General features: G+C 52.0%; 3 protein-coding genes and 2 long non-coding RNA genes across 5 annotated transcripts in view; 2 read left to right on the top strand and 3 right to left on the bottom strand.

Annotated features, from left to right (window-relative positions):
* LOC119104774 (RUN and FYVE domain-containing protein 2) overlaps window positions 1–4,891 on the bottom strand; it is a 12,428-nt gene extending 7,537 nt beyond the window's left edge. The window contains exons 1-3 of the mRNA XM_037228494.1: window positions 4,521–4,891; window positions 925–1,103; window positions 499–608 (exon numbers count right to left, since the gene is read on the bottom strand). Of these exons, the coding sequence (XP_037084389.1) occupies window positions 499–608; window positions 925–1,103; window positions 4,521–4,674 (443 nt within the window). The 5' untranslated portion in view covers window positions 4,675–4,891. The remainder of the gene's footprint in view (window positions 1–498; window positions 609–924; window positions 1,104–4,520) is intronic.
* A 32,923-nt stretch (window positions 4,892–37,814) lies between these two features.
* LOC119104482 (uncharacterized) lies at window positions 37,815–40,360 on the top strand. The gene is made up of 3 exons (XR_005094942.1): window positions 37,815–37,844; window positions 39,359–39,673; window positions 40,303–40,360. It is a non-coding gene; the product is annotated as an uncharacterized LOC119104482 (long non-coding RNA).
* A 6,093-nt stretch (window positions 40,361–46,453) lies between these two features.
* Window positions 46,454–51,832, top strand: LOC119104483 (uncharacterized). Its single transcript, XR_005094943.1, has 5 exons — window positions 46,454–46,495; window positions 47,414–47,505; window positions 49,157–49,245; window positions 49,695–49,720; window positions 50,266–51,832. It is a non-coding gene; the product is annotated as an uncharacterized LOC119104483 (long non-coding RNA).
* A 166-nt stretch (window positions 51,833–51,998) lies between these two features.
* LOC119104527 (SPARC) lies at window positions 51,999–77,569 on the bottom strand. Its single transcript, XM_037228241.1, has 10 exons — window positions 77,426–77,569; window positions 61,744–61,822; window positions 61,181–61,247; window positions 59,958–60,116; window positions 59,067–59,182; window positions 58,433–58,579; window positions 57,750–57,856; window positions 56,317–56,412; window positions 54,644–54,791; window positions 51,999–52,731 (listed from the first exon to the last, which is right to left on the bottom strand). Exons 2-10 carry the CDS (start codon window positions 61,819–61,821, stop codon window positions 52,684–52,686), a joined length of 966 nt encoding a protein of 321 aa, XP_037084136.1. The 5' UTR covers window position 61,822; window positions 77,426–77,569; the 3' UTR covers window positions 51,999–52,683.
* Window positions 77,570–79,983: 2,414 nt separating this feature from the next.
* On the bottom strand, window positions 79,984–105,739 carry LOC119104775 (GATA zinc finger domain-containing protein 1; the record flags this gene model as incomplete). Its single annotated transcript, XM_037228496.1, has 4 exons — window positions 79,984–80,723; window positions 82,160–82,346; window positions 84,996–85,055; window positions 105,611–105,739. Coding segments are annotated over 4 exons (564 nt in total), but the record flags the coding sequence as incomplete, so codon positions are not given.
* Window positions 105,740–144,179: the final 38,440 nt, after the last annotated feature.

Here is a 144,179-nt window from a genome sequence, read left to right on the forward strand (position 1 = left end):
GCCCACGGCTGCGACTCGTGAGGAGCGCGTCAGGACTCCTGTGTCAGCCACACAGCGCAGCGACGACCTGCACCAAACCGGCCCCGCTCGTGTCAGGAGCACACTAGCTGGGACCGGTTTGACACGTCGCCGCTCGTGTCAGGGTCGACGCCACACGAGCTCCAGGGCATCATAAGGCATCAGGCACTGGACTAGACACAAACAACCGGCAAAACGGCTCTGACCATGCAGGCTCTGACCATCCAGGGTTCTGACCCCAGGCCACCGCACGGCCGGCGCCAGCGCGCATGCGCGGGGCCGGCGCGGCGTCCGCTCGCAGTCTCATTCAACGGCTGTTTTGAAAGAGGATTGGAGAACCGTCATCACACACAATTCTATGGAGCAACAGCGAGTGCAGGTACAAAATTCGCGCCGAAGGACAAAGTCGCAGCCGGGTTTTGCTCCCACGTGAGGGCCGAAGACGCTAAGCGCTCGGCCATTACGCAGTCTGCGTCTCACTTGACGGTGGGCAGGTCTCGCACGCTGGTGGTGATGTCGGCCGCCTCGCTGGTGAGCCGCTCCACCGCCTGCAGCACGTCCCACAGCTCCTTCTTCGGCCCCAGCAGACCCTGCAGGAGGGGCGAGCGCGGTCAGACGCGCCGCCGCGGCCCAGTCCGCCGCCGCCGGCTCCGCCGACCGTGCCGTGCTCAGGCCGGTGAACATTGCTGAGATTGCCACCTTATCGCCGTCTTAAGGAGAGAGCAGGGACGAGCTGCGCCGTCCGCAATTTCAAAATGAGGTCATATCTCGCGGAGCAGCGCGTTACGACGCCCCCCGCTCCCGCCGTTAGCCCCCCCCCCCCCCCCCCCCCCCCCCCCCCCCCCCAGTGGGCACCTGCCTGAGCGAGAGCCCTGTTCCCCGGACGTGCCCCCGGCGCCGACGTACCCGTTTGGGCCGCAGCCCGTGGCGCAGGGCGTGCTCCAGCACGATGAAGAAGTGCTGCAGCGGCACATGGTCTGAGTCGAGCATGCGGCCGAACGGCACCGACGACTCGATCAGCTCCTTCACCACCAACTTGCTGATGTTGATCAGGTTGCTGCGCTCGATGGCGACCGGGTCACGCTCTGCAGGCGCGGAGGGCGTCAAGCGGGGGGGGGGGGGAGGGGCGGATAACGCAATGTCGGAAACAACATTGCATTATTACACGACGGCGGGAGGGGTCAATCGAGGCAGGCAGCGGCGTCAAGGTACGTCGGAACACAACATCGCGTTATTACATGAACAAACAGCCAACACATTATGCACATTGTGATCTAAGAGGGGATAGCCTTGGGGATGAGGTGGGCGAATGCACAGTATGACTCCCATCCAGGAGTGACCAATGAAACCGAATATACATTCAATCAACAGTTATAGGCACGGCGTTCTCTGCCATCCAGATGCCTGCGCAACGATCAGTATGACCTTCTACCCCTGATGAGCCAACACAGAGGAAAAATAGTGAGCATTTTCGCGAGAAATCAAAACATGCTTCCCACTATTTGGTGCGTTGAGCGGGCCGGTCCGGGCGTCATGGAATAAGTGATATGCCACCATCCTCGAAAAGTTGTGGGAAATTTCTGATGTTGGTCTTACCAGGCCTGCACACGCACAGGTAGAAGACGAATAGGGTTCGACAAGTAAGTGCTGCCCTCTATGAATAGCCAGACGTACCATCGTAACTGGGAGACGGCAGCCGGTTGGGAGCGTGGCTTAGTTCAACATCTTGCAGCTCCTTGAGGCACAACCAATCGCCATCCACAGATACTCGGAAGTTACACAGATACAATGTTTCCACGGTTCCTACTGCTGTATCGTCGCCCATGGCAACTAAGAGGTCATGCACTTCTGATTCACGTGGTCATCGAGAGATGGCGTCGCCGCCGCCCACCACCAACCTCGCGGACACTGACCACGGTCTCATCGGATATAAGCAATATCCTGCTGGAAGCATTTGAAGCTCAGCTGTTGCGAAGAAAAGCTACATGCAACGTAGAAGAATGTAAAAGCTTCCCAACTGTGCAAAGCATCTGGAAAATCGAGTCTCCTGTCAGCTTTACGTGCGAGAAGAATATGCTACAATCAGATTAGTACCACAAACCTGTTCAAGCAAAGTTAACATTTGAATATTCCTGCTGACTACAGCAACAGGGGCGAAACCTGCTTAATATTTCTACCCAGCTTACAGAGGTTAGTACTAAGTTCAGAAAGCTTTGCCCTTAATCAAGTACTTTGGGAAAAGGCTCACCTAATGGTCATGCCAATAAGCCGGCATTGTAGGCCAGAGCGTCCACGGCGAGGAAAATACCACAAAATTGACGAAATCCGCGGGTCGACAGTCATTGGGACCGAGAGACACTTTTTGGATCTAGGCTTTGGCTTTGTTTGTTCTAGATATATCAATTGAAAAATTTTTGGGTAGAACTCATCTATTAAACGGTAAACCTGGTCCCGATCAGAGGCCATTGCGCCAACATACTATCAGAATTACCAATGGGCGTTACTGTGTAAGTGACCTTACAACACCGTGAGCCGTTGCAAAACGTGCGAAAGTGCGACAGTCTGCTTTTATTCGCCTTGTGAGATTCAACACCGTTTTTAACGTAGCTTGGAATTGTTCTACAATAAACCTTAGACTGCTAAACCCCTTTATAGAGATCTGTCACAACTAAAAATTGAACTTTTCTTAATTGCATGCATGGCGAGTTAGAGCAGAGTTTCTACGCTAAGTTCAGATATTCGTCTTCGCTGGGAGATTTCTCCTACACTGTGACAATCCAGCAATGCTTTTGCTTTGCATACACCCTGTGGCAGCCGAGTGCACGGTTGGTGCTTTTTCAATGTGCTAGTATTTCAGTCAACAGCGTTACGGCCGAAAAAAGCGCGAAGCGATAATATTTCAGTTGTTCGAGACTTACTGAGGGGGATGGAGTAAATATATATATTTGAAATACGAGCAGTTTGAATACTCAAGAAATGTACAAGGACGACATGCGTTTAGTTGCATGGAAGACCCAATCTAAAAGAAACCTTCTGCCATTCCACGAACACCCGAACGGCCTGTAAACAGCTTCGAAGCAAAATCCACAGAAGAACCGGCCCATTCAGTGAACTCCGGGCATGGTAGTGGCCCGACATTAGCACGACAGATATTCAGATGATAAACAGACTCGGGCGTAGCCCAACAAGCGCAGATCACCCTCCAGCCACGGCGACGGCACCCGACCTCCTGCCACGTCGGCCGGAGCACCTCCCACTGCCGCACCAGCCTCCCTGACCGGGCACCACCGACGCCGCCGGCCACGGGAGCCGTCACCACTGGAGCCACCGCGGCAGCGGCCGGAGCCGTGCGGGCGGAGCCGGCTCCGTCGGCGACGCAACCTCAGTGTCGGCGGTCAATCGATGCGGCCGGCGGCGCTGCGCAGGTCAATCGATGGTCCCGGGGCGGGGCGGGCGCCGCCCCCATCGACCCGGCCGGCCGCCCAGGCGGCCCTCAGATCAGCGGCGCCCACAGGGGTCCGCCGCGCTAGGAAGGCGCCGCATCCGCGAAGCGCGAGCTTGGAGCCGAGCGGCGGGCGGCGAGGTCGCCGCCAGCTCGTGTTTCGCTCCGTTCTGGACTGTCACGCGGTGAATGACCCGCTGACCTTATACCTTCGTCAGCGAGATTGTGTTGTCGCATGACAGCCATAAAACACGTAATTGTCCACGTATCACGCGACTTCGCTGAGCACCATCGCGTCACTGCGGCACCAAGATTGCAGGCCCATCGTAAACAGACGCTGTGGAACAGACACCCGATAGAAGGGCCACTCGCAGGCTGCATGCATGCTTTGGGCATAACTGTGCCGCGGTGATTGGATCAAAAGACGTTGTCGTATTCGAGCCGAGCCATATTACTATCGAGCGCACCATCTATGGTAGCGACGCGTGGAAGAAAATGCAAGTGTCCTTGGAGAGACCCCAGCACGTGCTCAGCAATCGACGTTTGAAGGCCCCTTATTTGTACAGAACACCGCAAAGAAGACGGCTCGTAAGATTACCACGTAGTCACATCCTACTACCGGCAGGCTGCTCTGAAGCAGGGATGCAGTTTTTCGGGAAAAGTTGGGGTAGGAGTTGAGCCGGACAAAAATTGGCTAAATTCCCCCCAAAATTAAGGTCACCCCCCAAAAATTCACCCCTTACGCAAAAAAACGGGTTTCTTCCTGGATTTGGCCAGCGTGTAACGGCCAACCCCCCCCCCCCTCTCCCTCCCCCTGCTCTCCGGCTGCGAAGCGTCGTTGCTGACGTCCAGGACTCAACAGAGTTCTCGAGCAAGCGTTCACACACAAGCACCGTATTCGCGCATAGCAAGACCTCACTACTGAGCAACCAGATAAGTTACCAGAGGAGGTTTCGACTTAACACCGAACCCACGAACATGCTCCACCACGCCGATTTCCGCGCGTGCCGACGGGGCGCACACACCGGAAGCCATGGCAGCGGCGAAGGCCGGGACTTACTGTTGAGCTCCCAGCGGGCGACCTTGCGCGAGATCTCCATAGAGGTGGAGGCGACGAGCATGAGGGGCCAGCGGTCGCGCGGCGCCGGCCCGAAAGGCGAGGTCAGTGGGAAGAGGCGGGCTGGCTCGTCCGTCGGTGTCGATGAGGTCATCATGGTGAGGCTCTCACCAAATGTCACCTGTCACTAATGAGTTGCTATGTATGCAGTCACTAGCACTTGGCGATGGATACACAGGGTCGCTGGTACCAGCCACTGGTGCTGGATATCAAGTATCTGATGGCAGATCACTGCTGCTCACTGACTGACACTGTCACACCAGAACTTGGTTGATGATTCAGACAATGGTGTCTGGCTGCCTTCTGAGGTGCTGCCAATGATCACTGATGCACACCCTCCTGCATTCTCATTGTGACTAGACTGCTATTCAGCGCCTCCTCACTTCCACCAAAAGCCTTCCTTCTTCAGCTATATGTCTGTCATCATGTCCATGCTGATTTTGTAAGGCAGGCACTATTATCTGAAAGAAAACAGGTGATGTCAGATATCCATTGAAAATGCAAAAGAAAACAATGTTAGAATGTGAAAATTAATAAAAACATAGAGATGAACAGGTCCTGTATTATATTTTTGATAAGATATAACCCAAAATTCTTTTCACTCAGAAGAAACCATGTCACCATGCGGCTCCTGAAATGCTTTGTCCCTTTTTTTTTTTGCCAAGTACCAGATGTGATTTCTTGGCGAATGTTTAAGCAAGCCTGTAGCAGGTCATGCCATCACAGTGTTAGAATAGTAAATCTTGGCCTGAAAAACAAACAAAAAACTGATCTCAAATTTCAGAAAAGCACCCTCTCTGCCCTCTGCTGGGGTTCAGAGCATGAATCAGGGCCCAACCTTGCACTTTCTGTATTTAACAGCTATCAAGTTGAATACCAAATTATAAGGCTTAAACAAAAACCCATCTATATTAAGACTGGGTGAATAACAATAAGGACAGGAATTACAGATGAGACAGTATAAGCCTATGGAATTATCCAGGCTTCTCAAAAGTTGAGGGCAGCTACAGAAAGAAGGTAGTTAAGCAAATAAAGGGAGAAACAGACAAGGCTTTTGAGCCTTATCACGTAATTTCTTCCCCTGACATTGCTACCACATTGTAGACCTGCAGCCAACCCCCCCCCCCCCAAGTTGTGGAGAGGAGGGGACAGGGGGTAGCCACATCCCAGGAACTTGGTTTCCACATCCCTGGGGCTGTGATGACACTGGAACCTAAATAAAAAGCTAGTCTGAATTGCTAAAAACAATACTGCTAGACATAGTTTTTTGACATGCACACTTTACACACAAAGTGCAGGCAACATGGCCTGCATCTCATGGGTGAAGTCTGTGGTTTGGCCATATTTTTCAAGATGTTAAGCCCCACCTAAAAAATTTCAATGTTTTGCATTACTCAGAATAAGAATATTGGATAAACATAAAAATTAATATAAATAGTCAGTATCAGACACCGGAAATATGGAGGAAAAATAAGTATTCACTTGTATAGGCAATGACCTTCCCTTTTTTCCTCTTGCCCCTTAGCACCAACTCTCAACAAAAACTCTGGGCTTTGCAGCCAGGCCCCAAGCCAGAACTGTCCATGTTCAGTGTGTACCATGTTAGTTTTGAACTTAACAGACTTGAGCATGGCTTGAAGCTACATCAATCAAATAAAAATTGTCATGCATACTGAATGGAATTTGATACAACATTTACCTTAAAAGCTAGTCAAAGTCATAATACCCATTTTTGCAGCGTGGGTTTCCTTAATACGTAGGCAGCCAGACAGGCTCTACAACATCTTAGCTGCAAGCTGAGTGGAAAGTGGGAGGAAACTGCTGAAGGGTTTGAAGGAAAAAAAACAGGGGAAAAATGGCACACCTGTCAAACTTCAATACTTGTCTTCAGATTCCGTGTACAGGTGGGGACATGGCCACAAGTGATTAGACGCAATGGGGGGCGGGGGGGGGAGGGTAGCTGCAAAACCTAGCTAATCAGCTTTTTCTGCGATTTCTTTACGCGCCTGTTAATTGGGTTGGTGCACAAATATTTCCAAGGTTGAGGATAGGAACATGCAAGCCAATGGAGCCCCCCCCCCCCCCCAGCTGATAAGGCATTGGGGGCATCCACAACCTACGGACCAACACCACAGCAAGCCTCACGCGGTACATTCGTGCACGCTCCCACCAGCACACGCCATTTGTTTACTAACAGTACCAACGTCACCAAAAAAAGGGGTGACTAAAATGCTGACAAATGAAAGTGGCAGAACAATGCTGCGAAGCCGTCAGTATAATTTGTCACGATGCTTCCGACATTCAATGTGTTACAACAAAAACTTGTCTCGGATTGGTTTTGTAACGTTTTATTTGCTCTTAAGCACCTGTTCAGCGCAAAAAAACCATTCACTCGAAACAGCAGCCATGTTCCGAGCAATTCCGATCCCATGAGACGGGCCGGAACGAGAAGTTTTCAATTCGACCCAGCGGCGACTTCAGGATTTCGTCAAGGAGGGCCTACGCTTTATTGCGATACCCCCTGAAAACTTGGTGCCCCTCACAGAAAGTTCCCCGGTTTCGGCTACCTCATTTTCATAGCCTTATTGCCGTCGTTCAATTGGCCTTCACACGGGCGGTCTGCAGGATAAAGCCCATGCTGTTTTCAGAGGTCAGTTCTCTTCTTTTATTTTTAGGCTGAACTTTTTTATTGAAACAAAAGCCAGACGCTGCCAAAAGGTACCATTCAGCATGTACCAAGCAGGAAATGAAATGAAATCAAGCAGGAGTAAATGACTGCATGGAATAAACCCCGGTGATGTGCACATAGAAATGATTCATTTAGCTATTTCTATAGGCTGAAAGAGCCAGGGCATAGCTAGATTTTCGCGGGGTTTGCAAAGATATTAAGGGTCCATGAATTGAGCGTCAGCGTAGAGCAAAGATGAGATGAGCTTACGAATGTGAAGAAACAGGGTCAACAATTTTGCACTCGTATGTCCAACCCTCGTTTGCATGGGAAAGTACCCGCTTTCTTGAGAATCGATCAGCGGAATATGTATGTGATTTTAATCATGTCCTCTCGTTGTTGGGGAAGCCCATCTGGGCGAGTAAAAAAACACTGGTTCCCAGCGTTGCAGTCTCCATGCACCGCGAGGCATCGGTCCCGCAACCAACATCCAGCGGCGACCAACGGGTGTGCGAAAACGGTCACGGATCGGAAAAGGTACTTTTCGACGCTTAACCCACGCTCGACCGGGGGGCTGAGACAACCGCGCCCGGCTGTGGGAGGAAAGTTGATTTTCCCCTGGGATCTCCAACTTCCAAACACCGTGTGAAAATGTAAAGATACCATGTTGAAAGTATCGCCAAACCATGAAGAATGCACCCCAAATTTTTACCCTAGGTCAAATGTGAGGTCACCAGAGGCCACAGGAGGTCAAAAACGGTCGGATGCAGTTAAAAGTTATGTTAAAACATCAAAAAGGACATCGAGAGCACGGAAATAAGCGTTAAGACTATGGAAATACCATTCCAACCATTTCTGTCCCCCACATGCGTCAGGTCAAATCAGGTCGTCTCTCAAAATTGTTCTGCCGGCAGCCTCCAGGAACGATACTTTTCCCCACAATGTGCTTCTGACAAGGTTTACTTTATTGTGTGCAGCTGTGGGACAAAATAATTCCAGGCACAAAAATTCATTTAAGTGTGCCCCAGAGGTCATCTGTGCTCAACTGAGGTCAAATTTGTAAACCTCCTAATAAAAGAATTCAGGCACTAACTGGGTACATGTGGCCAGTACCATATTTTTGTGATCAGAATAGCGTGCTGCACATCTACAGATGCTCAAGATCACATAGCCGTTGTGTATATTATACAGAGTCCCATCGGCGCCCGGCAATGGTTTTCAGCAAGCTGAAAACAGGTACGCTGATACATAGAATTAGACGTCATCAGCTCCACAGGCAAACACGATAACCAGGTGGTTACATGCGTCGCACTCGTCTCTCTAGCCTCTCCGCTTTTGCTGGTTTGTTGGTATTAGCGTAGAAGGAGTCTCGGGCCGTGGGTTTCAGCCGTGATATATCCAGATTGCAAATGTGAGATGGCGCGATGGATTAGCGAGACTTCAGAGATTGCTTGCGAGATGGATTAGCACGCACAGCACCACGAACTGATGGCGCAATAGCATGATTTCTATTGTTCGTTTTTCTGTAGCTGCTCATTCCATTCAGAGAACCAACTTCGAAGTTATGCCAGTAAACTTTTCTGGTCATGAGCTGTAGGACATCCCGGCCTACAGTCCGGGCCCTCTAGCGATTGCCATTTTGGCGATACGGGGACGAAGTTCTCCTGGCTTATCCATACATAGGCCCTCAGAGGGATACATCATACATCGGTACCCACCCTGATGCGGCGAGTTCTCTGGCAGGAGAATCTGGCACAGGATTCACGCAGAGACCCTTACTGATGCAGAAATATCCCTCCCTGTCGCAGGGAGTTCAATAATTTGCTCAGAAATACCGATTCGGCTCATCGCACCCTGGTTAACCGGTGATGAGGACCCTCGTTTGACACTGGGGCCTCTAACACAGGGCCTTTGCCGCTGGATGTCAGCTGCCTCATTGGGGATATGAACCCCTGCATCGTCATTTTTTGTTTCTCGAAAGAGCAATTCTCTGCGAGATCGATCCATCCGTGGTCAAATTTTACGCCCTTAAATCGCGAATTTTGATCAAAATTGTTGCAAATGGTGACCTACGGCTTTGCAGTCAAATCTGACTTTTTCAATTCGATCAGGTCAGCGGGTCGAAATTTAGAGCCTACGCAAAGTGGAGGTCGCGTGCGAAAAAATTCTTTCGATGGCGTTTTCTCTGTCATCAAAAGTAGCAACCCACCAACTGTGTTTTGTTGTTTTTGTTTACTCTTCATGGAGCAACAAATAATAATCTGGAGGTTTTGTGAAATTTGTCCAAATGGATGAGCTCCCGATACCTTTGGTCTTTGCCTTTAACTAACCACTCATTGAGCCATCAGCCACCTTATGTAGGTCTGCAGAAGTGGCGTGCAATAACGTGATGCGTTCACTGATATTATTCTCGCAGAGCTTTCACTTGTCAGCACAAATCAAAGTATGCTCGGACATACGACAGTAAGCCGTTCAGTTTCTGTTTTTCAGAGTTCAACGTCGTGATTGGCAACATTTCCCTTAATCGCGCGTCTTTCACAAGTGTAAATCGTCGTTTAGTACTACAAAGTCGCTTAACCAGACGCTGTTGGTTTTTAAGGTCGTTGAGTCAACATAAGAAGTTTTAACTCCTCAGTCCAGACGTAGCTAAGTCCGGTTGGTACGTCCAATTGGTGCCTTGGCTTATTTAAGAAGTGGCAGTGGCAAAGTTATAGAGATCTGGCATTTGCAGTGTCCATAAGAACGGGTTACCTGAAGCTTTTGAAAGGCGTAACAACGCCCCAGCCGCATTGGAAATCTGGAGAGCAAGATTTGAAAGCTGCACAATCACTGATGTTGCCCTATGAAGCAGGCCGCGGGGCAAGTACATCAGAACGCCTTCAAATGATGCTTTCGGATCAGTTCTCTTGCTGCTTTGGTGTACGTCATCAGCTTCGATGCATAGCTTTGCGACAAAAAAAGCGGTGTGTGCTATCACAGCGTTCTTCGCAGACTTGAGTTAATGAGGTTTAAAGGCTTACGATTTCTTCTTGGAAAAGATACAGTGATTTGCAACAATCACCTCCCAGCACGCTTGCGCGTACGAAGCGGGCGGGGAAAAGTGCGAACGGCTTCTGTCAAGGCGATAGGTTGTATTAACCCAGTCAGGGTGCTTTTCGAAAAAAAATGGCTTGCAGATGAAGTCTTTTTCCTATGACCTACACACGTCCCTGGTAGTCAACACATCGCATCCGGCTCCCATCAGTCCTCCCGCCAGCCAGAGGTCGGAACGGCTGGGAGATCTTAGGAATGACGTCGAATGCATCCATGAATAATGCAAAAATAGGTCCGCAATAGACACCACGTGTCTTTTCATGCGTTTTCCAGCAGTCAGTTTTGTTGATTAGCAAAGCAAGCCCACAAGTACTGGTTACATTTATTAATCTTGGATGCAATGCAGCTCACACTGGAAAATGGCCTGGAAAAAAGCTCAGAGGAAAATACTTGCATGTAGGTGTTCAGGTCTGACTATGTCTGATGAGGTTCTTGCATACAAAGGGACTGGATCTGCCACGAAGGTTTTTCCTGAACTCGTTGCTGCTAGGAACAGCAATAGCTCTGACTTCTGAAATAAGTCTTCAGCTGCAACCAATCACAAGCAGCTTAAACATAGTCAATTTTTCGTTTTTTTTTCGCCGGCCGTATCGCTAGAGGCCTAAACGCTGACAGGGGAAAGCATCTCCGTTCTATTGCCCACTTGCTTGCCTACGTGGTACCCGTCTCCCTCGGCGTTCATCTCAGGCCTATGATTTGCAGAACTGCTTCAGCATGAAGAGAAAATGTCATAAAAGTAGATACGCCAAATGAATCAGGACAGTGTGCTGCAACTGTCTACGTCTCTAGCCCAAAATGCAGCGCGCGTTCTCGCTGAACAGTCCAGTCCACCTGAACAGCCAATACATGTGCGCTTGCGCGGACACCGATTTTTTCCGATGATTATCGTTTAAATATTATTTATCCAACCGATGATTACCGTCCCGTTTGGCCGCGGCATGCGACGCCGCACGGCGACCCGCGTGGGGCCGCCACGGTGATCGGGGAGTGTCAGTTATGCCGGCTGACCACTGACCGCTGTCTGTGGTCCTCGGCCGGCCGGCCGGAGCGGCATCGTCAGCCACAGCCGGCGTCGGCAGCGGGCCGGCGTCACACCAATTTGCCTGTAATACGCCGACGAGCCGCCCATATGGCAAAGCCGCTCGCCAGCGGGTCTTCGTTCGTCTTCCTTGGCATTTTAGTATAGCCTCCGGCGGGTTCAGCGTGGACGGTGATGAGCTCACATCAAACAAGGCATCAAATGTCGGCATGTCCGTGGTGGTGGTAGTCATATGAAAAGCTGAGCTTATGTAATCTTCGGACAGCATTATTAGCGGCAGAGCGGTGAGGTGCGGGGCAAAGTGGTGCGTCCGCGTAGCGTGCGAGGCATGACGCGTCCCTGTCGCGGCAGCGCCGGTCCGTCAGCTGTCGTCTCGCGCGCTGCAGCTGGCGCGCCGCGCGCCGCGCGCCGCGTCATTCGCGGCAGGCGGGCCGGCCTGATGGTGTTCCGCGGCTGATCAGCTAGCCCCTCCCTGCTGCTGAGGCGGGCCGGCCTGATGGTGTCCTGCGGCTGATCAGCCAGCCCCTCCCTACCGCTGAGGCGGGTCGGCCTGATGGTGTCCTGCGGCTGATCAGCCAGCCACTTCCTACCGCTAAGGCGGGTCGGCCTGATGGTGTCCTGCGGCTCTACTGCTGAGGCGGGCCGGCCTGGTGGAGTCCCGCGGCTGATCAGCCAGCCGCTTCCTGCTGCTGAGGCGGGCCGGCCTGATGGTGTCCCGCGGCTGATCAGCCGGCCCCTCCCTGCCGCTGAGGCGGGCCGGCCTGATGGTGTCTCGCGGCTGATCAGCCAGCCGCTCCCTACCACTGAGGCGGGCCGGCCTGATGGTGTCCCGCGGCTGATCAGCCAGTCATTCCCTACCACTGAGGCGGGCCGGCCTGATGGTGTCCTGCGGCTGATCAGCCAGCCCCTCCCTACCGCTGAGGCGGGCCGGCCTGACGGTGTTCTGCGGCTGATCAGCCAGCCCCTCCTGTCACTGATGCGGGCCGGCCTGATGGTGTCCTGCGGCTGATCTGCCAGCCCCTCCCTGCCACTGAGCCGGGCCGGCCTGATGGTGTTCCACGTATGAATAGCCAGTCGCTTCCCGCCGCTGACGGTGACCGACAGCCGTTGACAGGCACGTTATGACGCAGCGGCCAACAGCAGAGCTGACCGTCTCTGAGAAGCCGGTCTTGGCTGGCATTGGACGTTAGTGGTCAACGGGTGGACAACCACTCACAGCGGCCGACGGTGCCTAGCAGTGGATGACAAGAGGCAGTGGATGTCGGGAGACAGCGGATAACAGTGTCTGACATCTGCTGACAGTGACTGACAGCGGCTGAGGACATGCATTACAGCGGCTGACAACGGGCCGAATGTGGTGACAGTGTATGACAGAGGGCAGTGAATGATATAGGACCGTGGATGACTGCATTTGACAGCGTCTGACAGTGGCTGAGTGAGGCCATGCCTAACAGCGGGTGACAGCAAGGGCGGGTTCAGAACGCCGCCTGGGGATGCACCCCTGGCCGACGGCGTCCAACAGCGGCTACGAGGGCCTGACAGTAGTGGCTGACGGTGCTAACCAGCTTCACATTTTGGGGAGCCCTAGCTTCCATTATGATATCGATTCCTCGATAGCCAAGCCTAGAGAGGTGGAATTTCGAGCCTGTCAGTGTCTGTGAAGCCCCATGACCACGTTCATACCTAATCTACCTGACATGCAACATCGATGTGAGCAAGTATCCACAAACAAGCTTAGTAGTGAACGAAGCCGTTCAGCAGAAATCGATTTTTGTGGAAAGCTCAGGGAGTGTCTTAAAAAGCTACTGAGTAGAGAAGAGCGCACGTTACGACAGCTCCCCCTCCACTACGATGAACATGTCTCGTCTGCCTCTCTACTCATTATATAGTCTGTTTTGCCTGCCGTTATTGTAATAGTGAACATGTCTCGTCTGCCTCTCTACTCATTATATAGTCTGTTTTGCCTGCCGTTATTGTAATAGTGAACATGTCTCGTCTGCCTCTCTACTCATTATATAGTCTGTTTTGCCTGCTGTTATTGTAATAGTGAACATGTCTCGTCTGCCTCTCTATTCATTATATAGTCTGTTTTGCCTGCCGTTATTGTAATAGTGAACGTTTCTTGTTTGCCTCTTCCTTTTCAATAGTGTGGACGCGGAAATCTTTTGCGAATCTGAGCCCTTCCGTCATAAGAGAACATTCACTTGTATGCAATACTCCAGTTATGGTTCCCAACCACAGCATTTGAGGCAAGACGTATTCCGTAGTTAATTTGAGAGTCCCAAGGTCTTTATATATTTAAAAAACGTACAGCGCTAAATAGCATGACTATCATATTCATCAGAAAAGTTGATAAACTAAAATGTATCCGTAAACTTGGATGTCGGTTGCGTGTTATCGCGTGAACTTCTGTGGCATTTTCATTCTGCTTATGTGGTGAGCGTATGTTAAGCCATAACGGTGAACGTTATGGTGGAGTGTTCCATGGTATAAAACAAAGTGGAAGTCAAAGTGAAATTGGGAACATTAGGAACATTAACAGCGGGCACAAAAAGTAACAATATTATAGATGAACTGACATCAATGATTGGAAATTAAGGTAGGCAGTGTTCGTCATCATCCATTGTACACTTCCCAACTGTTAACGTCACAACTGCGTTAACGAGCTAAAGCACTCAATTAAGGCTCCTTTTGCTCCGCCATACTGTCGTCCTTTCACAGCAAGTCCAACTCGCCGACATAACGGAAAATCTTCAGCCTCGACCAACCGTCGCCATACTTCGATCAGCCCGGTCGCCCAACACCGCTGACAAACCAGACAGCATCCATTCATCATTCTAGATCATTTCTGGGTACTGGCAATATTCCTTGTTCTATTTGCACCTGTCCATCTCCGAGGTTTCCTGATAAGCTACAACTGCCGACTCTGCGTTTACTTTTGCTCGGCAGCGCATATATCTTCTCATTGCCTGATGCGAAACATGACGCTTCACTACGTGCACTTTTGCGAGGCTGTGTAGGCGTTTCTTACCATGGGCTGTTTTCGGGTCAAATAAATGACCCCGTGACCACCTGTTGGAAGGAAAGCGTAGCCGGATTTGCCGTCAAACAGGTCATCCTGTGATTTTCTGTTGGGTCAGACCATAATAATAGTCTGAGTCGGAAGACTGTAATCACCAGTCCGACTATAATTGATAGGCCTCAAGTTGTTCGTCCCCAGCTTGTCCGCCGCGGCATTTGCATCTTCCCGTTTCTGCCGTCGCATGCGGATAAAGTCGATACATTCTTGGACGGAGAACATTGGCCTTGGCAGCATCGGCGCAGCCAGGGTCGTGGTAGGGTAAGGGAGGGGTGGGGTAAGGGAGGGGTAAGGGGTAAGTGGTGGTAAAGGGTAAGGGTGGGCAGGGTTGACAACTGGTCCCTGCTGGTGCTCCCCACCTCATAAAAACACCGGTTTTGGACTGAGATTGAGATTTGAAAAATACCTGTCTCTTGTTTTATTTCATCAGTTGCCCTTCAGCTGAAACGGAGGCCAGAAGCCACCAGGGAATGCAATTCTCCTTGCATTTAGAAGTTACTAAAAGAAGGAACCAGGCATTAAATGACTGCGTCAAATAAACCGTTGACGCTTTTAATTTCGCATTGGTTTATTCGGCCTTTTCTAAATCGGAAGATCCTTCTCCAGAATCGTTTTAAGAAAACTATTATGACACAATATTGAGCATGCGCATTCGCAATCCTTGTTCATTCTATTCACGGATCACTCCAACGAGTGGCTTGCTGTTTCATTCAGTACCATTACAATAGAAATATGAGTGCGCTATTAAAACATGTCAACAACGCGACCACATTCGTAAGTTATTAACCATTCCGTCGTTCACGCCACTTTGTCAAAAGGAAAGTTATTAATCAAAATCTAAGTCGTCAAAACATGCTACACAACGGCGAGCAAGCAATGCTAACACAAGAGGCCTTCTTTATCGTCCAGTCTGGTGCGGAACTCATTGCGGGAGCGAGAGGTGGTGGTGGTCGGCGACAGGCGGCTCTAGGATAAGGCCGCACGATAAGAAAAACCTCTGTGTGCCACCGACAGGCGAACAGCTGGTAGATCAGCGACGCCGGGCGTTGAAGTCTCGTCCCGCAGCTAACGTCCGATTCGACGTCCGTTTCGCAGCTAACACCATGCAGTGGTCATCCGGCGGGCGAAGGGGCGAACACTATCTAGTGTTGAAAAGAAAAACTTTTGAGCACTTAATTGCATTAATTTGCACCAGTGGTAAAGAGTCTGGTCTATGAATTTCACGTGTGCAATAAGATTATTACTCGGGATACATTATCTCACATTTACAGCGCCCAGAACTATTGATGTAATAGTGGCGTATTGGACGTGTGACTGTTACTGCTTGCAAGTTCAAAGGATCAGCCTCAAAATTGCAGCGGTGAAAAAAAAACGCCACAATTTACACTTTGATCGGGAAAATTTGATTTAAAAAAGTCCTTCGGAACAGCATTTTCCGACGCACTGTCGTTCTCCTGTGTGTGCCGTCAGCCACCAGGTGTTAGCGACGGCGGCCAAAGCCGCGCGGTTCGTTAAAGACCGCCACGCCGGACATCGCAGTTTTTGCTGCAAAAGATTATGACCGCGGCGCTAAAAATCGTCTCTCATCTTTTCACGAATCAGTTCTGTAACAGGGTGAGCGTCTCAAGTAAGCATTCCCATCTTAAAGGAAATATTTCACATTTGAAGATATTGAAGGTATGATGAAACAAGCTCACTTATAACTACTGGCGTACTATTTAAGTGGAGAAAACCGCTAAAGACAGCACAATTCTCTGCTTAGTAAATATGCTCCTCAATGCGTCATGGCTTGATCACGTTAATACACCCTGCACAACATTGACCGGGAGCCAATTGACGACCGTGTTATCTGGAAATCGTGCTCACGAACGCCAGGCATGAACGCCACGACACTTGCATTTTTCTTGGCTTTGGTCTCTGCATGGGCTATGGAATGGCAGGATTTGGGTGTCGTTATTCTGGCGTCATGAATATCGAGTTGACTTTGAAATACTCTCCCCATTTTCGCGGACGTGCAGCTCAGATACTAGATGGGCGTAGGTCTTAAGAATAGTAAGGCTGTGAACAACACCGAATGGTCTTCAAGGTGGCTGCTTCAGCTGAAAGCCCCATATCAATGTGGAGCACTCCCTTCGACACAAATATTCGATCGCGCTTTGACCTATGCTGCTCTTCTGAATGCTAAGCAGACCCCTTGCCTGTTCCGGACAGGGGTCCGGACGTGCGTGGAACATTAGGAAACATATTGCCTTCGCCAGCCCGGGACTATAGATAGTCCCACTAGGGATACCTGCCGGCTGTCATCCTCGCTACACGGCGGGGGGGGGGGGAAGGGTATGCAACCGTATCACAACACAGTGCATGTCGGGGGCGTCATCAAAACTGGTGATGATCCAGTTTGCACCACAATAATTAAATGCAAAACGCATTTTCAAACGGAATTCCGTAATGCTCACATGACGGACGAGAATTTTTGTAACAACTGACTTTCTGCAAATGTGTACATATCTCCCATCACTAAACTTGATCCTTGTGTCAGACCTCCCCGAAGAACGGACATGACAGCCTAATAGCCATTAAATGCAAAACAAACTATTCGAGGCTCAGGAGCAGAAGGCTTATGACATTTGCGTAAGCTGCAAGCGCTGAATCGGAGCCAAGAGAGTGATGAATGTGCTATTTACAACATGTTGGCGACGTACCACGCCGGACCTGCTGGATGCTTTCCTTCCTCCTTTCGCTCTGCTCCGTCTCCACTGCAGCTGTTCATATTGCCGCCATTAGCTTGGCGTCAGAACAGACATGCCTATACGGTGAATATCATTCCGCGCTTTCATTTCCGAGTGCGACATACCTGTGATGGTAAGAGGCACCTTGCGTTCACGTCCCCCCACCCCACCCACACACGAACTGCATGACTTGACTTTCGCTATGCGCTGCGCCCAGCACACGAACAAAGCCGCCACCTCGCCGCGGATCAATTCCACCGCGGATGTATGCGCCATCCGCGCCGCAGACATTCAGACATTTGTCTGAGCGTGCTCGTTATCACGAAATCGGCCGTGCCGCGGAAGCATTACCAGCAGGTCCAGTTACCTCGACATCGCGGAGTTTGGGCGCTCACCAGCCGACCGCATCCCAGACCGATGGGCTCACAGCGCGGCGGCGTGCGCCGGCTCGGGCCGCGGCGTCGGCGGGGGGCGGCCGGCGCCTCGTGTCCCAGTTCGGAGCCTGGCCGCCCTCCAGTGCCGTCAGGCTGCACGGACGCCGTCACGCCTGGCCGAGCCTGGTCAACGTAACGGCGCCGCCCGCCGTTCGCCGGGCAGTCGGGCCCGAGCCACCGCCGCCGCCGCAGTCTTCTGCTGCGTCTTCTGCGTCCGCCGCGGTCGACTTCTGCTGTTTGCTGGCGTGTGTTTCTGCTGCGTGCGCCGCCGCGGGACGCGTTTGGGCGTCGCTGGTCACTGACTGGTGTTTTGCATCAAAAGCATTGTCGCCTGACATTCTGTCAGGCCTCATCTCCAGCCTCGCTGCTGACGCCAGGAGTCGTGTGGAGCTGGACGGCAGAGTACAGCGGATATAACGCAGGTGGGTTCTGGCCCGGTGCCGTTTTGCACAAGGAGAGCGCTGTTACACGGGGATGTGGTCCAGAACTTCTCTGTGATATCTTTGACCCTGTTGTTATGCGGTGCGCGGGGTAGGACATCGGGCACCCCGTTGAAGGGAACCGAGAACACAACAACCATTAACACCCAGGTCTAGAGACAGCCGGGTTTCGAACCCGGACCCCGGACCCCGGTGTAGTGTGCTTCCAGTTTTCCACACGGCCGCTATGCTTCTTCCCCGTCTAACCCGACCTTGCTCGTTTGTTGTATATCACATGATCCGTTTTCATATTAGCTCCTAAAAACACAGCAAGCATTGTCCCACCGCCCTTACATTCGTACCCTGCAATGGAATGTATACGAGCTAGGCGCTTAACGCGATAGGGAACGAGATAAGTACAGCATCTTGTGGTGTACCGCTCAGTATGCTGATCATTCATGTTTCTGCAACGCTGCGAACACTGCACAACTGACGGGTCACCCGACCCTGTGGTCCCAGCTCACGTCCTGTAATGAATAATTCAGTGGTTCTGCTGCCATAACCACAGAATGAGTAGAACCGCTGGTATGGAAAGCCTACTTGTTCACAAGCAGCATATGGATCAACGCGTTTGTTGGTAAAACTGGAGGTCACGTGGGCCAACCGGGGTACCACCATGTATGCCAGTCAAAACGAAACATGTTCTTTTACAAAGTATTAGGACACATGCATGCGGTAGGTCAAACGCTTCGACTGTGGTACGGAAGGCGAGAATCGCAGATGAAATAACTGCCGTTTGACTGCTATCAGCTCGCATGTTCGATCAGTACGCCAATGGATGTCTTACCTGATTGGTGAACCGGACACGGCCTAGCGCACCCTACAATTTATTGATATGTAACATCGTTCCACCACATCTTTGGTCGGTCCGGAACTCATTTGACATAGTTCATGAAAGCAGGCTTCTGACGTTTTACCGTGTGCTCCCATAGTTCCACGCCAGTGAAATAGGACCTGGTGTTCTTTCGTTACCGAATGTTTTCCTGGGTAATGGCAGCTTGCCAAACCTTTGTTTTTCGTTGTTCGCTTACTATTATAAGCGCGTTTGGTCTACGACATAAATCTATTTAGTTTTTGAGCAAATCTTTTCTGTTTACTCCCGGATGCACCGTTTCACCTTTAGTGGAAACACAGCCCTGGCCCTGTAGCGACGACAGAGGGTCCCAGTGCACCAGATGACACGTGCCATTAACATAACAAACACCCTTATTTCGTAGTTACTCTATCATGTAACGGCCGTAGATTACAAGTTTGCCATCAACTACCGTGCGATTTGCCCCGGGCAACTTATGAGCAGCGACGGCGGTGCTGACGGACCGGTTCCCACAGGCCGCTGTTCTGTAGGGTGAGCGCCGACCACCGTGACTAGCAGCGGTCCATCCTGCTGCGAGGATGTCTGCTGCGGATGCGTGATATGAGGGCTCTGTGAGGATACGTGAGGACGCTGTCTACTTCGGCAAACTTATAGCGTATCGACGTCAAGGACGCCTAAGTAATACTTTAATATATTCGCTCGTATTTCAAGTAGCGCTTGTCCGCGAAGGGCCTCAGCTCAAACCCTCGGACTCATCCTCAAGCGCTCAAGAAAATGCGGGGCGCTAGATATGACGCTATGCTTTACCAAGGCCCAAGCATTGTAGGAAATCGGTAAGATCAGACCCGTTTCGGTTTGTGTTGCGTGAGGTCGTCTTCCCGCTTACTGACCTCAGCAAGCGCTCAGAGGATGCCGTGTCGTCAAGGATAGTGGCGGCTCCGCGGCCAAGTACGCTTAAAGCGGCGGCATTTTCGAACTTCGAACTGCAAAATAGCAGTGGGCGACACACGCGAGGGTAGAAGACGGGAAGGAACAGCAGGCATCGCACAGCGGAGACACCTTTAAAGGCCACCATCCCGTCTACGCCACCCTCTCTCACCCACCGCGAGGCGCCAGGCCGCCGCCCGCCGGCGCGGGCTGGCGCGGAGGATCGCGGAGGATCGGTCGGCCGGACCAACCCCGCCCGGGTCTCGCGAAGGACCCGGTCCCGGCCGGTTCTGGGTCAGCGTGTCCCAGTTCGGCGTCGGCGCCGATTCGCGGACTCGGCGGCAGATGGCCGTCCGCCGCCGACTCGTCACCTGTGCCGTAACGGAACGCAGCAGTCGCGTCGCGCGCCAAATGACGCGTAACGCTAACGCGACCGCCGTCGGACGCGGGGCGCCACGGCGGGAGACGGCGCGGCGCCTGGCGACCCGGCCGCGCGTGCGCTCCACCACAACGGGGTTGGGCTGATCGGCTGGGACGGAAAAGGTTTTCTGATTGACGCCTCGTTCATGTGGATGCCAAGAGATTGTGCACTTATGCTCTTGTCGGGCCGCTCGCTCCCTCGGCATAATTATGCATTTCTCGACCGCTTAAAGCTAAGTGTGCTTGTCAAACTTCTCGCACGTATTTGTAGGTGCTGCTAGTCTGATTCGACTTGCAGCAGCAACACACCCGTGAATTTGCTCGTCCTTCAGCAACCCGCAAAGCCCCGCACTATCCCGCTGAGATTACTCAGATCCACAGGGACTACCCCCGCACAATCGCGCTGAGATTACTCAGCTCCACGGGGACTAACCCCGCACTATCCCGCTGAGATTACTCAGCTCCACGGGGACCACCCCCGCACAATCCCGCTGAGATTACTCAGCTCCACGGGGACTACCCCCGCACTATCCCGCTGAGATTACTCCGATCCACGGGGACTACCCGCGCACTATCCCGCTGAGATTACTCAGCTCCACGGGGACTGTCCCCGCACAATCCCGCTGAGATTACTCCGATCCACGGGGACTACCCCCGCACTATCCCGCGGAGATTACTCAGCTCCACGGGGACTACCCCCGCACAATCCCGCAGGACCACTTAACTCCACAGGAACTAACCCTGCACTATCTCTCTGAGATCAATCAGCTCAGCGAGGGCCGCTTCGCTGTGCGCTTTAATTGTCCCGAACTGGCTTACGTCCGCAACAGCCAATCCGTGGTCCCCTTGCTGTGCTCAGACACCGTTCTGTCTCCTCTCAGCAGCCCTTATTGGCGAGGTCAGTCCCTGGATTTGCTTGTGGTGGCCGCTGAATTGAGCTGTAACGTATTGAATCGTGCGCTGTAGATGCGCTGAGAGGAGCAGCCCAAGAAAGGCACCTCATGCGGTTGGTAGTTGACGTGACGTCTGTCTGCAGCTGACGCGGCGTCTATCTGTAATTGACGTGACGTCTATCTGTAATTGACGCGACGTCTATCTATAATTGTTGTGGCGTCTATCTGTCATGGACACGTCCATCTGTTTTGATTGCACTCGCTCAATGCACCCATGCCTGATCTTTCACATGACGCGGGCTCATTTCTATTCCGACTTGATTTCCACGTAAGCGATGGGATTTGTTCCTTCTGCGTTTTTCAGACCTGGTCATATCCTTTCATGGATATGCATGGATATGTCTGTGAGTCTCCAGTTGGAGCTCGATCGGCAAAGCATGACAACGTTAAGAGCTCTATACGAACCTTCAAAATCAAACATATGTCACTTTGTCAAGTGTGTCAGTACCATCAAGCGGGCATGGAGAGATCGAACAAAACGCCTGGTATCAGCGGGGTGATGATTGACGGCCATGTACAACAGCCCCCATGCTTTTCTCTTTGTGACCTGTGGCCGTGCAGACATCCCATGACCCCATGCAAAGGCATTTAGTATCATGCAGGGTCCCGTGCCTCCGCTGTCGATGTTGACACGTACTCCAGCGCCAGCTATGAGACGTGGCGTAGTTTCTGGCATTCTGAGCACGTTCCTCCTCTCCTCTTCATTGCGCCTCCGACAAATCGTTCTGACCTATTGCCCCTTACCCTCGTAACTCCTCCCCACGGTGTTGGAGACCAGACTTTGAGTTTGATGTACACTAGCAAAGCTACATTTTATTATAGCTTGATGATACACTCAGCAAGGCTGCAAAGAGGCTGACCCATGAAACCTCAGGTAAAGCATCCCGGATTGACGATTTTATCAAGCGACCATTCTGCTTACTCGTAAAACTATGCCTGTAAGAGCTACGATCTGCTCGCAGCTTACCCCGAGCCGTGCAGCGCTCTCGCTGTCCGCGTGAGGGTGTCGGCGGGGCCCGCGAGGCGTGCAGCGTGCAGGACAGCGGGCTCCGCATGCATGGCTGGCCCACCGGTCCCTGATCTCCGGCGCAGTCGGCCAGAACCGCTCAAAGTAGAGGGGTGACGCGTGCGCGGCTGGGGGTCGCCAGCGGTGGAGAAGAGAATAGTGAGGGGTGGAACCGACATACCTGACGCAGGTGGGCGCGACAGAAAAGACCCAGCAAACACTGTGACTGCTGAACAGGCTCCACAGAAACATTGAACGGGCGCGACGGAGTCACCCGATGAAAGAGCCCGGGGTGACGGACTAGGCCCCGAACATCCCAAACTGTGTAGCAGTAACTCTGTAGGGTTGTATGGGAAAACCGACCTTGCCCCCTCCCGCACTGTAACGAGTTTCTGCCGCCGCTGGTCACCACCACTAAGTAGATACCCCAGAGCGAACGAGAAGACACGTCGAAAGTATTTAAGAGACAGGCACGACGGAATGTCTAGAGAGACACGGTTAAGTGGCTAAACTTGCGGCCACGACAACAGGCTCAACAGTGAGTCCAAAACGGCTGAATGCTGACGGTAGCCTGAGGACGGCGGAAACAGCAGCCCTGCAGCGACGACTGTTGTTCTCGTCGACCCGGCCCCCGGGCGTTCCCGAATGTGACCTTGCTGAATGCCACAGAACAGGCGGATCCACTTGTCGATTCCAAATTCGCGGTTTCTGGATAACATGCTGATTCGTTTTTGCGCCGCAATCAGCAGTTGACGTGGAAGTGGATGGCAACGAGGGCGAGACCAGCACCAGCAGGACAAACATTTAATGCTAAGTTGATGTCTATCCATTCAGCAGCTGAACGGCTGATCGTTGTTTGCTGCCATAAATGGCTAATGAAACTAGCACAGCGTTTCCTAAGGATTTGCTGAAAGCCATGCTGTAGCAATTTATAAGTGCATTCATCATTTGTCAATCACCACCGGAAACATTTATCCAAGTTAAAAAACAGCCAGGATAAACGACATGGCATTTAAGAAATATATGCCAAGATACCGTTAAGCCTAATCAGTGGAACACCACCACCCTGTGGGCGCAATACCAGTTAATCGAGATCCCTAATTACGGTAACAGGACATTACGCCATTTATCAACTGTTGTATATTGCGGAGAGTTATGGAGCTGTCAGAAACATCAACGATCATTCTAACGACCCTACTTAGACAAAAGGAGACGGCGCTTTGTTTGAACCACTGCGAGCTGGCATGAACCATACATGCATCTCAAAATCTTGGATTTGTTTTCGTCATGGCAATGATAATGCTATTCTATTTGTCCACCACATCTGTGCTGTATCAGTGATCGTTAAGTGGCTCCAACTTTGCGTCGACTTTCCGTAATGCATAAAATTGGTACGTTCCTTTTGTCAGTCAGGTGTGCTACGTCCGCACGTATTAAGCACCTCCGCCATTCTACCCTTCTTCCATTTGTGTTTTATCCCCCAAACCGGCCGCAGGCTTCTTATCTTGTGTGGTTCCCAGGCGCTGCACGCTTCTTGACAAGCGCGAAGGGACGCTTCCATTGGCGACAGCGTACGATTCCGTGCTTCAGCGCAGCACAGCAGGATGGACCGTGTTCACGATCCTTGTCCCGTCATTCTACAAATCTCAGACGCAGCCTGAAAACAAACTGCCAAGAAGACAGCTATCCAGGCCATCATCAATTAAAACGTGATTTTATCATAAAGCTCTCCTAATTTCGTATTCTCTCCATCTCAATCCCATATTCATTGTTGCCGTGGGGCCATGAGGCAGCCCATCTAAAGCATCCCCCGGTTGATACAGCAGGAGTACATCAGTCTTTACGTTACCAATGAGTCATAACAGCAAGCAGCGTACCGCCGCGCGTGCCAGTCATGGCGCACCGCCCGCCGTGATGCGTCGCTTCCTGGTCTGTTTCGGAGTGCCGACCGCCATTAGCCCAGATTCTCGGGGACTGACTGCGCTTGCGTGGGCAGCAGAACGGGCGGCCCAGCCGTTCACCATCTGTCACTAGCACTGGGTCATACCACGGACAGGACTAGAGCCTTCTGCAGGCAGGGCTACGTCGATCCACACAACTGACTGGACTGATCCACGCACAGGACTGGACTGATCCACACACATGACTGGACCATCCCACACACAGGACTGCGCCGATCCACACACCTGATTGGACAGGTCCACACACAGGACTGGACTGGTCCACGCACAGGACTGGACTGATCCACACATGTGACTGGACCATCCCACACAGGACTGGCCGATCCACACACCTGATTGGACTGGTCCACGCACAGGACTGGACTGATCCACACATGTGACAGGACCATCCCACACGCAGGACTGGATCATCCCACGGACAGGAACAGCTGGCCCACCGACAGGACTGAGTCGTCCCAGATAGGTTGTGAAACGAGGCGCGAGCGTCGAGTGACCATGCCCAGCCGAGCACAGCCACCTGAGCAGTCCTAGTCGCTGGTCTGTGATCGATGCCGGCTGTACCGGTGCACACCAGACGGCAAGCTGCGGGACGAGCGGCGAGACTCTCCAGAATGAAGCTACCCCGCCGCACTCCGGCTACAGGCTGCGTCATCCCACGAGGCGATTCCACGAGCGGGTTCTACGAGCCGATTCCACGCGCCACGGAGCCGTGCCGTCCCTCTATGTGACATGTCCAGCTGCCGTACCCGGCTGTGGGATCAGGCTCGAACCGCCGGCGGTCGCTCACGACGGGTCGGGGCTCCGCTGCACGAGTCCATATGCCACGTGCCACGGGGACGTGGCGTCCCCCACGTCACATGTCCAGATACGAGCCGCCGGCTTAATTCAAACACGCGGGCTGGTTTGGGCGGCGGTCCTGCGCGCTATTCAATGACATGCAGCGGCGCAGTCACCCCTGTCGCGTCGTCGCTGCACAACGCACCGCTCCCAACCCAATAACGCACGCTCCCGACCCGATAACCCATTTGGGCACCCGTTTCTCCTTGCGTAAACGCCCACTCATGGTTGGGAATTAGCTGTACTGGCTTCAGAGCGTTGCAGTTCCGGCGTAAGAGGTGCGTGAAGCGCAAAATTGCCGGTGTCCGCACCGCACGCCACAGCCGTGAGGGCAACGCAAAAGCGATCGTCATGAAGAAGATGTACAGGTGTGTGTGGTGGCGTGGCGCTAACAGCCATGCTTGCAAATGTCGAATTTGTATGTGCTCCATCGAGTCACTGAGAGATTGATTTGGCTCTCAGCTTGCAATGTACACCCATTTGTCCGCTTGACTCCGGGTATGGCGCCGCCACTCTCCAATTCAGACTTTCGGATCATTCCAAATGGCATGAAACCGAAATGGGTCGTCGTGTTCCGCCCGATGGCTAGTGATCCGTGCACCAGATTTCTTTCCCTGCCTCATTTTCTCTTTCAATAGATTGCCAGATGTCAGGACAATCCATCATATCTACCGCCGTCTCCATGACTAAACGCCTCATTGAGAACAACCGCAAGTGGCCCAAACCCAAGGCTTAGCAGCCATCTTCTGCCCGAGAGCGACAACGCGAATGAAAACCTCCTCGAATCGCTTGTTTTCGCCCTGCAGCTGTTCCACTGTTACAGTTTCTTTGATATCCATCAGCGGAAGTGCCTACTCGATCCACTCCCTGACTTAATCAGGTAAGACCACCTTGCGTGGAGCGAGAGATCTGTAGTGACGTACCAGATCGACACACGGGACACCTTGACCCCTTGACCCCTTGACCCCGGGACCCCTTGACCCCAGGCATGGGCCGAGGGTTCGCACCTGCGCAGCCCAGCCGACAGAGGGAACACTGCTCTTATCCCGTCCCATCCTCCACCGATGTAACACCGCCATTGAGGTTAGTATAAAATCCACGGAAGGTTCATCCTGACAGCACTGCTGCGCACATCTTGAGGCAAAGCCCGTGTTTTACCGTGCCCATTCAGTGAACGTATGCAATCTCACCGACGCCGAGACCCTGAAGTGTAGAGAGCTTCAAGCTGCTAGGCCTGACCCCAGGTGTACGAATAAGCGTAGTGGGGAGGACGAAAGCAGCCGACAGCTCTGAGCATTCAGCCCGTGAACCGGTTGTTGAAAAAAATAAATAGGCCATGTTTTGTCTGGGGCTGCGTGTCGCTCCAGCGGCCCCATGCTTGGCTGCGCGATCATCGGGGTTTCGGAGAAGCTCCCAGTAGCCCACATCTGTTCTGGCGGAACCCACAGTCACCGATGTGTGAGACAGATGACTGATTACAAGCTCGGCCGTTCGTGGAAGGAAAAAGGCCGCCAGTCCTCCGTTTCGTGGCTCTTCAGGCTCAGTGTCGTATCCCCGCTTGTTGACCGCGATGGACTGCTTTCTACGCTTTCGTCCCGGCCATTCTTTTCCGTTTACGAGGTTAGTTTTTGCGCGACGCAGACAGGGTGTGGACGGCGACGTCTCAGTGGCTGAGCGTGACGCTTCATGGTAGCACCAACAGAACACAGACTAATTGTTTTAACCACGGGGAAGCAGGCTCTCACAGAGATTACCATTGTGCTGTGTGCACAAACCACAAGCGCCTGAGCAAAGCCAACCGTGTGCGCCTGTGGTAGGTGTATTGGAAGATAACGGGGTGGCCGTGCAGCCTCCTCGTGTGCCTAGCTCGTGCTCACATGTGGTAGGTGGATTGGAAGATAACGGGGTGGCCGTGCAGCCTCCTCGTGTGCCTAGCTCGTGCTCACATGTGGTAGGTGGATTGGAAGATAACGGGGTGGCCGTGCAGCCTCCTCGTGTGCCTAGCTCGTGCTCACATGTGGTAGGTGGATTGGAAGATAACGGGGTGGCCGTGCAGCCTCCTCGTGTGCCTAGCTCGTGCTCACATGTGGTAGGTGGGTTGGAAGATAACGGGGTGGCCGTGCAGCCTCTTCGTGTGCCTAGCTCGTGCTCACATGTGGTAGGTGGATTGGAAGATAACGGGGTGGCCGTGCAGCCTCCTCGTGCCTAGCTCGTGCTCACATGTGGTAGGATTGGAAGATAACGGGGTGGCCGTGCAGCCTCCTCGTGTGCCTAGCTCGTGCTCACATGTGGTAGGTGTATTGGAAGATAACGGGGTGGCCGTGCAGCCTCCTCGTGTGCCTGGCTCGTGCTCACAGACGGGGAGCTGGCCAATTCCACCCCACCACCATGCTCGACCGTGGTCTTTTGAACATTGTGAGGCGTTTTCTCCTTTGGGGTCACGCTCTCCCTTACTAGCATATGCTTTCGTTGCCATTTTATTCTTTTTTCTACCCCTTTCGGCCTCTTTTCATTGCTCTGGTTTTCAGGCCACACTAACCCATTTATATAAGCGCCTCAAACCCCAATTATCGACGGATCGCTCAAACCTCACAGCATCAGCGAAGCTCTTTGTCGAGCTTCCAGCCCACGTCTCAATCCTCCCTCGTCTCCTCAGTAACTACCGTCTCTCACGCCGTCTTGGGCCCACCTCTTCCTCCCAGCGACCGCCGGGCCCGGGGCCGACTGCACCCCTAATTGGCGCCAATCGCCCGGGAGCCGTCCGATGACGCTCGCTGGTGCCTGACGGGACGGTTGCCGCTTTCTCAGGGGCGAACCCGGCATGTAGCTGCGGCGAGTGGCAGAGACAGCAGCTCCGTGGAGCGCGCCGCACCGCCCGCCCGACAGACGGATACGCAGACACCGCGGACGGCGTCAGACAGCGGCGAGTGGCTCGCGGACAGCAGACAGTGCCACCAGACAGCGGTGAGTGCCTCACGTACAGCGGACAGTGCCACCAAACAGCGGCGAGTGCCTCACGCACAGCAGACAGTACCGCCAGACAGCGGTGAGTGCCTCAGGGACAGCAAACTGCCGCCAGACAGCGGTAAGTGGCTCGCGGACAGCAAACAGTGCCTCCAGACAGCGATGAGTGCCTCAGGGCCAGCAGACAGTGCCGCCAGACAGAGACTGGCGGCTTAGGGACAGCATGCAACGCAACGCCAGGCAGCGGTGAATGGTTTAACCGCGGCGAGCATCGTCAGACAGAGATGGCTCAGACACGGCAGACAACGCCAGACAGCGGTGAGTGGTTTAGTCGCGGCGAGTATCGTCAGGTAGAGATGGCTCAGACACGGCAGACAACGCCAGACGGAGATGAGCTGTGCGGGCAAGTGCAGCAAGCAAAGCCAGGGAAGGGATGACATAGCGCACTGCGCGAGCGGAGCTTCACGACCTCGTGACCGCATGTGGCGAATCCTGGGTTCGAGCCTGACTCGCGGTGGAGTTTTGCCGTCTCGTACGGCTACCAGCGCGAGAGCCACCGGCAATGAATGACATTAAATGTCAAAATGACAATGGTGTGACAGTTATTACCGGTCGACCCCAGTAATAACTGTCACACCAGGTGGCAGTGAGCTGCCCACATACGGCTATTCGCGCGCTGTGGTGATATGGCGCGGAGCTATGTTGACTTGGCCTTACCGCTCAGCTGGTCGCTGCTGTGGTATATGCTGTGTTCAATTTCGTGTCCTGCTGGTTTGATGACAAACGACAAACATGTTTGAAGATTAAAAAATCGCTGTGCTGCTGATCCCCGCTGCAAGATAATGGGATGACCGAATAATTGGTGCTGTTTAGGCATCCAGATTGTGTCCGTTGCGTTGTCGTTTGGTCAGCTGAAAACGATCAGGGACGCATAGAAACGAACTAACATTCATATAATTAACTACTTAATCTTGCCACGTGTCTTGTATTGTTATGGCAGTGACTCATAATTAGCTGACTGTCATATATATATATATATATATATATATATATATATATATATATATATATATATATATATATATATATGTCATAATTAGCTAGCTGTCACAATTAGCTAACTGTCATAATTAGCTGTCACCTAACATAGCTAGCCTGAACATAGCGCTGTCATGCGGCATTGACGAATCTGACATGCTCGCACCGCACGCCGTACCTTGTCCAAAATTAATCGTGAGTGAAGATTTCAAGATTCAGAGACTGTTTCCGATGGAGACATTTGGTGCTGATGTTAAGGTGCAGACGTACTATTACCTATACGAGTGCCTAATTCTTACATGTCCTGATTTCCAGAATATGAAGGTACTGCTGCTGATATTCGTGTTCGGATGGACGTACGCGTCCGCCGATGATACGACGGCCGTGGCTCTGAGCGAGCCCAGTTCAGTGACATTGGTTGAGGACAGTGACGATCGCTACAAGGTCGCAGTGACTGGTGCTCTCGCCGATGTTGGCTCTTCTCCACTGAAGCTAACGGACAGCCACGACACTCCATCTGAAGACAAAGCCTCGCCGAGAGAAGGGAAAGGACTGGACGCTTTTGATAGTGATGCAGGACGACCAGAAGATGGCTCCGAAGATCCAGAGAGCAGTGAGCTTACCGAAGAGGAGCGTTTTGAGATCCTGGAGGAGCTGGAGAGGCTGAACAATACGCAGCTGGAAGAGCTGCCCCAGCCTGAGATGTTCATATCACACGTCCGAAACTACTGGAGACGCCAGGAGGAAGAACAGAAGAGAATCCGGAACGAAATCCTCGACATGATTATACCGAGACAAAAGGTACGTCCTTGTATGCATGTGTGCAGGCCACCATCCTCAGACACCAGCACCTGGACACCATTTGTTTCACGCTTCTTCTGTCTGGGCGAACAGATTGGGGTGGACGAACCCAGGTTCAAACTATTCACTTCCATAATACGCTCCCGACGTCTGAGGCATAGTGTAGCGGGGTTGGTTAGGGTCAGTGGACTCCAACGCCATTATTCAGCAACTTGCTCTGGGCTAATTGGGGCGATGAGAACAATGACCACAATCTGAGATCGATCTCATCCGCGTTAGTCGTGAAGCTATGACTTTCATTCTTTCGTTTCGGCGAACCGGGGATGATGAAGATGTTTAACCCATAATGGGAAACTGCGCCCTCTGTTGTGGGACCGAGCCGTTGCCAAGTTTATAAAAGATGATGTGCGAGACAAACCCGTTATCGGCTCACCTGAAAATTTATCTAGATGACTCGCCTCGACAGACCAACGTTCAGGGCTGAGTCTCTCACCCAGCGGATCGTGATGTGACACTTCTCTGGAGGAAATCTCAGATTGACCGCGGTCTTGACAGTACCATGGCGCTGTAAGAGAGATGGCATGGTGCAGCAGCATGGGTTATTGCGTCAGTGCTGGAAATGACGCTGGGATGAGGCGGCATGGCTGTTGGACATGTTGAGACGTGCGGTTGTCTCGGTATTGTGGGGCCTGGGCTTGGGTTGATTTTCAGCATGACTGCAGATGAAAGAAGCAAAACGTGACCTATCAGTGAGGTAGATCATCGCTGGAAGTATTTATCAGCACGGCGTGGTTTAACTGGGCCAATAAAACAGGAGACAACTTTATCTCTATGGGATGGGAGAGCATTCCGAGGGAAGACACGAGTGTAGGACAGGACAGTATCACCCAACTGTTGGCGAAGTGATCGCGGTGGGCCAGGACTGCGGGACAGCGCGGTCGGCCACGGCTGCTGACCGGGTCAGCGCGGCGCGACTGCCGCGGCCGCCGACCCGTTAGCCGGCCCGGGGCTGATCTCGCGCCATGACCATCCGTTCCGCGCCGGCGGCCCTCCCCGGCGCCCAGGCGTCGTTGGACCGCCGGGCGGCCCCATGCCGGACGGCGAGGGCGACACGCCACGGGGCCGCAGCCGCCGCTGGTGACCGGCTACGGCCGAGGATATGGTCACGACCCGGGGTCAGGTGGGACGGGCGTGCTAACTGCCGCGGGGTGATGGTTTGACGAGGCAGGGCGCGGCCTTGAACGTCGTCGAGCGCGGTTTGGGTGTCGGTATGACGTGGACTGGTGAAGGTAGTCGTGGAAGTTGTAATGTCGGTGACAATGATTTGTTTACGCTTGGGTCCCAGCCACGTGGGAACAATGTACGCATATCCAGACACCAAATGTCGGAGGGCTGACCGATATTCAACATATATTTATATCTGGTATTTGACCGATACTTGACAGAAATTGATACATTGTATTTGACCGATGCTTGATCCGGTACATCCGATCCGATGCTTGATGACATGCCCGTGATCACCTGGATTTGGTGCGCCCGGAATCTTGTAATAACATGGTTACGTGCTTGAACCAGCTCGGTGCTACATTCACTTTCTCGAAATGTTTTGAGCCGGGGTGATTTCCCTAAAGAGGTTTGCTGTGCATGCCCTGAACTCATTTTCAGGCTGATAAAGCTGGATGTGATGTCCTTCTCTGTAGATGCCCTGGTAGGCGTCGTTATGCTGGCGTGGGGTTTGCTGCGCATGCCCTGAACTCATTTTCATGATGACTGTTGTCCAGTAGCCTGCCTTAGGCTTGTAACTCCGGCTGGACTTGCATTCAAAAGAGATGAGCAGTAATTAGTGGCCGTACGTGGACACAGGCCCAAGACACGTATGAGACGTGATTGGCGTTCTTCAGCCGCGGAAGTGCACGGAATTAAGAGCCGCGTGGGTCTGAAATAGTAGTATAGACCACTGCATCAACCTGTTTGTTTGTAATCCACTTATCCGCCCAACTACTCGATCATATTATCATATCGCGCGGATCGTGGCACTTGAGAAAGTTAATACAGAACATGATTACTTCGGGAAGGATCGGTGGCGGGGTATGACGGCGGCGAGGCTTTGATAGATGTAAGGGCTACAACTTGCTATCATGTGGAGCATGTCAACTTCCAAGAGAATGGAGCCCTGCACCCTGGCCACCCATGCCAAAGAGTTTTAATAATGTTGGCTCGCTAGTGCACCAGTCAAGAGCCATTATGAATGTCAGACCCGGAGTTTTAATAATGTTGGCTCGCTAGTGCACCAGTCAAGAACCATTATGAATGTCGGACCCTCTCGCTTATGCTTACAACCCGCCATCTACCCCTTCGCCATGGCCATGGGTTTAGCCCGACAACTTTTTTACTCTATTTTCAGTGCTATTTTTTTCGTTTCGTCTCGTCGGCGATGTCATTTGCTCCTCGATGTCCATTTATGAAGGGTACGGGGTCAGTGCATTTATAAGCAGTGATACGAAGGTCGTGCTACATTTCAGGGGCGTTCAACCTGATTCAGCTGCCTTTTTGTGGAATAATCGTTGACGCTTCGCCTTGATGGCATGCTCTACAAAACATTCAAACCACAACACACCTTTTCGCTTTTTAAAAATCGGTCAAGATTGGACTGCAAATTTCCATTTTCTTGCAGAACGCAGTGCTGTTTATGGCTTTAGTTTGGGTACAACCTTTGTCTGACGCCACAAGAAGGCCCGCTCTCATTGGCCGTATGCCTGAGGGTCGAGCCCACTGACCCCGCTGAGAGGTGCGCCACTCCTGGCGACGGGCGGGCCTGAGTAGGAACGTGGGTTAGCCCAGTCACAGTGCTTATTCAGGCCGAATAAAATGTCCTGCCAAAAATGCCAACCAAAAAGTCACATCAAGTACTGTCAGATTAAACAGGTCGCACCCATGTTTCGTTGTTAAAATATTTGGAAACGTGGTCTGGAAAGCTATTTAGTAGCAGCACGTTTCTGTGCTTATGATTGTAAGATTAAGTCACGCTTCCCTTTCATAGGCCACTAAAAGTTGAAATGTTTTTAAATGAGGTACGGCATAGCCTAGCATCTGTAGGCAACACCTTTTTATGCGACCTGCTTTCTGTCCACTAGCTCAGGTTCAGAACGATTGCCATTTTGAAAGTCACTTTGAATGTCTTCGCCGTACACCTGCTCGCAGTAATATCATGTGCAGTCTGACTATGCAGTGCACTGCAGTGCAGTGAATGTGCAGTCTGTTACCCGTGAGCGCGTGGGGAAAGTAGATTACCTCACTCCATGCACCCCTCTCCCTCCAAGACAGATATCAACGCGATAAAATCAGCCTGCTTTCGCCCCTCTCCCCCTGCCCGTGATGACGTCAGCAGAGGTTGTTCTTCGTTGCACTGCACGCCTGTGCCGAGGCAGGTGCAGTGCGGCTGTTGCAAATGCAACATGAAAATATCTGATCAGCTGATGCACAGAAGCAGCTGCCAGATCAATTGCGCCATTATACACCGAGAAAGTAGATATGGTGCAATGTAAGTGGGCTAATCAGCCCGGACGTAATAGGCCTGTAACTCTCGCACCGAAAAAAACATGGCATGTACTTACTCGTTCTTGAACCATCTGCGCGCTTTCTCTTCCTGATCTCAAAGTTTTTGTGCGTAAGCGCGCCATAGTTTTCCGTGAACAATGGGCCTGGCCCATTTAAACGCCCCGTCGGCGCACGAGCAGTGGGGAAGAGCCGCTCTGACGGGGCCGGTCTGTCAAGAAGGACTCAAACCATTAACACCGTTCGTCGCGTGAGTGGCGTCCGGCCCACGTTAAGCGTGACGGTGGTGACGTTCACGGCGTCCACGTGCGCCGCGCGCGCCTTTTCTGTGTCACGGCGCGTACTCAGCCGTGGGATCGGGATCTGTGTCGGGAGGCGAGTACGACACGGTTACGGTCCGGCCCCGCCCCCTGATGCCGTCGCGGTGCTCCGGCCCGGTCCCGTCCCGACCCCTGCTGCCGTCGCGGTGCTCCGGCCTGGTCCCGCCCCGACCCCTGATGCCGTCGCGGTGCTCCGGCCCGGTCCGGCCCCCTCCCCTGGTGCCGTCGCGGTGCTCCGGCCTGGTCCCGCCGCGACCCCCGATGCCGTCGCGGTGCTCGGCCCGGTCCGGCCCCCTCCCCTGGTGCCGTCGCGGTCCTCCGGCCCGGTCCCGCCCCGACCCCTGATGACGTCGCGGTGCTCCGGCCTGGTCCGGCCCCCTCCCCTGGTGCCGTCGCGGTGCTCCAGCCCGGTCCCGGCCCGGTCCCTTGGTGCTATCGCGGTGCTCCGGCCTGGTCCGACCCCCTCCCCTGGTGCCGTCGCGGTGCTCCGGCCTGGTCCCGCCGCGACCCCCGATGCCGTCGCGGTGCTCCGGCCCGGTCCGGCCCCCTCCCCTGGTGCCGTCGCGGTGCTCCGGCCCGGTCCCGCCCCGACCCCTGATGACGTCGCGGTGCTCCGGCCTGGTCCGGCCCCCTCCCCTGGTGCCGTCGCGGTGCTCCGGCCCGGTCCCGTCCCGACCCCTGATGCCGTCGCGGTGCTCCGGCCCGGTCCGGCCCCCTCCCCTGATGCCGTCGCGGTGCTCCGGCCCGGTCCCGCCCCGACCCCTGATGCCGTCGCAGTGCTCCAGCCCGGTCCCGGTTCGGTCCCTTGGTGCTATCGCGGTGCTCCGGCCTGGTCCCGCCCCGACCCCTGGTGCCGTCGCGTTGCTCCGGGCCGGTCCGGCCCCGACCCCTGGTGCCGTCGCAGTGCCCCGTCTCGGTCAGCGACAATGAGTAGTCGTAAAAACACTTACGAGTAGCGTTTGGGCTTTCGGTTCGCGCGCCTGGAGACGGTGACTATGTAAGCAGGTCACATGGCATTGCTTTTCTAGCCGGAGTGGACGAAACGAGGTCTAAACAGAAGGCATGAGCGCCAAAGCATGCCATGCTCCGCCGAGCTGTCTTTACCGATGAACTTACACAAAAGTCCGGGAACCCCTTATGGTAGCGGTTGGCCATTGGCCTCGCATTGTTTGGCCACCTCATGGCCATAGGCAATACTGAACTGCCCCGATTAGGGAAAAACTTTTGGTCTCTGTTATACCCGTCAATGCTTGGTAAGATTAGAGGATCTTATTCCCGAAAATACGATCTTGCTGTGGTGCGAAATAGTTGTTTACCTACGCATCGATGTACTGTTTTCGCGGTTCGGTATGCGGATGCATGTGCCAAGCCAGATACGCGTCCTTTTGTTCATTTATCATGATAAAGAGCGGGTTGAATGGTTTGAGTATCCATTAGGAACCCACCTAGCATCGGTTTCATCTTCAACACCGTCACTACGATAAGTATTTTTTATGAACACGAATCGCTATTTCATACGACACTCTGAATGTCTGAGGCAGCAATATTCAGTGACTGAGCCGCAATCACTGCCATTGACCGCAACGGCAACTGATCTGTCGACACCGATACCGCGTGAAGCATGCACGCTTCATCTGACCCGGATGGCAAAAAGTTCAGAAATCCTCTTTCTTCCCATTACTTTCGTATGCCAGCATATGCGATGGTTTCTTCCATCTTCGTATTCGCAGCTATTTGATTGGAGAGGGATCGGGAGGTGGGCAGGGCGGGGGGAGGGGGGGGGGGGATCCTGTGAGCCCAGTGAGGTGCGAGACGGGATGACACAGTGTGCCAGATCCGCGTCGGGACCGCCAGCGAGCGGCGCCGGCCAACCGTGGCTGATGACGCCGGCACGGCTCGGAAACGGTCGCGACGAGACGCGGCGGTCACGGGATAACGGCAGAGAGGCTGGACGCGGGGAGGCACGGGGGCTGAACGACCGTGTAGGCTGGCCGGCTGACAGAAGGCGGGGGAGGGGGAGCCACGGGGACTGACTGACCGAGCAGGCTGGCCAGCCGACGGACGGCAGGGGAGGCGGGGGCTGACTGGCCGAGCAGGCTGGCCGGCCGTCAGAAGGCAGAGGGAGGCGGGGGCTGACTGACCGAGCAGGCTGGCCGGCGACAGACGGCAGAGGAGGCGGGGGCTGACCGGCCGAGCAGGCTGGCCGGCCGTCAGCCGGCAGGGGAGAAGGGGGCTGACTGGCCGAGCAGGCTGGCCGGTTGACAGAAGGCGGGAGAGGGGGAGCCACGGGGGCTGACTGGCCGAGCAGGCTGGCCGGCGACAGACGGCAGAGGAGGCGGGGGCTGACTGACCGAGCAGGCTGGCCGGCGACAGACGGCAGAGGAGGCGGGGGCTGACCGGCCGAGCAGGCTGGCTGGCTGACAGACGGCAGGGGGGGGGGGGAACTGACTGACAGAGCAGGCTGGCCGGCGACAGACGGCAGGGGAGGCGGGGGCTGACTAACCGAGCAGGCTGGCCGGCCGACAGACGGCAGAGGGAGGGGGGGGGCTGATTGACCGCGCAGGCTGGCCGGCTGACAGACGGCATGGGGAGGGGGAGCCACGAGGGCTGACTGGCCGTGCAGCTTGGTCGACTGACAGACGGCATGGGGAGGGGGGGGGCTGATTGACCGCGCAGGCTGGCCGGCTGACAGACGGCATGGGGAGGGGGAGCCACGAGGGCTGACTGGCCGTGCAGCTCGGCCGGCCGACAGCCGGCACGGTCGAGCGGGTGAAGGCCGAGAAAGATGCAGCCAAGCCGAGACCGGACAGGCAGGTGGAGGAGGGCTGGAGGTGGGGCTGGGAGTAGGTCAACCCTAAATACAGGTTACCGCGAGACAGCGAGTGTAAAATGTGAACCTATTTCGGTGGTACGCATGATGGGCAGCGACACGGTAACACCAGCAGCATCATTTGTATGTGTTTCTGGTTCTCTCCCGCAAGCTTCTTTGCATCGTCTGCTGGTGCTGTTGCATGGGAACGGTTTGAGAACAGCTGCCTATGCCAATTTGAAATAAAAACGAGGGCGAACAGGCCCGAAAGTTGTCTGCAGTGCAGAGAGAAATAGCACAACAGATTAGAGTATATTAATTGTTTAAATGTCTTGTCACCGTCACCAGTGTCAAGCCATGTCTTCAGTGGCGCGCGATGCCCAGCAGCAATGTGACATCACTGGCGCAGTGCCCCGAGTAGCTCGACACATCTGCAACATCGCGTGCTCGTCCCCAGAGCCGGTCGCCACCGCGGGGCCCGCCGCCTCAGGGGGTGCGCGGCCCCCCGCCGCCCCGCCCGCCGTCACACCCGCGGCCCAATCAGCGCGCCGACCGGCCGCCGCCGCCGGGGGCCCGCAGGGGCCGCCCCCGCCAGCAGGACCAGGTCATCGGTCACCAGGTGAGCATCGGTCATCGGTCACCAGTGAGGCCGCGGCACAGATCATCCGGGGTCGAAGGGAAGTGGGTTCGAGTCCTGGGGCCGCCAGCACTTTTCTCCAATGAACTCGATGTGGAAGATGACAATGCAAGGTACCTTAGCAACCACATGCATCAAAAATAATCATGTGTGCGATTGCAGAAAGGGAAAATGAGCCACCCAAGATGAGTGCGCGTCCACACTGCAGGGGCCAGAACAGTGACACCATTCGCTAGTTTCATTTTTTGTAATGTCTTGAAGCCGATGGCAACAGCTGGCGTATTTCGTTGACTGTAGGCATGTCTATCCACTGGTTGATTTCCGTTCTCCTCATGCTAATTATCTCCTCCTTCGCAAACATTGCGTTGCTAATGCCACCTATAAGCTTCCGTTTTGTGAGTCTTCAGCCTCCAATTATGTTGTTACTATTCTGACCTATGCTTTTCATTTCACCTTGACTAGAATTGATTAGCGAAGCCGGCGTTTGGTCCAAACAACCTAACACACAGGAGGGTAATGATCCAAACCACCTAGCACACCAACAGTGGACCACGACCTCTCCGCGATCTCAGACGCACGCGGCAAACGTGACGCGCTGCAGCACGTGCCGCTGAGCGCTGACAGCTGACCTATGTTTCAGCTGCCGCCGCCCGGCTTCGGTCGCACGCCGCCAGAGCATCGTCTGGACGTCCAGTCCGCGCTGGGTGCGTAGCGGCGGCGTCAGGCTGCGGGAGAGCTTGTGCGCAGTCTAACGTGGATTGGTGCAACGAGGGCGAGCAGACTGCTGTGCTTTGCAGGAATGGGCCTGGCCGTGGTGTTCGGGGCCTGACCGTGGTGTTAGGGATTCACCCTCACCCGTGATGGGCAAGAAACCAGTCAGTTCTTGAATGTCATGTTGTATGCCATGTTGTACCTCCAAAACGAGATACTCGGCGAACATGTCACGCAACCGAAATGCAGTTTAAGAAACCCCCGGGAAAACTGAGTTTAGTACCGCCTGTTTATGAACTATTTATATTTGCGTATGTCCACCTCGTAAATCTCTGACCTGGACAACGTTTTTTTCGGGCGGGGGCTCACCTGTAGTTCCCACAAAGCATGTGGGTCGGTCATGTGCAGCTTCAGTACCTCATCATGGCGAGACCCATGGCAAAAAGGCAGCATCCTTTTTTAAAAAAAAATCCGGCTTGAAAGGGAAATGTCTGCTCTGTCACCATCTTGTTGAGAATGCCTATCACTCATTGTTCCCTCTCCCCCCCCCCCCCCCCCCCCCCCTCCCTCTTGGATTCGTTAGCGCAGCTCCTATTTCCTCTTCGGTCTGCGGCGTGATACGAAAATTGACGGATGGCGGCCGATTGGTTACGACTTGTCATTCGGGTTGGATGTTGAGAACAGAACAATAAACCATTTTTCTGCAAATAAGAATGCAGCAACACGCTTCTGACACTGGTTTGCTTTAAGCGTTTTATAGCTTGGAAGAGAAGCGTGGTATTTTTACCAGACAAAAATGCTGTTGAACTTTGGACAGTTCATGGCCATTTAAGATTTCCCTGCATTATTTGACACTAATTTTGTTTTCAATTGCGTTAAGTGTTCTCCAAATTTGAGACGATTACGACGCCAATATAAGTGACACAACAGAGAGCAGTTCTACCAGCTGCCAGCGCGACTTTTTGGGGCAGGCCTTCGTCACATTTTCATGTTACATGTTCATGTTCATGGTACATGTCCGTTGATTTGTAAGGTCATGTCCGTCGCCATTATGAATACCATTGCCGAGCAGCGGGGCTCGTAATCGCTGTACGCCGCGCCCGCCGAGACCGGCCGGAAGAGAATGGTCACCCTAAGCCGGGGTGTAATGATTTGTACCAAGCACAACGCACCTCCGAAAGAGTAACTGGTGCCTCAATGTTGACTAGTAGATAGTGAATAATTGATCAACTGAAAACGGCGTCCAATTTTCTCCTGCGGTGCAGGAAATGCCATTATGTATCCTGTAAATAATGTATGAATTGACCATGTTCGCAGTTGTTACGCTTACCTGCTGTGCATGTTGGTTTAATAAGCATAAGAACCCTTCTAGATCAGGAGAGCGGACAAATGAACTATCTGTTTATATATATATATATATATATATATATTTGTTTTATATATATATATATATATATATATATATATGATTGTTATGCTCTGACGGTCAATCTGGTATCAACCGCAGCTTCTAAGCCAGCGCCTGCTCCGTTCCTGTTCAACGTACCGGGCGAAGGTGTCATCCAGCTGCCGCCCCCACCGAGCCACGCCACCGACATCAAGTCATCCGTCTTCCCGCCTCCTTTCCCTGTCGGTGCACCGGCCAACAAGCGACCCGGTCGCCATGGCAGCCGGCGACGCGGTCCCAACGCCAATCAGGAGCCGCCGCCCAGGCGCTCACCACCCAATCAAGACCAGCGGCGCCGACCACCACCCAATCACGACCAGCCACGTCGCCCACCCGAAGGTCGTCGGCCGCCGGTTAGCCACCGACATCCGCCAGGTCAGTGCCGACTGCCAATCAGGTGGAAGGTCGGCTTACATTGCCTTCTGGTAGATATATTTACGTACATCCAGCATTTGAATGCACAATACTGTCAAAAAACCAGCAAAGAGTGTCAGAGTGCGATGGCAATGCCCTGGATAGGCAAGAAATAAATGAAAAGTAAACAAACCTGCCCTAGTATGACCATTCCGGAGAGCTCAGCTGGTTAAAACGCCTGCCACCGGGTTAACCCACCCGTTGCGGGGTGAGTTCTAGTAGCTTTTGGCGTTCACTCGTTGTTCCTGACTAGTATGGTCTGCGGCTGGTGGCAGCGCCCATGCGAAAGATCGGATGGCCTTAAAGGGCAGGAATGACAGTGCTCATTATTGTGACATGTTAGGCTTTCGACACGTAATGATCTGCGTTGACCAGGAAATTTACGATCGGGTAGTGGGACCAGGGCTCACGCAACAATCGCTGCTTAGCACGGGCGCTGATCCCGGAAATCAATCCAATCAAAAAGGTTCGAGATGAACCTTCAACAACATCCTCAATCAGGGATCTCGATCAAAGATCTCGATGTGTGTCCGTGCACCTCCATGTGGCTGCCCCCGGCTTTCGCCCCACTGAGCCGTGTCTATCGGCAGGCGACCACGGAGGCCACCGTCATCCGCACGGCGAGGAGCGCCAGCAGGAGAGCGAGCGACGGCGGCCGGACGAGACGCCGCGCCGGCCGCCGCCGTTCGGCCGGCCGCCGTTCGCTGCCGAGCCGCCGAGCCGCCCGGCGCCCGGCCCCGGCCCGGCGCCCGGCCTGCGGCGCCCCATCGACTTCGGCCCGCCCGACGGCTCGCGCTTCCAGCCCAGCGTGGGTCACCCGTGGGAGGGGCAGGGGAGGTGGTGACACATGGGAGGGAAGTGTCGTGCTGGTGGAGCTCAGATCTAGCGTAGGTCACGAGTGGGGAGGCGGAGCTGTGGTTGCTGCGGGTGACGGGGGACGCTAATGGCAACTAAGCCTGACGCAGTTCACTGGGGTCGGAGCCGAGGTCGTGTCACACTCAGCGTGTAATACGTCCCCAATATGTTCAAATGAAGGAGGAATGTCTGGGCGCGCAGCTGAAGGCATCTCAAGCGGCATAGGCGTCGGGTTCCAGCATCTCTTTGCAGTCCAACATCAAGCGTACGCCATGCGTGACTGCCACAGCCCAGACAATTTTGTGTTAGCATCCGCATGCTGTGTACCAAGCAAAATGTCTGGTCATTACCTTTTTCATATTCATCAGGTCATTCGCACCAGTCGTTTGTTCGTTCACATTGTTCACATTCGCGGTCATTTGTCATAAGGTCAATCGCGTTTGTGGAGTAGAAAAATGCCTGAAAATAAGTGGTCTTCGATTTTCTTTCGACACAACTGTTTTGAATCATTCCCACCTCGGCAAGGCACCTGGCGAGTAGGTGGCAGCAAGACAGCCACGGTACCCCCTGCCGCAGCCAGTTGAAATGCGTCATCTCGCCCGACGGCCGCTCACAAATTTAGGCAGCTACGCCACCCACTGACCGTTGCCTGCTCGCAGGACATCGACTTCGGCGGCTCCAGCTTCACGCCATTCCGACCGGTCAACAACGACCTGGGCGTGGTGGTGCGGCGCGAGTGTGACTTCTACGCCGATGACATCTGCCTCGACTCCAGCATCTACCCGCGGTCAGTGGTCTGGCGCGAGGCGTGCCAGGCTGAGGGCTCGGGTTCAAATCCCGGGCGCGGCGCGGAGTTCACGCTGGCGGTGTAGCGGCGACTGACGCAAGCAGCTGGGGCAGCCTTGCAAGGTTGATCAGTTAGAAAATCTTGAGAGGTTATCGATCGATGTGAAGGGTCGTGATTTCACTTGGCTGGTGGAATGAGTGGGAAAGAGGGTGTCGGGCAATACGCCGGGTGGTATGATTCCCAGGACGGCGAGGGACACCATGTTGGGTGGTACGACTATCAGGAGGTGGGGGATTGAGGGGCACCATGTTGGGTGGTACAACTCTCAGAGATGTCACAGCGGCTCCCGCAGTCAGCTGGAGACTGCTAAACAGGGATGAAACATCCTGGCACTGGCGGCGCTTTGAAATGTTCGTCAATTTGGAGACCATTTGTTTTCTTGGCGTAATGCCCTAGACCACCCATGGATCAAACGATGTGCTCAAATGTGCCTCGTACGTCAACTTGGATGTGTACTTGTATCGTGATCTTCAGCCACCTCGGATCTGGATACCAATGGATCTTAAGGTGGACGGCTGTCGTTGCTGAGCTTACGAACGCCGCTCGGTCCAAGAAACAATCTGTCCACCCCTCTTCTCACCTCTGGTAACTCTGATCGGTCGCTCGATTCCACTCGCCGCCGACCCCCACCGCACGTCCCTGCCGACGGTGGCGCCGCCTGTTGACTGCAGCGCCACCTGTCGGTGCCCGCAGGGACGCGATCCGCGCCTCTCTGAACGTGGAGCGGCCGCTGGTGGACGCCATGTTCGCCGAGGTACGCGAACAGAGCGCCGACGTGCTGGTGGAGGGCGTCAGTAGCCAGCAGGAGGAGCTCTACGACTACACACACTACTTTGGCAGTGAGAGGTGAGAGCGCCGCGGGGGAAATCCACAGCTACACACACTACTTGGCAGTGAGAGGGTGAGAACGCCGCGGGGGAAATCCACAGCTACACACACTACTTTGGCAGTGAGAGGTGAGAACGCCGCGGGGAAATCCACAGCTACACACACTTCTTTGGCAGTGAGAGGTGAGAACGCCGCGGGGAGATCCACAGCTACACACACTTCTTTGGCAGTGGGAGGTGAGAACGCCGCGGGGAAATCCACAGCTACACACACTACTTTGGCAGTGAGAGGTGAGAACGCCGCGGGGAGATCCACAGCTACACACACTACTTTGGCAGTGAGAGGTGAGAACGCCGCGGGGGATCCAGAGCTACAGGCACTTCTTCGGCAGTGAGAGGGGGAAAACGCCGCGAGGAGCAGTGCGACTATACACACTACTCTGGCAGCGAGGGGTGATAAATGAGAGGTGAGAGGTGAAAGGTAAGAGGTGAAAGGTGAGAGAACAAGAAGGGGTTTCGGCAGGAAGCCGCCGACCGTCTTGAGTGGTGATCACGCGCTCAGTGGGGACTCTTTACACGCGCAAGTCATCTGCGTTCTCTCTATCGAGCCCTTGGCCGGACTGACAGCGTTCTCTCCCTCCCAGCCGGACGCAGACGGAGCGGCGCGGGATCGAATCCCACTCGCATCGCGACTTTGCTCAGGACGGCGGCTACCTGTGCCCCTCCGAGGTCAAGTACGCGCGACCCAAGCGCGCCAAGAACAGCAAGGGCGAGTGGAAGTTCATCGTCAACATGGACCGCTACACACAGACACTGCGCATGGAGAAGTGCATGTGAGTGACAAGAGGCCGGCTGGCGAGAGAGCAGCAGGAAGCGAGACACACCCTCTGACTGACGCCGATCATTGCTGGGTTGTATCGGTTACCCGCGCTGTGATCATGGCTCGCAGTAGGCACGCTTTACATCGGAGTTGTAGCTATGGGACAGGGGCTGTTTTTAGCTTGAACGCATGAGGTATTTTGTTAGCCATTGGAATGGAAGACCCAAAGTTGGATGTGTTTGTCCAGAAAGAGCATATATTAGTCACACTAGTTTGTGCTGAGCAGCTCAACACGCCACTTAAAAGACAATAACAATGCGTTTGCGCGGTTGAGAGTGATGAAATTGCCCCACCCTGCTATCACGCCGTGATGAACAAAACCAGAGCATTGCCGTGCGCACCAGCATCGGTTTTTATCACATTAAGAACTTTCGTTGCCTTTTAGAGCGCTGCGATTCATTCTTACCTATGGTAATGCAACTGATAGATGCTTACCTTGGTGATATCAAGGCGGGTCAGATAATGCAGTTAGGTAGAACTTAATGCGTCCTGCGATACGAAAGCAACATATTCTGTTTGGGTTTACTTTGTTCGGTATGTGTTCTTGGTGCGCCTTCTGTGTCCTGTACATGCAGTATATTTTCTATGCGTCTCATACTCCGTGCAAAAGATTCCTGTACTGCATGTGTCTCATCACTGTGCGAGGATCGACGCTTTACTCAGAGATAGTTTTCCCATTCGCATCCATAGCCCCATCCGTCTGACTGGTGCGCTTTCCGCCCTCAGGTACCGATGGTCCCAACTGTCTGACTAACGCGCTGTTCCGTCCACAGGCGTCGATAGTCTCTCCTGTCTGACTGGTGCGCTGTTCCGTCCACAGGCGTCGATAGTCTCTCCTGTCTGACTGGTGCGCTGTTTCGTCCACAGGCGTCGATAGTCTCTCCTGTCTGACTAGTGCGCTGTTCCGCCCTCAGGCGTTGGTAGTCGCACCTGTCTGACTAGTGCGCTGTTCCGCCCTCAGGCGTCGATGGTCCCACCTGTCTGACTGGTGCGCTTTCCGCCCTCAGGTACCGATGGTCCCAACTGTCTGACTGGTGCGCTGTTTCGTCCACAGGCGTCGATAGTCTCTCCTGTCTGACTAGTGCGCTGTTCCGCCCTCAGGCGCTGGTAGTCGCACCTGTCTGACTGGTGCGCTGTTCCGCCCTCAGGCGCTGGTAGTCGCACCTGTCTGACTGGTGCGCTGTTCCGCCCTCAGGCGTCGATAGTCTCTCCTGTCTGACTGGTGCGCGTTCCGCCCTCAGGCGCTGGTAGTCGCACCTGTCTGACTGGTGCGCTGTCCCGTCCTCAGGCGCTGGTAGTCGCACCTGTCTGACTAGTGCGCTGTTCCGTCCACAGGCGTCGATAGTCTCTCTCTGTCTGACTGGTGCGCTGTTCCGCCCTCAGGCGCTGGTAGTCGCACCTGTCTGACTGGTGCGCTGTTCCGCCCTCAGGCGTCGATGGCCCCACCTGTATGACTAATGGGCTGTTCCGCCCTCAGGCGCTGGTAGTCCCACCTGTCTGATGAGTGCGCCTCAGGCGCCGATAGTCCCACCTGTCTGACGAGTGTGCTGTTCCACCCTGAGGCGTTGGTAGTCTCACCCGTCTGACTAGTGCGCTGTTCCGCCCTCAGGCGTCCGGGCGGCTCCTGCAGTTACGTGTCGCACCACTACAAGTCGCAGTGCTCGCAGGTCTCCAACTACCACCGCCTGCTCAGCTGGGACGAACAGCGCGGCCTGCACATGGACATCTTCAAGGTGAGGGCGGCCGGGGCCGAACCCGCGCCGTCGGGACACGCGGCCGGCCGACTGAATCACCGCCTCGGTCAGCTGCGTCTTACAGCGTTGAGCTTGCGGCGGCGTGCAGCGTTCGACTTCCGTGCGATGTGGCTGGCTTCATAAGTGCTCTGGTGCAGTCCTGTGAAACACAGACCTTACCCCCCAGGGGATAGCAAGCGTCTCTGCGGTTAGGCGGCTAGCATGTTAGATGAAGCAGCGCCTTGCACACCGGCAGAGTTATGAATTGTTTCTGAAAGCAGGACATTGCGAGCTTATTTCGAGCGTTGCTGCAGCGAGGTCACCTCCGCGCAGTGTTGTGACCGAGCGCGTGCCACGTGCGCGTGCCATGTTTCTCCTCCGCGCAGTGGTGCGACCGAACGCGTGCCACGTGCGCCGGGGCTTGTATGTTCTCCTCCGCGCAGTGGTGCGACCGAGCGCGTGCCACGTGCGCCGGGGCCTGTATGTTCTCCTCCGCGCAGTGATGTGACCGAACGTGTGCCCCAGGTGCCGGGGCTTGTGCATTCTCTGTGCAGTGGTGTGACCTTGCGCGTGCCGCAGGTGCCGGTGGCCTGCAGCTGCCACATCCAGGGCTACGCTTACGTGTACCCGCCGCTGGGCGGCGCTGCCATCGGTGGCCGTGCCCAGTCCACCATCCACGAGCGGGTGGACACCACCAACGGTATGTGTCTTCCTCCGGCTGCCCGTGTAATGCGGCGGCTCGTTAACTGATCAGCAGCGGAACAATTGGTGGCATCCAGAAGGGGAGATAGAAGCAGCGGCCATCAAGTTAAAGATAATCATCATCTTATCTGACGGCATTTACTATATCGGATCTTGAACTTTCTTTAAGGCCCCAACTGAGTGCCCACTGTGGGTAAAATATCCTCCTGTTTAAGAGGCCAGTTTACACTGTCGTGTCGCTTCCTCTCTTGCGTGAGGCCTTGATCTTCCAGGAGGTTTCAGTCGTCCCATTCCAATGCCGACACAATATACGCCATTTGCTGGCCGGTGGGCCATGGCTGGTCCTGGTGATTGCTTGACATGCCCTCGCTCAAGCCTATCCTTACAGTCAATATAACGAGCCCTAAAACAGTATTCTCAAAGCTCTCAGTATTCTCAACAGTATTCTCAAAGCTCTCTGCCACACTTCCCGTTCCGTGGAGTCTTCCCCAAGCTGGCGAAATTGAACTACCAAGTTGCAAAAACTGCACGCCTACATAGCAGTGTGGAAATGACAGCAATAGTATTTGCGGTGCATACCGCTTTTTGAATGAACGGTCTCAGACGGCCGGTCAGGACTGTCAAGACGGAAGGCATCGGTCAGGAACTAACGCGACATGACCAAAGCCTTCAGGCTCATCTCTTTCCCAGCACAGTATGCTGTGTGTTGACATGTTCGAGAGCGTCATGACGTGCCGGCGGTTGGTGGACTGACCGTATCGCCGCAGGCAGCGGCGGCCGGTCCCGCCGGCCATTCGAGGAGGTGGACCGGCCGTCCCGCCAGCCCAGCCCGGCGCTGATCCCGCCGACCACCACCACCACCACCACTACCACAACCACCACCACCACCACCACGACGCTCCCCACCACCACCACCGAGCCGCCCACCACCACCAGGAGGTGAGGCCGCGTCGCCATGACGACCAGCGGCGCCGCTGTTCATGCCTCGCCGGTCAAGGTCGGATGAAGGTCTTAGCCGCCCAGCACGGCTGGGCTAAATTTAAGGATAGCACCACTTGATGTTAATTTTTGGAAATGTTTACCGAGCGAAAGCCAGGTGTTCTTGGTCATCGTTGCTTTCTTTTCATTGTCTTTTACTCGTAATCTTCTGGGACTCACTTTCAAAATGTTCGCCTCTTAGTGCTCCAAGCGTTCTTAGGTGTTGCCATTAATATTGGTGCGCAACAAGAACATTTGGGCTATTCGGTTAGTATAAGCTGGTTGAATAAAGAAATAGTATTATTCTCCCGCCGATTTCAGCCTTTATTAATGTAGCCTCTGACCCAATTGTTAGCCTATTAGGTTAGCCTATAAGTGTAGCCTGTATTAGTCCGCCCCTTAATTTTGGAAAACTGCATAGCAATGATCCTTGAAAAGAATCATAAAAATGCGGTGCACGTTCGTGCGATATAATTAGAAACTCGATGAAAACGCGCCGTTTCCGCACCAGACAGGGCAAACTAGTTCACCGCCCATATTTGCAATCGTGGAGATGTGCACAGGGCAGACGAGTGGCTAGTGGTGTACGCAGTTGGTTCGTCATCCAATGCCATAAATTAACACATCACTAGCTGTGTATATTCAGCGGAATTCGACTCCCTTACGGCTTAGCCATCAGGACTCATCGCAAAATGCATCATCTGCCTTGTACGTCAAGTGCGGTGGCTGGTATGCTGTGATATAGTGTAACAGCATAATCGCACGACCTACTACCTATCTATTAAATCATAGCGAACGTCATGCCTACTGCCGTGCCTTTGAACCGTTTTGCCCGAGCGGCGTGGCGGGTAATGACTGAGGAAACTCGACACTCCACAGGTACAGGGGGATCAGTCGTCTGCGACCGACCCGGCGCCGCCGACCAGTGGTGACCTTCCCGCCGTACCGACCCCGACCCAAACCTGAGCAAGGTCAGTGTTAGCGGTGTACTAACTGCTGTCTACCGCCCCTGACCCAAACCTGAACAAGGTCGGTATTTAGCGGTGTTCTGACCTTCCCGCCGTACCGACCCCGACCCAAACCTGAGCAACGTCAGTGTTGGCGGTGTACTAACTGCTGCCGTACCGTCCCCGACCCAAACCTGAACAAGGTCGGTATTTAGCGGTGTTCTGACCTTCCCGCCGTACCGACCCCGACCCAAACCTGAGCCACGTCAGTGTTAGCGGTTTACTAACTGCCGCCGGACCGGCCCGGACCCAAACCTGAACAAGGTCAGTATTGGCGGTGTGCTGGCCTTCCCACCGTACCTGCTCTGACTCGGACGCAAACAAGGTCAGTGTTTAGCAGTGTCGTAACGCCCCGCAGCACCGACCTTAGCCCAAACCCAGGCTAGGCCAGCAGTGTGCTGGTCTCCCCGCCATTTTGAGACAGGGGCAGAGCAGAGATGAGTCTGAGTGGTAGGTGTTCGTGATTTTCTAACGTAATGACTGAGACACAGGATCGCTCTTGTCCTTACCGTTGCTGGAACCTGTCCTGAGCTATCGCAGGCTGTGCTGAACGTTTCTCCCATCGTTTACTCCTGTTGTCCAGATGATGCGCACGAGGGGGGGGGGGGGCAGAAAGATGACTGATAGCAAACACAGACAGTGTTACTACTTCATCTGCCGCCTGCTCTACATCATGAGGATTCTGGAAAGACATGCCCCCAAGGACACACGCTTAGAAAATGTAATGCATTAAAAACAAATTGTACTTGAAAAGTTCCTATTGGTGCGTAGATGGTTTGTTCGATTGTGCGTCATTAGCTCCCATGTAAAGACGATTTTCGCTATGAAACAGTATGACCGTTATGTGTGGACCCCACATTCGTGATATATTCCAAGGTGATACATCCTTCCACGAGCCACCATTACACCTAGACCGTTATGTGCATGCGAATAATCCATCTGCTGGTGGTCTGTTGATGATCTGTTGGTCGAGTTATCTCTCCAAACATCAACGTCTAACATGCATGCGTCAATGGGATGCCCTTTAGTACGTGGTTTATTTGAATGTGCATGATCTGCCCTCGTTTGTATAATCAGCCATATGTTGCCAGTCTGCTCTATGTGTGGGCGCCCTGCCCGTGCAATGGTCTGCAGATCTGAGGACCCTATGAACAGAAACTGAGTGTAAACTGAGTCTCGGAACGTGAACGATCTGTCCTGCTGGTGATGGTGATCTGTGCAGCTGTCGAGATTGATCTGTGCGGCAATGGAGGGTGGTCTGGGTGGCTGTGGAAGGTGCTCTGTGCGGTTGTGGAGAGTGCTCTGCGCGGCTGTCGAAGTTCATCTGTGCGGCTGTGGAGGGTGATGTGTGCGGCTGTGGAAGGTGCTCTGTGCGGTTGTGGATGGTGATGTGTGCGGCTGTGGAAGGTGCTCTGTGCGGTTGCGGAGGGTGATCTGTGAGACTGGAGAGTGCTCTATGCGGCTGTGGAGGGTGACCTGTTCGGCTGTGGAGGGTGCTCTATGCGGCTGTGGAGGGTGACCTGTGCGGCTGTGGGGGGTGATCTGTGCGTCTAAACGATGGGTGGATGTATGCGACGGCGGCCTCCCAGCCAGTGACCCGAACCTCCCTCGGCAGACGTGGTGCGGGACTCACCGATCCAGATCCCGGGCCTGGGTGGCGCGCCGGAGGACCAGTTCTACGGCAATTTCGGCGACAGAATCCCGGTCAGAACTCACTCAATTTCGGCGACAGAATCCTGGTCAGAACTCTCTCTAATTTCGCGACACGATCTCCGATCTCGCGTAACGCTCTGACGCGGGGATCGCGCGTGGCGTTGAGCCTTTGAAGCCAGGTCTGGAGCCTGCTCTGATTCCGTAGCTTACCACAGAACCGTTATGCTTCATGCTGACCGTGGGCTGACTGAAACATAGCTTGTGCTTTTTTGGTACGTATGTATACTTTTTTGCTTGTACCTTGCTCACGAAATGAGGCGTGATCGGTTACACGGTGATCGGTTATACGGTGGCCGGTGATCACAGCTGTTGTTCCGTTCTTTCAGAGATCGTGTAAACGAACAGAACGCAAATAAGGTCATAGGGCTCAAGTTGATGCCTATTAGAAATGTCACGGCGTGCTTACAGTGCTTAATCTCACTTCTATTTTTTCTTTGCAGACGGATTCCAACGAAATACGACGAAGGTAAGAATACTGGTTGCGATGATTGTGGCGATGTCTGGTTGCGTCGTAATATGACGATCTGCTGAGGGGGGATGCCTGTTTTAGCGCAACTGGCACCTGCTTCGGACCTTGACCACCGAACAGATTTTATTTTTCTCACGAGGCTATGCTGAGCCCGTTCCTCACTTCGTAAAGACATATGGGGTTGACCATGGACGGGTGACTACCGGTGGGCTTTTGGCTAAATGCCTATGCGTGCTGATCCTGAGCAGATGCTAGACTGCTGCTGACAACTTTTCCGAAGATTATTTTGTTCGGTTTGGTTCGGAGACTGAGGAGCTCTGGGAGTTCCATCTATACAACTTACTGCCTTCTCTGATAAAGTAGCAATATTATACTTAGTATTATTTTAACGTGACCATGGGTCTCAGACTGTTGAAAAATACAAAATAATATGGCATTTACCTGTACACTGGCAAGAGTTAGTAAAGACTGTGACCAGGCGCCGCCGCTGGCGGCTCGCCTGAGGGCGCCGGCTTGACTGTGACCCCGACCTCGGCCAGCAGATTGGACCGTGTCGACGCGAGCGGTTCGGAGACGTACCAGGTGCCGTCTGTGCTGCCACCGCCGCCGCCGGCGCCGCCGCGCAACCAGCCGCCCGAGGACCGCGTCAACTACGGCTATCATCCAATCATTGACTTCTTTGGGAAGTAGCTGACCAATCGGATGTCGACACGTCGATTTGAGGTTATTAGTGCTAAGAAAAAATCCAATGAGGGGGTGCTGCAAGGGCTGATGGCCAATGGAAAGAGCCGGTTTTAGAAAGTCACCCAATCGGTGATGTATGCGGTCGACAGCGACCAATCAGAGAAGTCTGCGTAGGTCGGGTGACCAGTCAGCGACAAGAGATGACTTGAAAGTCACTTGTATGACGTGAAGGAGACGGACGAGGTCGGTCGATCGGACGTTGTAGCTTTCTGGGCAGGCCGTGGCCCGTCGGAGGTGGACAGCAGCGCGATACTCAACCTCAGCTGATGTACCAACATGGCGTCAGCAACGCCAACGTCACGTGGCTTATTCCGCACGTGTCGGTGTCAGGCAGTTAGGTTAATGCGACCTCTAACCAAGCGTCCCAAACGTGAGAAATCAAACAAACAGGCGGGGCGGGAGATGGTAGGTAGATGAGTTAGAACAAAAAGGTGTTTTCCCGGAGTGGTTTGTTGCTGTTTTCGATACTGCCGAGTCTTGCAACGGTTGTGCGACCACGTGACTGACGTAGGCGCCGAGGAGTCTCGCTATTGCCGTCCAGGGTGTAGGTATGCATTACTAGCATATGCATAGAGCCTCTTGACTTCGAGGATGCGCCCGGTTCGCAGGCGCATAGTGAAGACGCTGTTTTATTACCATTTTTACCTGTGTGAGGGTGTGGCATGTAAGGGAAGTTTGAGAATGATGGGCAGGATCACCAGGATGGCGTTCATCTGATCGGAGGTGCGGATTCCGTCCTGCAGTGCGTCTTCCACGCCGGTGACTAGTTTCGGCACGTTCCCATCGTTGGTTACGTGTAGTCGAGCGTGTTATCGAGCGGCTGGGCGCCGCGCCCCCCCCCCCCTCCCCCATTGGGCTGAGGTCGCCAGATGATATTCCAAGACATTGTGTGAAGCGGCCCGCCTGACTCACTTCTGCGTTGAGCTCCCGAACGCAGCGCGTCCGTTCGAACGTTGTCGCTGTTGGAGACAGTTGAATGCATTCCGTGTACCTGGTGAACGGCCGGATCCTGCGCGCGGGTCACCACCCGGCCCGGGGTGGTGTCCGGGTCGAGCTGGTGCTGTTCTCTGCCCGAGAGTGAAGCGCGGTTGGAACTGAGTGGCATGCGGAGTTGGAATCGTGTTTCGAACCGCGGTGTATGGGCGATTCCGGAATCCGTTCTCTACGCGTCGGCTGTTGTTTGTAAATTAAAGTACGGAACTTCTGAAGCGGTTTTTGACACGTTACGTGCGCTGTCGACTGTATGACGACGACGCGTACCGAGAGTATGCGTCAGGTATGGTCAGGAGTACCGAGAAATGTGCGAGTTATCTGTTACAATGGTAGATAGCACATTTGTTTTGAATATATTGTTTCGTACCAATCTTCTCGGGCTTTTTGGGGGCTTGCAGATGGGTGAGTGTTGTGCGGGTCGAGAACTAACCGCGCTTTTTTGTATCATCGAAAGGCCGTGTTTGGATTGACAGATCATGTTTTTTTTTCCAATGTTACATTATGCTGCAGGCTGGTCGCCGTTCTCCACAGTCAACACTGAGCGACAGGTTCGCCATTTATTGGCAAAGATCGATCATCTGGCAGTGAAAGTGGCTTACGCCTATGGTACCATGACTTCCCCCGGAACAGCCGACAGACAGCATAATAACCAGCAGATAACGGACGACACTTGCGATTTAAAGGGACTGAGCCAACCAAAAAATCATTGTTGATTAAACATGGCAAATGATGCGTCATATTCTGTTCGTTCATGCTGTATCTTCCTTAGCAAGGGTTCCTCTCATTGTCATAGCCTGCAAACGCTCGGTCTGAACATGAGCCCAAATGAGAGGAACTCATCGCCAGGGGGTGCTGCCCAAAGCGTTACAGTCGAAAACAGATGACATCAGTGTCAACATTTCAGCTGTTCGGGACTTATCGGGACTGAAAATGAGTGAATCAAAGTAACTTGTAAGTATTTTTGGTGAGTCCAATCCCTTCAGCGAATGCACACAGGCGATGCGTAAAGCTCGCGGGTATTTGCGTGCTTAATACCCAGGGCGCTGTACTTACCAGTTAGAACACTAACTATAATCTTAGAAGCCAAATTTATCACAAGCGTCCCAAGACACGCGACAGTGTAAGCTCGTTTACTAGCACCAATAGTTCCTGTGTTTGCCGCCAGCCCTGGACCCGTGTCAGGGTCACGTGACCCCGGCTGGATCGGCGCCGGCAGTTGGTGTCTACTGACCATCCTGCTTGATTCTCTCGCAACGCTCCTTGATCTCACCCTGGAGGGAAAACGACAGATGGGCTGTTAATACCTCCTTTGTGGTGTGTTCCACTATGCTTCAGTTCCCTGTGTTACTTCACCACCACTTAATTTTGCTTTGTGGTGATGAGAAACCAAGAACACTCTTTAACTGATTTTTTAACAGCCTTACTTGATATCTTTTGTATTTATTATTACCATATTTTCATCTAAGATACGGAACAAAACAGTGCAACACGAAACAGAAGGCAAGTAACACAAAATAGAACCCAAACATTGAAGCCGTGCTAGAAGCCTGAAACGGTAATGAAAAAATAATGAAATAGTGGGAATGTAACTACTTTTGTTAATGTAAAATTTATCGTTTGTTGCGCGAATTGAATTATTTCGCCACAAGCAACATAAACGTAAAACACATGAAACTAAACAAAACGAATTTTGGCACATGCCGACCGGGATGGCTTGGACAGCCCGTGATATTTTCGACGGTGCGGGGAAAATATTTAAGCGAAATTACAACCATTTTAACAGTACATTAGAAAAAACAAGATAGAACGAAAAAGCAAATGCCCCAGTTGGAAAACAAGATAATAAATGCGGTTTCACGTGGATGCGACGTTTCAACAATGGTGGTAAAATCCCGCACGTGCTGTTCAAATTGTGATTTACACTAAAGTTTAATACATGTCCTGCAAGAACAATTGCTCCGCTCCTTATCAACCATTCACCGTTACTTGCCGAGCAACTGCACGTGAAGATACCTGTCACAGTGACTTCGAGAAGTGTGGTAACCCATTAATACTGTCTGGGAAATTTTGTTAAGCGCCAAGATAGACTACTTCTGAGGCTCTTCGCTATCCCACTTTATAATCTTAAGGCTGGAGCAGTTCAATGTCTTCCGTGGTTCTGGCCATTTCCACCCAGGGCTTGTCGTCGTTGACTTTGGTACAGACAGACGACATCAGAAGTCACGCGAAACGTGTTAAGTAACATACACACTTTGCATAGTTTAGAGCAAGTTTAGTGCCCATCATAATAGTGGTATAAATCTGAAACCAGAAAGACACGGAGACCTGCTCCTTCGGCTTACGAGGCGTACCATAGTTTTGGGTAACAATAACAATTATCTTATCTGGATGTATCCAATCAATCACTCGGCAGGGACTAGGAGCGAGTTTGCACTCCACCACCAGTTGCCCAGGGTGGCGGATGAGTTGGGAACTGGGACACACGACGCTCGCCGGATATCATACGAGTACGAGTATCATGCGTTGGTATTCATGTTCAGGTTGGAGCTCCCGTTGATGTTCGTGCTCAGGTACAAAACAAATATAGGCACATGCTGACCAGGATGGCCTGGACAGCCCGTGATGCCCCGTTGATGTTCATGCTCAGGTTGGGACCCCCGTTGATGTTCATGCTCAGGTACGGGGCCCCCGTTGATGTTCATGTTCAGGTTGGGACCCGCGTTGATGTTCATGTTCAGGTACGGGGCTCCCGTTGATGTCCATGTTCAGGTGCGGAGCCCCCGTTGATGTTCATGTTCAGGTACGGGGTTGCCGTTGATGCTCATGTTCAGGCACGGGGCCCCCGTTGATGTCCTTGTTCAGGTACGGGGCCCCCATTGCCAGCCAGAAGCTCTATGAAAGTCTATCAACGGAGGGACTTTAGCACTTGTGACCGGCCTTCCTGTACCTTCCGGGAGTTATATGCGAGTAAAAAGTGTTTCATCTTTTTGCCGCGGCGTCATCATACACTAAACTAACACCTCCGTTTCGGAAAGACATTTGATGGGCGTAAGCCGAGAGCATCCCAAGCAAACAATGCCGTGCAAAAGTGCACTGTACCACCCTCCGGGCAATGGACTGTTCCCTTCTGGCGCTCTCGGAGAACGGGGCATTCTCGCGTTCTCGAAGGGCGAGGACACTCACGTTGGTGGCGTTCAGGCATTTGGCCCACTCGTTGAGCCCGATGTCGTGGTCGCCGTTGCTGTCGCAGCCGTCCAGGAAGGGCGCGATGCAGTGCTCCATAGCCAGCAGTGTGGCGCGGATGGGGAACAGCTCGTGACGGGACACCGAGCTGTGGGATACAGACACCGATTGTGGGGATACAGACCCGGACTATGGGATACAGACAACGAACTGTGGAATACGGACCAGACTATGGGATACAGACACCGAGCTGTGGGGTACAGACCCCGGACTGTGGATACAGACACCGAGCTGTGAATACAGACCCGGGCTATGGGATACAAACACCGAATTGTGGGGTACAGACCCCGGGCTGTGGGGTACAGACACCGAGCTGTGGGGTACAGACACCGCTATAGGGTATAAACCGGACTGTGGATGGAGACCGAGCTGTGGGGTACAGACACCGAGCTGTGGGGTACAGACACCAAGCTGTAGGATGCGGACACCGGACTGTGGGATACAGACCCTGAACTATGGGTACGGACCCGGACTATGGGATACAGACACCGAACTATGGATACAGACACCGGCTGGGATACAGACACCGAGCTGTGGAATACAGACCCGGGCTATGGGATACAAACACCGAATTGTGGGGTACAGACCCCGGGCTGTGGGGTACAGACACCGAGCTGTGGGGTACAGACACCGAGCTATAGGATACAGACCCCGGACTATGGGATACAGACACCGAGCTGTGGAACGCAGACACCGAACTGTGGGATACAGACACCAAACTGTAGGATGCAGACGCCGGACGGTGGGATACAGACCCTGAACTATGGGATACAGACACCGAAATGTGGGGTACAAACCCCCGACTATGGGATACAGACACCGAACTGTGGGATACAGGCCTCGGGCTATGGGATACAGACACCGAACTGTGGGATACAGACACTGAACTGTGGGATACAGACCCCGGACTGTGGGATACAGACCCCGGACTATGGGATACACACACCGAACTGTGGGGTACAGACCCCGGACTATGGGATACAGACACCGAACTGTGGGATACACACACCGAACTGTGGGATACAGACCCGGGACTATGGGATACATACCCTGACACTGTGCCTGGCCTGGTTTAAGCACGGCCACCGAACGTGGAAAAGGGCGCCAATATACGCATGCCAAACACTAGGCTCTGAGGAACGGATGAAAAACTTAGAGGAGCAGCGTGGACCCAAAAGAAACAAGCGTCACAAAGGCAGAACGTTACAGGGGCACAGCTTAACCTGCAGGGAGGCCGGTATCATCGTACGCCGCGAAAATCCAAACGAGCGATGGTGTTTACAGTTAATGGACACAACAAGCTCGTTGCCTTTATAATTAAAACTTCGATCACATACGTCGCGAAGACCGTTTTGAAAAGGCAATCCCTGTCTGTGTGCAGCAGAGTTCGCGCCCGCGACAGACAATGACAGTTTTGACATGAACGGCAGCGCATAAAGGGTTGCATGGCCCACGTGATATTATGTCGGTAAAATATACCTCGATAACACAACGCTTGATCCGACCCAGTTAAGTTGGATCGCTCGCTGGGGCAGTAGCGGGATGGGTATGGCTGCTGTCGTAGCTGCCGGAGGAGACGACGCCTTCAGCCTGGTGACCAGAGGCGACCTCACCTGTCGACCGGGTGGCTGTCGAGCTCGCACCAGCGCCAGATGGCCGAGTTGACCCAGCGCTTCTGCTCGTCCTGCTCCGCCTCCTGCTCCATTTCACTGTCAGCGCAGTCAAGGTCATGTCAAGGTCAGCGTTACCGAAGTCTCGTACTCGCGTCAGTATGAACCAGAGGCGTTGCTTCAGCCGCGTCGGCGAAGAGTGTCCGCGTATGGTTCTTCTGCGTCTCGTCCGCTATCATTTCACCCACAACTCGGGCCGTCCAACACATGAAGTGAACAAGTGCACCGTTTTGGGTTGGCGCGCGGCTAACGGCCGGTGGCGTAAAACGGAAATATCTCGGAACAATAGCTGTTCAGTCATAGTTCACAGGCCCCGACCTGGCAGTCGAGCAATGCGATATGGCGTACGTTTTAACATTGCGACGTGGCCATAGCAGGCCCAGAACAATATGTTTTTCGACCGGAAAATAGCAAGCTTCGAAGGGAGTGCCCACCTTTGGATCATATTTCAAAAGGATACTCCCGTGAAACTTCAAACCAGTTATATCTAACATTAGCAATAGGTGGTGCCATTGCGGCACGGTCGAAGCATAGAAAGAAAATAAATTTTATTATTTTCGGGTTCAACTTGCGCTGTCAGCACATTGTAACAGCACTACACCTCCTCCTTGCAGCTATCGCGATCACCGTCGTCATGACGACCGCCAGGGCACTTCTACCAGTGTGAATAAAAGAACGCTTTTGATTGGCCCAGTGGGTAACAAGAGCCTGTTACTGAGAAGTGCGTTGGTTAAAGTTTGAACCACTGCGTCACTATGGGTCATGTCGTTTTCCTATTCCCAAAGCCGGTGCGCCTAAAAACGAGTCACTGTGGGGTTAAAAACCATGGGAAGAAATCAAAGCCATAATATAATGTTTCGCCGAATTCGCGGAATAATTGCTTCATGTTCTCAGGTCGTTTTGGCCTTAAGATATTGTTTCAAGCTTTTGTAGCATTTAATATGTTGCAGGCATCACAGAACACATACATTGAAAACGTAGGGCAAACAAAATGCATCAATTTCATAGTAGTGAGCAGGGAGTCCGATGAGATTTTGCCCGCAGAAGCAGCTACTCCATACCTAAATTCTAAGCTATTCAGAAGGATTTCGAGAATGCTGGTGTTACTGACTTACTCGTAGACGTATAGTCTGACAATAAATGAGAAGTACAAAAAGGTGGCATACTCGTTTTACACAATCATCTCACTGAAACCCAAACGCCCAATGCCAAACTCAAATGGTGAGTCGGCTCGGATTTGCCAGTTTCATTCATCAGGTCTGAAGGGCTGGAGTCAATACGCGGCAGGAATGGGCGGAAAACAGAGTTCATGATGATTCATGAAAGGAGAGGGGAGGGGACGTGGCCATCCGACCGCCTCTGACGCCTGGCCTGACCTGTAGAGAGGGCTCAGCTGCTGGCGTTCCGCCAGGTCCTTCATGACGTTGAAGAGCCATTCGCGCATCCGACGCGGGAAGTCGTTCATCTCCTCCTCTGTACACTCCTGCGGCGAACAGGACAGACCGAGTCAGACCTGCTACCTGTGGGAGATCGGACAACTCCTCCTCTGTACACTCCTGCGGCGAACACGGCAGACCAAGTCAGACCCGCTCCCTGTGAGAGATCAGATATCTCCTCCTCCAGACACTCCCGTGGTGAACACAGAAGGCAGTGCCACATCTACGAACGGGGAGGGACTTTGGGCACGCAGCGTTGAAGTCGGCCAATCGGCAGACACGAAATCGATAAAAATATAATAAATAAAATATATAAAACATAAATAATACGCTTCACTGAGAAGGTCAGCCACCACATCAGCCAGAAACCACAAAACTTATCATCAGAGTAGAAAATGGTACGCCAAGCGCAATCATAAGACAAGCGTCCGCCAAACACCGTCATGCCGTCTTACTCATCTCAAACTTGATCCAGACACTGGCCTCAATACCCACCCCGCGGTCTCGACACTGGCCTCAGTGCTCACCCCGAGGTCTCGACGCTGGCCTCAGTACTCACCCTGAGGTCTCGACACTGGCCTCAATACTCACCCCGACATCTCGACACTGGCCTCAGTACTCACCCCGACATCTCGACACTGGCCGTAGTAATCGACATGCAGATGCTCGTTCTTGGGGTCTGTGCAGCCGTCCAGACCGTCCACGCACTCGCAGCGCTGCTTATACACGCTGCAGTCGCTGTTCCATGTGTCATTGCGGTTGGTGCACACCTGGACAGAGCAAGTGGCACGGTTGGTCAGCTTGAACATCACTCAGATCACCTGAACGGCGCGGGACAGGGGGTGTTTTAAATGGCCGGCAGTGGTGAGTTCGGGGCCCAGGTCAATATGTAATCTGTTCGCCAGCTTTTGCGAGCAGACTGCACGGCAAATGGAATATTTTAATTGCAATAAGCCACTGCGACACTGAAACACCACGCCGGGTCGATCCGCTCCTATAAGCGGATGCCATTTTCTTAAAGCAGTGTCCATTGGCAGAACAGCAAACACGGCTTTAGTTTTGGGTTGGCTAGCTACCCTTTCCATCCGATCGGGCCAAATGACTCGCGCGTTGTGGAGCTCGCACCGAGGTCCTCTGCTGAAAGTCTAGACGTTGTCTTCTTCCCGCCATGTGGGGTTGGTTGTCCAACATGTCCACGGTTTTAGTGAGCAGGGTATCCCGCCTCACTTCTCGTCACCACACCGAGCGATTGCCCACCTGGCGACGAGCGTCGTTCTCGTGCGTGCACCGCTTGACGCACGTGCAGACCGGCTCGGCCGTCTCAGTGAGCGTGCACTCCCGGCCCACGCCGCACTTCTTGTTCAGGCACGGGTCTGAAAACAGCCCGTCCCGTCACTGCACGGCTCGACACCGACAGATCCGAGGCGTCCCCATGGTCCGAGAGGTCTCAGACATCTGGGCTCCCAGACACTGAGAGGTCCGAGCTCCGAGATACCAAGAGGTCTGGGCTCCGAGACATACGAGAGATCCCGGCTTCGAGACCACCACTCGCATCGCTTCCAGCACATTCACTGTGGCGAGGTAGTGGTACCTTTCAATAAAGTGGCTCGTTACAGTAGCTTTTTCCACCGAGAAGCACAACGTCCGTCAGTAAAAGATGACTTAGTTCAGGCGTACCAGCTAAAGAAATTGCGACGAACATATTTTGCACATTTTTGTTCGGGAAGTGCAAGCGCAAATTTCAGAATAAACGCTATGTGGGTTTACTGCTAAGCCCAATAAATATATTCCTCAACGTTGCATGTAATTGTGAGATCATGTATTGCCGACGTAATTGTTCGACATGGTGTGGTAAATATCGGATTCTAGGAGATCATAAGCGCGATGATGCTACTGAGCGAAAATGCTTTAAATGTAAAACCGTAGCAATCACAGGCAGAGTCACAGATGCTTCTACGTTTTTGGGTCACTATCAGAACTCTAAAGCTGCACACCATTAGCAAGACAAAAGGTCATGCGTGTTGGAGCATTGAGACAAGGAGTCACGTATTAGGACAAGAAAGACTAATAGAATAATCGGCAACTCTTACTATTGGAGAGGTTTGAATATGGTCGAAAGCTTTCCGTGACATAAAAAGCCATTATTACCATGATCCAGCTGGTTGCGACGGAGAATGCCTCGTGATCCCGTCAAGTCCTCTTCTCGCTCTACCTCCTCCTCCCCCTCCTCCTCCTCCTCCTCTTCATCCTCCATGGCCGCCTCGTCATCCATCAGGATATCCATCTCATCCTCCTCACTGTCCTCGACTGCCCGGAGCACGGGAGAAGGTCAGGCGAAGCGGGTCGGCACTAAGCCAGCTGGGCCAGTCCAGAGACGTTCTGCGCCGCCCGCTCGAGATTAACACTTCCAACGGAGGATAGTTCTCGTGGCTGAGATCGGCGGCATCGCAGCCTGTCAATATAGTGCCAGCTGGGCCAGTCCAGAGATGTTCTGCGCCGCCCGCTCGAGATTAACACTTCCAACGGAGGATAGTTCTCGTGGCTGAGATCAGAGACATCGCGGTCCAGAGACGTTCTACGTCGCCCGCTCGAGTGTAACACTTCCAAAGGAGGATAGCTCTCGTGGCTGAGATCGGCGGCATCGCCGCCCGTCAATATAGTGCTGGCTCGTGTGTTGTACAGGACGCTCTCGTAGAAGCATAAAATAAGGCAGAATATTACGTGCAATAGGTAGATGCAAGCCCCAGACAAAGACAAACGGAACAAACAAATACAAGAAAAACTTGAGTGACTTCTAGAATCGTACAACAGCTATGCTAATATAAAAAATTCCGAGGGCGCATAAAACATACTAAAGAAGACCGGTGATGCATGTGCAAACATACATCCGTAAAACTAATGAAACTAATGAGTAGAGGAATCCATATGTGTGTAAGTGAGGTGAAGTGAAGTTGAGTGCATCAAGCCTAGGACTACCGAATCGCGAGAGCTGCACGCAATTCGCGCGTGGCGGCACATAGGCGGCGCCAACAACTTGAGAACCCCAAATTGTTGGCGTAAGGCGCCAACGATTTCTGGTTCTCAAATTGTTGGCTTGCGCCCATGTGCCAACATATGCCAAATAACAACTTGCGCGCTCACTCCCATCCCACCAAAGCATGCGAATTTGGATCCCTCCAGCATAATGGGAAGACAGCGCATAGGTGGGGCAGAGGCCCTAAGACCACTCAACTGGCGAGTATAAAACATTCTAACCCCGACGACCGCAGGTCCGGAAGTGACTTCGAAGTATGCACGTGTCGTATCCACAAAACATACAAAGCACGCGCGTGTGGCTGGTGCGGACAACGCCTCCGGTGACTACGGCTCACCGGGTGCCTCCGTGGTGGTGGTCGTGGTGGTGGTGGTGGTGGCCTTCTTCCTCAGGCGCCTCCTCCCCTACACAACGGCAGAACACATAAGTCACAGGAGAAAAAAAACGAAAAACGGTCAGCAGAAATTGCTATCGGGCTGAGTTACGCTGCTCTCATCTAGCGGAGTTTGAAGAGCATGCTAAGCTTAAATTTTGACAATTGCATCCATGCTCCAGTGCGTAGGAACAGCTTTTTTCACACGTGAAGCACCGGTGGCGTTGAGCCCATGGGTGAAGACCGAGTGAAACGCAGTGGGCTAGCCCCGATAGCGTACATCATGCGCGACCTTCCTGAGTACACCGCAACAGGGTAATTATGGGTGATGTTCAGCCAGCAGTCAAAGTCTCATGCAACGAGAACCAGAATGTGGGTCATCATCGACAAATGCCTAGGCGGCTAGAAGGACGCACGTGGCACGCCATGGTTGGTCCGAAACAAAGTACACACCGAGTAATGCATCTGGGAAACGGTATTAGCAGGTAGGCTGACCCGCCGAACATGGTACGGCGCTATTGACTGACCTTGCGCCTCTTGCCCTCCGCGAGGTCGGTGACCAGCAGCACCACCAGCAGCAGAAGCAGGCACAGTCGCAGCTTCATCCTGCGGAGGGACGGCTGGGTCACCTGGGGGGCTCAGCCGGGACGGCTGGGTCAGCTGAGAGGCTCAGCCGGGACGGCTGGTGTGGATCCTGCTGAGAATGCAGCTCGTGAAGCTGAAGGCGAGATCGCCATCGTCCCGGGTCGGCATAGGGGCTTCGGGAATATAGGCAGGTACTCAGGCAAGAACACGCAGATGATTGGGCATACTTCCAACACCAATCATAAATTATGAATGAGTAGCCTATCATACAGATGTGCACATTAGTCTTCCGTTTACACGCGACGGTGCGAATTCATGTCCTCAATTAGCCTGTCATTATCAATAAACACAGCACGAATGACCGCTCGACCGTTGGTCCGTACACGACGCACAACAGGGTCCCGAACAGGCGACGGCTCTCAAGTCGCCGGCTGACACCGGGCAACTGTCAGCCTCAAAGGACACGGCTGACACTGGGCAGCTGTCAGCCCCCAGAGAACACGGCTCTGATACCGGACAGCTGTCAGTCACACAGCACACGGCTCTGACAGCAGACAGTTGTCAGGCCCCACAGGACAAGGCTCTGACACCGGACAGCTGTCAGCCCAAACAGGACACGGCTCTGATACCGAGCAGCTGCCAGCCCTACAGGACACGGTTCTGACACCGGACAGCTGTCAGCCCCATAAGACACGGTCGTGACACCGGACAGCTGTCAGCCCTACAGGACGACTTTCACACTGGACAGCTGTCAGCCCTACAGGACACGGCTCTGATACCGGACAGCTGCCAGCCCTGCAGGACACGGCTCTGACACCGGACAGCTGCCAGACCTACAGGTCACGACTTTGGCACTGGGCGGCTGTCAACCCCCACGGGACAGAGCTCTGATACCGGATATCTGTCAGGCCCGACAGGACACGGCTCTGACACCAGACAGCTGTCAACTCTGAAAGACACGACTCTGACACCGCTGCCGTCCTCTCGAGACCGGGAGCAAAAAGTCGCCGCGCCGGCCGCCACGTCTGGGGCGCACGTGCGCGCTCTGTGGCCGCGCTTCAGTTAGCAACAACAACACGCACGGCCCAAAAACAGCTCCAACGCCGCCAGCTGGCCAGGAAACTCCTCCCCCCCCCCTCCCCTCCCACCCTCCCAACAACGCCTGGGGACCAGGCTTTCTGGACGCTGCACGGCACAAACTAACAGCAGGAAGGAAGTTGAGGCGGCGCAGACCGCTGTGCAGCACCACTGTTTATGTTACGCACATCCCTGGTACAGGAACTGCTTCTGAGAAGCACAGTCACCGCCTCACGTTCTGAGATACTTTACGACAAACGCCCGAGAGGCGCCTTGACTGCATGAGATACTTGAGCCCTTAGTGTCATAAAACGAGCACATGCGTCCTCGGTGGTCAACCAGTGCCTGCGTGGCGACTTAAACAACAAAGGACAAAGCGTGGCCACAGTTGCCAAGCTGTCTTAAGTACGTCAGTTTTATATAGCGCACACTTTCCAGCCGCGCCGCACCTGGCGCTGGGTCAGCCGGGGTCAGCCGGGGTCAGCCGGGGTCACCTCGTCTGCGACCTCTCGTCCGTGACCCCTCGTCAGCGACCTCTCGTTCGTGACCCCTCGTCGGTGACCCCTCGTCAGCGAACCCTCGTTCGCGAACCCTCGTCCGTGACCCCTCGTCGGCGACGCTGTGCCTTGTGCACCAGTCTCGTTAGCGGGGCGGTCTGTGACACTTCCGGCACAGCGTGGGCTATTCTCGTGCGCCGCACAGAGACGGGCCGCCGGCACGCAGCCGGCGATACGGGGGCGGCCCTCCGCCAGGCCAGCGGACACACAAACGGCCCTCCGCCTGGTCTGCAGGACACACCAGCGGGCCTCCGTTGGGTCTGCGGACACACCAGCGGGCCTCCGTCGGGTCTGCGGACACGCTAGCGGGCCTAGACCGGGTCCGCGGCTCCTACTCGGCGCGTGAAGAGGTGCGAGATGAGCTGTATTGCCCGACCCAACTTGCGTTGATAAAATTTGCATTTTTTAAAGACATTTGTTGGTCTTGCAAGACAGACGGCGTCTTTGTGGGTGCGGTGCTGTTTTAATGCTATGCGGTTTACGTCGCGATTTTAATTTCCATCACGCTGTTAATACCATCATGATCATCAACGCGCAATGCGCTTTACTTGACACGCTTCTGCCGTGTTTATTGGAACAACGAGGCTCAAAAGCTCCGGTCACTGACCGGCGTTACCTGGGTGCCCGCATTTCGGACTCAGCCTCCAGTTCGGACTCGGACCCATCCACTCGTCTAACAATCTCCCGCTGACTCTCGGAAACGACTGATGGGACGCTGAGAGCAAGCTCCCCTGCACAGCGTGAGCGATGCCGGCTGCTGCTCCGAGGAGGGGGGGGGGGGGGGGGGGGCTGGCCGTCCCAGGCGCGTGCCCTGCGTCCGCCCGTGTGTGCTGGGTGACGCCAGGCGTGCGCCGGTATCGCCGCATCGGCCCGCGGCACGCCGCACGACATCGCGTGGCCGCTTGATCCGTCTTATCGGTCTGGTCTCAAGAGGCCTGTCGCTGCAAAAATTGTCGATGGTTTTCAGGATGTCCACGCTGATCGCCCCCGCTCGGATGGAGCCGTCTGGTCGGAACGGGACGCGCTACTAGCATTACACCTCTACTCGAATAAGGTCGGGATAATGAAACTGAACCCGTAGGTTCGAACTCAGCTGCACTGGATATGCGCCTGCGATAAGTATCAAGTCGACTTATCAGTACGCGGACAGCAATTTTTCCAAGTACTTTTCGAATGGCAATGTTGGTAATCGCTGAAACGCGCCATTGTTGAGGATATTTCTGACGTACTGCAAGGGTGGTATGCCGATAGACCAGTGCATGCAGCTGCTTAAAGAAGAGTTTCGTACGGCTCAGATACTTCTTCCAATTAATAAGTTTTCCTTTGTGCAATTTTTGTTTTGTCAGAGCAACAGAGATCTTGTTGCGCAGGGATATTGGAACGCAGCATAGGTTCTCTGCCAAATTAGCAGCGCCCCAGCTAAAAAAGTGCGCTCACAACTTTAATTTCCGACATAACATTGCCAGCTCATCATTCCATTCCACAAACGCAAACAGGCTCCCCCGCTGTCGCGGTGCAGCGCGCGCGCCCCCGCCGCGGGACGCGTCACTGCGCTGACGCGGCGCCGCTCCTCTGTGTACTCTGCCGGGTCGTATCTCGCCTGGCGTCGCCCCATCTGGAGCGCGGCTGGTGCCGCGCCGAGGAGCCAGGCGTGCCGCGGCCGCCTGGCTCGCCGCTGATACGTCCGCCGGCGCTTCCGGCCCGCCAGCCCGGTGACGACGACACCAGACGAGCGGGCGGCTTGGGCTCGAGGGGGACCTCTGCCCGCCGCAGCTCTCCGGCCGTCCCACAGCAGGGAACGGCGGGCGGCTTGGGCCCGGGGGGGACCTCTGCCCGCCGCAGCTCTCCGGCCGTCCCACAGCAGGGAACAGCTGACGGCTTGGGCTCGAGGGGGAGCTCCGACCACCGCAGCCCTCCGGCCGCTCCACAGTTAACAGGCGTATGACAGGCGTATACAGTTGAAGGAGAACAGGCTTATAACCACCGAAGCATTAGTTTTGTGGTAATTGCACAGACACCTTTGATATCCCCTACGGATTGATGTACCCTTTCTCTCACCATCAGGTCAGGCAACATCACGGTGAAACCAAAATATTTATTAAAAACATTGGTTTTAACATGACTCATCTGTCGGCTGGTACGTCCTACATGCCGCTATTTGGCTGTGATATATGTGACGGCCCATATCGGCTCATGGTACGGCTTAGGGTGATGCTTGGTTACATGCTTGCTTCGTCTAAGCATCCACTATAAGCATATTACCTCATGGCTACTTAAAAGGAAACGCATATACAGCAGTCCGCTGCGAACTGCACCAGGGTGATCTAAGTTGGCGCTTTGGGACTTCGTGACAAATAACGTCATCAAATTAGCGTCACGGACTATCTGGGCAGTCACGCCAGATGTTTTGGGTTAGGACGCCTGCGCGTTATCCGACTCCTCGACTGTAAGCCGTTGGGTTAGGTAAACACTGATTTTCCGCGTGGCAACAGCTGAAGCTACAATGCGTTCACCCGGCGTTGAGCACGAGCGAGCTGCTCTCGCACCCACACGGACGGATGCCAGCGCCGTGTGCCAAGGTTGGCTCCACCCACACGGGAGCTGCGGGACACCGCCAGCCCAGCTCGCTGAGCTCACCGCAACGCGAGCCCACGAAAACAGCCGGGGGCGGTGGGGGAGGGGCAGGGGTGACACTGGAGCACTGCAGGCGCCCGCAGCCCCCTGAGGTCACCGGGCGGGGGGGGGGGGGGGGGGGGGGCAGGGAAGCGAGCGATCTGATGTGGTCATGCTGCGGGAACTTCGGCGGCATTGGGTGGCAAACCACTGCTGAAGGCAACTCCGTGCCTTGGTGGGACCTAGGCGGCGCTGTGCCGAGGTGGGACCCAAGCGGCCCCGTGCCGAGGTGGGAACCAAGCGGCCCCGTGCCGAGATGGGACATAGGCGGCCCCGTGCCGAGGTAGGAACTAGGCGACCCTGTGCCGAGGTGGAACCCAGGCAGCCCCGTGTCAAGATGGTACCCAATCGGCCCCGTGCCGGGGTGGGATCTAGGCAGCCCCGTGCCGAGGTGGGACCGGCACACTGCATCATCGCTAAGGATGAGGGCGGATCAGGGGATGTCTGAGCCCGCCGTGCGCGGAAGAGGTGAGGTCATGTTCGTAAACATGACTAAGGGGAGTAAAACAGACAGGCAGCCGAAAAATTCATGACAGCTTTCCAAGTGCGCTGCCTGATACATGGATGAACTGGCCTTAATAATAAAAGACATCGAAATCGTGGAGGGACAAATTTTATGCAAGTTACAATCGGAGTCCTTTGTGTTCATGCCGATCGGCGAATACACTCCAGCATTTCTTCGCCGGAGAGTAACGGCGATCTACGTTCGAACGGCACCACATCGGACTCGGCGTGCTCTTGTCCTCCACCTGGGGCACGGCCGCCGTGACCCGGCAGGCGGCGTGCGGGGGCGATAAAGCCTCAGATGGCGCCGCCTGCCCGGCCTTGAGTCACGTCGGCCGTCTGTTGACACGGTTGCCAGCCGGCCGTTGCCGGGCAGACAATCAAACGCAGCGGCGTCGGGCAGATACCGCGCACTCCGCGGGCCAGGGTCGAACCCCTGCACCAGGACAATGAAATGGCAGACCCGGAAACGCAGACGATGACTGCAGAGCACGGATACGCCAGTCCGCAGACCGGAGGTGTCCGCCCACCAGCAGAGTCCGCAGACCAGAGTAGGAGTCCGCAGACCAGAGTAGGAGTCCGCAGACCAGAGTGGGAATCCAAAGACCAGAGGAGTTCGCAGACCAGACGAGTCCGCAGACCAGAAGAGTCCGAAGACCGAAGGTGGAGTCCGCAGACCAGAGGAGGAGTTCGCAGACCAGAGGAGTCTGCAGACCAGAGGAGTCCGCACACCAGATGAGGAGTCCGCTGACCGGAGGTGTCCGCAGGACAGAGGTGGTATCCGCAGACCAGAGGAGCCCGCAGACCGGAAGAGTCCGCAGATCAGAGGCGGAATCCACAGGACCGAGGTGGTATCCGCAGATGATGACTGGAGTGGATACCTGACACTACCTGACATTCCACCGATGTCAGGCACCGTGGAATTCTCAGCACAAACCATGCGGGTCCCTCGAATGTAAGGGATGCAGATATGTCCCCTGCCACATATCTTCATCGACCTAAATTTAATCCCTGTTTGCGTGCAGCCTTTTGCACAGCCTGACTGGTCATATTTGGATCTCTCTAGCCCATGGGTGCAATGAGCCCGTCCAGCACGAGTAGCACCACAATATTATGCAGCTGAATTGAGGGAATCTGTTTTAGATCACTTGCCACATGGTTTCTGTCGGTGACATTCAAACCCCGCAGCTGTTGTCTCGCTCCGCTTGGCGCAGCAGCGCAATCATCCATTGCCATGACCATTTGTCATCCATTGCCATGACCATCCATTGCCATTGTCTGCAGTGAACACAGCTGGTCCGCCCACTGAGCACTGGGCCAGCTCAGTCCGAACTGGGCGAGTCTCAGGCGCTGGAGAAGCCGAATAAGCTCGTCAAAAAGACCCGCCGACGCTGAGCCGGACTTCTCCCGAATCACGGTCGCCGCCGCCGCCACTGCCCCCCCCCCCCCCCCCTTCTGATAAGATAGCCGAGTGGGTCGATTGGGCGGCGGCCGGGCGGGTCCCACGGAGTGCCAAGCGGCGCTGCGCTCACGCTAGCCCCCACGCGCGACAGGTACCGTTTTGAGGAGACAGCCGCGCGCTGCAGACGCACCCCTGATTGAGCAGACCGCAGCTGCAGACAGGTCCCTGACTGAGCAGACCGCAGCTGCAGACAGACCCCTGACTGAACAGACCGCAGCTGCAGACAGATCCCTGACTGAGCAGACTGCAGCTGCAGACAGGTCCCTGACTGAACAAACCGCAGCTGCAGACAGACCCCTGACTGAGCAGACCGCAGCTGCAGACAGACCCCTGACTGAGCAGACCGCAGCTGCAGACAGGTCCCTGACTGAGCGGACCGCAGCTGCAGACTGACCCCTGACTGAGCAGACCGCAGCTACAGACAGATCCTTGACTGAGCAGACCGCACGCTGCAGACGGGCCCCTGACTGAGCAGACCACACGACCCAAAGCCTTGTGACCTTCAAACGGTTCAGGTCAGAAGGCAAGCGTCCGAGGTTAACTGACTGCACATTCTGATTGTGCAGAGCGTTTCGTCTATATCGAACCGGACGTGTCATTCAGCCATTCAGATCAACCGCCCTGTCTACCCTTTTTCCAAATTTGCTCGCCAGTGCTGTTGCTGCTGTTGCAAAGTGTTGAGCCTGTCGTGCCCTGCGTCTCCTCACCAGGTGTGGGGGCTGTGCCGGCCCCGCCACCAGCTGACGCGGGCAGGATGTTTGTGAACAGCCAGCTGAGTCAGACCTCTTTGGCGGAGCGCCACGGCCGGCGGCAGGATGTTGGGTCTGGCGGACCACCACACGGCTCACGGGAGGACGGCCCACCACCGGCTGGTCAACAGCACCGGCCGGCTGCTGGTCAGCACTGGCTGCTGGTCAACACTGGCTGCTGGTCAGCACTGGCTGCTGGTCAGCACTGACTGCTAGTCAACACGGGCTGCTGTTCAGCACGGGCCGCTGTTCAGCACGGGCTGCTGGTCAGCACGGGCTGCTGGTCAGCACTGGCTGCTGGTCAGCACTGGCTGCTGGCCAGTACTGGCTGCTGATCAACATCAGCTGCCTGTTAGGACAGGCTGCCTGTCAAGACTGGCCGCGTTATGTCCCAACAAACGCGATTCGGATTCAGGTAGATTCCATCCGAACGGAATCGGTCACAAGCATCAATGTCTGCGATGAATGGAAAAATGGACCTATAAAATGGCAATTATCAAACACAATGGCAAACACACAAACACTACAAGTCTATACAGAGTATTCGTTCGACTAAAATTCGAATATGCGTGGATCACGCCCCTGTTCGTCAGCGGGAGACAGTCCGCACCTTCGACGCCCATATACCTCGTGAAGAGGAGAGCGTGTGGATCCATTCAGCCGGGTGGCAATGAATGCACCCATCACTCCCGACAATGACCCGTTAGTATGTCTGGAGCTCATCCGTGGGTGCTGCGCGGGCCTCGGCCTGCATTGAATACAATGAATGGTAGAATAAGCAAGCTCAATGTGATACAGCATCCCAACATGAGGCATATGCCATTCGCCAAAAAACTTTCATCCAGTTATACCCTAAACTCTCCCGGCCCGCCGTGGGCAGAGTTAAGCTGCGAGGGTCAACTCCGACAGCGGCCGGCTCGCGTTGGTCGCGCTCCGTCGAGCAGCGACGCGAGCGGCAGCTTGAGCCGCCTGGCTCGTGTTTCGCCGCGTCACACGGAGCCGTCGGCTCGCTTGAGTGATCCAATCGGTAGGGGCGGACCGCGCCCTGCAGGCCGTGGGCGGCCCTGGCCCGGCGCTGCAGAGCGACGCGGCCCCGGCGGACGCGGACCGGGGGAGGCGGGGTCGCCAGCCTCGCTGAGCCGACCAGGGGAGGCAGGTCGCCAGCCTCGCTGAGCGGGCCGGTCACGAGCCCCGCTGAGCGGACCAGGGGAGGCAGGGTCGCCAGCCTCGCTGAGCGGACCGGGAGAGGCAGAGTCGCTAGCTTCGCTGAGCGGACCGCGGGAGGCAGGGTCGCCAGCCACGCTGAGCGGACCGGATGGACGCAGGGTCGCCAGCCTCGCCGATGAGCTCGACTGGTCAGGAGGCGACGACGGTTAGATACTTACTGTCCATGAACTCTGGACGCCGGGTACGGCAACGCTCTGCCCAGCGCTTGAAATCCCAATCCTCATGATGTTAGCCAGAGGGCAATGCAGAGCTAGTGAACTACGACTGCCGGGACTTCAAGGCTGGTTTCTATTTGTTGCTTCACAAGCAATGAAAGGAGAGTCGGTGGTCAGTTCGCGGAAGCAGCTCTGGCGCCAGAGTTCCTATTGGTCAAGAACTCAAAGGGAACGATAATCTCTTTGAACTAAATTGGTCGAATTGAAGAGCACAGCGGGCTGCGTAATAACGATCCCGTTCAAAACTGTAAACGCTGTACTTCCTGGACTCCAATGCCCGTTCGGCGTCGCCATGCCGCGCACTACAGTGTACGCCGCAGTGCACAGCAGCAACTCTGCGGCGGATCGTACAGCTGTTACCGCACGAAACGGCGCAAGCTTCACTAGCCCACGTCTCGAGGCGCGCCGAAGCTTCGGCTCGCTGGAATGATTCAGTCCCCGGCTCCGTCCGTCGGTGGTCCACACTCTGCGAGCCGCCGCCTTTGTTTGCTTTGTTCTGGGTTTGTTTTTGGTGTGACACCATCAGCGGCGCCCTCACACGGACGTTCCAGCATAGTTGTCCGAGTGATGCCGCCCGCGCCGGTCGCGGTCGGTCCCGCTGTGGCATGTTCATACCGTTGTTGGACGGAACATTCCAATGGACGCATTCGCTGCGGCGTGACGCAGCATCCCGGGTGTGACGTCACAGGAAGTGGAATGGCATGAGCACCTGTGTTGGTTTCCAAACAATGTATATTTGGCACGTTTCGGCGAAGGTATTGGTGGGGCCATTGCCGATACGCTTCAGCAATATTTTGTCTTTTGTCTGATCGCCATCATAGATAAAATATTCACGTAACGTCAACATGACGCTTTCCTTTGGATCCCAAGCATTGAATGTTATCTACATGCGTTGTTGCAATTCAAGTTGATAATTTTGTGTGAATTGAATGCCAACTTCCCTGAGAGAAAAGAGCCAAAGCGAGCCAGCTGACGTCTGTTGGAGCCAACCGGCGGGTTCAAAGGCCGGGTCGGAGCTGACAGTGCGGCGGGAAGGGGGGGGGGGGCAGACCACATCCGAGGCAGAGCTGGCCAGTGGCCCCCCTTCCCCCCCCCCTTCCCCTCTGCAGGGGAGGGCGGAGGGAGGGGGCAGTTCTCCCGGGATTGCCGAAGCATGCGGAGTTGAGGAGGCTGAGCGATGGAATGGTGAACACCGCGGAGGGCAAGCCCAAGGGCGAGCGGGGTCGGGTGGTGGACACCGATGACGGCAAGCCTGAGGGCAAGCGAGGTGGAGTGATGGCTGACAGCAATGCATGGAAGGGTAGCGTCGGAACGACAACTAACGCACGGTCACGGAGGACGTGAGAGGGTGGATAGGCTGGGCCGAGAGGCGCACGCTGAGCAGTGAACCCAGAGGATAGATCACTATACAAAACAGACGGGGACCAATTAGCCAGTCCAACGTACAGCGAGACTAATGCACAAATGAAAAGACAGGGTAGGGTAGAACAGATAACTACTTGAACGATGGAGGGCGGGACAGATAACTACCTGAACGATGGAGGGCGGGACAGATAACTACCTGAACGATGGAGGGCGGGACAGATAACTACCTGAACGATGGAGGGCGGGACAGATAACTACCTGAACGATGGCGGGCAGGACAGATAACTACTTGAACGATGGCGGGCAGGACAGATAACTACCTGAACGATGGAGGGCAGGACAGATAACTACCTGAACGATGGAGGGTGGGACAGATAACTACCTGAACGATGGAGGGTGGGACAGATAACTACCTGAACGATGGAGGGCGGGACAGATAACTACCTGAACGATGGCGGGCAGGGCAGATAACTACCTGAACGATGGCGGGTAGGACAGGTAACTCCCTGTACAATTGCGAAGCCAGATGGGAGTGGAAGCCTGTGTTGCAATGAGAGGACAGGCTCCGCGCACAGAACGTCCTGAATTAGTGGACAAAGTGGAAACCGAGCAGAAATCCGAGAAAAAGAGTAAATGGATGATTGGCTTCAGATGGTACTGAGGCAACATGATATGCCCCAACAGCGGGAGAACAAAGCTGTCAGAAGTGGGGTGATGGATTGAATCAAACAGACAAGCATTCCCTGGCTTGGAAGATAGTGAGGCTCAGATAAGAGGCAGGAGAGAAAATGGAGAAGGAATGGAGAGAGGGAGAAACAGAGAGAGCAAAAAGAGAGAGAGAGAGAGTTAGGAAAAGAGAGAAAGAGAGAGCGAGGGAGAGGGAGCGAGGGAGAGGGAGAGTTAGAAAGAGAGAGAAAGCGAGAGAGAGTTAGAGCGAAAGAGAGAGAGAGAGAGAGAGAGAGGGGGGGGGGGAGAGAGCTTGGAGCAGTCGGTGAATGTTTATAGTGTTTGCAGGCAGCTGGCAGAGGTCGGACGGAGGCCTCCCACAGCTTCCTGTCCCGGCCGTGATGTCTGCTCTGCACCAGTCCAGATCTAGGACACTGCGCCGCGCGTGCGCGTTTGCTGAAGCGCCGCTCGGTCGCTGACCACCCAACACCCCGCCTCTGATGGGATGAAACGGAACGGCCGGCCTGGCGAAAACAAACGGAGCGAGCCTGGCATCAACTGGCCACCAGCGGGCCTGGCCTCAGCTGCCCACCAGCGGCAGAGGGGGCCTGGCCTCAGCTGCTGACCAGCCACAGAGAGAGCCAGGCCTCAGCTGCCCACCAGCCATAGAGCGGACCTGGCCTCAGCTACCCATCAGCGGCAGAGAGAGCCTGACCTCAGCTGCTCACCAGCCGCAGAGGGGGCCTGACCACAGCTGCCCACCGGTTACAGAGCGGACCTGGCCTCAGCTACCCATCAGCGGCAGAGAAAGCCTGACCTCAGCTGCTCACCAGCCGCAGAGGGGGGTCTGACCACAGCTGCCCACCGGTTACAGAGCGGGCCTAGCCTCAGCTGCCCACCAGCGGGTCCGGCCTCAGCTGCCCACCAGCGGCAGAGCGGGCCGGACCTCAGCTGCCCACCAGCGGGCCTGGCCTCAGCTGCCCACCAGCCACAGGGCGGGATTGGCCTCAGCTGCTGACCAGCGGGCCCGGCCTCAGCTGCCCACCAGCCGCAGGGCGGGGCCTGGCCTGCAACCGATCAGCCCAGCGGGTCGCCGGAGAGCGTCACATCTCACATCGCGATGAGTGATGAGCGCTCTAATGCGGTTAGCGCGAGTTTACGTGCCGATGCAGCAGCGCGTGATGCTCGCACCAGTCGTGCGGCTGTGACCCCAAAAATGGCGTGATATAAGCCATTTGTTGATGCTGGCCTCCGGAAGCTTTATTTGTACCGCGACCTGCTAACCACGACTGCATGATGACACGGATTCGCACTCACCGGTGTTTGTCGGACATATTTAGGCCCAAGGAGTGAATAAAATAGAAGTGATTCACTAAAACCAACGTAGTTCGAGTTGTGCACAGCGCATCGGCAGTGAGTGTTCGGACAGCTCGATAAGCTAACTCAGGTTGTTCGGGTCTTTAAACTCAACGCAATGTCACTTCTTATCTTTGAGTTATGTGTCACAATAGCCGTATACCTGCCTGTGTGCAGCTGCATTGTATACTTACCTTCCGTGGGTGTGTAACCGTATTGTACACTTAACTTGTGTGTGTGTGTGTGTGTGTGTGTGTGTGTGTGTGTGTGTGTGTGTGTGTGTGTGTGTGTGTGTGTGTGTGGTGTGTGTGTGTGTGTGTGTGTGTGTGTGTGTGTGTGTGTGTGTGTGTGTGTGTGTGTGTGTGTGTGTGTGTGTGTGTGTGTGTGTGTGGTGTGTGTGTGTGTGTGTGTGTGTGTGTGTGTGTGTGTGTGTGTGTGTGTGTGTGTGTGTGTGTGTGTGTGTGTGTGTGTGTGTGTGTGTGTGTGTGTGTGTGTGTGTGTGTGTGTGTGTGTGTGTGTGTGTGTGATTTTTTCCTTTATTAGTTTCTTATTTGGTTTCTCACTCGCATATTTTTCCGGACAAACCGCTTTTCTTTCTTCTCACAACCCTCTGCTTCATTTCAAAGCCTCATCCCTAACAACACGAAGAGTGCAGCACGATTTGCTCTTTCTGAGAGACATCTTCCAAGGTAAGCTGGACTCTCAAATCTTGTGGAGCTGTTTTTCCTCGCTCGTACCGCTTCGATCAAACCGCGCCCGAACTCTGTTCGATGTACCTCACGCTCGTGTGCGGACAGTACAGAGCGGTCTGTTTTGCAGACGGCCAAATGTTGGAAACACTTTCTTAGCGAGCAACACTACAGCGAATATTTTTCATAACAGTTTTGACATTTTAGAGTTCAGGGGATTAATTATTTTTAACTCTGTGGCATCTTCACTTTAATTCGAGATGTGATCTTTCAATATATGCTCATACTATTGTGAGCTGTGTAATTATTGTATTTTGATTCAACGACTTCATCTGTTAGTGGAGTACTGCTCTGTTGACGATAAAAAAACACAAAGAGGTACCTGCATGTGCGTGTGCGTATGCAATGCAGCCAGTACGAAATGTATGAAAGCAGCCAGTAAGTATCAATGCAAACCAATCTGGAAACTATGAGTTCAAGAATATGATGCTGAGTTCACGATTTTTCAGAAGGCATGGCGTATTGGGGCAGGAGCTACAGGAGGTTTTAGTGTCTTTATGGATGGAAATTTTACCTAATTCGTTTTGGTTTGGTTAATTGGGAGCCAAAGCATGTGCCCAGTCAACTTGATGACCAGCTCGCGTTTCTCATGAATCGATAGAGCATCAAATGCATCTCTGTGATACGAATGAGCTAATGATGAGCTAATCGAGATGCTTTCGTCACAGTGAAAACCTGGAAAGTCAGACTTTGGCATGAAGACTAACGCCATTTAACACCGGCAGCACCTCAGTCGCCCCCCCCCCCCCAAGTCTCTCAGTTCACGCGAGCGGAAAATTCATTCAGCCGTTTGACCGATCGGATAAACGTCCAAAGACTCGTGGTTTCGGCCACACTTGAAGTGAAATAGTGCCGCTTATAGGCTTGGCCAGCTGCCCACATTTGGAGTTTTCCCGAACTGAGTCGGCTGTTGTGTGCTTCTGATAATCGCCTTGAGTCCTCCGGGTGTTATACACGAGGCCAATCAGCCTCGCGCATGCGTGGCAATGACTTTGTGGTAGCCCCTAGAGGAGTCCTTTATGCATAACGATTTGAAAAAGGAAATATTCTCAAAGGACAGGACACCTAAGTGACGGAAGCATGCTTTAAACGCTTGTGTTTCCTACCTTACGAGCACTTTCATGAGCGATGCTTTGCCAGTAACAAGCAGCGCGCATCGAGTGAGGCGATATGGGCACGATCGCTAGCCCGAAAGAGACCATGTTAAAACGTCAGCGAATGGAGTCAGTCACCTCTGGGAAGACATCCACGGACAGGATGGAAAGGTACACTGGTATATTATCCTTGTATGCGTTAAGCAGGAGCAGGTGCATTGATCGCAAGGATACGTGCACAAATTCATAAGCAAGATACCGTCGATCGAAAATTAACTGGGCATTGATCGCAAGGGTACGTGCAGAATTCATAGGCAAGATACCGTCGATCGAAAATTACCTGGGCATTGATCGCAAGGGTACGTGCAGCATTCATAGGCAAGATACCGTCGATCGAAAATTAACTGGGCATTGATCGCATGGGTACGTGCAGCATTCATAGGCAAGATACCGTCGATCGACAATTAACTGGGCATTGGTCTGGCCAGAGTGACAACCTTAGCAGTCGCAAACCGTAAACTTGCAATGATCTACAAGTTAGATAATGGTAACCGCATTACTACTAAGCACGCAAATATTTTGTGTAGATACTGGCCCAATAAACATGCGCGCACGCTTGCTTAGTTTTTATTGTTCTATCTCTCACGGTGTGTTTAGGATCATCTTCGGAAGCGGTAACATTGGCCGCTATCTGGGTGATTCTTGGCACAAGTACGGGTTGGAGAGTTTTGAGACATATTAGTCATCATCATCATCATATACTTCCTTGATCTGTGCCATAAGGGTACATAAAAAATATTAGCGGTATCTTCTAGCAGTCAAGTATCTTAACACATCTTAGTGTACGTATCTTAGCGAGTTGCTGCCGATACATTCGCCCACGCCGCGCAGTTGGTTTCAAGCCTTCGTCTGCCCTCGCCTCTCAGATCTGACATCAGTCCCACAAAGCTCCTTAAGACGGCGGATCCGCGGCTTGCGCACTACAGCGCGGCAGATTGCCCACATCGATCCACATTGTGCTAGTGCGATTGTCCGTTTTGTCTTCCTTCACATTAACCTGGTCTCATGTTGCGCTCACTTCTGGTCGTCGGGATGCGCCTGAATGTGACTCGTTTTCTTTCGCTTTTTCGCCATTTCAGAATTATACGTGTCTCATAAGAATTAAACGGTGAGGTGAAACAGTGGCAATACCGTAACGCTGCTGAAATGCGGCACCTGCCCAGCATTTTGAATGCATTAACGCCTTGAATGTGTTAAATAATAACTTTGAAAGAGGTGCGCTGAATACTGTTGCTGAAGATATCACGGTGGTACGACTAGTGGCTGTAAAGCTTCTGCCAAAATCGGTACTGGCAAGGCCAAGTCGGGCACGCACGCAAGCGCACACACACACACACACACACACACACACACACACACGCACACGCACACGCACACGCACAAACACGCACACGCACGCACACGCACGCACACACACCACACCCGCACACGCACACGCACACGCACACGCACGCACGCACGCACGCACGCACGCACACACACACACACACACACACACACACACACACACACACACACACACACACACACACACGCACACTTCCCGGTTAGTTTATCTTACGTGTTGTTCGGTTTTCGGCCTCTACGTAACCACAACGTCTGCAGCTGCCCGGGGAGCTGTCTCAAGGAATAGGCCTGAATGACCACCGTCACTGGGTCTACAGGACCTTCCGCGGCAGAGCGAAGTGTTGCCACTGTTTCCAACAAAGCGGCCTTCTTAACAAAACTACAGCAGTGTCATCTCTATGTTGTCTGGACCACTGGTGCCTTTTTGCTCAAGGCAAACTCCTGCCAGCGTACCAGTCTTACCCGCGTTTGTACGCGGACGCGGTGCGGAGCCCAGGCGAGCGAGCAGCATCCATGGCCTCACCTGACTACTGTCGCGATGCGGCTGAGGTTAGGCCGGCAGTATTCCTCGCGCGGACCCAGGCGCAGAAAGCTCCCTCAGTGCTCGCGCGTTCTCATACGACGCCACGCGTCTGCAGTCTGCGCACCGACAACCCGCCGCAGCCTCACAAACCCGCCGCCAGGGGCGCGGAGATCGGCAGCTTCAGACGTCTGCAAATGACTTCTGATTTGAAACACCGCCACCAGGGACGCGTCGCTTCAAGGGGACGTTCGTATGCGCTAGATTGGGGAAACCACGACCAGACGCGCCACGTTAGTATTAAACTTCCTCACCCACCCTGGAGCCAGCCTGGAGGGCTTCAGGGAAGAGATTTCTTCGCCCGCTAGGCCAGCTACTCGTGCGTGTATCGGGGGAGGGGGAGGGGGAGAAGGGGGCGGGCTATGCCCGGCTGCTCGTCACCATTCGTCTCTCTTCAGCCGAACTAGGCCTCAGCCCATGCGCTTACCAACTTCCTGCTTTAGGTCTTGAAACCGAAGCACTGTTCAAGATTTTCAAGAACAGAATTTTCGAGAACACGTGCTGTTTTGCTCCGTTACAGGTATGGGGCCTTAATGAGCAATGCCATTGTTGGAGAATCACGGCTGTTTTTTGGCTGGAATACTACCACAGGGGGGCAAAAGATGATCATAACACAAAAGCTATCCTCTTTGAGCCTAGTGGCGTTTCGTGCCACTCTCATAATGATTGATCTCTTCTGATGATGATCTCATAATGACGAAAAAGTCATGGTTGCTCTCACTACAAGATACAAATCCTAACAGCTGAGTGGATAAGCGATGCAATAAATTGCACATACCTAGCGCCATAAGACCCGCAATGGTTTGTGAAGCTTAAGTGAAAAGCTCTGGAATGTGTGCATGACCTAAGCCCTTCATGACTAGCCCCGTCCCCGTCCCCACAACCAAAATGCGTGCTGCCTTCCATGACTGCCATGAAAGAGCTCCATAGGCACCCTAAGGTGGCCTCTAAAGGGGCGCCTTCACGTGCCGATCAGAAGAGACGCGTGCCTCCAGTGTCTGCTCCCTGGAACCAACCCTGCGTGACTTCTATACCGCTTGAATAAAAAACTTATTACACAAAGCGTTGCTTATCAAAACAATTGGTTGCGTTTAATCAAAGCAAAATGGGCTAAATCCAGTGAGAAAAATGGGGGGGGGGAGTTGTCGGGCCTCCGGTTCGAAACCCCACCAATAATTTACCAAAATTGACACCCCTGATTCCCTTTGGGAAAGTGCGAAAACACAGACACGAAGAATACAAACATGCAGGCAAATGCTGACAAGATCTTACACCACGCAAGCATGAAACATATGGGTCATCATTATATCATGACACCAGAATAAAAAAGCCCACAACAACCTGTCATTGGCTGCTGACATCAGAACAACTTTTCTCCGTCGGATCACGAAATGACACGGTCAGGTCCTTTTCAAGAGTGCCCACGTGCCGTCGTGTGAAATGTTTCCCGGACGCGCGGAATCTTTTCCCTGTATTTGATCGCGGTGAGACAGAAATGGCGCAACAGGCTCATTAATAAACAAATTAATTAGCGTGCACAGGACCGACAACTGAAGAAAAGTATGTTATGTGCTACAAGCAGCATTATAGAACCATCCACTGTTCGTCACACACGAAGTGCGCGCGAACGCAAATGCTAGTGCCGCACATGCGCAGTAATTCCTTTTTTTGTATATGAATATGAAAGAGAAAGCAGTCACGTTGTGGAATGCAAATACACCCTAATTCACTACATCTTTAATTCGGTGTGGTTACTTCATTCCATTTTGCTTTCAGCAGTACGCTGCTCACGACACTGGCAAACATCAGCGTTTCAGTGACCACATTCGTATCACTTTTTCATTCGGCTTGCCGATGACCATGCCCAAAGCAGATAAAATTAGAGATGATTTACGGTAATGATATTCAGAATGCCAACATTTACGTGGCGAGATTTTGTGTGTCGACATTCCGTGGGGCAGTATTGCGTCCATCGATACTAGGCGTGTCGACAGGTTATTCGAATGCCACACCCGACCACCTTGAGGTTTATCCGACCGTTACATGCCAGACTGTGGCACTCTTCCACCGGTCAGGTGAGCAGTCACCTGAGAGACCGTAGAAGGAGTGCTCACTGAAGACATCTTAGTACATTGGGGGGGGGGGGGGGGCATCTACCACCCACAACTGCAAGGAAATAGCGAGCTAACGAGGCCTGTCGATTCTGGGGGCTCAGTCTCGTAATACATGCTCGAGATGTTATCCGAATCTCGACATTAGCGCCATCTGCAGATCGCACACTAAACTGGTTATCGCCGGCGCCAGCAGCGCCATCTGCGGTCTCCTCGCTTCTGCTGCACGTTCACCGCCGACCACCGTCTCCTTGGGATAATTCAACTGCAGACGTGGCACTGGTTGTCCCCGCCTTGGAGTTCTCTGCAGTCTGTGCGAAATGCACTTACACACGCAACCAAAGTTTGCCAAGAGTTTTTTTTCAAAAGTGAGCAACAATAAGACGTATATCAGTGATGATGAACTTTATTATTCGAAATCTGTGACGATGAGCACGCAACAAAAGAGAGCACCACGCCGAGAGCACGCGCCCGTCTGTTGACTGGCGCGACTCCACGGCTGCAGAGGCCCGCAACAATACGCGGCATGGAAGCGCACACACGCCGCGTGTTGTCGCAGTGGTTGCGCCGACGCTGGCCGCGAGACGCATCCGTAGTTAGCTACCGGTTGCCTAGCACTGCATCGCACAACGCCTCCCTGCTTTCCTGTCCTACTTTCCCTACTTTCCCTCCCTTCCCCTCCCTACTTTCCCGTCCCAACGTCCGACGTGATCCCTGTCCTGTCGCGGTGCGAGTCCACCATACCAGTCATGGCGCACTGTACGGGGTGGCAGGCCTCACACCACAGACCTCAGACGACACGCCCCCAGGCCCCAGACACCCCAGTCCGGACGTGGTAGTGTGGTCTATTCCTCTCCACCGACTGCTCGAGCGGCATCAGATCGTGTCCTCCAGCTCCCCCAGCGGCTCCGTTCGGCATCCCCGGCCGCCAGCCGCCCGCCATCACACCATGAACTCTTTGGCGCGGTGGGCCGGGATGGCGCGCGGACCCAGCCGGCTGAACACGAAGCCGGCACGTCCGGCGCGCGCTGCCGTCGGGTACGGCGCGTGCCGCTGTCGGAAGTAGTCGGAGGGCGCGCTGCACACCAGCCGCATGCAGTCCAGTCTCCGAGGAATGTCCTCGTCCGGTCCTGCGGCACGTCAGCATGCCGGTCGTAGGTTAACGCACAGTCAGCCTCGGGCGCCGCACCCGCCCGGCTGCCGGGCCAGAGACGGCCGGCCTGGGGCGCCGCACCCGCCCGGCCGCCGGGCCAGAAACGGGCAGCCTGGGGCGCCGCACCCGCCCGGCCGCCGGGCCAGAGACGGCCGGCCTGGGGCGCCGCACCCGCCCGGTCGCCGGGCCAGAGACGGCCGGCACACACGAGCGACGGCAGACAGACGCCAGCATGCAGCCAGGACAGTCAGGGGCCACCACAGGTCACGCATAGAATGAGGCCCAAGGGCCTGAGGCTGGTCCGGATCAGCGCACTCGGAGAAGCGAGCCGTCGCCTGGCGATAATGGCTGGGGATTCAGACCCAAAGCTACGCACATTCTGCACACAGTATTTGCACCGAAGGAAAGGATATATATATATATATATATATATATATATATATATATATATATATATATATGTATGAGTTTTACGCGTTCGCGTAGTAGACCTTTCAGTTTGCCGCAAATGAGGCTGATGCCTGACACACCGCTGATGCCGACTCCCAGCCGAGAAAGGTAACGGGAACAGGTGCCCTAGTCAGTTAACACGAGCATGGCCGCCCCGCACCTCGGGGCTCACGCATGGCGGCCCTAGCCCAGGTGCCGATCACGGCCGCGAACCTTATCGAGAATAGGAGGAGATCCTCTAGGTCACAGTGGTGAGGACAGTTCGAACATTAATGACATACAGCTCAGAAAGTCCTCTAGTTTACAGTGGCAACGACAGTTCGAGCAATAATAACATATAGGTCAGAGGGTCCTCCAGTTCACAGTGGCAACGACAGTTCGGGTAGTAACAACATACAGATCAGAGGGTCCTCTAATTAACAGTGGCGACAGTTCGAGTAGTAATAACATACAGGTTGGAGAGTTCTCTAGTTCAGAGACGCAACGCCAGTTCGAGTAGAAATGACATACAGGTCAGAGGGTCCTCTAGTTCACAGTGGCAACGACAGTTCTGGTGGTAATAACATACAGGTTAGAGAGCCCTCTAGTTCAGAGACGCAACGCCAGTTCGAGTAGTAATGACATACAGGTCAGAGGGTCCTCTTGTTTACAGACGCAATGCCAATTCGAGTAGTAATGACATGCAGGTCGGAGGGTCCAACGCCAACATGAGGAAAAATATCTGCAATTGCCAAGGGGTAATCGGGCAGAATGCCAGCCGAAGGCCAATTCCTGTACCTGGCAGCTGCCACTGTATAAATTATGGGATAGCGTGTTTCTCACAGGCTGTCCACAACTGCCTACAACGTTGGTGGTCTATTTACTTATCTCGCGGTCGAATATTCCAAACCTGACGTGACTCACGCGGCCAGCTCTCCATCCCTGGCCATCGCTTGGCTGGTAGGTACAGTAGCCCGCACTCACCTATGACGTAGGTGGACGGGTCGAACTCCCGTTCGGGGGGAGGACTGGCCTGCGTCGGTAGCAGCCAGGAGATGACGGCTGACTTCTCGCAGTACTGGTCTTGCATGAGGCCGCGGATCTGGGCGTAGTAGGTCTCACCCTCCAGCGAGACCAGTGACACGATGTCCCCCACCTGGTAGTAGATGCCCTACGGAACAAGACGGACGATAACGCGGAGGGAAATGACACCAGCGGCGCGCTACCGTAGTGCATACCCTACGGGCAAAGACGGAAATGAAGTCAATGAGACGACCGCGATCAACAGCACAGCTCTCACCTAGCAGCAGATACACATCAGAAACGAAAATCTCCGGCCACAAGAAGCCAGTTGAGATACTCACCACTTTGTTCACAAGGGTTCGAATGCTCGAGCACATGCCAAGTATGTTGTGAGCTACTGTGATAAACACTTCACGCAAAGATAACACCTTATATGAAAATTTAGCTTACAATTGTATGATCACAACTATTCCGCCAAACAAACACGCTATTGAGAGCGTCATGCCATAACTAGAGAGCGCCCCAGATTAACACAGCAGCGTCTCACACAAAATAATCCACTATAGGGCACTATAAAAAGGAGACCACGCCTCACACAATCAATTATCCGGGGGCGCCGTAACCGGGGCACCGGACTGGCGCGATTACCGGGGGTTGGTTACGGCGTCTTGTCACGTGCACATCTGCCTAGACGAGGCCACCGCTTTCATTTCATTATTTTTTTTTTTCACGAGACTGGTTGGACAAAGAAAGTGAAAAGGAGGATCGGTACAGAAGTAGGCACATTAATCAAAGAGCTTATCCAGAGGAAAAGGGAACTAGAAGGGGAAGCGGACGATTTTCCAGATTTTCAAGAGGGATAGGACTTGCTCACCCCTCCCGCAGTACGTCGGGCAAAACGCATCGTCAGGTCCCGGCACCGCGCCGCCAGCAGACGTTAATTGGTGTAAAGACGGTGTGGACAGAACGATTGATGGTCATCTTAAGCCATCTGAAGCCGGTTGAAGACCGCACAAACCCAAGAGAACATGTCTTAGTTGTTTTGGTATCATTTATTCGAGGGATGAAAGAGTCGTATTCCACTGATCACCTCACAACTCCGTTCTAAGTCGAGGACGTGGAAAAAAACGGGCAAAAAACATAAAGCATTTCGTGTGTTCACCGGGATGTGTTCACGGGCAGAAGTTCAGAGAGGCTGCAGGATGCTGACTCATGAATTGGCAGGCGCTCCGTATGAACACTCGTGCGCCATCTGGTGCCGAGGTTTCCCAATTTACAGCCCGCTAACAGGCTGGCGGTGGAGGAAGCTCCGAGCCGTTATCAAATCATACGGAAAAAGGAGGAACAGAATTAGCCATTCCAATATCTATCGGGAAGGTCATTCCATCGTTCCGCAGCATGATAGCGTCAGGCACGCATGATCGCTAGAGCGGTCCCGTCGCGATTACGAGGCATGCAGAATGCGGTTGCGTTGCAAAAAAGTAAAGTCGTTACGTTCGAAGCTGCCACCCTCGTGTCAAAAAGTAAAGTCGTCATGTTCCCGCTACCTACTCCCGTGTCACCAGTCCCGCTAACTGGTTTCGTAACGTCTTTGGTCCGCTCGTGTCCACCACGGTTATGTAACTGCCGTCTTCTATGTCGTAAGAGCCAACTGTGATATCATGTAGATGGCAGAAGTTTCGTTGTTTAGAACGTGTCTAGGCGGTAGGTCGCTAATAGGGCACGTTGGCACAAGAAGAGCGCTGACAGGTCTAAAGGAAGCACCAGACCTTTTTGAACTTCTCAGTTATTGTTGCACCTGACGCGAACGATTTGATCAGTAATATGGGTTTTCTCAAAATCCACCTGAAAGGTCAGAATTTTGATTTCATGCGGGCGACTCTTCGGGACAAATGTCCTTTGACCCCCCGCTCACCACTATGAGAGCAGCACATTTCATTTCCCTTGCTTTTCCAACGTGTGTTGACATCCTCATTATCTCTTGACCGTGAAGTGGCACATCCTCGTGCTATTGTTGGGCGTAACGAGTCCTGAAGTTTCAGTGGGGTATGTTTTTGAGAGACGCCCCAAAAGTGGGACACTTCCTTTTAAGACGCTCTTAACACGGTCGTTTAAGTTCAGGGGGTCAAATGGGTGAGTCTAAGAAGTTTGCAGTTATGAGAAATTGGATGCTTTGTCTAAATATCAGGAAAGGGGATTGCTTGTAGTTGATCAGCGCATTGTGAGCACACCGCACGGAACCCGTGAAGGTATACCGAACCGTTTTCAACGCGTTAAAAGAGGTGACCCAGCCGATGCCACATTGTTTTATGGTATCGTGGCCATTCTAGAGTCACAACTTACGTGTTGTGCGCAGATGTCAGGCGCAGAAAACGCATCGTTAGAGATCGAGTACCTAAAGAATTATACAGAATGGACATTGGGGACAGAATGCAATGTTTTCAGATTAAGTTTCCTGGCTACCGTCCTAACGTCTTGTTTTCTGCCAGGAAGTTAGATTGCAGTCAAAAGAAATCGAATCGGACATGCCACGCTGGTTTGCATGCTTCAAACAAAGACATTCGCGCCAGCTGATATCCTTTTGTGAACTAGCGAGGCATGCCGCTTTTGTTTAGCGCAGCTGGTCAGCACGCACACAAATCAGCTTAACTGGAAGACCAGCTTTGACACACAAATTGAATTTCTGGCACGCGCGCATGATCCCACACATCAACTTCCAATGAGCCGTCTCGAGCACGGTCGCGCGTGCCTGGGACACGGCATGCTCTGAGGATACAATTCAGCCACGGAGCATTACCTTGTGGAACAAACAGTTCGACGTCACCGGCGTGGCCACAGCCAGTGGCGCCCGGACAGCCTGCAACGAAAAGCCAGAATTAGTGACGTCACACCAGCGCAGCCAGTCGGCGAGCGTATATTGGTTTCTGGCGTCACACCAGCACAGCCAGTCGGCGAGCGTATATTTATTTCTGACGTCACACCAGTCGGCGAGTGTGTGTTTGTTTCTAAGTCGCTTGAGACTTTTTACCTCGAGAATTCCACGGGTCCCTGGTGGCACCGCGCTGTTTTAGAAATTTCCCTGCATTTGCTGAGGTCTCGGCGAACAGGACGAGCTGTGGTACTCAAATTTTGGTTTCGGTGGCACGTTCAAGGCGATGGTAGGTGCAACGACTGTCGGATTGCACATGCATTCTGCTCCTTGTTCCGGCTCCAGAAACCGACCTCTATCCACCACGCTGAATACGATATGTATTTGCCACGAAATATGTGGCTACCCTGTACCGCCTCGTAGCCGATGGAAGGGTGGCTGCGGAATGTGGAGCCCCTGAGCAAATGGTACAGTACCTGCCTCGCAGGCGCGCAGCCAGGTCTTGGAAGGGGGAGGCAGGGATGAGAAAGGGTCCCCTGATAGTGAAGGTCCTCCAAAATCGCCGGATATGGCCAATCTCTTAATGAGGGTATGCCTTTCTTTGTTTTTTTCCTTTTTCCGTCATTGACTGGAGACGAAGGTAGAAGCTAACGCCACATAAATGTTGCCTGAGCCTTGTAAGTCAATAAAGGGAAGAAATCATGCCTCAAACGATTGCATGAAATAAATCGTAGGCGCCCTCGATCTTACAAAGGTCCAGTGGACTCCTTCTATGCCAAAAGAACTCAAAGCCTTCGTCAGTATTTTTATCTGGGTTCTACACTCGTATGAGGCAGCCCGCGAATGCGGATTGCAGGCAGAAAAGGGCCAACAGTTTGTACCAATATGGGTAAGCCATGTTTGTCTGAAAATGTTCAGCATTCAGTCCAAATCGATTAGTGATGCAAATTATGCAACGTAATTTCAATTACGTAAATCAACCGGGCATAAATTCTCCCTAGCGATTTTAAACTGCTTGTGCGGACGAATTACGTCTTCACAGCACCGCGAAGGGTGCAGGAACCTGGCGGTGGAACTAGAAATGTTAAGGTAGAATCTCTATTTTTCGTGCTGCCGTTACTGCTTATTTGTCCAGAGGACAACCTTCAAAGCTGAAAAAAGAACCATCCAGTCTAATCTTTGAACGGCATGGATTCTGTTTGGTAGACATCAGGAATAATCGTTTAACGACGGTCGCTTTCGCGCGCACGGCGTCCACCGCCTGGTGCTACTTGCAGTTGCCAATGCCGTTACGTTTCACGGAAAGTGCAATCCAGACCATCGTTGTCCTTGCTTCTGAGATTTCAGGCGCGCAAGCTGAGATGTTTCGATGTAATTTGTTTCAGCAATCGATTCTGCAGAATAAAGAGTTATCTGATAGACATAGAAAGGCCGTGTTCATTTTTGAACTCATTTCGATCCAGTCAATTCAACACTAATTGGCTTTCCTATTTCTTTCCGGGCAAGGGTCCCCTTGAGTAGAACACTGGGGGCAAATGTTGCTCCCGGTCAAGGGCTGAAGGCCATTTCGTCCTACCGCGGGGTGCCTTCCGCCTGCCATTCTGGCCACACGGGGCGGTATCTCCTGGTCGATCCGGACGACCTTAGAGGGATACTTCATATCACATCGATCCCCACCCTGACGCGGGAAGCCTGACCCGCGTAGTTGGCCCTGTATCGACGCGGAAACCCCTGTTGACGCAATAACATCCCTGATCGCCGCAGGTGGTCCAATAATTGGACCAAATACTTCAGTTCGGCTTAACGGACCCATGGTGGAATTGTGTTGGAGGCTCCAACGATCGGTACTGGAACTGGCGGAGGACCCTTCCACTGTCCTAATGTGAACACTCATTTTAAGACCGCATGTTTCCTTACATTGTTAGAGGCTCCCAACCAGCGCAAGAGGTCCTCTGTCACGGGTTCCCGTCCCCGTCCCTGTTGTTGTTGTTGGGCAAAGTTGGCCAATGTTGGGCAAATGTTCTTCTGAATGACTCGAGGCTCCTTGTTGACATAGAACACCCTGTTGTGCACTGGGCCCCTGACCGATACAGGGGCCTCGTACTGCTGTTGGGGCCCGGATCAAAGCAAATAGCGGGCCCGGTCATGTCTCTGCTTGGGAAATGGATGGGCCCCGAAAAACTCAAATCGGCACGGAGCCGACTGTTCGGTGTCTGTGATCTCCGGCCGAAAGCAAGAACGCTCTGTCTCAGGGGTCCCCAATTGGTGCAAGAGGTCCTTTTACTGGCATTTGAGATCCCAGCCCTACGGGCGAGTGTGCTTAATGTGACCTACAGCCAGCCCTTCGGGCCCTTCGGCCTTCCAATCGGCCCCTGAATATTTTGTCCTAAGGGACCATTCGGGTCCTCGTCAGGCCCCCTAAACACCGCCACAGGCCGACTCGGGGCCGCTTGCCGTCACAGGGTCCCAGTTAGGCACTGTGGCCCTAGCAGACACATGAGCTCCTCATGGTGTCAGCGAGCCCAAACATTGCACATCGCGGGCCCGGGACTCGTTCCCGCTTGGGAACTGGATCCCAAGGGCACAAACGGACATGGAGCCGACCATTTGGCCTCGTGTCGAGGCCCTATATCATAGGGATAGAGAACTTTTGTCATGTCATGTCATGTATTTACTACGAATCGTTCCATATGTATGGCTTAATGCTTGATCCGAGTCGATTACACCCGATCGATCGGAGGGCTACAAGTAACACGATACAAACGAAGACGCAGCGATGATAAAAACACGTCAAGCGCTTGAGAACGGACTACAGAGCCGAACAAAACACTCTTTTTCACATTTGTCAAGTAGATATGAGCGCAGCACGGCTCTGGGAGGGGATAACGGTCGGTGGTAGGTGGTTCCAGGACGAGGTCAAACGATGAGAACGCACCCTACGCGACATAGATTCCCGAAAGGCAGGCAGCTCCGAAGCGCCGGCCACCGCCGACCTCGTGCTGCGCTCACTAACAGCAATCCGAGGGGCGAACAGCGACCGGACCGCCACCGGGGCACGGAGGTCATGTAGGGCCCTGGAAACGCTACCGTGGTCGCGACGCGTAACAAGGTCATAAATTTCGCACCAGCCCATCGACCTTATGACCGGTGAAACATGATCCCGACCCTCCGCCCGCGAGACGAGATATGGCCACGACATTCGCAACTTTGTGCACGCGGCCGAGATAGCAGGCGGCAGCCCGGTCCCTGATTGAGCGGTAGCACAGGATGTGGGGGAAAATATTGGTTCGGATACCGGGTCTGCGAGCTTCAGGCGTGCAAAGATGAATTTTGTATAAAAAACAGAATGGAGTTGCGCTTGTAACTAATTTGGATACGTGCTGAAGAAAACCCTGAGAAAAACGCCCAGACGATCCTGTCTGCGAAACTCGCGACTTTTGCACCCGGTCGAGATAGTAGGCGGTGGCCGGGCGGCCCTGACTGGACACTGGCAAGAGTCCTAATAGAAGCCCTCGAAATGATATTTCAGGTCACGGCACTACGCGTCGGGAGTCGGGCCCGATTCCAATCGGGTCCTTGATTTCAGGGCCCGGGAGGCCCTTCGAGCCCCTGGAAGTGACCCGGTTTCGTGGCGACTCGGGTCACTTGCCAAAACAGGACCCCCTGTCAAGTACTGAATGCTCCTGACCGACTCCCTCATGCTTTCAATGAAATGCAATTCGCGGGATCAGCCTTGCTCGTGCCTGGGAAATGGGTCCCCTACATTCAGACCGACACGTAGCCGGCTGTTCGGTGTTGGTGGTCTCTGGCCGAAATAGGGAACCGCACCTGCAGGAGTTCCCAACCGATGCAAGAGGCTCTCCGATCAACATTTGAGGTCACGGCCTTACGGGTGTGTGGGGGGGGGGGATCCTTAATGTGACCTACGGCCAGGGCTTGGGGCCCGCTGCCTCCAATCACGAAGACAACAAGCCTTCAAATCGAATTATCGATCTTTGGTTCCGAGGGGTCCTTAGGCCCCTCCTCGGACCTCCTCAAAGCCCGTGACCGACTCGGGGTAACACATGACCCAATGCTAGGCACTGTGGGCCCCTGACCGACACAGGGGTCCAATCGTTTTTTCAGGGACCCGGATCAATGCAAATCAATGGATCAGGATCAGGATCAATGTAAATCGTGGCCCCGGCCTAGCTCCTCCTTGACAAATGGACCACCTGGCCACCTGGATTCAGATTCAGATTCAGATTCAGATTCAGATTCAGATTCAGAAATGGGCCACCTGGATTCAGACTGACAGGGAGCTGACTGTTCGCCAATCGTGATCTCTGAGCGACTGACACACTCGCATTGCCTTCAGGGGTTCTCAAACGGTGCCAGGAAACCTCTGACGGATATTTTGGGGCGCGGCCCTATGGGCTACAATTCTTTATGCAATCGGTAGCCGGTCGTTCGGGTCACTATGCCCTCCAACCGAGCCCTTGATCGTCGGTTCCGGTGGGCCACCTGACCGCTCGGCAGGCCTCACTGAACATTGCCCTTGGTCGGCTTGGGGCTCCTTGTGAACACAGGACCCTCTGTTAGGCACTGTGAACCCCTTACATGCACAGCAGCCCAACCTGTGTAAGTCGCTGGCCTCGGCTTTGTAGCTGATTACGAAGTGGGATCCCAGGCCCCTGCCAAGGTGCCGACCGTGCGGTGCTGGTGGTGCTTGACCGACGTATAGCCTCATATCAACTCAGGAGGTCCGCGATCGGTGCCAAACGCGCTTTGTCATTTGAGGGCCCATCCCAGCAGGCCGGGTGTCCTCAAGCCCTCCTGTAGGGCCCTTGATCGTCGGTCCCGGTGCGCCCCTGCCTCTGGCCGACTCGGGGCTCCCATGCCAACACAGGGGGGGGGGGGGAGCTTTCAGGCGTTGTGGGTCCCTGGCAGACGCCGGGGCCCGGACCAATGTAAACCACTGGCTCCTGCTTTGTCCCTGCTTGGAGAATGGGCCCTCAGGCCCATGTCGACGAGGAGCCGACCGTGCGTTATTGCTGGTGTCTGGCAGACATACAGGTCCTTATCGACTCAGGCGGCTGCTGAGCAGTGCGCAGAGCCCTTTGTCTGGTGTCTGAGTGCCAGGCCCCGCGGGCCGTGACCCGAAAGGCCATCCGGCTAGCCTTTCGGGCCCCTATATTGGGCCCTTCTTCGTAGGTCCCGAGGGGCCGAAGGGCCCTCGAAACCTAAGGGGGATCTATGTGCCCCCTATGCCCGCCATACCTACGCTACTGGTGCCTAGCGGGAACCCATAGGTGAGAGTGCTTGGAGGCTCAGGCTGATTGCGTAAACTTTCTTAAGTGCAAATATCCGCCACGCAGAAACTGACTACAAGGAAATGAAGGAGCTTCATCCTCCCCCCCCCCCTGCGCACTGTAGAATTCAGTCATGTGTAGCATCGTTTCGGTCCAAAGAACTCCGCTGCATGATTTGTTTTTGATTTCCAAAACAACCATGTACGTATAATTACGTACGTATATACGTATAATAATAACGTCCGTATAATTTTCCTTTCCCGGAGGTTACAAAAACGGTTATCTATAATTCACAATTGGCGCATGCAGCATGCCCCGCATTTAGCAACATCTGGAAATACTTCGTCAGGAAAAGTCTCCAGCGACTTGACAACAAAGGCACGCAGCCGGCGGCCGTTCGTGACGAGATCAGTGCGTGGACCATGGTTGGGCTCTTCCAGTATCCGTGACGTCACCCGAGCACGGGCAGCCGGCGGCCGTTTGTGATGGGATCATTGGGTGGGCCATGATTGGGCTCTTCCAGTATCCGTGACGTCAACCGAGCACAGGCGGCCGGCGGCCGTTCGTGATGGTATCAGCGGCAGTGGGCGAGCCGCGTATCGTTCGCAGCCTTTATCAGGTTCGACGGGGGTTAGTCGTGGGAGGAGGCGTTGATAACGTCAGTGCCTGGGGTTTCCTAACAAAACAACTCAAAACTCGAATGCATGAGGAAATCACGCGTCAACTCACTCTTGAAACACGGCCTACCCGACACACATGCTCCCAAGTAAGCTGTCAACACAAATCTGATTTGATGTCTTGTGCATACAAAAACAAAAACGAAAGGCTGGATTTAATTGTGAAATTTCCTCTGCAAGGTTAAATTTTGCTGACAACATCTGTCGCCACAACCCGGGCATTAGCTAGACATCCTGCTCAGGTACTGCATGTCCGTCTCGTTGGCTCAGTTGGTTAAAACACCCGCCTTCCGATGCATCCGCCTGTGGCCAGATGGGGTTGAGTCGCTAAAGGCGTTCGCTATTTGTCCTTCACCGATGTGGCCCGCGGCCGGTGGCAGCGGCCGCGCGCAAGGTCAGCTGACGTCAAAGGATAGCACAGACCGTGCCGAACACTACCTTCGCCACCAAATTCTGCCGTTGACTGGAATTGCACGATCAGATTGCGGGGGCCAGGACTCACACAACAAGCACTGCCTAGCGTGAGCTCTGATCCCAGAAATCCATCCATTCAAAAGCCCCAGATCAAATCTTTAAAAATGTACAGCAGAAAGACAGCGGTGCATAGCGTCTCGTTCTGTTGTTGTTTTCTCCGCATCTAAGCCACATTTTCGAACTCCATCGAGTGGTCATCACGAAAACTGAGCGCTGTAAGCTAATGAAGGGGCGAGTCGATGTTTTCAATATCAATAAATACCGCACTGCACCATGAACGGCAAACCGTGAAACACGCCTACGCGGAACACTTAAGCCAGCAAGCGCTGCAACCTAACAGACCAACAAAAACGTACATTGGGAGCGGACCCGGACTTGCAGATTAGCCACCGGCTGTCCGGGTTTGGAGGGACGGGCTGCCCCAAACGAAGGTGAAAGTGTACGCCATTCATTGTGACACTCGTCGGGAGCACTCAGCGCCACGGCGGCCGCTGACGGGCCGCAAGCCGTCATAATAAATCCCGCTGACCAACTTTCTGAGGGAAAACAAACTCCGAGCAAAATAGGGCGAAGCGGAGGGTAGACGGGCGCCAGGCGGGGCCCCTGTCTTGGTCTGGGTACCACCGGACTGGTGACAGACAAACAGCGATAATCCCGACCGCGACTATTAACCAGTCAGATGAGACTTCCGTCAAGGACGCGGCGTCGATTTCTCCCAAACAAGGAGACGGCGAACACGGCCCCCGCGACGCCAACCAAGGAGACGGCGAACACGGCCCCCGCGACGCCAACCAAGGAGACGGTGAACACGGCCCCCGCGACGCCAACCAAGGAGACGGCGAACACGGCCCCCGCGACGCCAACCAAGGAGACGGCGAACACGGCCCCCACGACGCCAACCAAGGAGACGGCGAACACGGCCCCCGCGACGCCAACCAAGGAGACGGCGAACACGGCCCCCACGGTGTCAACCGCTGACACTGATATGGCTATTGGATCCCGGTATTTCCGTGAACTACAGCTAACAAACAGCTGACGCTGTGCTCTCTTCAGACCTCAGCCCGACGACAGCGGACGGGCTGAGAGCACGCCGCTGGACCCGGCACTAAGCACACCACAGCCGACCTATCCCCGGGGCGCCACCCTGTTGCCCCGGCGCCGGCCGCCCGCCCAGGGGGTGGGCGGCGCGGCATGTCGCCGAGCTCAGCGCACCGGCACGTGACATCACGACAGCGCTAGCCCGCCGCCAGCCCGTGTTGAGAGAGATCTCCCGCTGCGGCCCCCGGTGCCCGGCTATATTTGGTTCTCACATTTGTAACTGTTATCGATTTCACACACCTTCAGTTATATATATATATATATATATATATATATATATATGTGTGTGTAAATGTTTCATATAAAACCGATTCCACGCTGGGCTTCACGCAAGATTTCTGCCAACCGTGACAAACCAGTTGCCCCCCCCCTCCCCGGGAAGACATGCGTGGACGACATAGCCGTCACCAGCCGGCCCAACGCAACCATGCTTGACTGGACCCTGACCCCGGACAGGGTCCGTCCCTCCAGCCGGGACGGGACGCGGGCCTGATGCACAGCGCGGCGGACTGGGGGACTGGGGGACGGCCGCCCGGCTGCACCGATCGTGCGGTTCGTGCAGATCGTGCCCTCACCTCAGGGAACACCGAGCACGCTGTCACCACCACGCCTGGCGCGATTCCCCACAGAAAGCCGGCTGGAGAATTGCGAGCTTCGAGAGCGGGCATGTTCATACCCTTAGCAATAGATGTCACTGGAGGCGGTTGCCACGCATCCGAGACCAAACCAATTGATTTGCACTTTGCACATGGCGACAGATTGAGTTCAAGTTAACGTATGGGCCTTGTTCAAGCTTCAGTTTTACACATACCAGCTCAGAAATGTATGAGCCTGCATCGTAACGTAGCAGTGCATTATGGTGGTGCCGCAGTCGGGCGCGCAACAAAATTCGGCGCGCTGCTGCTGCCATACGCTTATGGCAGTCATTTCCGGTGTAAATGCCGAGCGTCACCGATGCCATGCAACAGTCTGCATCGACCATGTCGAGCAGTGCTCACAGCAAGTGCCGGTATTGTGGTGCATCGGTACTTTCTGGGCATCACCGAGCATCGATAGTGTACTGAGTACTGTCGTACAACAGTCACGCTGGAGTCAGTGCTGTCGCGACTGGTGTCGTGCAGTGGTCATGCGAACCCGTGACTCCTGTCGTGCAGTGGTCACGCGAACCCGTGGCTCCTGTCGTGCGGTGGTCATGCAAACCCGTGACTCCTGTCGCGCAGCAGTCACGCGACTCCGCGACTCGCTCCTGTCGTGCGGTGATCATGCGAACCCGTGACTCCTGTCGTGCAGTGACCATGCCAACCATCACCGAAATGTCACGCGTAAGTATTGAAAGCTGCCGTCGGGAACACTGTCGCGCGGAGCTGAAAATGGACGCCGATGCTGCCGCCCGCGCCGCGCTAGAAACGTGCGTCCACAATGTCGCACAGCACCACAGTTGTATAACAATATTGCAACCTTGCTGCATGCGCGCACAACCATCGTGCAACAGCACTACCATTCTTCAGCACAAAGGTGCCGGAATATTGCTACACATTACTTGAGTCGTGCCGTTTTTGTCCACCAAGGCGAGGACGTCCGTCAATAACGCAAGGTGCCATTGCCATAATGACAGTGCTGCAGTGTCTGAAGCAGCACTCGCAGCTGCGATGAAACAGAGCCTGGCAGCCTCGTGCTGCATTCCCGCCTATCGCCAGCGCGCCTGTGAGGTTTGCCTGCCAGCCATTTATCCGCGCTTCGATGAAGCCTGACGCCACTCGCCGGGCTACACCGTCACGCAGACGAGCGCGTTTAACGGTCGCCACGCAGCGGGCACCGTAACGCGTCTCGCGCCGACGGTGGGGCAGGACGAGCAGGAGGAGGAGGAGGCGTCGAGGTCGGACCGGCCAGCCCGCCGGCACGCTCTCCTACACAGCGGACCGCCGGCCGCTTCCGGCGCCGCTGTTACGTAAACGGCCGCGGCGCCGCGTGTGCCGCCGCCTGTTCTGGCCGGGCCGTTCCGCCGCCGCCGATCACCGCGTGCAACCGCCGCCCACAGCATCATCAGTCCCGGCGGCGGATCCGACCAGCCCCACTTTAGAGCGCGACCGCGCCGCCGCCGGCCCGCCGCCGCGCCGCGTCCAGTCTGTCGTCTCGGTGCTGCCGAGCCGCGACGTGGAGGGGACCGCCGCGGCGCTGTCGCCGGCCGGCCGTGCAGCGAAGCGACAACAGCCGGAGGGGCGAACTCGGCCGGCGGATCTCAGCTCGCCGTCCGGTGGGCACCGACTAAGGTGAGGACTGGTGAGACAGGTGAGGTGATACAGGTGAGGTGAGACGGGTGAGGTGAGACAGGTGAGGTGAGACAGGCGAGGTGAGACAGGTGAGGTGAGATAGGTAAGGTGATACGGGTGATGTGAGACTGGTGAGGTAATACAGGTAAGGTGAGACAGATGAGGTGAGACAGATGACTTGAAACAGGTGAGGTGATACAGGTAAAGTGATACGGGTGAGGAAAGAGGTGAGGTGAAACAGGTGAGATGAGACAGGTGAGGTAGCAGGTGAGGTGATACATGTGATGTGATACAGGTGAGATGATACAGGTGAGGTGAAACAGGCGGGGTGACACACGTGAAGGGAGACAGATGAGATTAGCACGACCGACGGAGGACGCTGCGGCACACCCGCGTCAGCGAAAGGGCGCGAGAGGGCCAGCCACAGTGGCTCAGTCCCGCCCAACAGCGGAGTCTCCGCGTCAGACTCCAGCAGCCGCACCAGACTCCAGTCTCCGTGTCAAGCCACGACACGGTTCCAGCGTCAGACTCTAGTCTCACGAAATGCTCAAGTCTCAGTGCTGGATTCCAGGCAGTGCTCACTTAGAACTCAGTGCAGACTCCTGTCTCAGCGCCATGATTGTCGCAGTGCCCATCATACCGGACTCTTGACCCGTCCCACTCTCCAGTCTGAGTAGAGGACGGTGCAGCACCAAGGTTTGAGAGATGGACGGAACACTCTAGGAAAGTTTGAAGATCGTGAATGGAAAACTGAATAGAACTAACCAACGTTTTGGGCTAATCATAAAGCGAACTTTGCCTTCTTTTCCATTCGGGCTTAAGGAATCCAGACGCGCGCGCCATGTAAGTTAGAACTGCTTGTGAACTCAGGTGGGAGTGAAAAATGACTTCAACAGACTATACAGTAACGAAAAAATCATAAAAGCTGGAACTGAATGCGTCAGTGAGAGATGCTCCAACAAACAAAATCATGCATTCTCATTCGACACGGAATTTGTCTCATAAACATAACAACGATGTATTTTTCTTTTATTTCCTCACACCGCAGGCTATTACCCTAACGCGTAACACTTAGGAAAAGCAATTATGAAAAAGTGTGCTGAGCATCCAAACTTGGCAACACTAGTGTTTTGATGTTATGCTTTGCGCATCCCTTCCACAGAAATCCTGGACACAAAAGGCACCCTTAATCCCATGAATTATGTTCCCTTCCTTTTCAGCAAACAAGATCCATCCAAGGCTCCTCCAGTGAACCCGTTAAATTCCTGGCAGAAGAAGCCCCGTCTATCCATCCACCGACATGGCGGTCCAGACATTCCGGGTGCAGATTGCACAAATCCTGCTTCTGATCGCTGTATCAAGCGACGACAATCCAGGGCCTTGCGACCACATCGCCCGTAGAATGCATATTCTTGTTGACCATAAACAGGTCACTCGTGCAATGGTTCGCATCACGTACGATGGGTGAAGCCCAGCGCTCCTGGTGCGGCAGGTTTACCGCGTAACCGCGTCCGCCGCAGGCCCTTGTTAGCGGCCTATGCGGAATTCATGCTCCGAGCATATATGACGTTTGAGAATAGGGCAGCGCGGCCTTGAGCTAAGACGCTCGAGATTGCCTGGTGAGAAACCACGATGCGCGTTGAAGCATTAAATGTTGATGATCCGTGCCTTCCTTTTAAGCACACGCTAGCGGTACTTCAGCCTGCATGTAAGTGGTGGTTAATTGCCGCTCCGTATTGTATGGTATATCCCAGTCCATTTAAGTACACGTGCAGGGGCAAGCCAGCAGCCGTAGTGTGGAAATATATGCATGCAAAGTTTGCATTACTTTAATATTAAGGTTGATTAGTTGTAAGCATTAGTGCGCCGGAGCAGGCATCGAATGATGGTCTTGATGCATACCAACGGAATGGTTTGCTTGCTCACGCTCACTCCTCTGCTATGCCTTCCATTCCATCAGACAAAACGCCACAGCTTTGGCACTCTTCTCTTTCTCAAATAACTGACATTCCATCTCTATTTCTCTCTCGCTCTCCCCCTCACTCGCATCACGGACGTAACTGCACACCTGCTAACTGACTCGCCACCACATCGTGTCACGGCTCACACCGCCCTCGCAGCAAGCACAAACAAGAAATATACGTCTACACCAAACAAGAATTGCACTTCATTATCATTGCGGGAATGGCCGATCGACTTTTACGATCGACTGCTCACAGTAGTGATCGAACTATGGAGACCGGCAGATCTAGGAGGGGCACTGGGGTTACAGTCCCCTAACATAATTAGAATCGGTCAAAAATTGACACGTCTGCATTTTGAAGACAATCCAACACCTTGCGACCCAAAGGGTTTTCAAGTCACCACGTTACGTGGAAGCATCGCACTGGAGGGTTTGGATTGGCGGGCCATCAAAATGTGTCTTATGGTGAAGAAAATTGTAGGATTTGGAAAATTGTAGGAAAATTGTAGGAAAATTGTATTTCGAAGCAAGTTCTGGCTATAGATCACGCGCTGAAGATAGGTAAGATTAGTAATTAGATGTCCATAAAACATAAGTTCTTGTTTACTTTTCACCCCGATTCGCTGCTTTCCATAACACACACCGATACTGGGGTAATGGGATAAATGGGAGGGGACCTGCCGTTTCCCAGCTAGGTCAAATGTCAAATTTTCCCGACAATCAATTTTTTTATATCTTCACGCTCATATTTAAGACATCATATCTCGCACCGCCACAAATCACTCGTATACATTGTTCAGTTCTGAGTATAACGGTGAATAGGCTTATGTATTTAGAGCATACATTTATGACGTATGGCTCCGTTATTGTACCTATCTCGGTCCGCCGCGGGCGGGCTGTGGAATCAGCTGAGTCGGAACTGTCTGCGCAGGCCGCGCGTTGTCGTGCAAGGTGACTGGAAAACCGTCGCTGCTCCAAAACCAGAATGCTGGGGACACGCTTTTTATGCATAAACACGAGATATGAGTAGGCGCGTTTTTAAAGACATTATTTCCGTTCCATGATACCAAATTGACTAAAGTATTTTCAAACATTCACCACATACAAACAGGATTATTTACAACAGCCGTGATAGACACAATACGATATATATATATATATATATATATATATATATATATATATATATATATATATATATATATACCTTTTAGCCAATGCTATCAAGGCTCCAACTAAAGGTAAATAATGAAAAAACGCTTTGCTGTATTAGCTGCGCTATTTGCATCCTGAAGCTATAGACGAAAAAGTGACTTAACTTGGTGAGGCATCAAAGCTGGAAAGGCATAGCATTGATGTCATTGAGCCATGTTATGAACGAAAAACCCGCAATACAGGTTTCAAAACGTGACATATTTCATGATAGTGTTTGAAATGTGATGTTTTTGATAAAAATAACTGCCATATTTCAAATGAGTTCCTTCATTCGCTATGAATTAGTCTCTCTTGGGTGTTTATCAAACGCCGGCGAATTAATTTCGCAGTTCGTTATCAATACAGAAATCAATAAATTTGGACAGCTGGTGAGTGGATCCGATGTATTTATCACATGTATAAAAGGGAGCCGATGCATAATTTGGATGAGAAGTTGTTTGAAATCTTAGGCCATAGATCGCATCTTTGACGGTCAGAAAAACGAAAGAAATAGCATTTATATCACCTCTGTATTAGACCAAGAAAAACATACGTGGATAAATGCATTCAAATATAACTTTTTCTTTCAAAGCTTCCGATCCGCTCATGGGACTTAAACTTGGTAAAAATGAGCTTTCGACCGTAATATTTGGACTCTTCATACAATTTAGAGGGCGTTCTTCGAATTTTTGACTTCTACATTTTAGAACTGGTACAATTTAGTAGTCAATTCTCTTCGAACAAATTCCATGGAGCAAAATTATCTGCCAGTTATTGCGTGGTCCTTGCGTGGTGCGACAAAAAAAGGATGCAATAAGCCTCTACCTCTGGCACACAGCCGTGCTGCTGCACTTTATGCGACGCATTTTCTAAACCAACCAACGTTGATGAATGCGAGCGGCTAACATTTTAGTGGTGAGCTTGATATCATCACAATCATGACTATCTGGCTTCACGACAATTACTGGAATCGCCCGTTGCTGTTACCGAATGGAGGTGCGGGTGTGGAAGCGCTAACCATGAGAGGCGGGTGTAACGGACCATATTATTGGAGCAAATAACCAATGTAGTTGACGCACCCCTAAAACCCAGTAACTAACTAGGGACCATCCTAATGTTTCGCAGTGGTGGAGAGCGGCTCATGCCGAATTGATACGTTCTGATTCACCGCACTGTCGCGGTGATTACGACTGACAACGGGCCACCAGGCTTTCCCGGTATAGCATGACTAAGAACCGCTGTAAGTCGCATCTCGGACCTCTTGTGGCGTGCCCCGACCGTGCTGATATCACAGCTGACCGTGCAAAACCGGCTACCGGTATTGTGGCGGACACGCGCCGCGGATGGGAAACCAAAAGGTACGGGGTTCGATTCCCCGCGGTGCCAGCATTTCCCGCAAAGGCGAGAGGCGTGCGACGCCGTGCGACCTCAACAGCTGAGTGCGGCGCGAAGCCCTAATGACACACAAGATGTGTCATCAGATGATTATTACATAACTAGTACAGTGATGGCCCAGGAAGGGCATTTGGCGAGACAGGTTTGAGAACCCCATGCATTTTCATCAGCCCGTTATCAGGCTGACATATATGCGTCAGGAAACAGGTCTGATTTACTTGAGGTGACGTGTTAAGGTGGCGCTACGTGACACAGCTGAGCGGCGTGATCATGACCGGAGCGCATTCACAGAGCGGAAATCGCTGACGCTGTCTGTTGACATTAGACCGGGAAGGGAACTGCGTGGGTGGACTGATGTGCTGGAAATATACATGCATTATCTGAAGTTAGGGAAATCTCAAATGACGTCTTGACTTGATCGAAATGTCCATTTTGATGTTTCTGTTAGAAAGAGTTACCACGCCTACAATGTATGCTCACTTGCGTACACGGTGTCTGTATGACATTCTGTAGCTTATGTAAGCCGCGCCTGTCTATTTTTTATTTGTTTTGTTTTCAACTCGCACGCAGGTACAATACAACAGAATAATTAGTTTGAGACGTCCTAAGATTCAATAAATTAAGTTTAAAACTAATTGGTTTAAGACGCCTAGGCGTCCCAAGGGCTAAAAGTCCATCATCTTCTCCGTCCTCTAGCGGGAAGAAGTATAAAAACATCATCACGTACTTGATTGCCTTGGGAAATAACATTAAAGAAAAGTCGATAAAAACGAACATAACACCACCAGAAATAAGATCAGTGTTGTAGACAACCTCTTTAAGTCACCTTGGCCCTTTTCAACCTTGATTGCTAGGAATGGGCTGCGAAAACAACAAAAGCAAGCCGTCAACCAGAAAAAAACTTCACCGGCTTTTTCGCCCTCGCCAGAAAACCTCGGTGAAAACCAGAAAACCTCTGATTTGTTCAGCTGCCGCATGCCGCAGCCCCGCCGGCCGCGTCACGGGCTGAGGAGCGATCATCGGCGGTCCCGCCACGTGAGGACCAGCCACCGACGGTCCCACCAAGCGAGGACCACCATCGGCGGTCCCGCCACACCCCGACGTAGGCGTCGCCCTCACATCTGGCCATCAGCGGTCCCGACATCTGTTCGGTGGCTAACGAGCGCTCCACGCGCGGCGGCTGAGCGAAGTGCCTCTCCTCTAAAACACCTGCGTGCCGAGGGGCCGCGACCCGGCAGATATGGAGGGCGGCGCAGGACATCTGGCGGTCCGACATGGCTCTGTTTATCTCGAGATCTGATATAACCGGTGCCGCAGGGCGAATTCCGGTCTGTTTCATATGTCCGTCTTTGGGACGCGACAGTCCTAACGACATGCGTCGTTGAGGAGCTCTCAAATGGACATTGCCCTGATGACAAGCTTTATGATATCCCAGCATATGTAGCCTAGCATATATATCCTAAAATATGCTCCACGTGATGCACGCGCATACTGGAACTGGCCCTCATTGGGTCGATGGCGCCCTAGGTAGCGACGATGGTTTGGGACCGACAGAGACCCCAAGTGTGCTGCATGGACGCGGGGTGTTATGATTAAACTATGCCTCATAAGGTGATAACAAGACCACCACGAATCACACAACGGCCGTTAGCATAATTATGCAAACCGCACATCTGATCCCGCTTTCAGACCCCGCCCACTCATAACCTTCCTATCTCTATCTGCACGACTGAATTCCACACATGAACTAAAGCATTCAAATGACATGTTCTATTTCAAACACTAACGAGCAGACACACGATCGAAGAATTCACCCGATCAGCGACGTTATTAGGACCTGGAGGTTCTCTGCGCAACTGGATTCCAGATGTGAACTTAAGCGTACAATTGAGATATTCCAACTAAATACTTATCAGCAGACACACGATCCAAGAATTCACCCGATTGGGATCAGAATTATTGGGACCTGGAGGTGAGACACATGGAGCGTCGTGCTGGGTATGGCGCCAGATGGATCCCTCCCGCCTTATCGTCATGGTCTGAGGCTTTTGTGCACACCGGCGTCGAATGACTTTTGCGCTCATTACCGATGTTAGGCTGAGTTACCTATTCTTATTAGTAAGGAGCAGTACAGCGAAAACTTAATGTCTGTAAGATATACAGCCACCTGAGTTGAGTTTAACAAATTTTTCGCAAGAAAAATATTGTTGCCACAGCAACGTTTATGCATACATTTTGGGTATTTGTAACGCTGCGATCTTCACCGGGTGTTTATGCGTTAAGTATACGCCGGAATCGCAGAACTAGATATATCACATCCAGATGAGCCGTGGCCACGAAATACACCAAAACTGTTACGAACGATTCATAATGGCTTGACACATAATGAATCAGATATTTCCAATCAACCAGCCATGCAAAGTAAATTTTCCGGAAGCAATAAGAGCGGTCAAGACCTGTATCTTTAAATGAATTCCCAATGACGGACGACTTCCTGACCCAACGACTTTCTTCCCAGAACACCACATCGTGCGCAGTGATTGGCTAATTACAACACAGGCCTTCTTCTCTTCCCCTTCATTTATGTTCACGTAAATCCGCTGCACCTCCAAAACAGCAAACCAGCCTTGCGCTCGCTGCGGGCACGGTACCCCGTACCCGTTGCCTTGTGTACTGGTTGCCCTTCCCCGCCCCAAGACGGCGCCAGACGCTGCAGTCTCCGCTGGCAGCGCGCGCCAGCGCCGGAGTTAAGCACCAGCCGACACGTCCGGCTCGTTTCAGCCGAACCTGACCGCTTTCGTCACATTTAGCTATAGCTGATGACGCCAGCGGTGGCAAGGTTCACCCGGCGGCCCATTTCGGCACCGCTCCCTCACACACTTTAACCAACTCCCCCACCTGACCTAACCCCCCCCCCCCCCTCCACCGTTCGCCCAGATCCGTACCGACTTCGAGGGTGCCACTTTGAATGTGCGGTGCGAGTAACCCGCTGCCCCCCCCCCCCCCCCCCAGACGAAACCCAAGGCCCTGGGAGCGTTCGGTCGACGGTTGGCGGGTTTGCGGTCCACACGCCGTCTCAGTCAGCTCCAGGCTACAGCAAACTACCAGGGCTTGGCAGCAGGTACGGGGCGAAGCCGGCCACCGCCCACGTTTGGCCGCAATTTTCCTTTAATGGCTTCATGTTCACCTTCAGATTTGAACGATTTTCCTTGGCTGGCTTTGGCTTTGGCTTTGACCTAATGCCCTAAAGCGCCAATGTCACTTACAGCCAGGGAGCTAGAATCGCTTTTGAACTAGGGTGGGAGTGAAAAATTTCATCGCAAAAAGACCATGCGGGAGTGAAAAAATCCATAAAAAAGATGGAACTTCTGAGCTCGTGACTGATGCTTCAGCAAACAAAGACATCTATTTCAAGTTGGCATGGACGTAATATCAGGAACCTGACAAAACCATTTCGTGTTTTAATATCTTAGGCCATTAAAGTGAAACAGAATACATTGACACGCGCTCGGGTGGGGGGGGGGAGTGGGGGGGGGGGGGGTGCAAATTGACCCCCGAGGGCTTTTCCCGAATGGTTTCTGAACGGCGCGGCGTAGCCGCGCCAAATTTTTCATAGTTGTACAAAATTGCATAGCGGATCGTTTGACATACAAATTTTAGATGTACCTTGTAAGGTCGCTGACCTATGACAGGTCAAAGTCAGCCCATGGTTTCAGCGAAGGCAATTTCTAGGCAACGGAGTGTTTGACGAAGACGTACATCTCTGAGATGCTTTCTTAGGCACCACAAACATTGAATAAGCAAATGACGTTGACCTAAGGTCGGGTATGATGGTCAGACCAAGGTCAAAACCTGATTTATTACTCTAGGGCTTGCTGTATAGGATAGTTTCTGGTCTCATTTCGAATTTATTGACAGCAGGAACCGCATTATACATCTTCAACTAACTTCTTAGAGGTCAGAACATGTCATTGGCCTAAGATGACCCGGGTCGAACGTTTTGTTTTAGGAACATACTGCCCAGTGTAATGTTTGTCGCTTATTCAAATGCAAAACGCAGATCAGTCTTGTATCAGTTTGGTCACCATAACCCTCGAAGGGTCAAACAAGGTCAATGACCTCAAATGGGCTTGAACTTTTCCTTAGAGACAGTTGCCTAGGTTCCGGGGGCGCTTTGGAGACCAACCTGGAATTTGACCTTGTTTGACCTTATTCGACCTAAATGTCATGACCTAGGAAGCTGAAACCTTAACCTAAGTGCGTTCACGTATAGGTCAAGACGCCCTGTCAATTTGGTGTCTCTAACTTTCTTAGTTCGCGAGATCTCAGGGGGAGGCAAATTGACCCCCCCCCTCTCCCCCTGAGAGAAGGGTATCTAGCCGGCCAACCGGGGGCGTGTTAAAGCATAGTAATTTCCAGACAGTATTATGAGCATAACAAATTATTCACACCAATAATTTGATGCTGCGCTTTTCAATTCCCTTCCACAGAACTTTAAAACAAAATAAAGCAAAGGAATTAAATAACAAAATAACAACAGAAAATTCAACAAGCATAAAACACTCAAACAAAAAACCTTGGACTCCTACACATCAGCCCATCACCAAGTCAAACACAATAGACATAATTCTGGCTTCTGTTAAGATGGGGTCAGGGAAAACAAACATTTTGTCACTACACCCAGTCAGCAATTCTAGGACACTACTTACAACGTATGGCTTTGGATTCGGCTTTGTGCCATTTTCAGCAGCTGGCTTCAGCTTTGGCTTCGGACCGAAACAATTTCTGAGCAATGGCACCGTGTTCGGCTTTATCCCTCACAGTTGTAACTTCTGGTTCCGGATTTGTCTTTACTGAAATAGCGACTTTCCCTCACAAAAACGGTCTTTTCCGTCTACCACCAACATATACCACGTACGTCTCCGAGGCTGCAACGCATACATGTCTGAAGGTAAAAGACCTGCCGGTCGTTCTCAAGACCAATCAACACCGGACGACAGCTGAAGAGCTGACTGCTCAACGATGTGTACATGCTAACCCATAACACGCTCATCTCATTTCTCCGTTACGCCGCACACAGTATATAAAATGGGCCAGACGCTTCGCACAAGTACACACCAGGAAGTCGGTAGAGAGCGACTATTCCGCAGCTGGTGATCTGCGCCATATTGACGTATAGAATTATCACATCCCAAAATGCAATTTCGAAAACTTCAGGTACCAGATGCATAAAACCTCCATGATGGGAATGGCATTGCAGACTTGGTCTATTGTCCTGACGAGCAATACTTTCCAAGCGTCCAGAGTTTGTCCTAAGTCCACAGTTAACCATCCACCAGCCCGCGAAGAAAACAATGCGTCACATGTAAGCAAGGAGATTTCAGTTAAGCCTTATCCGCATCATCGTCAAACGGCGGGGACGTAGTTTCGCAAAATGCATTAGGGCTGTAGTATAAGAAAGGCGAAACCTGCCCCCCCCCCCCTAAATACGACAACGAACGGATTTCTCCCCGGATTCGGCCCACTTCCTCCTTTAAGTTGGGGGTCGGGGAGCAGAAACTGAAAAGGAAACCTTACTCCTGACAGAGAACAGCGTCCAGCATTGGCGCATGGGTGATAAATAGTTCGCATTCCACTGAGGCGGTCAGAATGGGACACTCATCGTTGTAGTAGGTTGTCCCGCTTATTATGTCCCTGGAGGACACACTGAGGTGCATCTCTGAAACTCAAACAGCGCGCTCTCAGCGTGCCCTTCGAGTCCATCCGGCTGATTTTAGCTGCGTAGAAGATAGCTGCACAAAACCTGCACTGGCAACGGTGTTCTCCTAAAACAGGAACATAAAAACGAAACGAAAAACCTGACAAAACGAAACAAAAAAAAACGCGTAATCTTTACATGAACTGTGTGATGAAATGACTGAGGCACAATATTCATAACCGTGTTTGGGTTCACCTGCACATTTCCTACGCTCGCGCTGTTGGCAAGGATGCTCGCCTCTCCCCGCCCCCTCATTCAGATACATCGATAACGCCCAGCTCGCCTTTTAAGACGCCTCCTCTCCCATCATCCTTGCTCATCTCTAATGGTTGACGAGCCATCGCTCTTCGGTCACTGCCGAGCAAGTCCTGTCACACATTCCCGAACAGACGTGCCGGCAGCAGGGCGCCGCGCGGTACTCACGCTCTTCTTGAAGATGATGCGGCGCCCCTTGCCCTTGGGCACGCTGGGCCGGGCCGCCGCCGTCAGCCGGCGGAACCGGGCCGCGCGCACCGGTCTCTTGCTCTCTGGTCGCGGCAGCTGGGCGGCCGCGGCTCCGGCTCCGGCTCCGGCTCCGGCTCCGGCTCCGGCCCCGGCTCCGGCTCCGGCTCCGGCTCCGGCTCCCGGCGGCGGCGACGAGCAGCCGGCGGCGGCCGACGTGCGCTGACAGAGCCGGCAGAGCGGCTCGGCGGCGTCGGCCGTCGGCTCCGCGTCGGCGCGCGAGCAGCGTGCGCAGGCGCGGCTGGAGCCGGCGCGCGCCGAGCTCATGGTGGCGACTGCCGCTGCCTCCTGCTGCCACCTGCAGCCAAACATGCCGCGTCACGGGCGGCGGCGGCGAGAGATCACCAGCAGGGGAGGGGGCAGAAAGCAAGGCAGGTCTTTACGGAATGGCCGATGGCGCTGCCCGCTCTTGGTCATGGCGTCACTACTGATGTCGTAGCGGATGGTTCCGATGGTCCCGATCATCGCACTTCTGGCGGCCTCGGCGTGGACCCGGTCGAGAACAAATTTCTGGCACAACCCGACCGACTTTACGCCGTCATGTGTTACCGCTTGCGGGCTTGGTTCGTCGCCGCGCCGGCAGCTGCTGCCATCCGCATGGGACTCACACTCTTGGATGGACTGGCATAGCATACTAAGTCACCGGGGACCCTGGAACTAACGCCAACACGCGCCATCTTTGTTATCTTCGAAATTCACCTATGCAGAGAGCCCCAAATGATGCCCCACTACAATATCAGTAGCTGGGATAACAATTCCACATGCTGTTTATTGTCAGTAGGATAGCCACCAAGGCAAGCAAAGCCCAACTTCTTTTGACTTTCCCCTGATACCATGATGTACCATAATGCAAAATGGTGTTCAAAGTACATTTTGTATAATATTATAGGCATGATGCTGGACCTTGAAATGCTATGGATGATATAGGATTAAATAAATATGTTATATAAAAATAAATTATATGTTGTTGGATCATGGGCAGTGGTACACCCAAGACAGGATGACCTGGAGGGCCTTGTGCCCATGCAACCTTAACACAGGAACCTAAAATATGGATACCGCAAACACCAATCAGAAAGAAAGCTCATTTTCTCCAAATCAATATGGTTCAGTACAGACACCTGGTCATATCAGGTTCTAGGCACTTAGGCATTGGACAATAATCAAAAGGAAGCCTGGTTTCAGAAAGACACACAGATGCTACATTAAGATTAGATCTCACTGTGTTGGTGCTATTTTTGGCAATGGCTTAAAAGTGAGAACTGAGCAAAATAACTCAGGTCCTCACCAGTACCCCAACTGCACTATCTTGTACTGGTTCTCCATTGTGCTGTTCCTCCCTGCATCCATTGCCAATTGTAATGCAGCCTATGTGTGAATTTGGATTATCAATAAAAAGGGTTCATATTTTGGGTACTGCCCAGATAATCCATTATTATTCTTTTTCTTTCTTTACTGCCACATTGATCCTCACCCAATACCATTTCTGGTATAAAGGCACAGTAAATATGGTGCAAACATGGTAACTTATATGTACACAACCATGGAAAGCAGCACCACAAAAGCAAACACAAGCTGGTGTGCTCCATTCCAAACAGAACAAAAATTGCCATGCCTGATACAGCCCAAGCAAATGAGAATGATGACAAAAAATCAGCACAAAATTTAAACCACCACACAAACATAAGTTATAGCACAATAGATATTTGTGTCAGTAAACCATGACAACACTTAGCACATGCTATTTTTGGTTATGGCCACAATGTGTACAAAATATGATTTATATGACTTAAGCCTAAAGAAATAAGAACAAAACAAACAATAATCACCACCATCAAAACATAAAAAACAGCAGCTGTTGTTATTCAGTGGCCACTGAACATATTAAACAAACCATACAGGTCATAGCTAATGCTACATCTCCCTATGCTTGACACCCTTTCACATCAGACAGTTTCTACCATTTATATGATAAACTTCCACAGTATTGCATAAAAATGTGCAATATTCAGCACTCACATGTTGGTTCATAGTGATATGAGCTAAACAGCCAGTTTCCAAAACATCCACCCACTGTGCCCGACATTTACATGATATCCATGTTCTGGGCCTCAAGCACATGTTGAGCTTACAAAATACCTCTCATTGAGCATTGCTCAGCCACATCATGATTCATCCAAAGGTTGGTTTGATAAGCACTGATGTTGATGCTGATACTGCACCAAATTCTGATCTCTCCCATTTGAACTGTGCATGCTCTGGAACTGGTGCTGGAATGTTGATGCTATGCAGGACATTTATTTCAATCCTGGCACTGACAGCAGGAAATGAATGCAGCTCTGCTAAAAATGAGCACACACACATTTGAACAAAATGATGAATTTAAGGCACAATGTGGCAGTTTTTTCTTGTCATTAAAGCAAAACTTTTTTGTCATTGCTAGTTGTGACCCATCAGTTGAGCCGAAGTCCCTATTTCAGCTGTGCCAAGCGATCCTTGCGGTGGCTGTGCTAAGGGATCCTGTTGCGGAGAGGAATGCTGGCCGCTGCCCGTTTCCTTCAATGTGTGTACTAGTATTTTTGCCAGTCCATTATTGAAAGACTATCATATGAACGTGTTTTTGTTTCATTATTCCCCTTTGCCATGTGCTGCCAGCATTGGCAAGTCAACATAAATTTGTGCACCATATTCCTGATAAACCAATTCAACATCCAAACCACACTGTAACTTCTCAAGAACAACTTGAAGAAAAAGCCCGACGTGTTCCGCAGAGCGTGTTTTTACGTTCTGGCCGGGGGAGACTCAATGCTGTATTACAACAGATATTGCCTGGTCACACCACAACATGACTACCAAAAAATACATCGAGCACGAAAGTGGATTAATAATGCGAGTACATACCTGCGGTAACTAACCCCACGTGCTCGACACACACCCCGCCCCGCACAAGCCTGGGCGTGCCGGGAACCCACGGTTACAAACAAAATCACCCGCCCACAGGAACGACTGACATGCATGTCTTGAGAGCACAACAACAGCGACACTCAACGTGGCGCGGTCGTGACGTACCGCAGTCTCAGCGCAACGATCCCTACATTTTCTTATTCGACCGTAAGCTGCAGACCACCGGAACGGTTTGCATGCAATCTGACCTATCAATGAAACACGCGTGCTTGCACCAATGCTCTTGGAACGGGCTAGGTCATTATTTTGACCTTACAACAATGAACAGGCCTGTTGAGGTATAGGATCAACACCAATATCGGCATCTAAAATGAGCGAGTCGCAGCCTTTTCCTGATCATAAGAGTGTGTGATTCTTCATCACCCGCTCCGAAACCGATGATCTCACCCCACTTTCCCCCATGGTCTTCAGTGAGACCATGCGTGGGTCCGGAACACTACATTGAGAGGGTGCAACGCTGGCTGCGTGGCCAAAGTCCAATAAAATAGCGTTTTGACATGGTGCTCAAAAACATATATCTAGTAGAAAGAGCGCCTAAGATTTCATGCGAAGTCCAAAAATTGGCCATTCTTACAAGGACTTCAGCCATTTTGAGTGGCACAGCTAGCTCCCCCCCTCCCCCTCCCCGGGTCCCTTCTTAATTGAAACCTTGATGCAGCCAGGGTTGCATGGGTCGCGTTCCGTGGGTATCTGGACAAATAACCGAAATGCGTCTAAGCCGAATGTCATTTTGTCGAATACAATTGACCGAATGCTATTTTGTCAACGGCTATTTGTGGCGCCGTGCCAAGACGTATATTTTATCGTGGTGTCAAACTGACGAAAATTATTTGAAGCTAAGTCAAAATGCAAAGTAACTGAGTCTGAGTGCCAGTGTGCTGAAATATTCTTTCATCCAACGGGGCAACTTTTCGAAAGGGTGTATAGTGAAATGCCTGTTGCCAAAGTATTCTCAAGTAAGTAGTTAGCTAAGTCGAAGTATTTCTGTACAAAACCTATTTACAGAATAAAAAACATTCTTTTGGAAGTTTCTTTTCGGAGCCCTGCTTACATCCGCCGGTGGCGGCCACTGGACTGGATCGACTGCATCCGCATGGCTGACTGCGAACTGATCGATGACTGCTTTGCTGCACGTTTATGGTTCAGCATCGCTACTTATTGGCGTGTATTGCAGATGCATATTTACCACATCGGCCTATCAAAACAGACCTGTGTTCAATTCAACTTTTTGAAAATGAATTCACCATTGATTCATGGTCCTCGTTGAATGGCTCAGATCTTATTCAGTCATGCTTTTATCTGTGGTGAATCGACTTGTTGTCGAATCACACCCCAGCTCAATGACTTAGTTCTGATCCAAAAATCGTCATATTAGTGTGCATATCTACTGAGCATTGAGTCGCCCGACATTCCATGTTCGCAAGCGAATGAATTTAGTGTGTTTCAATTGATAAATAAGTCCTTCACAGCCAACGTCTAATAAATTATGCTAGACGCTAGGTGGTTGCGGGCTGACAAAGATCCAGCCAATTGATTGCACGCATCCATGAATTCAACACAAAGTTTTACCGGTTTGAATGCTTCAATCTTATTGTCTAGACCAAGTACGCCTACCTTGCCTGTGTCATGTGTCACGGAGTCGCATTTAAAGTGGAGGCATCTATTGCATCCTTTATTAGCATGCATAGGGCTGGCCGGCCAAATGCGATGAGCTCGTGTACGGGGTCAATTTGACCACGATTTGTGCTGAGTCAATTTGAGACCGCAAAAGCAGGGAAAGAGATATTGAATTCATAGTGTATATAGACTTATATGTAGTCCCTCTTGTCTCAAATTTTCGGAGCCATGGATCAAGACCTCTGGGACAAATCAGGTTAAACAATGACAAAGTTCAGATCGTTTGGTTGTTCGGAGCACCTCCAGACCTCCTCATGATGCAGATGATGCATGATGCTCCTCGTGATGCATGATGCAGATGCAGCCGCGTTTTCTTATCATCAGATCACCGGTGCTCCCTTCAAGTCAATGACTTAGTTTGTTTTTAGAAGTCTACGGTGATCAGAGACCTACGGCACTATCTTCTTTCTTTTAGATAGGCATGATGGATTACGTCAGGTGGAATCTTTCTTTTAGATAGGCATGATGGATTACGTCAGGTGATATCTTCCTACACACAAAAGGTTGATCACGATGATGTTTAGGGAGCAGCTTGTCGGGCTCATTGTCGGTTCGTTTCAGGGTCATTCTAGTCATCTGATCTCAAAAAAGTGAAAATAGGGTGTCTGTTGACGTTTCTGTGACCAAGAAATTCAAAATGAGCAAAAAAGCTACCTCATAAAGTAAGTTACCCATTGAAAAAGTTCAGTTCTGACCTTGGTCTGACTTCACTTCCCTGACGCAAGGTCAATGCAGTTAGTTGTTATCCTAAACACAAATATTTAATTGTCTAAAAGACTATCTCAGCGTTGTATGGCTTCATCTACCACTCTTCTGTCGCCAGGGGCGGGCCCAGGGGGTGGCACGGGTATCCGCCCTTGCGCCCCGATTAGGCCCACATGGCTATCATTGGCCAGAAACACGCTAGGAATCAAGCTCATGCTTGGCTTTAATGGTATTTTGCAGCCAACTTAAGTTTTTCGCCATGTTTTTTTTCCAAATCTTAGCCTCTTTAATGACAGAATTCGTCATGATCGAAGAAACTCAAAAAGCTCCATGCATGTGCATACGCAGCACGCCTATTTTTCTAGGGCTGTGCACAGTAAGATGGGTTCCTGCATAAAGATAACATGCTAAGGGGATTAAAATCTAATGGCCGGAACGCGATGATCTTTTTTTTGGGGGGGAGCTAAATTTCAGGGAACCACGACGCTACATGCCCCCTTTACGAAATACTGGATCCTCCCCCGACTGGCGCAACAGATTGAACGTTTCCCCAGGAATTGCCCTCGCTGACAGGCATGGCTTGAATTTGACCTGCCGTAGGTCACGGCCCTCACAAGACCCATACAATTTGCTATACCAAAAGATCTCCTATTCGAATGACTGCGGCTACGCAAGGTTTGGCGTTCCACGCCGCTGCGCTGCGCCATGTTGGAAATTATTCTGGAAAACCTCCGAGCTGGTCAAATTGACCTTCAGCCCGACCGCGCATTCATGAATAATAACCCATACCTCACCTAGCCAAAAGCAAACCGCAGAGCTCTACCTGATCATTAATCACAATTGCCATGGCTGCTTTACGAAAAATCATCCTGAACCCGTGGTAAGCAAACACTTGATGCAGACGCACTCTTTTTGGGGACAACCAATAATTAAATTTGTGATTCACAACTAGCTGTCATACAAAAAAATTGATTGACTTGCGACTCATTCAAAAAATGTTGTGATTCGTGAATCATTCATATTCATCTTGAATCGAACGCAGGTCTGCTTCTCAGTGAACATCTTTGCTCTGAAAGTCCAAGATGTAGTCGTCATAGACGCACGGCGCGCATAAACGTGATGATCTCGCGCCGGTGTGCAAAGGGCTATTTTGGCCTGCTGATTCGATTAGTAACTATGTACGGGTGCTGGTATTGAAAAGTGTCATTCCAATGTACCAGCTTATTTGTTTCCTTGATCTGAAATGGGCATCTTCACAACAGCATGTGTAAAATAAATGGAAAAGATGGCAGCCAAAAGTGTTACCTTTACCCTGTTTCGCTGTTTTTCATAACGCGGACTGGGAGGGGAGGAAAATATCTCTGCCATTTCCAAATTAAGGAGGGTGGAGCGTCAGGTAAACAAAACAAACATGCATGGTTCTCAACGAGATCTTGCGTGCCGTCACGACTTTTGTGTTGCTACATGACTTCACTAGACTAGGTCAGTGGTAAAATGCTCCTGAAAATCAGACTGATTCAGCTTTGCATGTTCATATGTACAAAAACAGTGATAGTGATATGGAACTTAGAAGACTGTGCTCCTTGTCTAATTTTCAGCATAGGACGTTAATATAACAGTGCCAGGCCTGCGCGCGTGGTCCGCAGAATTGCAGGTTGCCCGCGCCGGCCGGGGATCGACGTGCAGTGCTGCTAAAAACCATCGTTTATCAGAAGCAGGAAATGCCAGCAACGTGTTTTTGTTGCGCAATGAACGTCCTAGTGGCCACCAAAAAATTGGCGCCATTGCACAACATGCTGGACTTGTATCCTCAGAGGCCATAGAGGGGCGGGGGAGGGGGGGGGGGGGCGTCGCATCGGCTTCCCATATGAGACCGAGGGTTAATGTGTGCCGATAGACCTAGCGGCCTAGTGTGAAGCTATTAACCAATTTCGATCAATTTCCCCTGTTTGTGGCAGCTGTCGCGTGATGAATGTTTGGATAGCAGCATAAATACTTGCTTTCATGACGGCTGACTGGGGTAACCTGACCTGACCTGAGCTGATTGCACGGGGTCGTTTTGGTCACCTTTGCACACCTCTGGCTATTGAGGGTTCCGTCGCTGGAGTGATTCAGTTATCAGCAAAGCCTTCTTGACACTTGGAGTCTTCTTGACGGCTTAGGGCCCTTTTGGCGACTTGGAGGTCCCTTCCATAGCCCAAAAGCCCTTCTGGTCGCTCAATAGACTTCCTGGCCGGTCAGAGACACTCTGGATACTGAGGAGCTCAGCAAATGCTCAAGGCTGTCTACCAACTGAGTGCCCCTCTTGCCACTCAGGAACTTTGCTCTTAAGGGGCTTGCCTAGCCATCATGGACCATTTTGGCCCCCAAGCAATTCTCCAGTCACGGACATTTCTTTCTGGAAGTTCGAGCTCCCCACTGAAAAAGCCGTCAAAACCACCTTGCCGCGATTAAGGTCATGGCTAGAGAGCCTGTTGAGTATGGCGTAGGGGTGGGGGTAGGACGTCAATTATTTCCTGACCCCGCAAGACGCGAAACTTGGGGTTTTGTGGAGTTGCACGCATTTTTGCTGCGTGCAGCATGAAGAAAAATGTCCGTGCTGAATGAGTACAGCCCATCTTCTGCCTTCTCACTAGGACCTCATTTGGCCACCTAGAGACCCCTGTTACGGACACGTGGGCCTCAGCTGACCAGCGTGTACACTCGAGCCACCATTTAGGATTCGTCTGCCATTTAAAGTCCCATCAGCACATAGGCGTAGGAACGTTTCAAAAAGTAGGGGGGGGGGGGTGGCAAGCCCGGGACATACTTCAGGAACTTTGTCTGGAAAACAAGCCCGACTACCGGCGGGCGGGGGGGGGGATAGGGAAGGAGGTTGTCTCTATTTATTCAGACGTAATGACTGCCATTCTAGATATGCATCTAGAGCTGTTCCTCATTAATGCACACTTTTGCCTATACGACTCACCTACGTTGTTTGGGAAATAAGGCTATCCAGCTTCCCAAGATTACTCGTCCATTTCAACGCTGTCTTTCCTGGAGAGCCGAAATTCCACCAGCGGATAAGCATTTTGGGTCATTGAGGATGCATCTGTCTCCACAGGCTAGATGTCAGAACATGGAGTGAGCATAGGCTGGCGAGAATTTTGAAAGAGAATCGATCGCTCACAGTACAACAGATTTTGCATGGGCCTTCATTGCACTGGCTGCTTTTCAAAGATAATACTTTTCGCGGTATTTTAAGCGGAAACAAGTTCGGAAGCTTAAAAATGCCAAAAACCATGTGACAAAAGCTATAGAATCGGAGATTCTGTTTTGAAAACCAAGCCACAGAATGAAGGCCATGCTGTCATATATTGATTGTCTGAGCCCTGCTCCCGTCTGCCGTCGGTGGCCAATATCCTGGTCCGGCTGTCTCCGAATGACTGACCGCGAACTGATGGTACGGCTGCTTTGTTGCACATTTTTGGAGCAGCATTGCTACTAATCGGAATGTAAAACATGTGTTGGATATCTGCAACAGTGTCTTTTTCCGAATGATCTTCTCTTACACCACACCACCCCAGAAAAATGCCGCCGGGAAGCTGCCTACTTAAGGTATGAATTGGCCCAACGGATATTTAATTGCCCGTCATTCAACGTAGATGACTTGATCTGCTTCTGTGTGTAGGCAAGGTGTAGCCAGAGCCTTGCTAAGAGGAACACAGGGTTGACAAAACTCTCCTTCATGATGCCCCCCCCCCCCCCCACAAAGAGATATCCCTGGATAAAGTTTACTTGTTAACAAGGGATACAGTTTTCTTCGTTTCATCGTATTTTTTACGTTGTAACCAGAACAGAAACCAGAAATTGCCGTGAAATCAATGCAGTTTACATTTTTAACACGCGTCCGGACGGCCGGCTAGATACCCTTTGCTCGGGTGGGGAGTTAGTTTGACCCACTGAGATCTCGGGAACTAAGAGAGCTAGAGACACCAAATTCACAGGGTGTGTTGACCTGTAGGTTAACTCACTTAGGTCAAAGTTTGAGGTTCCTAGGTCATGACTTTTGGGTCAAATATGGTCAAACAAAGTCAAATTCCAGGCTGGTCTCTAATGTGCCTGAGAACCTAGTTAACTGTTTCTAAGCAAAAGGTGCCCAAAATGTGCTCATGCTCATTTAAGGTCAGGACCCTATTTGACCTTTTGAAGGTCATGGTGACCAGAATCATACAAGACTGCTCTGAGTTTTGCATTTGAATAAGCGACAAAGATTACGCTAGGCAGCATGTTTTTAAAAACAAAATGTTGGCCTAGGTAATTGTATGTCAATGACCTATTCTGACCTCTAACAAGTCCATAGAATATGTATAATGCGGTTCCTGCTATCAATAAATTCGAAATGAACACCAGAAACTATCCCATACAGCAAGCTCTAGACTAATAAAACAGGCTGGTTTTGACCTTGGTCTGACCTTTATATCTGACCTAATAATTTTAATTTAATTTCTTTCCTAGTAATTTTCTCATTCAATATTTGTGTTGCCTAAGAAAGCACCTCAGAGCCAGAAAGCAAAGCCAGAGCCATCTCATGGCTTCGTCTAACACTCCATTGTTGCATTAGACTGAACGATTCCCTAGAAGTTGACTTCGCTGAAACCATAGCCTGACTTTGACCTGCCATAGCTGCCAGCTACCAGCCATTTGACTTTGACCAGCCATAGGTCAGCGACCTTACAAAGTAGATATAAATTTTTGATGCCAAATGATCCACTATTCAATTGTTTACAGCTGTGCAAAACATAGCGCGGCTGCGGCGCGTCTTTCAGAAACCATTCTGGAAAAACCTACGGGGGGGGCGAGTCAATTTGACCCCTCACCCGAACGTGTTTTGAGGTCAATAAACTGCAGAAATCAGGCGTTTAACGACCGCATGGAATAAATCACCGGTGTCCTTAACTTGCCATGGTTTGGCGTATTCTTTCTAAACCGATAGAATTTAGAAGCTCTTCATAATGTTTTATCTGCGTTCTACAAACATTGAGGACATCGCGAAAGTAGATTGTAAATCGATATGCTTGAGCGAAATTTTAGGGTGAAAATTTTAATGGTAAATCGAGTAGTCAACAATGTGTACTAACATCGGCAAACCATGTTTTTCTAGGAATGTTTAACATTCAGTCAGAATCGATTAGTGATGCAATTAATATAACGTGGTTTTGAACATGCGCTCTCGCAAATCTTAGCGACAAAACCTCGACACCATGCGTTGCAGTCTCCATAGTCCGCGGAACGCTTAAGTCCGCGGAGTGTGAAAGTTAACACATTGGCCCTTAAAGCACCGCTAAGTGGTGCTAGAATCTGGTGGTGGAACTGGAAGAGTAAAGGAAGATTCTCTATTTTTCGTGTCTCTGTGACTATTAATCTGTCCAGAAGACAGATTAACACGGCGCCCGCCGTCTGGCGGCACTTCCAGTGGCCGACGCCTTTCGGTTTTACGGAAGCTACAACCCAGATCATCGCTGTCCTTGCTCTTGAGGCATGTTCAATCCTTTTGATGCACTTTTTCATTAACCTATTCTGACAAATAAACGTTCTTTGACAAACATGGGATGGCCTTGTTCGTTTTTGAAGAAAAAAATTGATAGCGACCTACTCTATTCAACAATAATGAGACATCCACCCTACTCAACAATAATGAGACCCCTTATTTCCTTCCGGGCAAGATGTCCCTTGAGTAGAACACCAAGGACACATTACCGGTTCCGGTCAAGAGCTGAAGGGCCACTCCTTCCCATCGCGAGGCGTCTTCTGGCTGTCATTCTAGCGACACGGGGAGGGATCTCCTGGTCGATCCGGAGGCCACTGGAGGGATATATCATATCATATTGCTCCCCTCCCTGACACGGGAGGCCTTCTGACCCGCGCAGTTGGCCCCGGATTAGCAAAGGAACCCTCATTTACGCGACAACATCCCTGATCGCCAAAGGTGGTCCAATAATTATCACACAGGCTCCAGTTCCGTGCTTCTCTGCTTTCTTCAGAGGTATTAAGAAATCCCTGGACGTACATTGTAGATGAAATTGGGTCCTAGGCTTGTATTGACATGGCTAATCCATTTCCGTCTTAAAATGTTCAAGATGCAGTCAGGACTGATTACTCATAAAAAACCATGTAATATGGTTTTGAACATACGCGTTCTCAAGTCATAGCAACAACAGGCTGAACGTCCGGCGTTGCAGTCTCCATAGGCCGTGTGGCGTCGGTCTGCGGCTGTGACACTAAGTGATGGCCAATAGGCAAATGAAAATGATGATGCATCTTGAGGAAGATGGCTAGTGAACTAGGAAATCGGCATGTATATTTAAATGTGGTGTAAAAGTAAACTAAACACAACCCTAATCTCGAAAGTGGGGGGCCAGCTAACACTGCTGGCACCCCCACCTTGCAATGTGGCGCGGCCATGGCCCCCTGCCCCCCCCCCCCCCCCCCCTGTTCCTACGCCCATGTTCAGCACACAAAATAGCCTCGGAACTACGCAGGCCCTCTCGGATCGTTTTAGTGCGGTGGTTAAGATGCCCGCCGGGGAAACCAGAGGTACAGGGCTCGATTCTCCTCTGTGTCCACCCTCTCTGCCAGGATGAGAAGCAGGTGACGCCATTTAGCATAACGTCTCAGAAGCTCCGTACGACGGAAAGCCCCCATGGCACTATCCGTTCACAGGTCGCGCTGACCTCTCGACCTCCATGTATCCGGGGTGCCTCTGGTCGCTCACGAGTCGTTTTACCTGATCAGTGCCCTTCTGGCTGCTGAGCGGTCCCTCTGGCTACTGACGAAGTTGTGGTGGAGGGGTTCCTCTCTGACAGCTCAGGGAATGAACTGGTCGCTCAGGACCTCTGGTCACGAGGGTGAACTTTTGATCGCTTGTAGGCTCTACTGGCCGTCGAAACGTTCGTTTGGTTACTGATAGCCCACTGGCAGCTCGGAGACCCTTTTGATCGTCAGGCATATAACTTTGATCAAACAACCCCTTTGGAAACATGTTTAAGCGAGACGAAAAATGCTCAAGGGCTTGTCAGGCTACTAAGGAATCGTCTTCGGGCCACTGAAGAGCCCTCTGACCACTGAGATGATCTCTGAGTTCTCAGAGCCCGCGGTCCGCTCAGGCTCTCATTCGCAGTTCAAAACGCTTTGCATCCGCATGACCCTCTGTATACTTCCATGAGCTTCCGTATGCGACTGTAACAGAAACGTCTTCTGTAACAGAGACGGCTAGGATCGGCGATAGCTGGCCTGAGCTGTGTTGTTGGAAATATATGCTATTTTATTGTTCAAAGCGGCAGGAAATCATGGAACCTGAGCGCGGAATTTCTGGTGCGTTCGGTTTCTCAAAGAAAGTTTGGCTGCGGCAGGAAATGACTACGGATTGTTCAAACGGCAGGAAATCATGGAACTTGAGCCAGGAATTCGTGGTACTATCGGCCCGTTAGAGAAAGTCGGGCTGCAGCCGTACTTGCCTGTTTGGTTATTTTGTTGTTTTTTGTGTTTTGCTCAGCGTGTCAAAAATATCTACAACCGGCATTTGTTTTCCTCAAACAGTTCTGTACTCCCTTTTCCGCGACTCCGATGCATTCTTCTTCCAGCACGCCCCACTACGTCTTGCCCAGCATTTGTGCAGCCGCCTTCACTTCAATCTGAGCCTAACCCAGAACCCAATATGCTGCTCCTTCCTTTTCAGACGGCCTAGAAACTCGCTTAAACATGTACATACCAGTTGTTGTGCATCAAAAGGCACCCACCAGGTCACACACGCTGTGCCAGGCTTGGAGCATGCCTGAGGTTTGGTGGAGAGTATGATATGGTGGCGGTTGGGGTCGGGCTCGAAGCGCACACGTGGTCTCCATAAGGAGGAGACGTGGCTTCGACGAGGCCCGCATGCTTTACGCCATCCCTCAGTGTTACCTGCCACTGGCTAGAATTCTGTCATGTACTCAGTTTCCCTTACATTCGAGGTCCTTCGCCGTATTTTTTCGCGGTCGAGGATAGCAAATCCAGCCGAAGACCGAATTTTAAAATGAGACTACGGCAAGTCCCGAGGGCGGAGAAAGACTGCTTTTATGGTTGAACTATTCCATTGTGTAGGGCCGACGCGCCTGTATTCTTCGCAGCAACAGATATCCTGACATTAGTTGAATGATGTTGTATAAACGAACGTTTCGAGTGTGTGCATGATGTTGCAAGTTGCGGTGATAAAATAGACTTAAGGCGATACGCCGATTTCTGATAACGCTGCCAGGCATGGACATCATTGGTATTTCTTGTCATAAAGTATCGCGTTACGTCGCTGACGACAATTTGTATTCGCCGAACTTCGGCCGGTGACAAAAAATAATTTTTACCGCCCCTGGTTTAACATTCATCAACTTCACTCTTGAGTTATGCCATCGTAGGTTGATGACTTCGACGGCAAATTCTGGACCACAACGGTGCGAGGGAGGTGCAGCATGAGGAAAGCTGAGGAGACAAATTGCGGTGAAAACTACTACTACAAACTACTACAAACTACTAAGTGAATCATAAATTTTGACGCAGGTGAAATGTGGATGTGGATGTGGAAGACACATGTGACAACACACCTGACCAAGCGTAGCTCAAGGCAGGATTGTTTGCTGCGGACGCCAGTGAACGGAGGTTCTCGCTTCGCTGGTAAGGCACTCGCAGTTGGCATGGCTCGGTCTGGATTTGGCAGATTAAAACATGGCTCATACACTACACAAGGCTTGGATCTGCAGAGGGCCTTGTGCTGTCAACTCGCATAGTCAGCGTAGGCCAACCTAACACGTAACGTAGGCCAACCTAACACGTAACGTAGGCCAACCCAACACGTAACGTAGGCCAACCCAACACGTAACGTAGGCCAACCTAACACGTAACGTAGGCCAACCTAACACGTAATGTAGGCGTCGTCGACGTGCGTACGTGCCGTGGCCGAGTGGAACGCTTGCGGGTTTGGGACACAGCCGAGCCAGGTAGATCCCCGGAGCGGGCGCGGTACTTTCCACGATCGCGGAAGGAAGAGCCACTGGCGCCTGGCCAGAGGGGCTACCCCGGCGCAGGGAGCCGTGAGGCTCGCGTGCTGGTTTGGGCACGCCGTCTGCTGATGGCTGGTTAAACCGGATCGACTTGATCCTGCCGGCCGTGCTGGAGGACTGTACAGCACGTAAAACGCATTCCATTGTGGTGAGGGCACAGGGAAGTTGCCCGATGTTATCATCATCATCGGTATACCTTTGATCGCCGGATCAGGGAACACCCTGCAAGCGGTGTTTTGCAAATGCTATGAAATACAAAAGCATCCATGCAAAACGCTTGATAGTCCTTTGTTTAATTCTGGGGCAGCGAAGGAGGGGATGTTGAGTTTCCAAAGAAACATGAAAAAACCAACTGCGGGGTTGAGACATAGCTTGTCTATTCAAAACTTCAAAAACTACTAAGAGATTAGGCACAGCATGACAGATTATATGAATATGTTTAAATTTACAGTGTCTGTCGGCTGAGGTCGCTTTTGCTGATCCCCAAACAGCGGTGCATAAGTCCCGCACAGTCCCTGAAAGCCGACTCTGCGAGACTCACCACGGCCGCCACCACCGCGTTTCGCCACCCGCGCGTGAACCGAAGGCCGGCTGGGTATCGGTGCATGAGGAAGGTGACCACCGAGCTGGGTATCGGTGCATGCGGAAGGTGACCACCGAGCTGGGTCTCGGTGCGATCGGAGGGTGACCACCGGGCTGGGTCTCGGTGCGTGCGGAAGATGACCCCCGTTCTGAGGTGGCGTAAAGAGTCGCAGTCATACCGTCAGCTGCTGGATCTCATCAACTGCGCGAGCAGGCCACGCTCGCCGGGTGCTGTACGGTCACGTGGGCGTCCAGCCGCCCGCCCGGCGCACAGAGCAAGTGCGAGGGCAGGGCAGGGCAATGCCCTTCACACGACAGCCAGGCAGGGCTTGTCATGCTAGTTGGCGTGTGCAGATGTCACGCGCACGCAGATGCCACTTTGTTAGCGTGCGGGCGCTGGGCAGACTCCGCTCCACGTCAGATCGAGCCCGACAGCGGTCACGGGCCATCGAACCCCATGTGAGAGTTGCGAACGGAGGGCAATGCTGGACACAGGGGCGGGGTCACAGGCTCGGAAGCTTGTATAAATCGTCTGGGCGGCGACCTTCCCCAGTGCAGACCCGTGTGCTGGCCCAGTGGACCGGGCACTGACGGATCTCGTAAACCCGATTGCTCGGCTCCTGACGCCTTTGGGCCTTTCAAGGCTCGCCATCAGGTTAATGTCGAATTCCTGAACTGTGGTGCTGCTTTGATGGATAGCGTGCCCAAGTTTGTCACGTTTGCTCGAACATGGGCTTTATTGGGGAATCCGCAGCAATCACAACGCATTTCCGATGAGCAGCGAGGGTTCGTGCACACAGCTGTATTCGTTCGCCGTTCGCTTAACCCACACACGCCTGAGGGTTACGTGGATATGACCTTCAGACATCGCATGCCTGGGTGTTACTTGATTATCACCTTCCGCCATCGCAGTCATGACCTTCACGGCAACACCTTCAGCCATTGTACGCCTGGGGGTTACACGGATATCACCTTCAGTTATCGCAGCCATGACCCTGACGGTAACAACTTCAGCCATCGCGTGCCTGAGAGCTGCTTGGATATCACCTTCAGTTTCTTTTCAACCAAAAAGGCAAATTGATGCGTTAATTGCTGCAGACATCCGCTTAACTGTATCCTTAGCAGTTTGATTTGCAATAACACGGATGTCACCCCAATATGTTTCGTACTGACTACGGAATGGCGAGAGCGGTCCCACCAAGACGTGCCAGCCGGCCGGCGGACAACGCCTGGGCAGCGGCGAGCGGGCAGGCGGGCGGGCGGACAGCGCCGGCGCATCAGCGAGCGGGCAGGCGGGCGGGCGGACAGCGCCGAGGCAGCGGCGAGCGGGCAGGCGGGCGGGCGGGCAGCACCGGGGCAGCGGCGAGCGAGCAGGCGGACGGGCGAACAGCGATTAGCACAACAATTCAGCACAGAGGACTAAGCTGGGACATCATTGGTCTGACGTACCCACAAGCTTTTAATGTTTTCGCGGAGCTCCAGCCGAGTGTGGGCAATAGCCGAACACTTGGGAATTAACGTTCGCCGGCAAACCAGGTTTCACCTCCTGATGATGCAAAACGCGCCAAAATAGAAAAACATGGTCACAAAATATGTGGAAGGTGGTGATTATCCGACAGATGGATTTTCATCTACCTAACATTAATGCTTTTTACACATTGCGCCTAAACAAATACTTTCAATGATAGCTTGCGTAGGACGTGAAGATGGTTGCATTCTAAACAACAGCCTTCAATACTGTTGTGCGTAGGACGTAAAGATCATTGTATTGTAAGCAACAGCCTCCAAAAAAAGTTTGTGCAGGACGTGAAGATCATTGTATTTTAAACAACAGCCTTCAGTAATAGTTTGCGTAGGAGATGAAGATCAATGTGTTCTCAACAACAGCTTATCATCCGTGACGTGTCCCAAATGCCTAGGACACCGCAATGTTGTATTTTGCCTTCGGTTCCAGCGCTATGGACTTATTACAAAATAACTAGTTTTTCACCTCAGACAAAACCCCGACACCTGAAATATGGCCACCGATGCTTCACCTTCTGCCATCACGCTTGCTAACCAAATCGCCGCAATAATAAAATGACACGCGGTGGTGATGCATACTCGCTTTCCATCTGGTGCGTGTCAAGACCGACGATGTGTAAAATGATAGCGGCGTTATGAAAAAATTATTGGTAAAAAACCACACGAGATGTGTCAAGAGCGTATGGCACATTTTTCTCTAGCAATTTGATACAAAAACTGCTTTTAGAAGCTTTAGCTGTCAACCATGGCAACGGCTTAAAAATGATATTTGATTGCGCTTGTCATTTAATGAACATAAACTGAACATCCGTTTTTGGCAAACAGTAAGACACTGTTAGAAAGACGCCGAAATAGCACAAATCGTGCATAACAAACACTAAGTCCGCCAACAAACACAGTGAATATGACGATATATAAAATATAAAAATAACGGAATGACTGTTCACTCGTGAAGGTCCATGCCATAATTCTATTTTGGGCGTACTTGCCCATTGGTAGTTAAAGTCCGTGCACCGCCGTTTGGATAGCTTGCTTTGCAGGCCATAAAAGCTGCAGCCGCTCGTGGGTCATAAAATGTGCAAATATTCCGGGTCGTGGAGGACGGCTCCCAGCGATCGGCACATACCAAATTTACAACTTTGAATGATTCAGACTTCGTGTGGTGATACATCCGACTGCGGTTCTTTCGCCATCTGATCGGTAGGTGTCACCCGCCCTCGCGCCGCACTACGTTGCAGGCACCTTCTTAAGCATCAATAACCTGACCTAGGCCAAGGTCCACTGGAAAGAACGAACGAGAGCGAACGAGAGCTGTCTTGCCAGGGTTTTCTGGCGATCCGAGAATAGTGCGTTTTCCGCCGCGGCACCCAACTACCCACACGGACGGACGGACAATACATGCAGAGTGGGCTGGACGGGGTAGGGGGGGGGGGGGGGGCTGGAGGGGAGGCGGAGAGCCAGGGACTGTGCGGCGGCGGTCTGAGAGCTGACGGGCGTTCCTGGTTACCCTACGTGCTGGAAGGCCCGGCCGTCACTGACAGGGACAGCGGTGACGGCCGGTGACGTCACTGACAGGGACAGCGGTGACGGCCGGTGACGTCGCTGACAGGGACAGCGGTGACGGCCGGTGACGTCACGGACAGGGACAGCGGTGACGGCCGCGCCCGGTCCCGTGACTGACACCAGAACCGCGCCGATGACGGCGGACCGGCCTGGGCCCGGCTCCAGTGCGCGGCTTACCGCCCCAGCGTGCGCACACGGGTGCCACCCTCGGCCTCGCCCGGCGCCGCCCTTCGCTGCCCCGCTTAACCGCCGCCCTCCGCCGCCCTCCGCCGCCCTCCGCCATCCCGGTACACCGCCGACGCCGGTCCCGGTGTGAGCCGGCAGCGTCACCGCCAGCCCCGCCGCCCGCCGACGTCAGCTGAGGTACGTGGCGCGATCTGAGGCGTCGTCAACGACGGGGAGTGCTGCTCAGTGAATTCAATTCAGTTCCGTTTTGAATTTTTACGTTAAGTTGAATATTACAGACCGCGTCAGCACGACGGTTAAAAAATAGATTTCTAAAACTTTCATTCAAATACACGTCAATGCCAAACCACGCGCCCTCACACCGTGGCCAACAACATATCAGCATCCACTCACTAAATCTGCTCAAGAACCAATATTCGGTATCTCCCTACTGGCGGTACTGGCACCATAACAAGGTCATGAGCTGGCACATCACGCGCGATACTCGGCATGGTCACATCAGTGGTGCACTGCACTGGTGACCGATGCATTTGTCCCATTAAAAGACGTGGCCAGGAAAAACCACCGATAGCAAAGGCCTCCGTTTCCGCACAACGCGGCTCATGGTTTCGAGCAAAATTGCGTATAGCGGCACATAAGTAAGCGATTTCCGACCGTGGACATTTAAGCATGCCTCCAATTGCGAAAGCACGTGTCACGTGGAAAGGAATGGTGGGGTAGTTTCTTTCCAAGTTTGTTCACCTGGAGTCATGTGCGCATACTTTATGAAGAACTAGGCCGTCTTAAAATAAAATGCAAGCAGTTTTCACGCCGGTTCAATGAGCCAAGATAAATTTTAAAAGTATATACAGTTCAAGTACATGCTTCACAAGCTGAGAGGGCAATGCTGGGTTCATGCAATTTCATTGATGTTAGATGACTAAGCCACGTGTATCCAACAAAGAAAACTTAATCTCATGAAACGAGACCCTCTATAGACATCTTTTATCTAGTTTTATTATGTGTTTACTGGCAAATACTAGGACTGGCAGTCAGCCGCGGAGATCAGTCGACGGCGTTGGATGCTGCCCGCGCCATTATTCCTCACATCGGTGCTGTCTGAATCAAGGCGGGCTTTGAAGGCCATTTAATACAAGAATCATTCGCCTTGGAAGATGTTCAGGTATGTAAGCTCTGGAAGTATTTGATGATAACGGGGACGCGGCCATGATAAATGGGCTGGTTTTTAGCGTCTGCAACAGAAATGCCATCGAATCATAGGGGTGATCCTGGGAGGGTGGGGGGGGGGGGGGGGCACTGGGCATGGCCCCCCAAAAAAACTCTGAGAGTACGTTTTGAGCCCCCCCCCCAAACATTCCCAGAACTTTATATAAGTTTCGTCCACCAACCGTCTGTTTTAACTGCTTTAGCTGTTTTGTTTTAACTTCTGTGTAAAATCCAAAAGCATTTCGGTGCTTGAATGGTGTCCCTACTAGGTCCTCGCGAGGGGCACCACACACTGGACCTCGGATCCCACACCAGCCAGCTGGCGACGAACGCTTTCCCCCCCCCCCCCAAAAAAAAAACTCCGTGCTAGATCAGCCCCTGCATCGAATGCTTTTCAAAATCCCGTAATGTTTCGGTAGGAAGAGACCGGTTATTGCAAAAAGCCTGATCATGCTCAAAGCTAGTCAGCTGCAGTTTATCAAATTGTGTGCACTGTAAATGTAAAGTGCATGCAATGTAAATATATCATGTTTTTCAAACTCGGCAAAGCAATACTAGCCGAAAAACGTCGCTAAAAGCGATGTGGTTAGAAGACACGCACAGAAAATTTTAAAAAATATTTGCCACACTGCAATCATTTGTGGAAACGGCACTTGTGTCTTTTTACTTTTTATCTCATATAGTTTATGAGTGTAGCTAAGTAAGAAGGGTAGTAAGCCTAGTAAGCTAGGCGTTGCATTTGTCTGAGAATATCACTCCTGCGCACTCAAATGATACGGCAGTCGCCGAAAATTTCAGTAACGACCGTGACCATGCCATGCTAAGGCACGACGCATGTCTCTTGGTGCTCATGTGCCCGCGATCTCATAAGATTGTCTGAAGATCAGCTCAGTGGTAAGAATCATAGCCTTCGAAACGCTTAAGGGCTGCCCTAGTGGCGACCCTGAAGGCAGCTCCGCCCCACCGAACGTGTCGTGCGATCGGGCAATTCGCAACGAGCCAGGAGACTGGAGACGTTGGTGAAGTAGGACAACTGCAGCGAGAGCGCACAGTGTGGTTAGTGCCTATTGCCTGTATAGGCGAGTGCCTATCAGCTGTATTCGGGGTGTACTTGGCGTCCAATGGTACCGCATTATCTGGAAAAGCTTGTTTGGTGCTAACTTTTTGGCAAAAGTATTAGAGGGGGGTGTCACTCCTTTAGATCTAAATTTCGCCACGTGGAACGCGGGAACTCAAGGGCCTGTCAGAGATTTCTGGCAAAGCTTGGCATAAAAAGCGCATGCCACCGAAATCCCTTCTGAGTTTTTAAACAGCTGTATACCTTCAGTGAGAATTGATAAGCTTGCTGTCGATGGGTAACAGCTCATGCTATCTTTGACAAGGTCACGTCGAAAGCCCTTGACGTTAAAGCGCCCGATCATGCAGGTTTGTCGTAGAAAACGAGATACAGTCCACTGTTCCGTGTAAACCTCGCCTTGATGGGAAGGGAGGGCGGGGGGGGGGGGGAGACGATGCGACCCTCAATATTCTTTTAGTGATTCCTCTTCGGCATGTCATGCGATCGCACCCAAATTCTTAACAGCCTAAAGAACATTAGTTGCGCGTGTTTCACACATGTTTTTTAAAATATAAAAACGCGTCCCTATCATTCCTGATTTCTGCGAGGTAGCGGTTTTTGGCGAACACTGCATGGCTATCTACGGCGGAACGCGCGCGGCGGGCCGACACTGCTACACCAACGGAGCCATATATCGTGAATATTTTGTCTAAATGCATACACCTATATATCGATTCATTCCAAATTAAAAAATGAACACGCCTGCTTAGGTTTCATGTGGCACTCAAGACAATGTCTTGTAGGTGTAAAGTTGTTAAACTGTTGGTGCGATTTTGTAAAGAAAATTTGGCATTTAGTCTGGCAAAATGTTTCAATGATTAACTTAGCAACATGAAACTAATTGTCAATTCCCTTTTTTGTTGATAGCCTATCAGTGCTTTCCGCCGAAATTATTATTTCCAACTTTGGAAGCGGTAGGGGGTCCATCAACCCCCTTCCGCCCTCTTCTATTAGCCCACGTTATGAAAACCGACCAATCAGGGCGAGGGTCAAGCCGCGTCGGGACTCGACGTTCACCACTTTTGACGGCAGAGGGGTGTTGGCCGGACAGGGGGGGGAGGGGGTTATAATCCCTTGTGGCACGGCGTCCAGGAGTCTAAAGGAAAAAAATAAAATAAAATGAGATACGTGGACGTGATATATAACGTTTCCTGATAACGACTGAAGCTTTTTTAACAGCTGACTTACATGGCCGAGCGAAATAAAGTCAAACAAGTCTCTTCTGTCCCTTGGCGGGTTTGCATATGTCTGCATAAAAAAGGTAATACCAGTCACAGCATGCCACCATGCATTTTAAATCGGCAATGCGTGGTTGTGCGAGATTATTCCAGGACCTATGATGATCTTCACTTGGTGTGACCGTGCACGTGCAAAGTATGAACGTGATGATATAAGTGCACTTTGAAAGAATCACCAGTAATTCCTGGGCGTCACGTGGTCGTGAACTTAAGTAGTTATTACACCATGCTTGACACGAATTTCATACAAGCAGTAGATGATTCGTATCAAATAGCACGGGATACCGGGCGTGGTTCGTTCTGTGTTGGACCATGCTTAGGTCTTGAAAAGATAAGGAGTGGTGCGTTGGGCCATGCATAGGTCTTAAGAGGATGAGGAGCGGTGCGTTGAACCATGCCTAGGCGTAAGAGGATAAGGAGCGGTGCGCTGGACGATGTCTAGGCCTTAAGAGGATAACGAATGGTGCGTTGGACCATGCCTTTAACTAGAGAAAATAAGGAGTGATGCGTTGGACCATGCCTAGGTCTTGAGAGGACAAGGAGCGGTGCTTATACCAATTGACCGCATGCCCTGAAGCCACATGCGAAAGGCCACATACGCTGCTGGTCTCCCATCGAATGCAGTGTGCTCATGGTTACACAACACCACTTCCTCCACTTACAAAGCGCACAGTTATGAATATTGGAAAGAGGCCTGAGGTCACCAACTTTGCGCGTTCGCGCAACAAGGCCATCAAAAGCAGCTTCCAATGCGCTGACAGTAGTGTGATCTAGTAGTGTGATCTAGCTTCACAGTAGTGTGATCTAGCTTCACGGTAGTGTGATCTAGCTTCACGGTAGTGTGATCTAGTAGTGTGATCTAGCTTCACAGTAGTGTGATCTAGTAGTGTGATCTAGCTTCACAGTAGTGTGATCTAGCTTCATGGCAGTGTGATCTAGTAGTGTGATCTAGCTTCACGGTAGTGTGATCTAGCTTCACGGTAGTGTGATCTAGTAGTGTGATCTAGCTTCACAGTAGTGTGATCTAGCTTCACGGTAGCTACATGGTAATGCTCTTTTGCTTCGCTCTATCGTGTTTTGGAACGCCAGACGGTCCGGGCCTTCCTGTTCTCTTTTTTGTGTCGCGACAAGAAGACAAAATCAATCTTGATCGGAGGAGTGTGAATCAGTCCAACGTATCGGCTCACTCTACTTGCCTAGCCCATGTTATGTAAGGTCTTGCATTCCTGCTTTGTTTGCGTCATGATTTCCTGTGTTGAAAATAGCCGACCTTCAATATATGAGAGAATGGTTGGTTAAACGGGGGTACCAAGCAATCATTATGGCGAATTACGAGCATACTTGCGCTCACGGTCACGCGACCGCGCCCAGTGATCGTGAGTTGCTTGAAACACTAAAAGTGCTGCATGCCTCGTGAAACACCCACAAGTGGTGTTCAATCTTTTACTGTAACGCGAGATGACCCGTCGGCACGGCGTGCCTGGAAAGCGGACCGCCTGACTTCCAGGAGCAGCGAGCTGCTGTCAGGGCCGGCCGAACGCGCCTCGAGCACGCAGCCGTCTTTCGGAATGCACTTTCGCCATGTCTGTTGACTTCCGATCCCACAGACCGCGCCTTCTGAAGGGGAATGTTTCACATTGGAGGATATTGAAGCACGCATCAGATATGCTGAATCAAGTTTACTCATAACTATTAGTATACTTTATAAGTGGAAAAGACTGCTCTAGACAGCACAACTCTCCGTTTAGTAAACATGCCCCTCAATGTGTCATAGTTTGGTAACGCTATCGTATCTTGCAGAACATTTATGGAAAGCCAATGACGGGCGTTATATCTGGAAATCGTGCTCACGAGCGCCAGATGTGAACGCCCTAACTGCTATATTTTCCCTAGCCTTGATGGCCGTATGGCTCATGGAATGGCAGGATGCGAATGATGTTATAGTATCGTAAATGCCAAGGTGACCTTAAAGTACTCCCACCGGAAATACTCTCCTCGTTTTCTTGGGCGTATGGCTCGGAAACTAGAGTGACTCACGTATGTGCCATCGAGGCTTTACGACGCACTTAGCCGCTGAGGCTATATGGCGTTGCCTTCCTCTCACTTAGGCAGGAAGGGCGGTCAACACGGGCAATCGAACCCGTACCTCTGGCTCCCCAGACGCGTAGTGGTCGACGCAGGCGCGTTAACTACTGCACCGTCGACTCTGGAGCGGCTCTGATATTAAAAAGGGCAGAGTTATGAACAGCACCGAAAGATCTTCAAGGTGACCATTGCAACTCAAACCCACACGTCAGCGTGGAATACTCCCTTTTATACAGTCTCACCCTGCGCTGTGGCGCTTCGCATACCTCGCGCCAACGCGTACACGGCCCTGCGGGCGGACAATGACACGAATGCACTGCTTCACAGGCTGCGACTGTGGGACGGGACGAACTCGGTCGGTGCTGACAGTTAAGTGTACCCGATAACATGTCCTTAGCCGGTAATCGGAAATGAATGGAGTATGTTCGTACACGATGAACACGGCTATTGGTAAAATCCCATGATACTGGAACTTTGCCGCTTTAAACAAAAGAGCATGATACGATCTTTTCAGGACTTCTTGATAAGTTTTGAACGTTTACTTGGGAATCGCTCAGCTTTTATGAACGATTCTGTACTAGAGATACATTGAAAAGATTGGAAAACCTGTTTGTAAAGGTTTATAGGTTGATATCATCGCTGTTTGTTGGCATAAGCAAGATGATATCTGCGCGGGGAACCATGATGCCAGGCCTTTTCATGTTTATGCTTTTCGGAATTACACAGGAAAAAAATGATGACATGCTTGACGCAGACGCGAAAAACAGGCCCTCTCTTTCCCGGTGAAGTTTATGTTCACAGACATGCATTGCTGACAAAGCTTAATTGCCCAGACATGGCTCACGGTGAATGATTACTCTCAAAGCGTGCCTGGCTCCAGACGCCGCCGAGGCAAACAATAAAGGCGCGGCCCAGCATCCAACGCCATTATCAGATCCATGCCGTCACCATTTGGATTTAGCCTAGAACTTAGGTGAATGAGGGCATGGGCTGAAGACAGACGTGTCTCTGAAGAGGCCTGTTTTGTGTTGTAACCATATGGTAAGCTCGATGGACACGTTCTGGCCAATAAAATTTTACGAAAATTATGTGAAAGAAATCCTATTCTGGGTTAACTGTTAAGGATATACTAATGCTTCCTAAAAACAAGTTACAGACTTAAGAAAATGTTTCAGTGCATCTGTTGCGAAATCGGCTGCTGATGCATATTGATGCAAATCGTGAAAAGGTTCAGGTAATCTCGCTACAACAAGACCTAAAATATTAGGAAACATCAAGTAAAATGTTCAACCCTCACGAGTATACAGGCATGTGGACCCATATATAACAAACATTCCGGTGGTGCTGATGTTTATTGTTGTCAGGCAGCGCCAAAAATGCAAACCTGACCAAGAATGGAACCCTGTCGCGTCATACTTCAAGGCGTGCCCCATATTTGTGTGGAATTTTGAAGTGAAAGAGCGATCTCGAAGATCATTTGGTGCAGTAAACAGTCTTGCTTTCCTTAAGAACCAAAACCCTCCGAGCGACACACCTACGGATATGTGCATGCTTCTTCGTGCAGACTATTTCTGTATCACTTAGGCATGTATGACGCCATACACGCGTCATTCGAATCCTGCTCTTTTATTTGGTCACGCGGCATTCAAGTCCGAGAAGAATATAACCGACGAGTCGTTCGTATCTGGTCTTCATGAGCACGACTTCCAAACATAATGGGCGTCAGTTGGCTCTAAAGCAGCATTGCGCAGGCTGTGCAAGTATTAATGACGAATCATGTTTTGCGCTGCATAATACTGGAAGTTGGACATCCTTATTCCTTATTACGGAAATGACACTTGCAATCGAAGCATCTAAAAATAGCATCGTGACCTATCATGTAAACAGAAGTAATCACTTTGAACTCACAGATATGTATGCAAGGATACCACGAGAAAAGACCAAAACACGAACACGTAGCGATATTTGGTTCAGCAACACCACGAGCACCACCCATCCACCTATCAGGAGTTTGAATTACTACAGGGAGTAAATCACTGCAAGTGAGTGCTAGGGTGGCAATTTCGGGCGGCCAGCTTCGCGACATCTCACTGTCATGCAAACATTCCGTGACGCAATCAAACAGTGAAGTATCAAGAGGCATATCAAAAATATGTAAGTTGTGCTGTCAAGAACAATCTTTTCCACCTAAAGTGGAAAATATTTGCCCATTCATGTTGTCATTATTATTCATATTTGCATGAAATTTTGAATTGAAATGACATCTTGAATATCATTTGGTACAGTTCATAGCCCTGGCCTTCTTAATACCCAAACCTCTCTGTTTTGCAAGGTAGAAAAACGCAGTCCAAATCCTGTCATTCTATCAGTTATGCAACGGCTAAGGTCAAGGCAAATTTCATTGTCGAGTCGTTCAAATTTGTCGTTTGTGGGCACGACTTCCAGATGTAAATCCCATCCACTGGCTCTCAATCAATGTTGTGCACGGTGAGATGACGTAAACAAACAATGACGTATTGGACGGCATATTTACTCAACAGAGAAATTGTGTTGTTTAGAGCAGTCTTTTCCACTCAGAAGTATACCAAACGTTATAATTGACGTTTTCTTGTCATGTATGATGTTTGCTTCAATGCCATCAAATGTTGAGCATTCCTTCTAAAAGCACATCAGCACTCATCAGTAAGCATATTCATCAAATCTGACGCTTGTTGCAATGTCTTCAAACGCGAAAAATTTCCTTTTATGTGGCGTCTATGACTGAATACGGAGACGTCAGAATGGAGAAATTGTACGGCATAGCTGGCATTTCTACCTTACTTGATTATTTGACCTTAACTGGAAAATGACGCGGCTGGTGCGAACAAGGGCATCACCTTTCAAAGCAAAGTTGTCGTTTGCATGCCGATAATTTATTCTTCAATTCAGGTTTAATACCCCGGTTGCAGTGACCCAACGTCTCCTTTAAAATGGTCGTTTTTCACTGCTGCTGATGGCAGTGGTAATTATATATGTATAACATATATATATATATATATATATATATATATATATATATATATATATATATATTTATATATATATATGTATATATATACAAACACATACACACATGCATATATATATATATATATATATATATATATATGCATATGTGTATACAGACACATATGTACGCATATATACATATAAATCAGGTTCGACACCCCGATTGCAGTGGCATAACGTCATCGTCTAAAATGGTTTATTATCATTGCTTTACATATATATATATATATATATATATATATATATATATATATATATATATTTATATAATCAATCATTAAAACACTGCACTGCTTCTCTAGCAACAGGTTACCTTGTTTTGCGGTGGCAAAAAGGTATGCACGCAAGCCGCTTTTGACATTGTCAAGCATTAAGGAGGCAGTGGGCTTGGGTGCACCACCTAAGAGATTTTGCTCTCATATTGACGTCATCAGATAAGTTTATTAGTCCCTTGCAGATTTTACCTCCTCCATTCTCAATGCTGCTCATCCTGCAACTCTGTATCACGCGGCAAGATTGCAATCTTGCTACGCTTGCACATCAATCAAACTTCACCTCCCTCATTTTGCGCGTTTTTTGCTTAACCAAACCAGCCCTTTGGCCGGAATATTTCTGCAAATTTCACATTCCTATTAAAACGCTCTGGGCTTCAGATAACGACAGTGCTTCCGACCTTGTAGAAACCAGTTTGCGACGGTACGTGGCAGTATTCTGCTTCTAACCGACAGATGAAAAAGTGTTGGCTGCGGCGTAGCCAAGGGGGAGCGTTTAGGGTCATGCTCCCTTACCCACCTTCCCCTTAAGGTGGCCGTAAGCCCAGTATTTTTTACCATTTAAAACATCCAAAGGTCTTCTAAAGCATAGAAACAGGGCGCTCAAGGCATCAAAGTAGGGTAGCGAGCCAATGAAGGTCCAACAAATACAAAGCAGAGCCTTTATAGTGACAAAGAGGTGTCGCTTCGCTAAAGGGTCCACTGTGACATTTGGGCTCCTCCTGTGTGACATTCTGGCTACACCACTGTTGCTGGGCAAATGTTTCTAGAATCTGGTTTATGTGGGAGTCAATAAGTGTAATCCGACAAGTCGCTTCGGAAGCACAGCATATAAAGCATCTTCAAGGTCACGAGATAGGGCTTTTAGAGAAAAAATGCACTCGTTTTCCGATAAACATCAGCCTTAATTTTTCAGTGCAACGTAATGAGCGACACAAGTTGATTGGCTCAGTGGCCCAAAGAGATGCAAAGTCCAACAAAATTTGCCCAGTTTGTCCAGTAAACCAACCTACAGATTGTGGAACTGGCTCTGGGGAGTGATTAGCTGTTATTGAATGCATGGCTATCAAAATATATGTGTCCGTTCTTAATGCATACATAACCAACATCTCAAGAAAAAAACAGTCAAGAAATTGATGATTCCAGTTGGTCATACATTCGTCTACATATGCTGCATTATTGCAACGGTACTCAAAGTATGTAAGAAACTATGGCAAATGCAGTAAGACCGGTTGCTACTATGATGGATATTCCAAGCGACACATAAGCGATCGTATCTGGCATACTCTTGCCAGCCAGCCACAAGCTTCTTACACATGTCAATCCCCTACCCGGCGGTGCCCGAGCCAGCCATCGCGTGCCGCAACGGCGGCACCGCTGCTGCGGTGGCGGCGGGGAGCAGCGGCTACACCGCCGTGCGGCGGCAGCACCGCCCGAGCGCGTGCCCGGCTGCCCCCGCTCGCCTCCCGCTCAGGCTGAGCGCGGGGTGGCCGCCCGGCGTGGGAGGAGAGACTCGCTCCCTTCCCACGATCGGGCATGCCCGTGGCCGATCGCTGGCCCCAAATGCGGCTATGTCAGGGAAGCGCCGAACGAACACCAACTTGGCGCATTTTGCATCGCTGCCACCTGGCTTACGGACTTTACTCTGGACACGATTCTGGTTTTCCCCGGATGCCCACCTTGCGGGATATTGAGCGCTATTCGCTTGAAGCGACCGCCGCTGCGCTGTACGAGCCGCGGGTGGCTCTGCTGTGCGGCGAGTCTGCAGCTATCCTGCCGCTGATCGCCATCGGCTCGTGCGAGCTGTAACGGGCTACCGTCGGCGGCGGGGCAGCAATCGGCTACTGTCGGCGTGGTTTACCGCCCATCGCCCCACCCTGCCGCCGACACCGTGCATGACCTCCACGATCCGCTTCGGGGGTCTGTGATCTCCGACTGGCCTGTTTTGTGTCTCGGGAACATTAATACTCCGTGGGTCCTGATGGTAACGGCGCACGTCGTGGCTCAAACTCGTTTCAACCTTCGACGTCCCGACTTGTTGCGATCTGTCCAACACTCTCGTTTGTTATATTTCCACTGACGTCTTTGATCTTGAATCGGCTGTTTCTTTACTACCTGGACTAACAGCTGATCATTGGTTCAGATGGCATAACGGCGGAGGGACCACCGGCGTTGTCCTCCCGCCATCGTACCGCCAGCGCCACTGTCCGGAGCCGGTCGCTGCGAACCGAATGTGGCGTGGAATGTATCGGGACGACTTACGCTTAGGCTTACCGCGCGTTGATTGGGCATCGAGGTACGATGTCTTTGACCCCGATGACAGACATGTCTTAAGCGTGTGGTTGAACGTTATTCATACACATTGGCCTGTGAACTCTGTAGGCTTTGATACGACGCCCCCGCAGTGCCGTCGGCACGAGGACACCCCTGAGTAAAAACAGCTCATGGGGGCGCGTGACGAGGCCTACCGTGTTTAGTGGTGTTGTAGTGCCGACTCCGACAAAAACTGCAAAACAAAAAACTGCTGGCTGCCGTCTGGCTAGCAACCGTGCAACGGGACATTGGTCAGATCCAGGCGGGATCTGCGCGCGGAGGTTCTGACGAACCCGCGGGTAGTTTGGGGGGGGGGGGACATCAAACGGCTCGCGCTTCATCTTTCCGAGGCGAGGGGAGAAGGGGCGCCAGCAGGGAGATGCTGCCAGCACAAGCGGGTGAATGGAGTCGTCACTTCGAGTCTGTCGGACGGCGCACCGCTGCCCAGCTGGCACCGGGCCGCTCCCATCCTCCTCTCCCGGGCCACCGTGCGTTGCGAACGCAGGTCAGCCAGTTCTGCGTCGCGCTGTTCCGCCTGAGGTCTCGGAGCCCTCGCATGACCTTCCATCATTCAGGGCTGTTGACCACCTATTGTATTTTTACACGCTGTCTGCAAATGTTCCGCTCTACTCGGAATACAAATGCTGCGCTTAACCAATGTCTCCGCGTTTGGTGTAACGTGTACGTGTTACATGTATCTTTCCGTCTTCTTGGAAGATGGCTTCTATCGTGCCTTTGCATAAGTCGGCACATTTTTGTGGCAACGCCAACGATAGACTTATTCCCATTCCCGTTCCAACTATGAGGTCTCTATCACACCCCACTTACAGCGATTAACAAATACGACATAGACTTGATGATCCGTAGATAAATCGGAGTCCTTATCCCCTAAACGCTTCGACGCGTGTTCATACAGAGCTGCGCTGTGGTGTATCTGCATATTTGTATATTCTATTCACTGACTGTTAGTTGCCCTCGCACACTTGTTACTCTTTTCCCTTTTCCGTCACGTAACGACAAGAGCTAGCGGGCGAATTGGTTTCCACAAAGTCAGATCTGTGGCAACTTAGATTTTAGCCCAGTTTCTGGGCATGCGTTGCGCATGAAATGTGCTCCCTGTCAGTTTTCATTTTGGAGTTGTTGCCCGACTGCCAGTGCCCAGTGCAGGCCTTTGGAAGTCCAGAATCATGAAAATCGGATGGAAGTTATGTAACAAATAAATCTATCTGGGCTTAGCGGTGCATTCAAGCCCCGCATGTTATACCTGGATCTCAACCAAACTGATGTATTTGTCATGCAATTTCGGTTGTTGGGCTAGTCCAAGGCAACAGGATTTTTACAGCCTCTGCAGCGACTCGCTCCAAAAGGGCAGCACTTGTACAAACAACGCGATGGGGATGAATTTCCTCGAAACGTGCCAGACGTTCGGCAGCTTATGTAATGCGCCTATGTGAATGGTTTTCGCGATTGCCATGCTATGCATGTCGTGGGATGTAGCATCAAGGGCAGCATGAATGGTATGAGCAATACAATAGATTCAGTTCCCAAGGCCAAGAATTTGTCGCCCACTTCCGTGGAAATGTGATAGGCCGAACTGAACGCGGATGCGCTGATGCTCTTGGCTTAACGGATGCTGTAGCAAAAAACACGCAAAAGCAAGGTGACGATGCTTTAGGGCTGAAGTCCTACCCGCTATAATGCAATGTATTTAAAACATTTATGCCAGGGTAAGCAAGTATAGATTAAGACCAGAGTAAGTTTTTCATCGATGTAATAAGCCTCCCCCCCCCCAAATTACCTGGGGAGAGAGTCACAAAGTCACTGAATGCACACAGGGACACCTAAACCAGGGATTCCAAACCGTTCGGGTATTTAACGCGGCGCAACAGCGGAAAGATACAAGATAAATGGGAGCGTTAATTTACGAGGAGATGCACTGACGGGAAAGTACCGCATGTAATGGAAGCCTTTCCGGATAAAATGGATCAAAAACGTGCCAAAAACATGTAACCATTGCTGTTTAAAGGCAACCAAATTCAATAAATGTGGAAATGAAGCACCAATCACACAACTTCAGCCTACATGCTATTTTGGATGACATTGTGATGTGATCATATTTCGTATGTAATGTCCTTTCAGACATCAAGTGGAATATTCCAAATGCAAGCATCAGGTGGTAAATAAGTAGGCTCAATGGTTCGCTTCCACCTGCAAACACTGTCATGAGAACCTCTGTTGCTTCAACCTTTGTTTCTTCAGCTCGTGACAAGTTGCCATCCGCAGATCCTGCTGTAACAAACAGTAACGTAAGCAGCTCCTCCTAGCATTAAGGCCATATCCAGTAAAAGATCTAGAAGCACGGAGCCTGGATAGACGCGCTCAAAATCCTACCTGATTCGGGTCATGCATATTCGAGAAAAAAACAATGGTGTTTCGTGCCACATATCTAGCTCAGATCGCCGCAGAAGTCGTGTTAAGGAAGAACAGGGGACAGCTTTAGAGGACGACGATCGAATTTCGTGTCCAATACGCCCCAAACCGGTTTGGGAACTAACCTTTGAGCTGAGTCGATGCCAGACAGTGGCAGGAGTCGTGTTCGGAAAGTGCAAGAGACAACTGGTTGCAGCTTACCGCCAGATGGCATGCTTAGCGCAGCTTGATGCGTGACGCTCCTGCCCTGGGCTGCTCACGGGTTCGGTAAGACAGTGAGCAAACCAGCAAGGGCAGTGACGTTTTCAATGAGTTACCATTCTCTTCATTCATGCGTATCGGAGAAGTGCGTTCGTTACCGCAGGTACTGGTTCGTGTCAGTGTGGCGCGCGCTGAAAAGGCCATCGTTACGCTTTTTTAAAATGCCCTGGATTGACGACGGATGAAGCGACCCCTCCCAAACACGCAGCTTTTAAGCAGGCCTGGGACCTCCATACGACTGCTGCTGTGTGAGGCATCCATCATGAAAGATTATAGAGTGTAACTAAAAAAGAAAACTCTAAAGTTAATGCACCATGAGAAGAAATCCGTCTGACCAAAGGAGGAGAAAGTAGCTGGCAGAAACTGACATCATTCATGCGCAAATTGCACTTGAGGAGAGCCGGACAGAACGAGACCAGACCAGACCAGACCAGACCAGACCAGACCAGACCAGACCAGACCAGACCAGACCAGACCAGACCAGACCAGACCAGACCGTTTAAAGTCATGAAATATATTGAGAGCGCTTCTACAAAATATAGGCAAATAGCGCGAAATCTATCAAACGCTTTGGAGGTCTGCAATAGTAGTGCGTTCCTGGAATTCATTGCTGCGCTGTCTTGGATAAAGCGTATTTGCCAACGATTCCACCTCGATGCATCGGACGTAAGCACAACGAATCTTAGCCCTCGGCCTGGAAGGTGGAGAGGCATAGAGACTCCAGTAAAGCTTCTTGGAATAACTTCCCAACGGTGTTAAAGGTGTTTAGGTAACTAGGCGTTAACTAACTTAGGTACTAAATTGCTATTACAATAGCATTACAATCTGGGACGCTGTCACCCACCAGAGACCGAGAGACAGAACAGAAGGCTGGGGAAAGGGCCACTGGATAAGGAGTTGACGAACCGCGAGAATAAGGTGATGACAAATTGTATACTAGGGTGACAGAAATGTGATGTCATAATGATGGAGTCGAACGAGAAAATGCAAAAACTGCCTTCACGCCTTTGATCTGGCATGACACCGCGCAGGGCACTTGTGTCGACGTCCAGTAGTGTTTATCTGATAGAGTTTTCCAAAATCTTTCCAACGCCATTTTCTGCATTTTCATAGCATGCCTTCTCCTTGAAACGACAGGCGTGATCGTTAAGACGCTGAGTTGACCCCACTAACCTACCTGTCACAGGTCACATTCACCACTGCTCATTCACCGGTGTTTCATGCAATCTTTCAAGAGCTTTCCATTGCCGTTTGTCGCATGGCGCTAGCTTCTATTGCCTTTTGTCCCGTAGCTCTAGCTTTCCATTGCCGTTTGTCCTGTAGTTTAGCTTCCCATTGCCGTTTGTCCCATGGCTTCAGCTTTCATTGCCGTTTACCCCGTGGCCTTAGCTTTCACTGCCTTTTGTCCCGTGGCTCCAGCTTACTAATATTTGGATTTGAGGGGGGAGGGTAAACTTTGACGGCCAACTTATGGGGCGAAGGTGAAAGATCTCGCGTAGGGCGCCGTTAAAAGATCAGCGGCTCTATGGAACTCATGAGCATGCGACGGCACGAATGTACCAAGCATGCCGGGAAGCATTACATAACTGGAACAGGTAGGTTCTGCATGATAAGAAGAGCCGGTTGACCTTGCTTATAACTGCATGGAGAGCTATCTCATGCAACATGCAATCTATCATGCAACAATACACATTCCCTGAAGACAGTCAGAAAGGTCGTGATAGGGAGCTGAAGATGACGTGGCCAGGGGGATTAGTTTTATTTAACGGCTTTAAAGAGCGTTGCCTATAGTTCTCAGCTGACAATTTGCAGCATAAATCCGTTTGCCTTGTTGCCCTTGTCCCATTCGTTCTGGATGGAGTAAGCGATAATCCTATGGACAATTTAGAAAGTAGCGGTCTTGTCTGCATGGTGCTGCCAGAAAGGGGAAAAGACGACAATGGAGCTAACGAACGAGATCAGCTCTGAGATGAGAGAGGTGAAAGTGAAGCTATTGGTCTGAGGTGAGGCCGACTGAAGGACGAGCTTCGGATCTTCATGCTCGACTGAAAGATGCCGCATACACTTTGCGAGGTTTCCATGGCGATATGTTCAAAAGCTATGCTCAACAACACCGCGAAAGATAAACGATACTGAATAGCTAACGATGTACCGCATAAATGATATAGCTTGCAAAGGGAAGAATAGCGGGTGGATTATTTGTTACAACGCTATCTAAGGAACGTTGGATATCGGGGATTGAGCAAACATCAAAGCTGGTGTCCAAGAGCAGAAGCGTGGCACTCAGAACGGATTGCGCACGGTTCCTATGGGCCTAAATGGGCCTACGCTTGTGTCTAAGCTTAAATAGTCTAATCCGCATGGTGCAGTTGGCGCAGTTACCACATAATGTAATATCCCTGATGATTTATGTCTCAGGATACAGCTCATCAACATGCCCATGTAGTTGAATAGGATAAATATGCCAATTAATGGAAATGATCCGAGCGTCTCCGATCACCGCCATTAATTTCCTCAGTTCATTTCTGATCAGCGCCGCTAAACCGCTGGATGACGATGGCCAGCGATGTTGCTATGGTGAGATTGTAGGCTTGAAAAGCCAGGTTCAGGTTCAGATATACAGGTCATTTTTTGTGTGGTAGTTGGTGACATGCATAGGCATATCGGGGTATCACAGGGTGTTCACCCGGGTAAACGCCATTGTGTACAGTTTTCATGTCAATGACTGAATATGTATGTATGCATATACATATATATATATATATATATATATATATATATATATATATATGTGTGTGTGTGTGTGTGTGTGTGTGTGTGTGTGTGTATGGTACGAGCCTTTGAATCGAATGAAATTTTGCAACCAGTGCCCACGCTAAGCAGTGGTTGTCACGTGATCATTAAGCCCCTCATCCGACTGCGAACAAAATTGCGACGAAAGCTTAGCATGCCGCAATGCTCGGCATGGTCCACTCGGCTTTTGTGATGTCACTCAAACTTAATCGTGGCTGCTGGCGCCGGCTCCTGGCCACCATTGTCAGGGAGAAAAAATGAGCTCCTGAAGCGACTCGAACACACCCCGCCCCGCGTGGGTGAATCTGAATGCGGTCGCGCTCACAAGCTGAGTTACTGGGATGGGCAAAAACGGATCACGATGAAAATAGCTGTTGTCAGCACCAGTACCCTGGCACGCTGCACGCTTGCATGATGGGCAACATTAAACACTATCGTCATGCGTTGAATCTTATTCGAATCCAATGTTGAGGCAACTTGTATTCCCTAAGCATAGAGTTGAACACTGGAAACAAAACCTCTTCTGGTTTTTTTCAAATTTTTTTTTCTCAAAAAAACAAATTTTCAAAGCATTGTCAGCGCCGGACTGATGGGGGAAAAGCGGGACAAAACGATGTCGCCAATGCTGCATGTTAAGTGGACGTAAACCACACGCCGGTTATCAATTAAGTTATCAGCCACATGGCGTGGCTTACGACGCGCGAGAGTCGTTTTGCCCACGTTTTGCATGCAAGAGTCCGCAAATAGGGGATGAATTTCGCGTCTATTGGACGGCTCTCAAAATTGGTTTCGTTACCTTGCCGGGAGATGGCGAAGAACGCTTAACTTTGTCAAAAAAACAATCGTTTTATCCCAAATAAACGGCCTTGAAACGAGGTTGGCTGACGACGACAGGCTAAGTCTAAGCTTTTCAAGTGCTGTGATGATGATGATCAGAGTTTTAGGGCGTACCGACCACGATGGTCGTGTTGTACTGTGATGATGATCAGGGTTTTTGGACGTACTGACTGCGATGGTTATGTTGTGCTGTGATGATGATTAGGGTTTTAGGACGTACTGACTGCGAAGGTCATGTTGCGCCCACTGAAATGACGATTGTTTACCTCGTTTGCATAACGTTGGCAAAAAGGTAAAATCACATTAGCCAGCTACTTTTGCAAGCATGGGCTGCAGGAACTTTTAATGTGCGCCTGATTTATTACAAAAAAAATGTCGTCTGTTAAGAAAATTTATGCCAATCCACACAAATCAGTAATCAAATTGGAATGCACAATGTCCTGTATAGGATGCCTAGGAAGGCATGAAAATGCATCACAGGATAAAATAGGGAGGGGGGGGGAGGGAGGGAGTAGGACGCACTGACTGCGATTGTCATGTTGCGCCTATTGAAATGACGATTGCTTGCCTCGTTTGCATAACGTTAGCAAAAAAGGTAAAATCACATTAGCCACATACTTTTACAAGCATAAGCTGCAGGAACTTTTAATGTGGGGCTGATTTATTAATACAAATGTCGTCTGTTAAGACAATTTGTGCCAATCCGCACAAATCAGTAATCAAATTGGAATGCACAAAGTCCTGGATAAGATGCTTAGGAAGACATGCAAATGCATCACAGGATGAAATAAATTCAAACATCATTTAATTTAATCTCTAAAAAAAGAAGCGTGCGCAACGAAATATCAAAGAGTAACGCGGGCCCGTGTGGCTGGCTGAATGCGACGAACTTGGGTGGGTGGGGAGCGAGGGGGGAGGGGCCATTTAAGTTGTCCACTTCCCGAGATCTCAAAAGTTAAGGGAGTGTCACAGGGTGAAGTCAAGTGGGAAGCAAATTTGCAGGATTAAGCTCACCTGTGTCAAATTTTGAGGACCCAAGGTCATGCCCTTCGGGTCAATGAAGGTCAAACTCCAGATTGGTGTGGAAAGTGCCCTCGGACCTTCTCATGCAACTGACTTTAACTTGCATGTCTGTCATAAGCAAGTGGTCACTGGCGTTTATTTCAGGTCAGTGATTTCATTTGATCTTTAGAAAGCCATGGTGACCAAAAACTACGATACTGTTTTCATTTTTGATTGTGATATGCGTCAAAGATTACATTGCTAATTACATAAGCCACATGCTAAAAAAAAAACGCTGGTTGCGTACATTTTAAAGTAGTGACTTTCTCTAACCCTAATGAAGTTCAAATAACATGTCCCTTGACGTAGCTGTGATATAAAGTCGAAATGAGCGCCACAAACTGCTTAAAAGTCAAGTTATCCAGCGAAAACGCAGTTCGGTTTTGACGCTAATTTTCGTACTCAACAGGTCATACTGCATGCCATACCATACCTAGAATACCTGACCAGTTAACACTTGTCAATGGAAAGGGTGTTAATCCTAAACTCAATTGTCAGTTATCTAACAGTCCAAGCAACTTTCTAAAGGATGTATCGCCTCGTTCAACACGTAGCTGTGGAATCATATTGGACGATTCCCGAGGAATTGCCTATGCTGGGAGTCATGGTCTGGCTTTTACCTGCTATAAGCCACTGACCTTACAAGACGACCCGACCTTGCAACAAAAGATCGGCTTTTTGGTTGCCTAGCAGGTATGTTAAGTTTGGCACGGCTACGCCGCGCCGTTCGGAATTTATCGTGGAAAACCTTTGGAGAGGGGCCCAAATTGCTCCCCGAGCTTCAGTTTTCCAACATTTAGAACCAATTGACAGCTATAATAGGGACTAAAATCCTTTAAAGGCAAACGCCAATGTTGTAATGATGGACGACAGTGCAGCCTGCCAGTATTCTATTTCTGAAAACCCTCTGTAACATCTGCCGGTAGAATTCCACCCTTTCCATAAGACGTTAAGTGCGGCTCATGTAGACAGCTTGGTATCCAAGATCCTCATCTTATTGTTCCTGGACTCCCCAATCACGGCTCACATGCCTCACACATGGCCTCGATGTGATAAGCCCCGATGCGAAACGCTGTGTGATATTTCAACGCATTCAAACGTGGACAGGTTGCCACCAAAAGACCGTGGAAGGCGCCATCGCCTTTAGCAACCCGTGATGCACCCTGACGTGCCGCCCACGGCACATTCCTGGGGTCCCCTCTGAATAATGTGGGAAGCTCAAACTTTGATAGGTCATGTTAGTTTAATATTTTAGTTGCCCAGCTTCAGGACGCGATACACTATACCACGGGTTTCAGAGCTACCAATCTTTGAAGGCTTAGAATGGAGCGCAACAGGTGGTCAATATGGGCCCGAATTGGTGATAGCAGTCCATGAGCAGAGGTCCCGTGGAAGCCTTAGCAGAACCTTAGGGCCATAGCTGAGCGGAATCTTCACTCTCTTGGAATCGTCATGCGTGAAAGCAGCATGTCAGGATCTATCTTCATGTCGTCGACATAAGTCGGCAAGTTAACCTTGCGGGAAATCACTTTGGGTTGACTTACCCCTGGTATCTTC

The sequence above is a fragment of the Pollicipes pollicipes genome, unplaced genomic scaffold, assembly GCF_011947565.3.
Source record: "Pollicipes pollicipes isolate AB1234 unplaced genomic scaffold, Ppol_2.1 Scaffold_6052;HRSCAF=7182_pilon_pilon_pilon, whole genome shotgun sequence".
In the NCBI taxonomy this organism is placed as follows: Eukaryota; Metazoa; Arthropoda; class Thecostraca; order Pollicipedomorpha; family Pollicipedidae; genus Pollicipes; species Pollicipes pollicipes.

Excerpts from the sequence above, each read along its gene's own strand:
- LOC119104527 (XM_037228241.1), bottom strand. The coding sequence starts at position 61,821 with ATGAAGCTGCGACTGTGCCTGCTTCTGCTGCTGGTGGTGCTGCTGGTC. Across the intron at positions 58,580-59,066 it reads AGAACGACGCTCGTCGCCAG|GTGTGCACCAACCGCAATGA; the intron begins GTGGGCAATCGC and ends TGCTCTGTCCAG. Across the intron at positions 56,413-57,749 it reads CAGCTGAGCCCTCTCTACAG|TGAAATGGAGCAGGAGGCGG; the intron begins GTCAGGCCAGGC and ends CTGCGCTGACAG.